Source organism: Natrix helvetica, assembly GCF_964273705.1.
Source record: "Natrix helvetica genome assembly, chromosome: 15".
Classification (NCBI taxonomy): domain Eukaryota; kingdom Metazoa; phylum Chordata; class Lepidosauria; order Squamata; family Natricidae; genus Natrix; species Natrix helvetica.
Window position 1 is genome coordinate 10,189,131 of NC_138565.1, and position 144,179 is coordinate 10,333,309.

A 144,179-nucleotide genomic window follows, 5' to 3' on the forward strand; every position below is an offset into this window, starting at 1 on the left:
TTCCATGATGCAATTGTCCTTGTTCATCTCTTAGTTGTAGTATTTTCTTGGTCTCTCTTTCTTTTCTCAGTTTATAAGCCAGCCATCTGCCTGGTTTATTTGCATTTTCAAAATAGTTCTGTTTGGCGCCTCTGATTTTTTGGGCCAGGTCCTCCTTTTCCAATATGGCCGGCATGACTCAATGCCAAAGGTGCACAGAACGCTGTTACCTTCCCAGCAAAGGTGGTTCCTATTTTTCTACTTGCATTTTTTATGTGCTTTTGAACTGCTAGGTTGGCAGAAGCTGGGACAAGTAACAGGAGCTCACTCTGTTATGCGGTGCTAGGGATTCGAACCTCCAAACTGCCACCTTTCTGATCGACAAGCTCAGCGTCTTCGCCACTGAGCCATCATATCCCTTTTTGACTCTGTAGCAGGGGTGAAATCCACTTACCTTTGCTACCAGTTCAGTAGCAATGTGAACTTCCGTGCATGCGCAGAGCGTCAAAATGACAGCTGGGTGGGTGGGCGGCACCTGCTACTGAGCACGCCTGGCAAGCAAGTAAGCGAACAGCACGGTAAGCGAACAGCGAAGGGGGTGGGGGAATCCACTTTGCTAGGGGATTTAGGTTAGCTAGAAAGCAGGAAATCCTGCTGTCCAGCTAATATAAATCGTGTGGCACAGCTGATCGTTGAAAAAAATCTGTTTGCCTGACCTGGTAGCATTTTTTTACTACCGGTTCGGGCGAACAGCTGGCATCTTTGCTACCAGTTTGAGTGAACTGATCCGAACCGGTAGCATTTCACCTCTGCTCTGTAGAGATTCTACACTGATCCCCCTTATCACGCCTCCTCCTTCTCTTCCCGTCCCTTCTCCTACACTGAGTTCCCATTCGGAAGATGAGAAATTTCCTGTAAGTCGCAGGAAACAGCTGCTGCCTCTCCCAAAGCTGCAGAGCTTGACCCCTTTTAATCCTGGGGTAGTTGAACTCCCCCCATTTCCTTGGCCAAATGATTTGCAAAGGTTTCTTCTTGATCTTCCACTTGATTATGTGTCCTATTCACTCAGGCACTTTTCATGAATTTGGGCACTTTCCCAGTTTGGGTTTGAATACATCCCCACTCACTTTCCGGATGACTTTTTAATCACTTGAAGGCAGCATCACGGCTCCATACCACTGTCTCTTCTTTAGGCCAAATCTGTTCATTTTTAAACCATTTTTCATAGGATGTATAGGAGCCGTGGTGGTGCAGTATGTAGGGTGCAGTACTGCAGGCTCCTTCTGCTGCCTGCCGGCTGCCTGCAATTTGGCAGTTCAAATCTCACCAGCCTCAAAGTTGACTCAGTCTTCCGTCCTTCCGAGGTGGGTAAAATGAGGACCCAAATTGTAGAGGGAAAGAGGCTGACCCTGTAAACCAGTTAGAGAGGGCTGTAAAGGACTGTAAAGCGGCATATAAGTGCCACTGCTATCTTCCTTCCCATCTTCCTTCCCAGTGCTTAAAATGCAGTATTGCAGGCTAACTCTGCCCACAGCCAAGAGTTTGATTCTGACCAGCTGAAGGTTGAGGACCTAAAATGAGGACCCAGATTGTTGGGGGCAAGAGGCTGACTCTGTAAACCGCTTAGAGAAGGCCGTAAAGCACTGTGAAGCAGTATATGGTCCCGAGTCCTGCGGGAGAGGGTGCGGCTAAGAAATAAATATTTATTATTATTATTATTATTATTATATAAGTCTAAGGGCTCTTGCTATTGCTAGATAAGCCCCTCCCGCTCTTCATTGTGCCCCTCTGAATAGCATCCTTCTTGTATGTAGCTACAAGTGGCAACGGAATTCCAGCCGTGGTTTAACCAGAGCTGCGTTGAGTAAGTAGTTGGTAGCAGTTTGTTTACTGGAATCTGATGAGGGGTGGGGGGGGGGAGAAAACACCCAGTTCCCTGCACTGAAGAGAGAGAAAAGGAAGTTCATGGTAGAAGCCCCACTGGGTCGGAAGACCTCCCAGCTCAAAGGGAAGCTGAGAGGGTGCTAAGAGTCCTTTCCAAAAAGGAGATGACACTTGATCAGAGACGGAGTCTCAAGATGGCAGGAGACGAGGGAGCTTTGTGCCAGCCTGTCTGTCGAGCTGCTTTTTCCTGATGACCTAAGAGAGCAATTTCATTTTCAGAACTGACATATGGTCCCCCAATTCCAAAAGCTGCTTTTCCTAGACTCAGTCTCTTCCATTAAGCACCAGAGGTCTGTTTCAAGGCAAGCGGGGTGGGGGAAGGTGGGGGAGGGAGCAGGAGGAAGGCTGGGCACAGAGAGGCAGGGAGGGGATGAGCCTCTTCCTGGACACCAGAGAGGATAGGACAGAAAAGTGGGGACACGGGGCATCCTCTGTGTTCAAAGGGCTGCTCAAAGTTTTACATCTCATTAGAGCTGCCTCGTGAAGACCCAGGGCACCGTTTTAAAGCACTCTCACTGATTCTGAGACCTCGCTTCACCTCATCCAGAAGGATATCTGTACATGCTCAGAAACCCTTCTGGATACTGGCTGGGCTGGAGGAACACAAAAGAACCCATGTGCCAGATCTGTGAATCTGCCATTCTTCAGGAGACCCTGGTTACGTTTACACCTTACAGTTTGTTATACTTTAGTATGCTTTTGTTGGGAGAAATGTCCTCCTGGGTTCAGTTTCAGTGGGAAAAAAGACACAGGAAACATGGAGGCTGCTTGGAAGGATGGTTTAATGGTGGACAGGATCCCGTGGCTTGAGCTCCTGAACAGAAAGGGGGGATCATCAGATGCTTCCAGATGTTGGGTGAAGAAGAAAACAGAAACAGAGGTGCTGAAAGTCCCTGGTTTTATCCCCTCTCTGGCCTTTGATCTTGATCTTGTATTCTGATTGGTTGTCAGACTCCCACGGGGCCATGCAAGGGCAACTCTCTAGGCTGTGAGTCCACATTTGGGTTGAGCATTGCTTCTTCCCAGGTGCCCTGTGGCGAGATGGGTAAAGCGCTAATACCATCATGCCTTAATCCCATCACCCTGGAGTTGAAGGGGGATGTCTTTGTTATGTAGAATAGACCGGCTCTGGCCTTTTAATGGCCCATTGACGAAGGTGGGGGCTATTAAGAGTGAGTCTGTTTTCTGCCTAAAAACATGTTTCTCCATTTCTGATCCAGGGAAATAGAATATTCTGCCTTTTTAATATTTCCCAGGATATTTCATTTCTCTAGGAGAGGGGTGGGTGCTAACTTCCTACACTTTATTACTTTCTCTCCTATGTATCCTGTATCCTGTAGCCTATTGATTTATAATCTTTAGCCTGGTTCCTGGGGACTTTCTCACCTTTTGGGGTAATGTAAGGGGGGGAGGGCCATGTGGGTTGCATTGTTCGAAAGCCGGGAAAGGAGGACCATGAGAAAGTTCTCTTATGAAGCAGGAGACCGAATGCCATTCCAGACAACTGCCTGTCCAGTCTCTTCTTCAAAGCCTCCAGCGATGAAGCACCCACAATTTCTGAAGGCAAGTGGTTCCACTACTTAATTGTTCTCCCTGTTAGGAAGTGTCTCCTTAGTTCCAGGTTGCTTCTCCCCTGGATTAGTTTCCATCCATTGTTTCTTGTCCTGCCCCTCTGGTGCTTTGGAAAATAGCTTGCCTCCCACTTCTTTGGGGCAGTGTCTCAGATACAGGAATCCTGCTATCATGTCCGCACTGGTCCTTCTTTTCTCTAGACTGGCCACACCCAATCCCTGCAACTGTTCTTCATATATATTTAGCCTCCAGCTCTCAAATCATCTTTGTTGCTCTTAAAGAGAAATGTAAACAAATACCTGGCACATATTACCACATGTGTTGGACTTGTATAAAGGCAAGGAAGTTTTGGATACAAATTCATATGTGGTTAGAAAAAATGACCATATACTGTAGAGTTTAAGCCAGACTTATTTTTACTAGGCATTATATCAGATGGCTATGATAAAGGGACACTCTACCTAAAATTGCACATCTTGACCATAGCAAAAATTGCATATGCACAGCAGGGGAAGAGCGAAAACACCCCTTCAGAGGAGGAGACGATAAGGAAGATACTAGTCTGTGTGGAAATGGAGAGACTAACCCTAAAAATAGGAGATAAAGGAGATACAGAATACTATGCTACATGGAATAGATTCTATCAACGATTAGAAACAGAAGCTAGAAGTTGGAATGTGAAAGAATCACGTTAGGTGGACATGGAAAGAGATACTATACATGTATTAGAATGTAGGTATTAGAATGATAGATAAGTTGACATCCTAGAATATGATGGTTCAAAAATAACTGTACAACACTGCCACTGTTTAAAATAGTATTCATGTTATTTTGTTTTTACCTTTGTATCATGGCATGGAATGCCAGTACAATTACACTGTATTCAATATATTTATATGTAAACAATAACAATAGGGTTTTTTTTTTTAAACGGTTACTTCCCTCTTCATGCAAGCAAGTATTACCAGTTTTAAAAAGTTATGGCTATCTCTTAAACTACAGCAAACTATCTCTTCATCCCATATTTCACATCATTCTTTATAAATGTATTTTTAAAATCTCATCATCCATCCTAATCAACAAAAGTGCATTTATAGTTACCAGAAATAGCAACTTATTATAAACTTGATCTAAAAACACACTTCAGTTCCTTCCTTCATAGCTCATTTGTTATCATTAAGCAAATCGCCCAAACCTCATCATTTAAATCTAATCAGAATATAGCAACGTAACAATTTTAACCTTAATCGGATAAATATAAAATATAGCAAATGAACCCTTTCTCATAAAAGAGTTTTGTTTAGAGTTCACCATCGAGTCCGGGTCAAAGAAAATCCATTAAAATTTCCCCCAAATGTCAAGCCATCTATTTTAACCTTTGTCAAATAAACCAATTTTATATTTGTTCCCTTCGCTCCCAATGGCCTTAATTTTTAATCCCTTCAAATAATATCCAAACACTTGGGTTCCCGCCCTCTTTTGGTCTCTTCTCACAAAATCACAGACAATCTTCACAAATCTCTTTTATAAATCCAATATATCCCTGATGGAGAACCCAAGGCAGGTGTGCCACATTTTTGGCCATTTTTCACCCTCCAGAGGCTTCCTTGAAGTCTCCGGAGGGCGAAAAACAACCCAATGTGCAAAACGGAAGTTCGGAAACTGACTTCTGTTTTGCGCGTTTGGCTATTTTTCGCCCTCCGGAGGCTTCAAGAAAACCCCCTGAAGCCTCTGGAGTGCCCCCGGGAGGGCGGGGATGCCATTTTCACCCTCCCCCAGGCTCCTAGAAAGCCTCTGGAGCAGTGGTTCTCAACCTTCCCAATGCCGTGACCCTTTAATACAGTTCCTCATAATAATAATAATAATAATAATAATAATAATAATAATAATAATAATAATAATAATAATAATAATAATAATAATAAAAAATTTGAATTTATTAGCCGCTCCCTTTCCAGGCAGGACTCGGGGCGGCGTACACTAGGACATATATAAACATACATATATACAAAGACATACATGCACGGAGGAGGTAATAGATTACAACATTTAGACAATTAAAACCATTAACATACCCCAATAATAAAAACCCAATATACAATAAATATTTAAAATTTAAAAAAGACAGTCAGGAGGAATATGAAAAATTACGGTTGTTGTGGTGACCCCCAAGCATAAAATTGGTGTCTCGGTTCCTAAGATCATCGAAAATACGTGTTTCCGATGGTCTTAGGCGACCCCTGTGAAAGGGTCGTTTGACCCCCAAAGGGGTCCCGACCCACAGGTTGAGAACCACTGCTCTGGAGCCTGGGGAGGGCTAAAAACAGGTCCAAAAAGCAATTTTCGTGCATGCATACGCTGGGTGACCAGTGCATATGCAGGCGAGGGTTTACGCACATAGAATTATTGGTGTGGACACGCTTGTGCACAATCCCCTGCGCTCCCCCCCCCTGCTTTTGGCACATGATGGCAAAAAGGTTAGTCATCACTGCAATATAAAAGCGATTCTCCTAGTCCAGTTTGCTGGCTGGAGAATTCTGGGAGTTGAAGTCCACAAGTCTTAAAGTTGGCAAATTTGAAGACCCCTGTCCCAGTCTATTATTTGTGCTTCCTTTTTTGTGATTTCCTTTGTTTTATTTTCCCATATGCTTCTTGTAGCTTGTCATTTTTAAGTCTGTATTTCTGTCTTGTCTAGTAAAACTTGTTCCCATTCCAGAGCCTTGATACAGTCTGTCAATAATGACAGTCCTTTAACATGAATTTTTGAGTCCATTGATTACAGATCTCCCTCAATGCATCCAATGTTACATTTTCTTCAGGTGTCCTCTAGTGTCCAGTCTTCAAAGTCTCACTTTATCATATTGCTTTGCTTCCAAATGTAAAAAAAATATGAACATTTTCTCGATAGGAAGGATTTGTATAATCAATTTCCAAATTTTATTAAACCCATCTAGATCCTTAATCCATTTATAATTTTATAGAATCAACAAAACATTCTTCTTCTATAAAAGATGGTTTTATAAATGGTTAAACACATAGTTAAAACTATGATTTGAAGGGAAGTCACCCAGGGAGTTCTATAAAAACTTGTCTCTTGCAGAGAGTTTCAATATTTAAAAAATAATAAAAGGTTTAGCCATTTGATTTCATTTCACCAAACTGGCAGAGATAGTTAAATTAACTTAATTAGAGAAAAAAATAGAACATTTACCTGTGGTTGACTGAAAATCCTTAATGTTTATATAAAACAGAACAAAATGCACTTATAGTTTGGGGTATTTATAATTAGAAACAAAATGGATAATAGAAAAGAGAAGAATGTGGCACAGAAATATTTGTGCCCAGATGACACACTGCTTATGGAAAGATGGTTTGTTTATATTTTAAAAATTGAAAATAAATTTAAAAACTTTACATTTAAAAAAGAAAAGTGGGCTTTTCTTTGTAATAATATTAAGAGATAACTTTATAACTTCTACAGATATTTGCTGCAAAGGAAATTTAAAACTTCTTTTTATTATTTCTTTCTGCACGCTTAGATTCTTTTCTTCTTTCTTTTCTGCTTTCGCTTTTTATTAATTTTGTGTTCTTTGTAAACATTTAATAAAGCTTTTGTGCTCTTTGTAAACCTTTAATAAAAAAGTATTTTTAGGAAGTAATAAAAGTTACTTCAAAGGAGATTAAGAAATGAGGATCTTCCAAATCTTGAGTTATTAAGGGCTACTTTTCTATAAACTTAGATGTAATCCGTCAACTGCCAACTGCAAATACTTCTATTCCTGCAGTTTACTCATAAAGAGCAGCTGTCCAAAGTACTTTTGGGCTATCTCATGATCTTTCCTTACTCTGAAGAGATTTTGCTGGTCTGAACCCTGCGTCCAACTACAGATTTTAGTCACGCTATTATCCCCATTTTTCAGGGACAACTTCAGTTCACTAGAATTTAAGGGACCTTGGAGTTCATCTAGTCTAACCCCTTGTCCAAGGTAAGAGTCCTCAAACAACGTTTGTCCATTCTTTTCTTGAAGACCTCCAGCGATGGAGCACCCACAACTCTAGGAAGTGAGCTGTTTTATGAATTGTTCTTATTGTCAGGAAATTTTTCCTTAGTTCTTCTTGGTCCCAGCTTGGCTCTCTCTCTAATAATCTTCCATCCAGCAATTCTTATCCTGTCCTCAGGAGTTTTGGGAAATAAGTCAACTCCCTCTTCCCTGGAGCAGCCCTTCAAAGATTGGAAGATGTGGTTATCATGTCACCCTTAATCCTTCTCTTCATTAGGCTAGACGTACCAAGTTCCCTTAACCATTCGTCATACAGTTTAATCTCCAGACCTTTTGCTGCTCTGCTCCTCAGCATTTATTTATTTTTGTATCCTAGCAACCAGAACTGTATGCAATATTCCAAATATGGCCTTACCAATGTATACAGCAGTGTCAGTCAGCCAGTCAGTCAGCCAGCCAGCCAGCCAGCCTGCCTGCCTGCCTGCCTGCCTGCCTGCCTGCCTGCCTGCCTGCCTGCCTGCCTGCCTGCCTGCCTGCCTGCCTGCCTGCCTGCCTGTCTATCTATCCATCATCTATCTATCTATCTATCTATCTATCTATCATCTATCTATCTATCTATCTATCTATCTATCTATCTATCATCTATCTATCTATCTATCATCTATCTATCTATCTATCTATCTATCTATCTATCTATCTATCTATCTATCTATCCATCTATCTATCTCTAAGAGCCATGGTGGCGCAGTAGTTAGAATGCAGTATTGCAGGCTAACTCTGCCCACTGCCAGCTGTTCGATCCTCAGCCTTCCGTCATTCCGAGGTCAGTAAAATGAGGATTGTTTGGCAAGAGGCTGACTCTATAACCCACTTAGAGAGGGCTGTAAAGCACTGTGAAGCAGTATATAAGTCTAAAGGCTATTGTTTGATGTCTGTCTTTCTGTCTATCTATCTATCTATCATATACATATATGTATATCTAATTATATCTATCATATATCTATATCTATATATCTATATATCTATATCTATCTATCCATCCATCCATCCATCCATCCATCCATCCATCCATCCATCATTCCATTCAATTTGTTTGCAGCCCATCTCACTGCCAGGCAGATGTGGGCTCCTACTGATTCGGCCTGCTTCGGCCAAACCGGTAGTGGTGTGGGGCCCTGGGTTGCTATAACTAGCAGTGACCGAGGCCTGCCATGCCCCTGAATCGGTTCCCCAGGCAGCGCCATTGGTGCCACCATCTTGTTTTTAAACTCTGCACATGCGCAGAACAATTTTAATTGAACTATGCCTGCGCATGCAGCACGCATCCAGAGGACGTGTGCATGAGTGAACCATCAATAAAGCCATCCAGAACCCACCCCTGCTGAGAGGAGATTCTGGGCAGATTACAACATTAAAAACAGTGTTTTTTTTCTGTGATCTATCAGGGCAACCTGATCTACCCAATTATGGGAAGGATCAAACTGTTTCCGCTTTCACCTTTCAGCCCCAATCCAGGAGCCTTCGCAGACAGTTGCTTTTCAACATTAAAAACAATAAAACCATAAAAAGACATGTCTATAATTAAGCACCAAGAAATACGGATTATAAGAGGGGATAATATGGATTGTAAGACTAAAACAGGGAAGGGGGGAGGCAGAATGTACAACGGGGGAGGTGGGATCTGCTATTGGTCAATCAACTACCTGTAGGCTGATACTCCCCCATTGGGTCTCCAAGCCAACTTTTGGCTCCTATGGAAGGTCAGGAGGATGGAAGCCCATCTCATCTCAGGGAGCAAGGCTCTTCTCTTGGACCCTGCCGGCCAGAATTCCCTGGTCAACAAGGTCCATTGCATGAACTGCAGGTTGGCTATCTCTCACCCATTACTTCTTGTCCTGCCTCAGGAGCTTTGGAGAATAGCTCAGCCCCATCTTCCCTCTGACAGTCTTCAAATATTGGAAGCCTGCTACTGTTGTGGCCTGCCAGCAAAACTGATGGCAGACTGAGGCAGTGAAGAGGTTGGGGAGGAAGATGGGCCAGTCCTGGAGTCTGGGGAAGGCTCTGAGGAGGGCTCTGTGTTGGAGGCAGAGATGGAGCCAAGGCCGTCCGACAGTTCTCAGCTGCCTTCAGAGTCAGAGATCAGTGGAGCAGAAGAACAGCTGGAGCCTGTTCCCGATGTGCGCATGGCAGAGTTGCCAGGAGAAGGAAACAGCTAAGGAACAAGGGCCGACTCGGGAGTAAGGCCACAGGTGGACAGTGAATGGCCCCTCCCATAGGGAATAAAAGAGGAGCGAAAGGGGAGGGGAGTTTGCAGGGGAGAATTAGTTCAACTCATTCAGGTGAAGATCTGTTCCTGACTTCTAGCCAAGTAATTGCTGCTACAGCCTGGAGTTTGGAAGATATCGGCCTGGCAGCTCTCCAAGCCTCCAAGGTCTGTAGTTGTGAAATCTCTTTGACAGGGACTTTGCTGGAGAGGAATTCCCTTTAACCTAAATAAAAGGGGCTTATCAGGATGAGGAGTGGGCTTCGTGCTCGTGGGAGGCCTGGGTCAGAAAAGCTATCATGTCACTACATTCCTTTTTTTCGTTACACTAGAAATATATCATTCCCCCAATTGCTCATCCTTAGAGTCCAGTGTCAGTGTTTTCGCACTTCTCTTTCTAAGATCCCAACACCTTTTGTGGGTGTTGTGGTAACCAGAACTAGACACAGTATTCCACGTGTGGCCTCACTAGTGCAGTATATAGTGTACTATCACTTCACATGAATTTAATGCTCTCCCTCTGTTGATGCAGCCTAGGACTGGGCTGCCTTTGTGACAGCTGTGAAATACTCTGACTCACACTCAAGCAGAGATCCATTAGATCCCTCCCACAGTTGCTACTGTTGAGCCAGATACTGCCTATTGTATGCCTGTGTTTTCTTGTCTAAAAGGCAGGACATTCGTTTTCTGGATAGGGCCCAATGCTTAAGTTTGCCAAGATCCTTCTGAATCTTCAGTCTATCTGCAAAGCGTTGGAAATTCCCTGCAGCTAAGTGTCACCCACAAATTTGATGAGTTCTCCCCCAGGCCCCACATGTAGGTTAATTATGAAGATGTTGAAGAGTACTAAGACAGAATCTTGGGGAACCTCACTGCAAGCTTCTCTCCATGGAAATGTAGCTCCATTAAGCACTACACACTGAATGTGGTTTGTCAGCCAGTTGCAAATCCAATTAATAGTAATGCTGTCTAACATTTTTCCTACCTTACCCAGAAGTAGATTGTGGTCTACTTTGTCAAGTGCTTTACAAGTATACTATATCCACGGCATTTCCACAGTCCACTAACTTAGTCACCTTATCAAAGAAGGCAGTAATGCCTGTCTGGCCTGATCTGATTTTAACAACCCATCTCGGGCTCAGCCAATCACCAGGCTGATTGGTTAAGCTGTGCGACTGTGGACCAGATTCTACCCGAACTCTTCCAAAAGATCTCTCTGAGGTTCAGTGACCCGTTGGTGGACTTGTTCACGACCCTGAATGCTCAGCTCCTGAGATTCTTCGCTTGATTTCCATCCCAGGCCGCAGAAGGGACAGACACTCTCCGGATCAGACGGCCTCCGGGTCTCTTGTACGCCTCACTCTCTGATACCAGGGACCCTGAGGAAGGTAGTAGTAGAAAGAGCAGACATCATTCTGATAGCACCCTATTGGCCCAGAAGGCCTTGGTTTGTGGACCTCATCCAGCTCTCCATCTGCCCCCAGTGGAGGATTCCCCAGGAGTCTTGGCGCTTGAGGAGTGCCAACTTGTCTGCCAGAGTTATAGCAACCATCGAGGCATCCAGACACCCCTCCACCACGCAGATATATAATTCCACGTGGGCGGCGTTTGTCAAATGGTGCAGCCCACTTCGGATTTGTCACACCGAGGCTTCGGTGGCCCAAATTCTTGATTTCCTCCAGAAAGGTCTGGACAGGGGTCTGTCCCATAACACCCTGCGCCGTCAGGTGGCCGCCCTGACCTCGGTTCTCCTATGGGAGGATTATTCGTCCCTCACCATCCCCTGATCAAGAGGTTTTTGAGGGGAGCCACTAATTTACAGCCCCCTCCTGTCCATAGATTTCCAACTTGGGACCTTCCCCTAGTTCTTAGGGCCTTGACAGGAGTTCCCTTTGAACCTTTGCGCACTGTCCACCTTAGGTTCCTGTCTCTTAAGGTGGTGTTCCTTGTTGCTGTAACTTCAGCCAGGCGCATTTCTGAGCTGGGGGCTCTGTCCTCCAAGGACGACCTCTGTCAATTCCACCAGGATAGAGTGGTCCTACAATTGGACCACACCTTTCTCCCTAAGGTCAATTCGCCTTTCCACCAGGCACAGGAGGTTATCCTCCCCAATTTTTTCCCACATCCGTCCCATGAGAGGGAGTGCCTATGGCACCGACTGGACATGCGTCGCGCCTTACGCATCTATCTACGGTGCACGTCTGCCTTCCGTAGGTCTGAGGCCCTTTTCGTTTCATTTCAGCCTGGCTCCCTAGGGGCCAGGGTTTCCTCTGCCACCATTGGCAGGTGGTTACGACAGGCCATCTCGTCGGCCTACGAAGCCTCGGGTTGCTCCCCGCCCTTTGGGGATCACGGCCCACTCCACTAGGAGTGCTGCTACTACTGCAGCGTGGGCCACGAGGGCTCCATTCAAAGACATTTGTTGAGTGGCTATTTGGTCTTCCCCGACACTGTTTATCCGCCACTACCAGCTAGATGCCTTCACATCGGCCAAGGCCTCCTTTGGGCATAGGGTTCTACAACAAGTAGCAACCGCCCCTCCCCCCAAATCCTAGTGGTTTTCCCTCTCAGGGACCGGAGCTTGGGTACGTCCCAGGAGTCACCCCTCCCTCGAGTCTACCGGAAAAAGAACGTTGATCCTTACCTGAACATTTCTTTTCGGTAGATGAGAGGGAGGGGTGACATCCCACCCCCATTAGAGATGGAAGTTAGTCAGTCGGGGTGAGGTGCGGGGAGTGACTTTGCCCTTGCTGTGTCTGTTTGTATTTCGGCAGCGTCTTTGGTCATGCAACTTCGAGGAACTGGGAGCCAACAGGGAAAGGAGGAAGTTAAAAGAGATTTCCCTCAGTCTTTGGACCAATCAGGCTGTGAGAATATCCCAGGAGTCGCCCCTCCCTCGAGTCTACTGAAAAGAGACATTCAGGTAAGGACCAACGTTCTTTCATTCTAGATGCTGACAAATCTGCTCCTTGTGAAAATATACACAGCCCCCTCACATCCTGGACATCAATTGTTTCAACCTCTACCCTCAAAACGACGTTGTAGGACATTGCACACCAGAACAACTAGACACAAGGACCTTTTTTTCCTGCATGCCATCACTCTCATAGCAACTAATTCCCACAACACTGTCAAACTATTTACTAAGACTGTATTACTATTATTCTTCTCATCCTTCCTATTACCTATCTCCTTTTTTTATTTATGACTATAAACGTGTTGCTTGCATCTTTATGATTTAAATTGTTTAGTTTCCTAGTCTGATTTTGATTGCTTATTTAGTATCCTATGACTATCACTAAGTGTTGGTATCTTATGACTCATGACGAATGTATTTATGACTATGATGATGGTTTATCACATATCTTTTATGTACACTGAGAGTTTAGGCAGCAAAGACAAATTCCTTGTGTGTCCAATCACAGTCGGCCAATAAAGAATTCTATTCTATTCTATCCTATCCTATCCTGTTCTGTTCTGTTCTGTTCTAATTCTATTTCTAAATCTAAACCAATTCCAATTCCAATTCCAATTCTACTCTACTCTACTCTACTCTACTCTACTCTACTCTACTCTACTCTACTCTACTCTACTCTACTCTACTCCACTCCACTCCACTCCACTCCATATCCCTATTCCATTCCATTCCATGCCTTATCTTTTCCAGGATTCTCTCAGATATTGCTGTCAAGCTGATTGGTCTATAGTTTTCTGGATCCACTCCCCCCCCCCTTCTTGAAGATTGAAATAACATTAGCTCTTTCCCAGTCCTCTGGCAGTTCCCCCATGGTTCAGGAAAGGTTTTGATCCGTGGTTCTGAGCTTATATCTGCCAGCACCTTCAGTACCCTGGAGAGGAAACCAGGAGACCTGACCTTCTTCAGAGCAGTCATGTCCTTACCCAAAGACAAGACGGTGTTCTCCCAATTGCCTTGACCTAAGGAGATTGTTTGTCTTGTTGTCCCTGGGTCAGTAAGTTCCAATCACCCCATTGGTGCACTTGCCTTCACAGCAGCTAAATGGGATCCTTGGAGCTAAAAGGGATCAAGGAAGAGTGGTTTGATGCCAGTTGACAGATGTGTGAAGCCTGTAACTCTTCCAGGCTTCGACAGCAGCTGACCAGCTGGAGGGAATTGCGTTACGTGTTCATTATTGTAGAGTAATAATGAGAGCTGCTAATTAAATTATTTCTAGCGGAACAATTCTTTGCTTTTTAGTTAAAAAAAAACCTGTATGGACATTTTAGTCATGACACCTACTTGATAATCCAACATAGCTTTTGTTAGGTAAAGGTAAAGGTTCCCCTCGCACATCTGTGCTAGTCGTTCCCGACTCTAGGGGGCGGTGCTCATCTCCGTTTCAAGCCATATATCTATCTTATTATCTCTCTGTCTGTCTGTCTGTCTGTCTGTCTGTCTGTCTATCTATCATCTATCTATCTATCTATCTATCTATCTATCTATCTATCTATCTATCATCTATCTATATCTCAATCTATCATCATCTCTCTCTCATCTATCTCATCTATATCTATCCATCATCTCTCTCTCCTCTCATCTCTCCTCTATCTTTCTATCATCTGTCTCTCATCTATCCATCCATCCATCATCTATCATCATCTCTCTCTCATCTATCTATATCTTATTATCTATCTATCTATCTATCTATCTATCTATCTATCTATCTATCTATCTATCTATCATCCATCATCTATCATCTCTCATCTACCTATATCTATCTATCTATCTATCTATCTATCTATCTATCTATCTATCTATCTATCTATCTATCTATCTATCATCTATCATCTATCTATTATCTATCTCTATCTATCTATCTATCTATCTATCTATCTATCTATCTTATCTATCTATTATCTATCTCTATCTATCTATCTATCTATCTATCATCATCTATCTATCTATCTATCTATCTATCTATCTATCTATCTATCTATCTATCTATCATCTATCTATCTATCTATCTATCTATCTAATCTAATCTAATCTATCTATCATCTCCCTCCCTCCCTCTCTCTCTCATCTATCTCTAGTTAAAGCCATGGAGGCTCAGTGATTAGAATGTAGTATTGCAAGCTAACTCTCTGCTCACTACCCATAGTTTGATCCTGACCGGCTCAAGACTGACTCCACCTTCTGTCCTTCAGGTCAGGTCAGTTAAATGAGGACCCAGATTGTTGGAGGGGGGGGGGCTTAGGCTGACTCTGCAAACTGCTTAGAGAGGGCTGTAAAGCACTATAAAGCGGTATATAAGTCTAAGAGTTTGGCGCTATGCAGCCAACATCTTTTACGCACCTTTAATTTCCCCCCACTTTTTCTGAACTATGGCAGTTGGATTTTAAAAAACTATAAAATGTTAAGCCCCCCCCCCCTTCAAATGCTTAAGGGATCCATTTAGTTACTCTTTTTAAAGAAAACTGTTAATAATTTTTAGTCATTTGTAACCAGCTTTGGCCTCCTGTATATGACCACAGTGCCCCCAAAGGGGCAAAGCATCAGCAGCTGGGCTGGCATACCCCGAGTGTCCCCCCTCCCCCCGGCCAAAATGTTAGCAATGGGGCTGGGATTTCACGGTTGCCCTCAAATCCCTTCAGGAAAACTTCTCATTTTGATTAGATTGGAGTCTTCTTATCTGAGAGCAAACCATATTTATTATTTTGCAACATTTCAAAGGGCACTGCGATTTGAAAGATGCAGCATAGAAATATTTAGTCATCTGCAATGCAAGGAAGGCCCTTGTACAAAACCCCCAAAGATACAGATTGTGTCCGTTATGCTTACACCGTTATACACAGGGAAAGTTCAAATATTCATCGAATTTGGAGGAAAGTAAAAGCTTGTCTATTTGTAAAATTTGTGTTGCTTCTGAATCTCCTTCCAGACATTCGTTGCTCATCTGTGACATAAAACACCGGACTTTTCTTAAGATATGAAACTTTCATTTATTAATTCAAATGACGTTGTTTGCATTTACAACATTCATTGCATAAACTTGGACATATAAAGTTTTCCACCTCTGGTTAATTAACAGACATTTAGGGTACAAGTTATTGGTTGGATACATGTTCAAACAAATATTTGGGTACAACATCTTGTCAATAGTACATAACTTTTTTTTTACTTTTTTTTTTTTGTATTTTATAGCTACTAAAGACACAGTTCCATTAGCTACTTTGGATCTCAGAACAGTTCGTCTAAAGGGGACATAAAGCACAGAAAAAGGAGAGAAAGAGAGAGGGAGAGAGGGAGAGAGGGGGGTGGAGGGAAGGAGGGAGGGAGAGAAAGAAGGAGAGGGGGAGGGCGGGAGAGAGGGAGAGGGGGAGAGAGAGAGGGAGGGATGAGTTGCTAGCTGTAATGGTTATACAATCTTTACACACAACTCTCTTTTCATTTTAAAAAAAAGAATCAAACTCTGCTAGTGTGAATCAACTGTACGCTGTCAAACAACCCCCATTCATCGCTGCTCTTTGTGATGTAGGGAAGGGTCCATGCAACACATCATGAAGAAAACAAAGGCAAAAGAAAAAAGAAAAGAAAAGAGGGAAAACAAGAAGCCCAGTTAACCCCTAATGAATGTCCAACAGTCATTGCCTTCCATCGCACTCTGTAACTACAGCTCTGCTATTGGAACATAAATGGGGGGGACAACCACCCTGGCCCCACCCTGAAAAAGTGGCTGGAAAGTATTTTTCAAGTGCAGTTCCAGCTGCAAATGAGTAGCGTGTTTTATTATTATTATTATTATTCCTGTTGTTTGATAATAGTAGTTTGACATGTGAGGGGTTAAGTTCTCATCTTGCAGTTTTAACTCAGGTCTCCTCCTCTCTGTTTCCAGTCTGGCAGCTGCTCCGGTGTGAAACTCCCCTTTCGATCGTTTTAAAATACATGTCCCTGACAGCCGTCGGCTCTTGGGGTTTGCCGTGCACGAAGACCTTCAGTCCCATCGCCGCACCCCCCCCCCAAAAAAGGACTACAACTCGTCAGATCTGATGACGTGGAAAAGGGTGACGTTGTAAAGTATTTGGTGGCCATTGTTCCAGGCGTAAAGGGCTCGGTCCTTAGGGTTATAGTCCAGCATGGAAATGTGTGAGTACTTGTTTAGGAACGGGATGTCTATGTACTCGTAAGTGGAGCTGTTGGTCTGGTAAGCGTAGGTCACCTTGGTCCCTCCCGAGTAGCCGTTGGTGACATAAAGCGTGCCACAGATGATGAAACCTTCGCCGGCGCTGCGCTTGGGGTAACTTGTGTTCCAGGTCTGAAGGCTTTGCAAAGTGTTGGGGTCCAGCTTGCTGATCACAATGTTCCCCGCATTTTGGTTGGTGGCGTAGACGGCCCACAGCCCGTTCTCGTCCACCATGAGGTCGATGTCTGAATGGCCTCCCCAGGCGTAATGGTAGACGTTGTTGTAGCCGGCGTAGTCCAAACTACGGGTTTTAAGGATGGTCTCCGTTTTCAAGTCGAACCTGATGATGATGTGGCTTTGGTATTTGTTGAAATAAATCGAGCCGTTGTAGACCACTTGGCCAGTGCCGGACCACGGGTGCGGAAGGCGGTGAGAGGTGAAGTTATCTGTGTTCATGAAATCCGACATGGATTTGTACTCGCGGACAAATCGGTTGTTGTGATAACTGTCCATGTACCAGACCTAGGGAAGAGCAGCAGAAGACAGAGAAGCAAAGAGCATTAAAAAAGATATCAATCCACCTAACGGTTCTGCTGTCAAAAGTCAGCAGCCGAGCTTTCTCTAATCTGGTGCCCTCCAACCGTGGGACTACAATTCCCATCTGCTTTAGTCACCGTGTGATTTCACCAGGGGTGAAGTTTAACATCCAACACACACTGAGCGTGGCGCCAATGGATAAATACATGGATCACATCTAGGCTTTTGAAAGGCCGCCTGAGACATATCACATTATATGACAGATTTAATAGTGTCAACCAGCTCCATTTCTCTCAAAGTTACCCATAATTTCTATGAAGAATACGGGTAATGAGTCAGTGGTCAGAGTGCAGTACTGCAGGCTCCTTCTGCTGACTGCCAGCTGCCTGCAATTTGGCAGTTCAGTTCTCACCAGGCTCAAGGTTGACTCCGCCTTCCGTCCTTGCCAGGTGGTTCAATTAGGATCCAGATTGTTGGGGGCAAGAGGCTGCCTCTGTAAAGCAGTGGTGTCCAAACTTGGGAACTTTAAGACTTGTGGACTTCAACTCCCAGAATTCCCCAGCCAGGGGAATTCTGGGAGTTGAAGTCCACAAGTCTTAAAGTTCCCAAGTTTGGACACCCCTGCTGTAAAGCATTTAGAGAGGCTGGAAAGCGCTTTGAAGTGGTATATAAGTCTAAGGGCTATGGCTACTGTTTGCTTGCTTTCCTTCTTCTTTCCCTCCCTCCTTCCTTCCTTCCTTCCTTCCTTCCTTCCTTCCTAACATGGTGCGCAGTGGTTAGAAGGCAGTATTGCAGGCTAACTCTGCTCACTGCCAGGAGATCGATCCCAACCAGCTCAACGTTGACTCAGCCTTCCATCCTTGCGAGGTGGGCGAAATGAGGACATCCATCGTGGATGGGCCTCTGGTGTTCTGCAAAGCCCTTTGCTCTTTCTGTGGCAGAGCAAAATGGGCCGTGGCTCCACAGAGAACCCACCGGCTTCATGAAAGAGCGGAGTTGTGCCGGTTTACCAATAAGAGAAAAGGGATCCGCTCTCTCTCTCGAGGACTCTTAACGCATCAGAACGCATCAGAACTTACGGAGATAATTAAATTCATTCCTTCGATATTTGCAGGATCGTATCCTGCCCCATACATCCCTTCGGCCGATTCGCTCTCACAGAGAGGGACTCCTCCGGGTGCCGTCCACTAGGCAATGCCAGCGGGCGACGCCCAGGAGTAGGGCCTTCTCTGTGATGGGCCCGACCCTCTGGAATGACCTCCAGATATCAGGACTACCACCGACCTCCGCTCCTTCCGTAAGAAATTAAAGACCCACCTGTTCAATCTAGCCGGCCTGGCCTAATTTCCTAATTCCCAATTTTAGTTCCTCAAGTCTGCATTTTTTAAATTGTCTAGGGGTATGTTTTTAGTTGTTTTCAATTTAATTTTTAACTTTTACTTTTTGTACAGTTGTATGAGGTTTAATTCGTTTTTAAGGGTATGGGATATTCGTCTTTTGTATTCGTTTTAATGACACACCTGTACACCGCCCCGAGTCCCTTCGGGGAGAGGGGGCGGTCTAGAAATACTGATAAATAAATAAATAAATAAATAATTAAAGGTCGATTAAATGAGAGGACTGGGGCAAAGAGCTCAGCACTGCTGTCTCCACCTGGTCCTCCGTCTTTTGTCTGCCACCTTTTGATGAAAAGGTGAACCAGAATTAGCTGGAAACAGGCAGAACAATACGGCCCCACCCTGGAGGCGAGCATCGCGGCTGCCAGTCCCATCATCTGAACTGTGCCTCCAGCGAGGAGGGGACGAGACAAGGAAGGCCTCTGTCCTCTGTCCCCCCCCCCCCACTTAAAGGCTTGCTGCTAGCCTGTCCTTCAAGCCAAGGTGGGTCAGTGTGAATGACCAAGGGCAGCAGCATTCCCAGTGGGTTTGGACAATGTAGCTTCTCTCCTTGGGAACAATATTCTTGTCCAAGCCTTACTGTTGTGGACAGTGAGGAGGTTGGGGAGGAACATGGGCCAGTCCTGGGGGCTGAGGAAAGCTCAGACGAGGGCTCTGCGTCGGAGGCAGAGAGGGAGCTAGACAGCAGTGAGGCGGAGGAACAGCTGGAGCCTGTTCCCAGGGTGCGCATGCGCAGAACTGCCAGAAGACAAGAACAACTAAGAAAGCAGGGTCAGCTTGGGAGTAAAGCCACACCTTGGAGGTGATTGGCCCCTCCCAGAGGAAACAAAAGAGGAGCGAATGGGGAGGGGGCTTTTGCAAGAAACAATTCCTTCCTTCCATCATTTCAAGAGTGGAAAGTTCTGTTTGTGGCTATAAGAGACTCTGGGCCAAGCGTTGCCTTGCCCTGCATTTGGAAACTAGTTCTCTGGCAGCGCTCCAAGAGAGATAAGGTTCGTGTGGATAAATATTCCTCTGAAAGGAAGCCTGGGTCAGAAGACTTGCTGCTCTGCTCACAGCATCTAAGGCAGGCAGGAGGAAACGACCCTACCTTGCTTTCACCCTCGGGAGCCAAGGGGTCCGTCATCCAGGAGCCGAACCTTGAGCCGGAGGTCTTTACGGTGATGGGATCGCTTATTGCAGTCAATTTCCCACAAGCTGCAAGATAGTGGAACACAACAATAGTAAGAAAGTCCTGCAATTCCCTCCCCACCCCACCCCCACCTTATGGCCTGCGTCATCCTGGGCCAAAAATGTGCAGATTGTCTTGTCCCGGGAAAGAGGCTTCTGGCGTTTTCTAAATCAGATCTGCGACGCTTTCCCATTTCTTTGGATGGTAGTTTTGAGTTCAGAGTATTCTTAGCTAGCCAGAGAAAATGGCTGAGATGCCGAAAGAAGTGCATGGGGGGGAGGGGAGATTGCATAGTTGTAGGGTGTGCTGTTGAGGAACTCTTGGTGTGCACAGCGAACCCATTGATAGAGGAAAATAGCTGCCTCCTTGTATAGGGAAGAAACAAATCCAGGACTGCTGCTGCTTGCCATGGAATAGAGGCGAATCAGTGCAGAATAACAGAGTTGAAAGAGAACTTGGAGGTCTTCTAGTCCAGCCCATTGTTTGAGCAGGAGACCCTATACTATTTCAGACAAGTGGCAGTCCAGTCTCTTCCTAAAAGCCTCCAGTGATGAAGCACCCACAACCTCTGAAGGCAAGACATTCCCCTGGTTAATTGCCCTCACTGTTTCTCCTTAATTTTGCTTCTCTCCTTCATTCAATGTCTGTGGAGATTCTCTGTCATCCAGGTCATAGGTTGTCCCAATGGTGTTTTTCTCCCCCAAGAGGCAACTGTATTTTGACACAGAGAAACCTCCAAGTGGCCTCAAGGACCCTCTAAAAGGATGCAAATGACCAGCTGTCTGCAAGGAGTATAAATCCTTCTATTCTCCACCATCCAGTCAGAGCTGAAGAAGCTTCTGGGATGAGAAGCGAAACATTTTCAAACAAAACCCAGAAAGTCCAGTTGCCTCTTGGGGGGGAAAAAGGACACCTTTGGGTCTCTCCTTGGTTAGATTCCATCCATTGTTTCTTGCCTTCCCTTCTGGTGCTTTGGAAAATAGGTTGACCTTCTTCTCTTTGTAGGAGCCTATCCAATATTGGAACCTACAGGTGGTCCTAGAATTACAACGGTTCATTTTGTTCTCAACCCCTTTGTGGATTCTTTAGCTGCCTCTGCTTTCTGGTCAGGAAAAGGCCCTGGGGAGAAGCCCTTCCGGCTGCCTTCCCTGGGACTGAATAGTCCCTTCGGAAGAGAGGAGGCTGGATAGAAGAAGCTGCAACACAAGGCGAGACCTGTCTTTGGTGCCTCCTTCCAAACAGGTGCAAGACCTCCACGCTCCATAAACAAGATCCTTGCCCAAAGTGTGTCCTTCACCAAAGATTAGCATCGCCAAATGCTAGAGATGGAGGGCAGAAGAGCACCCAGCCTCGGTCTGAAGGCCTCCCTTGAAAGTGAAACTCGCCACTTCTTGAGAGCAAGTTCATTTCGAACTTCATAGGGAAAGCTCATATACTTTATAGATTTCAAATATGATTTTAAATGCTTCCTTCAATGGAAGCCACCAGCTCGCAAGGAAATCTCTCCTGCGTGTCCCCTTCACAAGGGGACCGGGTTCCATCTCAGCAGCCATGCGCAAAGAGAGATGCTTTCACACATCTGTTGGGATGTATGACATCTTTTGGTATGACATCACCCCATGCACAATAAGGAGCAGAAAGCTGAATTTATTAATGTATTTGGTCTTAGACATTAGGATTTGATAGCTGAATTCAGCCTTGTAGCAATTAGGAAGAACTGCATCCTATTTCTGAAGACTCAGAAATATATAAGGCCCAATTCACAATCATATAGGTACCTGTCGGGCATCTAATTACAATTTGCTAAAAGCTACCGCATTGAGAAGTGACCAATAGTTATTATGGTCTCTGCTTTCAGATTAAAAGAACTTCTCCATCCTTCTATCTTATCAGGAGTGTCTCCTCCAATAAATAAATAATAATTGTAAGTTCCTTGGGTCTCAGATGAGTTGACAAAGACCCATCATGGTTTTGAGATGTTTCTGTTTATCCCCATCCTTGAGAAAAATGGGCTCCATCAATTATGGATTGCTGTTAGAGCAACAGTCCAAGAAAGGATGCTTTCAGTGGGAATAGGTAGGTGAACGTTGGTACATAATATAATAAGTTGCCATCCATGGATTAGAAGACCTCCAAGTCCCTTCCAACTCCGATGGGCTATGATTCTATGATTCATTTCGGGGCTATCCAGTCTTGAAAGAGGAGTGGAATGGCAGCTCTCTGGAACCAATCTGGGGGTTGTGGTAAGAGATATTTATTCCCTCCTCTGGTATCAGCAAGATCTATAAACATTTGTGGAATCCTGTTCTGATTTTTAACTTTATCTTTAACAAGCAATCGATGTAAAACTCCAACACTGGAGATTGTTAAGAAGGGATTGGACAACTGCTTGTCTGAAATGGTGTAGGGTTTTCTGCTTGAGCAGAGGGTTGGACTAGAAGACCTCCAGGGTCCCTTCCAACTCTGTTATTCTCTGTCATTCTTTTGTATCTGTAACCTTTAAATGGGCAAAACCTTTTGAACCAATGTATCTCAAATGGGATAGCTATCTGGGACTGATGACTTTGGTGGAATAGAAATTTGGCCAACATTCTAAAACTGCTGTGAATTTTAAACGATTATAATTTTACCATTTTAGCATTTGATGGCATAATACAAAATGTTGTATAACGTTTCCTGTGGTCCCACTTCAGGTGTTTCTCTGTGCTATTAGGTTCAACGGGGGTCCTTTCAAGGCAGATACGCTCTCTCTGAATTTTAAAAGAACTTTTTGAGTACATTAGAAGTTCTGCCACCGAGAATCCTGATAAGGGAACCTCTCTGAAACTGTGACCCAAGGGGTCACATTGAGCTTGGCTGCTGAACCACAAATGTAAACTGCACTTCACAAGGGCTTCCCACCTCCAAGAAAGTGCCAGGAAGGGAAAAGATTGCCTGCCATCTCCTACCCTACTTACCTGGCATAAACCTTCGCAATACTTGGCTTAGTTCTGATTGGGCTTCGGTCCCATTGTACCTCTACAGGTGCTGCTTTCCTGTTCTGGCCCACAACCTCAGTGATATCCAGCAGAAACTGGAGATCCCATGCAGGAGGAGATCATTTAGCTCGCTTGATTTCTGTCCCTCCCCTAATCCGTTTAACGGGACATTACCCCTCGAGAAAGATATGCCAGCTAGTCCTGGCACAGACCCTGCCCCACAACTCGGGAAAGTTGCCCTGACTTTCCCAACAGATCCCTGGCGGTTGGACCGAGGGCTTTCCAAGCAGTAGATTCCCAAGTCAGCCGGTGATCCTGTTTCCTGGGGAGGTGGGATCATGGAGAATCTGAGAGAGTCTGGGGAAGAAGGGCACTTTGGAACTATGAGATGTAAAGAAGTACAGTAGATCAATAACTAAATAGGCCTCCCAGTCACCCCCAAAACGTGGGGATTTTCATCGCCCAAGAAGTCAGGGTGGCTTCACCAGGTGCTTCTTGAGGTTGGCAGCAGGGCAGTGGTTTTAATGATTGGTGTTTATGTTTGCAGCCGGTGTATTAATCTTATCTCTGCATCCCCCCCCCCCCCCCCCCCGCACTGGTAGCTCTTTGGAGCCTCGTTTTTGTTGTTGTTTAGACGTTAGCCGGAGATTTACTGCTGACGGTGTTTTAGAACAGCAGGATAGAAAAACCAGGGCTGGCAACAGTATTTAGACTCCGGGACTTGCTGGGTTTGGAATCTTGGCTTGTGACACCTGGACCCTTCCCATGCCAGCTAAAAGAGGGTGAGTGTGAGCTTGCAGGGAGCCCAAGATCTCCTGTTTCAAGAGGACCACACGTGTTTTTCCTACCCCTTTTGATCACCAGTGTCTCATCCCCCCCCTCCCTTCCCCATGCACATTCCAAATTGGAGGTTACTGCCACAATGGTGCTTCTGAAAAGTCCCCCCACAAGGTTGCCCTGGGGTGGCAGAATGGCCCTGAATCTTCCATCCATCCGTCTGTCCGTCCGTCCGTCTGTCCTCTCTGATGTGCCTTGCCCATTTGTCCCCCCTGACCTCTCCCTTACCGGGACTCAACCCCAAGGGCCACGGGGGCAACTTCCTCTGCCCCCACCCCACCCCACGTTGGCAGGCTTGCAGTGGGGCCCTCTGGGAACTCTGCTGTGGCAGGGCACCGGCTGAGTTCGGAGTGGGGCGGGTCGTGGGGTGAGGAAGGCGGGGGAGGGCCCATCCCTGCAGTCTCTGGCCAGCCCGGGTGCCCGGTGGGAGCAGAACAGCCCAGAGGGTGAGGACACCCTGCCCCTCGGGGGCCGGTGCGTCTCCTACCTAATTTCTGCATGCATGCCCGCAGCCTCTCTTCAAGATTTGAGACTCTGCTCTGGAGCTCTTCGTAGTCAAAGGCGCCAATTTCCTCCTGGAGCTCGTTTAGAACCGACGTCAGGTTCTGCAACTCCTCTTTAAACTGCAAAACCAATTTGGCATCGGCTTTGTACTCCTCCAAGACTGGGATCAAGGGCCTAAGCTCCTCCATTTTCGCTTTTATCGCCTGCAAGGTTAAAATAAGCTTGGTTTCAGTGCTCTGCGCGCAAGAGTCCCCGCCCCCACCCGCCCAGCCCCTCCTCTCTCTGCACTGGGCTGCTCCTGCTCCCTTCGGGGTGCACCGCGAAGGCCGCCGTTATTAGGACCATTAATGCTTGTGGGGAGCGTGGAAACTCAAATGGGAGAAATATATATATATATATACATATGCATGTATTAAACAGTCTGAAAAACACCGTCTTATTTGGGAAAAAAGGCCTTTATTTTGATTTTTTTCTGTTTTTAGAATGCAACATCTTAAGGTTACATGCTTCGGTCACATACACAAATTCTTTTTTTTTTTTTATCTTTTCCATAAAATAATGATGATGATCAGGAGGAGGAGGAGGAGAATAATAATAATAATAATAACCAACGCATTGACAAGGAGTTCCAAAAACTAGTGGATGAAATGTGATTTCTACAAGTTCCATGCAAAAGACAAGCTCTCAGCGGAAGTGATTCTGGCAAGGGCGGGAATTGGAAAGAAAGAAAGAAAGTAAATAAACAAACCAGGATCAGAAAAGTCAAGAAAGGACCAAACTCAAAGGGGGTGGGGTGGGGGGGTGGGGGGAAAAAGCTCTCTGCCCTCTCTCTGGGTGTGTTTTTCATGGTTACATGTGGGGGTGGGGGGGGGGGTGGGATGAACACCTTCTTCAGCCAGTGCGACATTGTAAAACTTTCTTTTAAGTTAGCCCTGCAAGCAAGAAGACGAAACGCTGAAGTCCCACAGGGTTTACTCAGAGGTTAACACAGTTTGCATCCCAGCCGTGGCCCAGTTGAGCCACCCCTCCCCAGAGACCTCCTCCTCCCCCCTCCAAGGACGATGCACCACTAAGGGGTTTCATGGAGAGAGGGGGGATGGGAGCTTCTGGCCATTCCCCCTCCCCCCCCGCAATTCTCTCAGCTTGGCATTTGCTGCCTTGCCCTTCACCCAATCCCCCCCCCCATTGCCAGGAAGCCCCTCTGCCCTTGCTGACCGCATGGTGGCCCTGCCATAGAAAGGAGGGGAACCCCCCCCCTTTCCCAAGATCTCCAAGCAAGGGGGGGGGGCTCCAGGCTTCCAGGGGAAGCTCCCCGGATCCCTGCCTTGGCCCAGGCAGACCACCTCTTTAGCAGGAGGAGGGGGGAGTGGCTGGCCTCACTTTCTCTCTCTGCAGGGGAAGGGGATTAGGAGGGGAGCCCCTGTGAGAGGTGCAAAGGATTCTGGGAGAGGTGGCAGCGTTTGTGCCTAGGGTAGCCAAGAAGGAAAGGGAGGGAGGGAGGGAGGGAAGGAGGGAGGGAGGGAAGGAGGGAAGGAGGGAGGGAGGGAGGGAGGGAGGGAAGGAGGGAGGGAGGGAGGGAGCCCTGTTTCAACCAGCAGGTCTCGTTCAAAGGCAGAAGCTTCAGCAGGCATCGCCCGGGGAAAGGCAGAGAGAGAGAGAGAGAGAGAGAGAGAGAGAGAGAGAGAGAGGCCATACCAGCTTCTGCCTTCCGTGGCATTTGGCCTTCTGAGCCTGGCAGGCAAAGGGTTAAGGGAAAACCTTTTGGCTTCATTACTTTGTTTGCAATTTTAGTCTTCTCTCCTTTTCTCTCCTCTCTCTCCTTTCTCTCCTTCTCTGTCTCTCTCTCACTCTCCCCTCTTCTCTCACTCATTTTTCTCTCCTCTCCTCTCTTCTTTCTCTTCTTTCTCTCTCTCCTCCCTTTCCATTCTCTCCTCTCTTCTTTCTCTCTCTCTCCTTTCTCTCCTCTCTCTCTCCTCTTCTCTCACTCCTTTCTCTCTCCCTCTCCTCTCTCTTCTTTCTGTCTCTCTCCTCTCTCTCATTCTCTCTTCTTCTCTTACTCCTTTCTCTCTCTCCTCTCTCTTCTTTGTCTCTCTCTCTCATTCTCTCTTCTCTCACTCCTTTCTCTATCCCTCTCCTCTCTCTTCTTTCTGTCTCTCTTCTCTCTCATTCTCTCTTCTTCTCTCACTCCTTTCTCTCTCTCCTCTCTCTTCTTTGTCTCTCTCTCTCTTTCTCTCCTCTTCTCTCACTCCTTTCTCTATCCCTCTCCTCTCTCTTCTTTCTGTCTCTCTTCTCTCTCATTCTCTCTTCTTCTCTCACTCCTTTCTCTCTCTCTCCTCTCTCTCCTCTCTCTTCTTTCTCTCTCCTCTCTTTCTCTCTCTCTCCTTTTCTCTCTCTCTCTCTCACTCTCTCCTCTTCTCTCACTCATTTCTCTCTCCTCTCTTCTTTCTCCCTCTCTTTCTCTCCTTTCACTCTCTCCTCTTCTCTCTTTCCTTTCTCTCTCCTCTCCTCTCTTCTTTCCCTCTCTCTCTCCTCTCTCTCTCCTTTCTCCACTCTCTTCTCTCTCTCTCTCTTTCCACTCTCTCTTCTCTCTCACTTCTTTCTCTCCTCTCTCTTCTTTCTCTCCTCTCTCTCTGTCTCCTCTGCCTCATTCAATCGGATAAAATGGAACTTGCTCCGCACATTCTTTCCAAGGGAAAAGGCCTTCATGTGTGGGATGGAGCTGCCTGCTCTTGCGTGACTCCCTGGTCTGCAGCCTCCTGGGCTTTCTTCCTTCTCCTTCCATTCCCAGCCCACTGAAGGCCTCCGAAAGGAAGAGGGCACGCTGTCCCCAGGGGCTTCTCCAGAAGCCAAGCCACGGTCAATGCCAAGGGCTTCTCTGCTGTGGAGAAATCACCAAGAGGAGAAACCCTCTTCCCTGAAGAGTCCTTAGGGCACAGAGCCGGAAAGGGCCTCTGATCTATGATGAAGCTCCCATCAGCCCCATTTCTCCACCTGGAAACAATTTGTGAAGGATTCTGGAAGGCGTTTCTCTCCCCCCCCCCCCAAAGACTGATTAATTTTGTTTGGAACGCCAGCACATAAAAAAAGAGGATGCCCTGCCTTTCTCAAAAAGCCCCTCACTCAGCTGAGAATGAGCAGAACGAAAGGGTCTCTTTGGACACACACACACACACACACCTCTGTTAGGAGGCTTTCCTCTAGAGCAGGGGTGTCCAAACTTGAGAACTTTAAGACTTGTGGACTTCAACTCCTAGAATTCCCCAGCCAGCCATGCTGGCTGGGGAATTCTGGGAGTTGAAGTCCACAAGTCTTAAAGTTCCCAAGTTTGGACACCCCTGCTCTAGAGCCTTCCCACCAACCTGGCTCTGCACTGGGGTCAGGGACAGGTTGGGGAAGCCTGGAAAACAGTTCCAGAAAGCATCTCCTCCAACTACAGGTCAAATGATGCTGGACGTTGAAAAATACAAATGAAACAAGCTGAGCAGTTTCATTTTTGGGGGGGGGGGGGCTTTTAATGACCCAGTAATCCCTTGCATCATCAGGGTAGAGTCAGGGCAACTGAGTGTTTACTGGACGGATGCCCTTCCTGTCACCAATGCAGAGTTCGCAGCAGATATTTTGCTCATTATGCCCAGAGAGAGAAATATCTGCTGCTACCTAGGATCAAACTCACAGCCTCCCGATTGGGGGGCGGGGGGGAGGGGGGGAAGAAGGAGAGCAGTTTCATAATGGAACTAATTCTCCAGAGGAGGAAGGGTGGCCCCCTCTTCACTGGGGGCCACCTTTCATTTCAATCCACTGGGTGGATTGAAATGAACATAGACAACCATCTCTGAAGGATGCCTGAATTTGGGGCTCCATTTTCATAGCATTCCATGGGGTGGGGGGGTTGTTTCCAAGTACCACCAGAAGACCACTTTGATGGGAAGCTCAGACTGTCCTAGCCCCAGGCCGAAAAACCCTCCTTTGAGAGAACACGAGGGGCATGGCATTCACACATGACATTCATTCGTAGCTCAGGATCTTCCCATTTGGCTTCCTACACTGAGCTGGGGGTGGGTTGGGATGTCTCCATGAGTCCCTCCCAGCTTGAGGATTCCATGTATGATATGAAACTCCCAGTTCGATTTTGAAACTGGGAAGGGCCTCTTTCATTCATTACATCAGTTTTACTTGGCAGGAAATCTCATGGATCTTAGCAAATTCCAGACCTGTCCTTTTGTAGATAATGGAGGAGAAAGATCTATTCAATGGGAACCAGTTCAGTGAAGGCAGGAAAGAAGGAAAGTAGATTTAAAATGCTGAGAAGGGGCAAAAATTGCAGCCCAACAATCTGACTCTTGGATTTCAAAAGTCGTTCAGTTCATCCCAAGTTTAGGGTTTCCTGGATGGCCTTCAAAGCAAAGGAAATGGAGGCTTTCTGGAAACTCTCAGTGACTGTAGTGGAAATTAAAGTCCATTCTGCCTCTGCTGAGCTTCAGCCACCATTGTTGTGAGCAAGAGCAGTCCTGCAATGGGAGGGGAACCCAACCCTTCTGAGACAACTCCCCCCCCCCCCAGTTGGGAAATGGTGCCTAAGAGACCCTCAGCCTTCCCCAAAAATTCTGCCAAGAAGGCACTTCTTTCCTTCCTGGGCCCAAGAGGTCTACTTACCTTAAACTGTCTGGCCAGGTGTTGCTTGTGACTCTCTTCCACTTGCTTAAACTTGGATTCCAGGCCTCTCATCTGATTTTCCATTTTCTCCACATACTGAAGATCCCGTTGAGTTCGCCTGTCCAAGACTTCTATGGACTGAGACATGTTCTGTACCTGTGGGGCAATCGGGTGCGAGAGACGGTGGGGGAATCAAGAGAGAAGAAGTTATTAAAGTTAAGAGAGACACAAAGGGGAGATTGACAAAAAAAATCTCTTTGCCATCATCAAGGAAAGTAAGAGCAGAAATAACAAGTTGCAGCTACCTCGATTTCATTTTAATGGAAGGAAGAACTTACTGAAAATTATCCAATAGTGGAACTGTCTACCTAGAGAGATGGCAGATTTTCCAACTCTGGGAGTTTTTAAGAAGTTGGACGGTCACCTCTTGGTAACAGCTTAATTGATTTTCCTGAACATGGTAAGAGAGTCATTCAACGATTCCTCAGTTTTAGGGTAACACAATATGTGCAGTACAGATTGTAGAAAATGGCTTGAACCTTCCATGATAAGGTAGCAATAGCAATGGCACTTATGTACCACTTTATAGTGCTTTACAGCCCTCTCTAAGGTATTTACAGAGTCAGCCTCTTGCCCCCAACAATCTGGGTCCTTGTTTTACCCACTTCAGAAGGCTGAGTCAACCTTGAGTCTGGTGAGACTCGAACTGCCAAACTGCAGGCAGCCAGCAGTTAGCAGAAAGAGCCTGCAGTACTGCACTCTGACCACTGCGCCACCACGGCTCATGGGGACGGTGGGGGAAATAGCAACCAGGTTTGTAGCTCGGTAAACTAAAAGGCTGCGGTTGTGTCCTTCGTGGCCTGCTTGTGAGCCATAGGATACTTGCTTACTCCCGAGTAGAAATACAATAAAGCCTTCACTTAGATTGGAGGGACAGACAGACAAACGCTGGTGAAATGACACATGAGATTTTGTGCACAACATTGCTGGGTAAAGTTGGTCCCTGTTTGAAATTGAAGTGACCTCTGCTACAACAGGTCAGTCAATTGACTTCCATGAAGCTGAGGGTTTGCTCTAGGCAGCGATGGAAACCTTTTTTGGCTCGTGTGCCATAAGGGGGGTGGCGCAGGGGGGGCGTGCGCGGGCGTGCCACACCCATAATGCAACACGCAACCCCCCAGTCCGCATGCACGCATGAGATGCGCGACCCCCCCCCCAATTTTTACATGTCTTTTTCGCCCTCCCCAGGCTCCAGAGGCTTTATAGGAGCCTGGGGAGGGCGAAAACAGCCTCCCCCACCCCCCCCCAGAGACCCTCCGGAGGCTTAAGGGACCTTCACGAGGTTTCCTTGAAGCCTCCGGAGGACTAAAAAGGACCCTACGAGAAAACCAGACTTCCAGTTTGCTCGGAGGGTGGTTTTTAGTCCTCTGGAGCCTTCAGTGAAGCTTCCAGAAGATCCCTGAAGCCTCCGGAGGGCTTAAACCGACCCTACAAGCAAACTGGAAGTCCGTTCCCGAACTTCCTGTTTGCCCATAGGGCCGTTTTTTTGGGGCTCTGGAGGCTTCAGGGAAGCTCCTGAAGACTCCGGAGGGTCTCTGGGGGGGGGGGGGCGGGGGAGGCTCTTTTCGCCCTCCCCAGGTTCCTATAAAGCCTCTGGAGCCTGGGGAGGGCGAAAAATGGCTTTAAAAAAGGCTGAACTCAGCTGGCCAGCGTGCGAATACGCGCTGGCCAGCTGACAGGGCAACGCCTCGCGTGCCCTGACAAATGACTCCACCTGCCACCTGTGGCACGCGTGCCATAGGATTGCCATCACGGCTCTAGGCAGATGTCGGTGTGCTGTTGTTACTCAATGCAGCCAAAGAAAGTCTGACGGAGGTAAGGTTCTTTTTGTAACAGTTGTATTATTACAATGATATTTTTCTCTCTCTCTCTCTCTCTCTCTCTGTGTGTGTGTGTGTGTGTATCATCTAATAATGCTACGATTTACAGGTGGGATGCTGGATGTCAGACCTGGAAGCCATCTTTTGCATTGGGCCTTCAGGCCGGCCACATTTTCTGCTGTGGGAAAACAGGAGGGGGGATTATATGGAGCATGGGAGGTATATAGTCTAAATAACATTCCTTTCTCAGAGTGTCAAGGACGGCTTGCCCTGCATCTGCAATGGCGTGACTGGGAGGCATCTCCAGTTGGGACGGTGCCTGATTGGGCCTTGTGATGGACAGGGGGTTGCTGGGCAGGGACTAGAACTTTCTTTTGGGTGGGGAAAACCTGGAAACATTTCAGATTTGGGTTTTCCCAGATGTGCCAATATGACATCTCTAATAAAGTGGAACTTTGAGGAAATTCGAGCCTCAGAGTCTTTTTTCATTGGGGGGTGTTACTTGGAGCCCTGACACTGGAATTCATTCATTCATTATTGATTTTATTTATAAGCTGTCTAATCCAGAGGTATCCTATGGCAGCATTTTAAAAAATGTAAAAATGTATTATGTAAACTCCACTGAAAATAAATCAGTAATAAAGAAGAAGAAGAAGAAGAAGAAGAAGAAGAAGAAGAAGAAGAAGAAGAAGAAGAAGAAGAAGAAGAAGAAGAAGAAGAAGAAGAAGAAGAAGAAGACAAGACTCCACTCCAGAGGAATAGAAGTAGAAATGCTTTCTGCTTTCAGATCCTACATCGTCCCGGACAGAGGTCTGCTGGAAAAGCCAGAGTTTAAAAGCTTTCTAGAAAAACCACAGGGTTGGTGAGGGTGGTATGGGCTAGCAGGGAAGAGTCTGCTACTCCAAACAGTAGCAACACACCTCTCAGATCACATAAGGCAGTATAGTTTGATTGATGGGTCTGAAAGACGCCAGCAACATGGCTAGAGAATCTAGGATTGACTGTATAAGATCAAACCGTCTCTCAGATTGCTGACGATCGTTGGCAACATGCCCGTCCACCTACCCACCCCTCGATCAACTGCTTCATTTACAGCAAGTAGCAGGGTGAAATGATATTGAGACTCTAGAAAGAGTGCAGAGAAGAGCAACCAAGATGATTAGGGGACTGGAGGCTCAAACATACAAAGAATGGTTGCAGGAACTGGGCATGGCTAGTCTAGAGAAGAGAAGGCAAATACCATCCTCAACTGAAGCAGGGTGTCAAAATCTAGAAAGATCCGTATTCTGTATTAGCAATAGAATTTAAGCTTATATACTGCTTCACAGTGCTTTACAGCCCCCGCTAAGCAATTTACAGAGTCAGCATATTGCCCCCAACAATCTGGGTCCTCATTTTACTCACCTAAGAAGGACAGAAGGTTAAGTCAACCTTGAGCTGGTGAGAATCGAACTGCTGGATGTCGACAGAGTTAGCCTGCAATACTGCATTCTAACACTCTGCCACCACGTCCCTTCCTTCCTTCCTTCCTTCCTTCCTTCCTTCCTTCCTTCCTTCCTTCCTTCCTTCCTTCCTTCCTTCCTTCCTTCCCAAGCAATGGCACTTAGACTTATATAACGCTTCACAATGCTTTCCAGCCCTCTCTAAGCGGTTTACAGAGTCAGCCTCTTGCCCCCAACAATCTGGGTCCTCATTTTACCCCCCTCGGAAGGACGGAGGGCTGAGTCAACCTTGAGCCCGGTGAGACTCGAACTGACAAACTGCTGGCAGAAGAAGGAGCCTACAGTACTAGAATAGCATCACACCTAGAATATCGTGTCCCGTTCTACACTTTAGGAAAGAAGCTGACAAATTGGAGCATATCCAGAGAAAAGCAATGATGATGAGGGGACTGGAACAAAAAGCTTAAGAGGAACAACTGGATGTGTTGGGTACCTTCAGTCTGGAGAGAAGACGACTGCAGTGAGAAAGTGTCCAGAGGATGATCCGGTAGATAAAAGATGTGGTAGGACCATTCAGAAACATATTGGAATGGGTTGGGTTGGGTGCAAGAAGACCGTCCTAAGGATGAAAGCTGTTCTACAATGGGCCGCTGGGGAGTTGTTGGAACCTCCTTCACTGGAGAGTTTAAGCTGTTGTGGCCCACCAGCAGCCAGAGGAGCTGCCAGCAGAGTCGGACAGTGAGGAGGGTTGGGGAGGAACATGGGCCAGTCCTGGAGTCTGGGGAAGGCTCAGATGAGGCTCTGCGTTGGAGGCAGAGAGGGGGCCAGAGCCGTCTGACAGTTATCAGCTGCCTTTGGAGTCAGACAGCAGTGAGGCAGAGGAACAGCTGGACCCTGTTCCCAATATGCACATGTGCAGAGTTGCCAGACGAAGGGAACAGCCAAGGAACAAGGGTCGACTTGGGAGTAAGGCCACAGGTGGACGGAGAATAGCCCCTCCCATAGGGAATAAAAGAGGAGAAAAGGGGAATGGAGTTTGCAGGAAACAATGAGTTCATTCCTGCATTCTTGCCAAGTATTGCGGCGTCTGAAGGATATCGGCCTGGCCACTCTGAGAAAGGTTGGTAATTGTGAACTATCCTGAAAGACCGTGAGAAAGGAAAGACTTTGCTGGAGAGGAATTCACTGTTAATTAAATAAAAGGGATTGATCGGGACAAAGACTGGGAAAGCCTCAGTCAGAACCTAAGCAGAGGCCAGGTGGCCACCTGTCCGGGATGCCCCAGTGGTGGTGGGGTGTTTCCCACGCAGGACAAGGGCTGGACTAGATGACAAAGTCCTCCCAGGCCTTACGTCCCATGACTCAAGCCTGGAGCTGCGTCGATACGCAAAACACCAAGTTTGTTCAAGGATGTAATTAGTGTGAAGATGCGAATCCTGGAGTCAGGAGAAGCAGCTGAGGAGAGCAGTAGGAAGGTCACCTGCCTGAAAGTCTTCCCAGTGGCAAGAATGGATAATATTTCTCTTTCAACTACACTAATTATCGATACATTTGCATCCAGCCCCGCACATCGGAACATGCAGATCTCTGCAGATATGCACCTACGGTTGCCCTTTTCTTGGTGATGTATTGCAAACCGGAGACCGAGATGCTGAATAGGCACTTTGGAAAGAGCACTGAAAACATTGCTAAACTCTGCCCTCCTTTCCCTGTTGCGAAATGTGCAGCAGCAAACAACCTCCAAAGGCAAAGCTTGATCGGCGGAGCATTTTCCAATCCGGCACACAATTTGCCATGCAGGTAGTCCTCACTTAACGACCATAACTGGGAATGGCAACTCCATCATTAAGCAACAATTATGTGACTGCCCTGACTGTCATAACTGAAGCCGCTTATCCTTATCTTATCGCTTTTCAACTTGCCAAAGAACTGGGGGGGACGGAAAGCTGAGAAGGAATGCAGAGACTCCAGACTTCAACTGTGAGAGCCAAGGGCACTCCTGCAGATGATGGCTAAGACACGAACTGTTCTCAAAACAAAAGAACGATTTATAATTGGACAATGCAACCTGTTACATGGGAGGTGGGGAGAGCATTATTCTTAAACTATGCAGAATTGGGCGAGAAAAGTTAAGAGTCGATTTTGATTCTTCAATGCCAAACTCAACAGTACTTCTGATTGTGGCTGTTAAGCGAATCACCACAATCATTAAATGAGACATCATGTAACCATGATACCAATAGCACTTAGACTTATATAGCGTTTCACAACCCTCTCTAATCTGTTTATAAAGTCAGCCTATTGCACACAACAATCTGGGTCCTCATTTTACCGACCTCGGAAGGACGGAAAACTTGCTTGCTTTCTTCAGAGATTCCATAGTCCCAAGACTGCATGCAGCATCTTGGCATGAGCTGAAAATTAAGCATGCATGGATTCTTGGTTGCCTGAAGTGACACAAAACTCTGTTAACGCAGCAGGATTTGGTCTGATGACTGCAATAGATTAAACGCTCCTGCCCAGGCCGGCACAAGAAATGGTGGTTAGTGCCTTTAAAAACTACAAGCCTTTCCTTCCTCCTCTTCTTTCTCCTTCCCATCTTCCTTCCCTCCTTCCTTCTCTTCCTTCTCTTCCTTCCTTCCTGAGTTCTTTTCTTTTCTCCTTCCCATCTTCCTTCCCTCCTTCCTTCTTTTCCTTCCCGAGTTCTTTTCTTCTTTCTCATTCCCATCTTCCTTCCCTCCTTCCTTCTCTTCCTTCCTTCCTGAGTTCTTTTCTTCTTTCTCATTCCCATCTTCGTTCCCTCCTTCTCATTCCCACCTTCCTTCCTTCCTTCCTTCCTTCCTTCCTTCCTTCCTTCCTTCCTTCCTTCTTATTCCCATCTTCCTCCCTCCCTCCCCCATCCTGAAAAGCATTTGTGCATTATAAAGGCTGTGAAATGCCTTCTAATCACGCACTGGCAATCAGAGGCCATTCCCACACGGATGATGGATGATGGGTGATGGATGGGGAGATAGAAAGTCTGCCTTCATTCATGATCTACAGCTCTGGCTCTGGCGCACGAAGCTGAAAGACTCCATCGCTCACTCGTGTGGAAGCAGCCAGAGTTAATGAATATTCAAGTAGTCCTCACTTAATAACCCTCACCGGACAGGAATTATTGTCGCTAAGCGATGGGACAACAGTTGTAACATCACATGACCATGCCCCTTAGTGAGGGCAGTTTCGGTACAGGCAGTCCTCGACTTATGACCACAAAAGTTTGGCTGTTAAGTGAGGCATTTGTTGCGCGGGTTTGCCCCATTTTACACCCTTTCTTGCCACCATCGTTAAGTGAATCACTGCCATTGTTAAGTGAATCCAGCTTCCCTGTTGGCTTTGCTTGTCAAAAGGTGATCAGGTGACTTTGGGGCGCTGCATGCGTCATAGATATGAACCAGTTGCCAAATACATGAATTTTGATCATGTGATGGTCATAAGTGTGAAAAAGTCATAGGACACTTTTTTCAGTGCCACTGCAATTTTGAATGGTCACTAAATGAATTGTTTTAAGTCAAGAGCTACCCATAGTCCCTACCTATAGGCCAGGACCTCGCACTTTGCTGCCCTGCTGTGCCCTCCCTGCCCTCCTTCATGCCCTCCTCTGGCAGCTGATGAGGCGTGCCCAGACTGGCCCTTCATGTGGGAACTGCTGGCCTCCTCCCCAAAACGCCCAGGAATAACCAGCAGACAATGGAAGAAGACGGCAAAGGGCAGCATGGGGCAACAAGGGGGAGGGACTGCAGAGCTGCGAAAAGGCCAGATGGGGGTAGGTTGAAGCGCCCCCTACAATAGCCCTTAGACTTATATATCGCTTCACAGTGCTTTCCAGCCCTCTCTAAACGGTTTACAGAGTCAGCTTCTCCTGCCCCCAACAACCTGGGTCCTCATTTTACTCACCCCGGAAGGCTGGAAGGCTGAGTTAGTCTTGAGCCGGTAAAAATCGAACTCATGGCAGTCGGCAGAGTTAGCCTGCAATGCTGCATTCCAAGCACTGCACCACCACAGTTGATGATAGATAGATGGATGGATAGATGGGTGGATGGATGGATGATAGACATAGTGATAGATAGATACAATAGCAATAGTCCTTAGACTTATATGCCACTTCACAATGCTTTCCAACCCTCTCTAAGCCGTTTACAAACTCAGCCTCTTGCCCTCAAGAATTTGGGTTCTCATTTTACCGACCTCAGAAATATGGAAGGCTGAGTCAACCTGGAGCCAGTCAGAATCGAACTGCTGGCAGTCAGCAGAATTAGCCTGCAATACTGCATTCTAACCACTATGCCACTACAGCTGATAGATTGATGGATGGATGAAAAACATAGAGATAGATAAGAGAGCAATAGACGTAGACCTATATACCACTTCACAGTGCTTTCCAGTCCTCTCATAAGTGGCTTTATAGAGTCAGCGTATTGCCCCCAACAATCTGGGTCCTCCTTTTACCAACCTTAGAAGAGCAGAAGGGCTGAATCAACCTTGAGCCTGTCAGGATCGAACTGCTGGCAGTGGGCAGAATTAGCCTGCAATACTGTATTCTAACCACGGTTCTTAACATGAATGGTAATATGGACGGGCTGCCAATGCAATCGTGTGAACGCAGGGACGGGCATCGCAACAACCAAAACTTTGAGGAACGGGCATAGGTATCGTTCCTTCAACTGTCACTAAATGAACTGTTGTAATTCAAGGACGACCTGAATGAAGCAATACCAACACTTCACACGATCTTTACACTGTCCGTCTGCAGGTGGATAGGCAGCCTAGACACCAATTATTCTATAGATGGGCACTTGGTTTTTGGATTTTGTTGAATATGCTCCAAGTCTATCAAGATCATTCTGGACCTTGAGCCTGTCTTCTCAAGTGTTGGCTATTCCCAACACTGAGGACTATCCATTGAGTGTAGTTGGTCAGCCAGTTAAGAACCCATCTGGCGGTGATGCTGTCTATCCCACATTTTTCTGGTTTACCAAGAAGTAGGCTGTGGTCTACTTTGTCGAATGCCTTGCTGAAGTCTAAATAGACTGTGTCCACAGCATTTCACTGGTCCTGTGTTTCAGCCTCTGTTTCGCTATTTGCTTTCGACTGCCATTGAAATGAGGATGTGGGGGCTGGTATTTGGGAGGGGAAGTTTAAGTGCAGGAGAGATTGTACAAAGGGAGTTTTGGTCTCACTGTCTACTGCACATGCTGGAGAATAGCGCTTGGTGTCGGTCAAGGCCAACCGCCCTGCATACCAACCTGATGATGCTCCTTGAAGATGGAATTCACATGACACCTAAAGGATTTGAAGATTGGACGTTGGGATGAGGGTTACCAGGGGGAGGGGGTTGGTCACATATTGATATGTACAAGAGTTTCGTGAATTGTCCATTTATATGCGGGATTGGTCGGAAGAAGCTTTAATGGACAGTTTTATGGATGGCTTAAACAAAGATATATACCAAAACTGTGTAAACAGCCCCCCCCCCCCCGGTAACTTGCAACGCTGGCACGAATTGGCAGCAGACGTGGAGATCGATCTAGCCAGAGACAAGTACCGTGAAGACAGTGAGAAAGAGAAAGCTACCCTTCCCAACCCCCCCAAAGGAACTCCAAAAGGATGAAAAAGTTGTTCTACAAGGAAGCCCCGGTGTACCACCTGCTTCCGTTGCGAAAAGGAGGGGCACCGGGCAGCAAATTGCCGCTCCAAGATTGGCCCAAAGCCCTCTGCCGGGGGGGGGGGGGAGAGGAAGCCAGACAAACAACCTGGGAACAGAAGGGACACCGCCATGAAAGGGGTGGAACCTGTTGCGCAATTCCCTCCCATCCCAAGAGAAGAAGAACCGTCATCCTCTACGGGAGAAAGTGAAACCGAATCCAATGACGACCGTCTGGTAAGTTCCCGATTGGGCCCCATGACCATCCCAGTAGAACTTAAAGTGGCCTCTACTGGCACCCAAGCAAAAATGCTGGCCCTTTTAGACTCGGGATGCACACGTTGCATCGTTAGCCCGGAAGTGGTCGAAAACATGGGCTTGAAACTGAGAACTTTGAAAGTCCCCATTGCTTTTTGCCAGCTAGATGGGTCTATAGCTGGGGGGGGGGACTCCTGCCCATTTTGTGACTGAACCTATAGACAAGTGGATGGGAGATCACCAGGAAACATTAAATTTCATTGTGGCACCGGGGATGGACCGGCCTCTCATACTGGGCTTACCCACACATCAACTGGAAGAAAGGGTGGTTGCCTATCCGATCCGCTAAACCCCCTGAGGGAGAAGGGAGAGTTTCCAATATTACCAATGCTGAACCTAACCTAGCGGCCGTGGTGCAGGAAAAAATTGAGGGGGAGGAGAAAATCCCAAAGGAATATTGGCACCTAAAGGACGTTTTCAGTGAAAAATCCTCTGATAAATTACCCCCTCACCGCGCAACAGATTGCAGCATTGAGATCCTCCCAGGAGTAAAACTTCCAAAACCCCAGATTTACTCAATGACCCCACATGAAATGGAGGAATTACGGAAGTTTACTGACAAAAATTTGTGTTGCTTAGAGAAAAGAAAGATGGCTCCTTTCGTCTCAGTGTTAACTACAAAAATCTTAATAGTGTGTGCATGGAAAATGTATACCCCCTCCCTCTGATGAAGGATATGTTGGCCCAATTGGGTAAAGGGAAGATCTTCACGAAATTGGACCTAAGAGAGGCCTACTACGGAGGCAGAATCAAAGAGGGAGATGAATGGAAAACTGCTTTCAACTGCCCACACGGGTGTTTTCAATTCAGAGTACTCCCATTTGGCCTAAAAGGGGCGCCAGCTGTTTTCATGCAATTAATAAATGAAGCTTTACATGAACACCTGTACAAGGGCGTGATGGTCTATCTTGATGACATCCTTATCTACATGGAAACATGTGATGAACACGTGACTTTAGTACGATCGGTACTCAAGAAACTCTGGGCCGCAGAACTTTATGCCAAATTGTCTAAATGTGAATTTCATCAAGAGAAAATTGATTACTTGGGCTACTGCATCTCGCACAATGGCATCGAAATGGACCCAGCGAAAGTCCATGCTGTAACTGAATGGGCACCTCCTCGCACCTGCAAACAATTACAAAGTTTTTTGGGATTTGCCAATTTTTATCGTCAATTTATCCCCTCGTTCGCCAGCATTGCTCTGCCCGTTACAAATCTCCTAAAGTCAGAAGGGGAGGCCAAGCCTAGACCAGGTAAGCCTTTGAATTGGACTATGGAGTGTCAAGCCGCTTTCGAGAAATTAAAGCGACTCTTTGCAGCTGAACCCGTTTTGAAACACCCAGATATGGAGGCACCATTTATCGTTCAAGCTGATGCCAGTGATGTGGCGATGGGGGCAGTATTACTTCAAACGAACGCTGAAGGGAAATTGCAGCCATGCACTTACACCTCTCGCAAACTGACAGAGACGGAGAGATGGTGAGCTATATGGGGAAAGGAAGCTTTTGCGGTCAGATGGGCTTTGATGACCTGGCGACATTTCCTAGAAGGGGTGAAATGGACATTTGAAGAATGGACTGATCATAAAAATTTGGAAGCATTGAAGACCCCACGTAAGCTATCTCCTAAACAGGTGCGTTGGGCGCAACATTTCAACCGTTTCAACTTTACTCTCAAATACATTCCGAGGGGGGGGAGAAGGAGGGCCTGGAGTCCGATGACTGGTTCAAGGAACATTCAAACGAATGCACTATGAAGGATGGACTGGCTTGGGTAGGGGCTAAATTATATGTTCCTGCTGACCTGAACATTATTGTTCTTCAACGGGCCCACGATTCGAGAATGGCAGGCCATTTTGGATTTGTAAAGACTTTACATCTGGTTAAGAGACAATTTTGGTGGCCTTTATTGAAAAAAGACATTGAGTCCTACATAGCCAGTTGTCCCGTTTGTGCTGCCGCAAAGCGCCCAACGGGAAAACCCCAGGGCCTTCTCCAAGGTGTGGCCCGCCCTGAGACTCCGTGGAAGGAGATATCGATGGACTTCATTGTCGAATTGCCAGAGAGTCTGGGAAATACTGTGATTTGGGTAATTAATGACCTGTTTTCCAAACAAGTTCATTTTGTATCCTGTTCCAAAATCCCATCAGCTACGTCGTTAGCTAAGTTGTTTATTTCACATGTATACCGGTTACATGGAGTACCTGAACGCATACTTTCAGATTGGGGGGGGTCCAGTTCGCCTCCCTCTTCTGGAAGGAGTTTCTGAAGCTAATTGGCTCCACCCAGGGGCTAACTCCACCCACCACCCTCAGACTAACGGGGCTTGTGAACGGACTAATTCTGTTTTAGAACAGTACCTCCAGTGTTTCATCAATTATCAACAAGATAACTGGGCTGAACTGTTACCACATGCTGAGGTGGCATACAACAACTCTGTGCACAGCAGTACCGGCTTGACCCCTTTTAGAGTTGTGTTTGGACAGGACTTTGTACCAATTCCTGAGTTGCCTCGAGAAAAACCGCAAATTTTGTCCCTCTCCGAGTGGAGTGACCAGCTTCGCCAAATTTGGCCTATGACCCGCAAGGCGTTGGAGGCTGCTCACCGGGCGCACAAGAAACAGGCTGACAAAAAGAGGGTGAAGCAAAGGCAGTACAAAGTAGGGGATCGAGTGTTTTTGTCCACCAAGTTTCTACAAACCACCCAGAAATCAAAGAAACTGGGGCCGAAGTATGTCGGTCCTTTCCCTATTGTGAAAATCATTAATCCCGTTTCTGTACGATTGGAGTTACCAAAGCATCTTAAGTGGATTTATCCTGTGTTTCATGTCAATCTGTTGAAACCATAGCACACTTCTTCTTTTCGCACGCCCCTACCTGCACCCCCTGCCCCTCTTCTTATTGAGGGAGAGCAACACTTTGAGGTTAAGGAAATCTTGGACTCCAGGAAACATAGGAATTGAATTCAATATCTGGTATCCTGGAAGCATTTTCTCCCCTCACAGGCTGAGTGGGTTGACCAATCTCATGTTAGAGCTCCCAGACTCTTACAGAAGTTCTACGCTAAGTACCTTGATAAGCCTCAATCATATTTGAATCATACATGTCTTATGTTGTCTTTTCTATTGTTTTATTTTCTTGCAGGGATGACTTCTTTTCCTGAAGGAGGGCCGGATGTCAACCTCTGTTTCGCTATTTGCTTTCGGCTGCCATTGAAATGTTGAGGAGGGGGGGGGCTGGTATTTGGGAGGGGAAGTTTTAGTACAGGAGAGATTGTAAAAAGGGAGTTTTGGTCTCACTGTCCACTGTGCATGCTGGAGTGCTTGGTGTTGGTCAAGGCCAACCGCCTTGCACACCAACCTGATGATGCTCCTTGAAGATGGAACTCACACGACACCTAAGGGATTTGAAGATTGGACGTTGGGATGAGGGTTACCAGGGGGAGGGGGTTTGGTCACATATTGATATGTATGATTTCGCACGCTTTTGCCTCAGATCTTGCTTTGCTTAGCTGCTGTCTTGTCCTAACTAGTAAAAGTACTCTTAATTCTGCAAAATGGAGTTAATTGGTTTCTTTCTTGATTGCTGAGGCTTGAAGAGTCCATTAATTTAGTCCCTTTGTCAAAGAATGCAATAAGGGAGAAGTATCCTGATGATCAATCCCAGAAAGTGCACTAACTTACTGAACAAAGGACAAGACAATTTACAACTGATGTATCCCGCTTGCACTTTGTTCAGGAAGGTTTAGAACAGAGGCATCAAAATCAAAGTCCGCGGGTTGCATTTGGCCCACGATGTGGCCGGATCCAGCCCGTGGGGTCATCCTGGTCTACCCAGTGCAAAGAGAAAAGATCCAGCCAGCATAGCTTCAGCCCGGTCTAAAGTTGAAAGCCTTTTTTTTTTTTTTTTTTTTTTCAAGAAGTTTTATTGGTTTTTTTAAAAACATTTATGCGGAAAAGGGTAAGTGGAATAGTTACAAATTTTGGCAGTTGCAAGTATGGCAGACGCCCCCTCCCTCCAGACTCCTAGGTTACATCAAAATATCAAACCTTATTACATAGTCATAAAAAAAATCAGCATATTAATTCTAGAAAAAATACTTTTCAATCAGTTTATATAATTATAATATATAGTCTAGTTGTAAATTCATTAATACTTTCGGTCTGTTTATAACATTGTGGTTTTCTTCTGGTATAATTTATTCGCCAATTGCGAATAGCTTTTCCTTTTTTCCCTAATTTTTTTGGGAATCTGCTTTAGAATGGTTATCTCCCTATCGTGGTATGTCAGTGTTTGCCCCCTTTGTACACCCAGAATTTCATCTCTTGTGGTTTTCCTAAGAAATTTAATATGAACCTCCCTGGGTACATTATGTGTTCTGGCATATGCTGAATTCACTCTATAAGCTAGATCTATCTCCCATTCCATCTGCTGTTTATCTTTGTGTATGTATTCAGCTAAAATGTTAATCATAATGTCCCTTATATTTTCCCCATCTGCTTCTATTACATTTTGAAATCTAAGATAAAAGGACATTCTTTCAAACTCTGCTTTCATTTGTTGGATGTCAAGTTCTTTGTTCCCCTTCTGTAAGGCCTCTACCCCCCCCCTCGCCTCCGCCACCCCACCCTCCACAAGGTCCAGTCTCTGTGAGTTCTTAAAGATTTGGGCTTGATTCTGTTTAATTTCATCTTTCATTTCCCTTAACTGTTTCTTAATTTCCTCCTGGCCTTGTAAAATTTGTTGAAGCATTTGTTGGAAGTCTATCTCTGTAGTCTTGGGTTGCATCAGTTCTGATATCTTTGACTGTGTAGCTGGACTAGACGTTGCAGACGTTGGAGCAGAAGTAGCAAAGCCAGGCTTTCCAGGAGGTGGTCTTTTTGGAGACATGGTTTATGAAGCAAGGAGATCAGTCAAAGTAGAGACTGGGCAGCTGGAGAGGTAGAGCAGGCAGGCGAATTCAGAAGGCAGAGGATCCAAACAGATGGGGATTTCTTTAGTCACTCTAGCAGTAGATGAAAGTTTTTTTCTCCAAAGAGTTCGGAAAGTAGCAATCCACAAGAAATTCCTCTGGGTGACTCGGAGACAAAGACCGGAAGCCTGAATTTTAAAGGTGGAGTCAGGTTTCACAGTTCATGAAGACAACGGAAGTGTGCCATCTTGCCCTGCCAGCTTTGGGCTCAGAGGCATAGTAAAATTTTTAAAAGTTCAAAAAGTTCTCAGTTCATCCATTAGTTCTGGAGCTAGGTCGAATGAAAATCACTTTTATAGGGGTGAGGCATCATTAGTTGGCTCTCCCCCCTCCTCCTCTCTGGGGATGGAAGGAAAGTCTTTTCAAGCCGCTTGTCCAAGGGAGGGGGGGAAATCCCCCTCCCTCTAGCCGCACCTCTAGCAGGGATCCGAAAGTTTAACTTTTTAAAAGTGCTGAAAAGTTCATCAATTCAAAAGCGAAGGAATGCAGAAAGGAAGCCTCTCACCATACTGCCGCTGCTTCGTTCGGAAGTGTGTTCTCCGATCGGCATGGGGCGAGACGCGTGCGCACGCACGTCCTCCAAAACTGCTCCCCGATGCCTAGAACGAAGCGGAGGAGCCCCCGCCAGCCGCCGCCGACGCCAGGACCCTCCGCGAGCCGTTCCTTCGGCAAGACGCCCCTCCAAGGCGTCTTGTGCCCCCCCAGAAGCGGGGGAAGCCCACCGGGAGAGCTGGAGCAGGCAGCGATCTGCCTGTCGCCGTAGCCGCCGGAACCGGAAGTCCAAGTTGAAAGCCTTTATTGTCATGACACATCATGCATACAACGAAATTGGTTTAGCCCCTACTGCAGTCCATATAAGAATTGGTTTAGCCTCTACTGCAGTCCATATAAGAATAGAAGACAACATGAATAACGTAAAAAATAACCCTTATACACGTAGTTAGGAAAAAAAGCTAGTCATACGTTTCCATACGTATGTCACATTCTATGCAACATGCACATTACTCTGGCGCATGATCGTATATCATGTGCGAAGAAGAAAGATCAGGCCAACGTGGCTTCAACCCGTCTACCCAATATGGAGAGGAAACATGACAGCAGTTTGGGGAGTGGCATCAAGCTGGCCACGCCCACCCAGTCAGCCACACCTACCCAGTTGGCCACACTTGCCCGGCCCCCTGAGGTCAACCACAGCCCTGATGTGGCTCTCAATGAAATTTGGTTTGACGTCCCTGGTTTAGAAAAACCCGGTTTAGCCTCAGCTACAGATCACATCAAGAAAACGGAACTGTGCTATGCAATCCATTTACAGAATATTGGCAACAGAAGGAGGACACTATCGGGTCCACCACAAGTAATGGCACCCCCCTTTAAACCAGGGTTCCTCAACCAAGGGCACTTGAAGATGCATGGGATGCTTGCGGGGGAATTCTGAGGGTTGAGATCCACCCATCTTCAAGTGACCAAGGTTGAGGAGCACTGCTTTAAACAGCCCACAGCCCAGCAAGCACGATCTGAAGCTTTGTTGCTGGAAAACATCTAAGGTGTTAAATTGCTTCATGCATTACGATTGGGGGCAGGGAGAAACCTATCACCATATTCATCAAAACCTGGCAGATTGTATCCCAAATGCCAAGGATAATGATATGTTCGCTTGCCAGAATCTAATTAATTTGGGAAACGGAGGTGGAGAGATGATATTTCATAAAAAAATCCGTGCAATGGAAGCAATTAAACATTGAATTCCTTGATCTCGAATATTATCCTTCTGATCTCTGCGGACCGGAGGCTATTAAAAACAGATCACATGGAGAGAGAGTTATATATATAAATATTCGGGAATCCACAAATCATCCCTTTTCTGCTACGGTTTGATGATATCAAACCCAACCTTTTCAAGTCAGTTGAGAAAACAAAGCACACAGCCCTGCATTTTAATGCTGCTCCTCACATGGCTTTTTTGGGAAGCTGTGTGCTTTGAACAAGTTCAAGCATTAAATTAATGAAGAGCGGAGTGGTTTGGGCCAAATGGAGGTTTAATACTTTCCTCTCCTAGAAGATTTATTTAGGACAATAGACTGGCTTTGATCTTTTCGGTTTTAATTAGCCGGTATAGATTCAAGTCGCTTGAACATCAAATATATTTTCTGTGGTTCTCATCACCATAACAAAGGACGCAGATTAATTGAAACCCACCAATCTACCCCTTTTGTAGTCCATCATGTATAAAGAAAAAAAAGGTAAACTGTTATTATTGACCGACTATTCAGAAATTTTCAGAAGTTTGCACACTACATCCTAACTGAAAATTTGGAAACACAACAGCTGTCTCTGTGTGGCACAGGTACCAAGCCAAACAAGAGGCACCATTTTTTTCCTCTAAAAGAATCAAATTCCAAATATGAAAAGAAAAAAGTCAACATGTTAATTTCCTAAAATGTTGTAACTAATTGTAAGTGGTGAAAGGAGACATAACACAATGGACTTCGAATAATTCACTGTTATAAACAAAATGATGCCCATAAAAGGCACCCTCTCCTTTGCCCCCACCCCACCCCCAAAAAGATGGTTTGACTCAAATTCTGCAGCCTAGCGAATAAATCTATATTCAGTAGCAATGAAAACGTTTGATTTAAACGTTGGACACCTTAAATTTACTCCACCAGTAAATCAGCTGAAGTAATTATTGATCATCAGAGTCCTGGAATACATTAAAACTTCTAGCACTTCATTCCACTCCCCCAACTGGAATTCTGTTTTGACAGTTTAAAGTCCACCCCCCCCGCTTCCCCCCTCTTTACTTAATTCATATTCATTTTGTAACTCAGCTTTGCAATTGCAATTTGGTCCCTCAAATTCCATAAATTGAAGGCGTAGGTAGGTAGGTAGGTAGGTAGGTAGGTAGGTAGGTAGGTAGGTATATAGATGATAGATAGGTAGATGGTAGGGAAATAGGAAGATGGATGGATAGAAATAGATAGATAAATGGATGGATGGATGATACGTAGGTAGGAAGGTGGATAGATAGATAGATGATACGTAGGTAGGTAGGCAGGCAGGCAGGCAGACAAGTGGATAGATAGATAGATAGATAGATAGATAGATAGATAGATAGATAGAGATTGATAAATGATAGGTAGATGGTAGGTAAGTAGGAAGGTGGATGGATAGAGATAGATAGATAGATAGATAGATAGATAGATAGATAGATAGATAGATAGATAGATAGACAGACAGACAGACAGACAGACAGACAGACAGACAGACAGATCTACCGTATTTTTCGGAGTATAAGGCGTACCTTTTTTCCTCAAAAAAGAGGCTGAAAATTTGGGTGCGTCTTATACAGAATTTCCCCCCCCGAAACCCCGCCCCTTCACCAAAATGGCCGTGCATACCCTTATGGAGGCTTTCAGAGAGCTCCTGGAAGATGGGGAGGGCAGAAATGAGCAAAAAACGGGCTGTTGTTGGCCCCCCCCCCCCCGCAGCACTCTATAAGCCTCCATAAGGCTATGTGTGCATTTTTTTTTTACAAAAAACGGGCCCATTTTCGCAAAAAACGGGCCATTTCTTGCTCATTTTTGCCCCCCTCACCCTCCCCAGGAGCACTCTGCAAGTCCCCCCCCCCAGGCCATTCATGCCTTTTTTTGGGGGGGGAGTTTTTGGGAGGTTTGCAGAATGCGAAAACTTCTTTTTTTCCCCTTTTGGAAAGCTCTTTAACTGATTGATGAAAATTAGATTGATCAAGTGCTGTGCCAGCAGAAACAAAGTCTTAGGTGCTGCAGATTGTCAGCAATTTCCATCTCCAGCACATGGATAAATACACCTGGAAAACATCTACCTGCCTACCTACCTACCTACTCACTCACTCTCTCTCCCTACCTATCTACTGTATTTCTCTCTCTCTCTATCCCTTTATCTACCTACCTACCTACCTACCTACCTACCTACCTACCTACCTACGTACTCTCTTTCTCCCTACCTACCTACTGTATTTCTCTCCCTCTCTCTCCCTCTATCTACCTACCTACTTTTTAAAAAAAATTGCCTCTTCAAAACCTTGGTGTGTCTTATACTCCGAAAAATACGGTAGATAAAAAGATAGGTAGGTAGGTAGGTAGGTAGGTAGGTAGGTAGGTAGGTAGGTAGGTAGGTAGATAGATGATAGATAGATAGATAGATAGATAGATAGATAGATAGATAGATAGATAGATAGAGATTAAAGAGAGACAGACAGACAGACAGACAGAGACAGAGACAGAGACAGAGACAGAGAGGATGGATGGATGGATGGATGGATGGATGGATGGATGGATGGGCTGGTCTTGTTGTATTCGGGTCTCTTCCCATGTAAGTAATGCTGTAACAACAAGACCAGGATACCTACACCCATGAAAATCTACGAACACACACACACACACACAATAGATGCTAGATAGATAGATAGTTAGATAGATAGATAGATAGATAGATAGATAGATAGATAGATAGATAGATAGATAGATAGATAGATAGATAGATAGATGATAGATAGATAGATAGATAGATGATAGATAGATAGATAGATAGATAGATGATAGACAGATAGATAGATAGATAGATAGATAGATAGATAGATAGATAGATAGATAGATAGATAAGAGGGGGGGGGTTATGCATTCCAGAGCCACCATACCAAGTTACCTTTTCCAGGAGTTGCCGGAGCTGCTTTGTCCTGGCATCCCGTGAGCACATCGTCTGCTGAGGTGCCACCACTGTGCAAATGCATCGTCCTTCGCTGTCCTGGGCAGAACTGTACACCTGCCAGCTTTCCTCAGGGTTGGTAGGCAACACCTGGTGGGAAACACGGAGAGAGAGAGAGAGAGAGAAGGCGCATAAGGCAGGTCTCAAAGAAGAAGAGAAAAGATTGGCGGACGGAGGGGGAGCAAGGAAGGCGGAAGGGAGATGGCATTCTGAAGCAGACCGCCAGCAATTGTAACAAAGCGCTTCACCTAATCAATAATCAGCAATAATCTCATTTGCATTCATCTCAGACGAAACCCACCCTGCAAGGCAGGCCGTGGTAGCATATGCTGTAAATGCCCCCCCCCGAGTGAATCTGCACCAAAATCAAGGTTCTAGCAAGACTGTCCCAATTTCCCATTCAGATTCTCACTCCAGATGTGATTCCCCCCCCCCTACCAGACTGTCGTTCTGAGCTGAGCTCCCTCCGCAGGCCTTGCTGGGGCTCAGGGCAGGGGAAGGGAAGGAGCGGCTGGGGACCCCTGACCACCAGCAGTTCCCTCGGAAGAGAAGAGCCCACCCCCTAAAGGGGAGCCTGGACTGGCCTCTTTTCCCAGACCGTCAAACTTTGCAAGTCACATCACCAAGAGCGCCAGGGGCAGCCAAGCGCTGCGGCCACCTTCCGTGCATCAAGTGCCCATTGGAAACGGCGTTTACCCGCTGCTCGGGGGGGGGTGTGTGTCTGCTCAGCTTCTCCTGACATCGATTTGACTTCAGAGCCCCAGGTGACGAAGACATGGAGGGGGGGAGGGGTTGTAAGCTACGTCCTAGTGGATAGCGAGGAGTTTCAACTCTGAAAGCAAAAAGGCCCCGACGAGGCTGGGGGCATCTGTGCCCCCCTTGGAAGGCTTCATCCACATCACGCACCGCCTCTCCCTCCTGCCTGGGTGGGAAACATGCTGGAGGGGGAAGAAGGGGTATTTCTCACCTGGCCCCCTAAAATCCCGCGAGGGCCTCTATGACATAAACTCTCTCTTTGCAAGGACCTAAAGCCCACGGCGACCCTTGTCTGAATTCATCCCGGCTTGTCTGAGACCAAGCTGACTTCCCACAACCGCAGCAAGAAAGGACGCTGAACGCTGCTCCTCCCCAGCAAGCAGACATTGCTGGCGAGCAGAATCTGACAAGGGCAAACCTGAACCCCCACCTGGCCAACTGCGATTCTACTCAGCCACGGAGCCGGGATGCAGGGCTGCCCACCTTCTCTCCCTTCAGAGAAGGAGGCAATGCCAACCACATCTGCCAAATCACTGCAGGACTCTTTAACATGACTGTTTAAAACAGCTTGGAGGCTGCTGGGGTTTTCCCAAGCACTTTGTGTTCCAAAGAATGGCTGCAGGGTCTATTTTTGCTAGCCACATAAATAATTAACTGCGTTAAAAGCATCTTTATAGCTAGTCTGTTCCCAGGAAGAGGAGGAAGAGGAGGACGATAAGCACGAAGGAAAACATTTCCTTTGGCTGAGATGTTTCGGAGGTGAAGTTTCCAATCGCGGCTCTTGGGGGGCATCAGCCCAGGCCAGGCATTGTCTTCCGAAGCCCTCCAGAGACACACAGACAAAGGGAGGGGCTCCCACCATCTCCACGGGGGTCTCCCTCGGGCAAAATGTTATCAACAGGAGAACCGGTTCCAGGGGAAGCCATCTTGGGGAGGCCCATGAATTCACGCTGCTTCAGTTGCATCAGATTTGGGACGCAGGGAAGCATCGCCAGGGGTTCTTCCATTGGAGGTGGAATGAGGAGTGTCCAAGATCCCAACGGGGTCCAATCCGTATGTCAATCCCAGCCAAATGTTGGGTCAGAAACACGTTGCTGCAAGAGGAATCCCAGAGCTCTCTTCCTTGCTCAGAATCTGCTGCCCAAAATCGCTGTCCTCCCAGCTGCTGGTAACGTCCTGCCTGCTCGGTGGCAAAAATAGGATGGCCATAAATCAACCCAATTGGTGGAGTTTGCTTAATTGGCTGCCTGGCTCCCCACCAGGCGGCCGTAAATTCCGCCTCCTCTTATCTGCGCTGACTAGATTGGGAGGCAAGTCTTTTGACCAGGCCAGGATGCCTATTTGCTTCCCATCCGGCCACCTGCCCCACAAAATGGCTGGTGAGGATAAAGGTGGCTCACTCCGTGAGGTGGCTTGCCTGTTCTGAATTGCCTCGGTTTCCAAAATGCAAAGCAATCTCTGAACAGAGCGTGGACCATGCTGGTCCCCCATCAAACGCCCCAGCCTGGCAAAAGGCTTTCAGTGCTGTGGCTGTTGTCTTGGTTTGCTTCAGCCCAGATAACGTCTTCCTCCTTCTGCTGGGCAGACCTGAACAGACCAAGCCAGGTGAGTCACTGGTACAGAGGATGAAGAGGATGGGGATGGGGGATGGAGCAGTGGTGGCAGGACTCACCCATCTCTTCTCCGAAGGGGAACCCTTGTCCAGAAGGAAGAACTGAAGTGAAGTGAAGAGAAGCAATGGGGTCCTCCAGCCACACCTATATTTATTTTATATTTATATTATGTATATTTATTGTTTTTAATATGACTGTACACCGCCCCGAGTCCCTTCTGGGAGAGGGGCGGTCTAGAAATCAAATAAAAGTTAAAAAGTTAAAGTTAAAGGGGGAGAGGGGGGGCTGGCTGGGGCCAAGCAAGTCGAAGTCTTCAGGATGAGACTGATGGATCTTGAAAGGGTTGCCAGCAGGACGTCATTTTGGAGAAATCATGGAGGATTAGAACAGTGCCAGAGAATGGAGGATGGTCAGTTTTGGTCTCCTCTTCAAAAACGGGGGGGGGGGGGAAGAGGACCTGGGCAACTGCAAATCACTCAGCATGCAAATACTGATTAACAGAGTTGGAAGGGACCTTGGAGGTCATTTAGTCCAACCCCCTGCCCAAGCAGACCCTCCCCCATTTCTGACAGAGGGCAGCCCAGTCTCTTCTTGGAAACCTCCGGTGATGAAGCTCCCACAACGTCTGTTCCATGAGTTGTTTGTTCTCACTGTCGGGAAATTCCCTCTTATTTCCAGGTTGAATCTCTCCTTGGTCAGTTTCCATCCATAATTCCATTATTCCCGATGCAACTAACATCAGGCAAAATTTTGGAAAAAGGTTATTAAATAGGATTTCTTTCCCCCTGAGCACTTGGAAAAGAACGTGCTGCATGGTAAAATGCAACATGGATCACTTGGGAATAAAATATTCCAATCTGAACCTGATTTCTTTTTTTTTTGTCCCCAAAGGCTGACCTCAGCTGACCAAGCAGAACGTGGCAGATGAAGGATACTGGTGTTCAGCAAATCTTGCACCCAAGTGGCCAGGAGTTCCAAAGAAGCGGGTGAGACGTGGGCCAGGGGGCTGCAATCATGAGAGGGGCGGAGCTGGCGGGACAGTTATACCCAGCGAGGGTCAAAGCCATCCAGGGAGAGGGGAGGGCGGAGGGGGAACAGCGGGCCCTGCAATTACATTTAGACAATACCATGACTTGGGAAAACGGTTAGGAAACAGGATATCCAATTCCAGCAATGACGCAACCATCGGAGGGAGAACAGCTACCTGAGAGCATTGATTTCAGAAGGAATCTTGATCAGTTGGATAATGTTGGGCAGAAAACAGCTCGAGGAAGCATTTCACTAACCGCAGCTGGCCAGGAAGACAAAAGGCGAAGTGTAGGATCAGGGTTAGAGAGGTGGGGGCTCTTTCGGCGGGAGGGGCACCCTCTCACAGGAATGCCTGAGTGGCAGAGAGGATGCCCACCCATGCTATGCTTCTATGAAACTCCCAAACGGAAGGCAGGCGCGAGAGACACGGGGAGATTTTAGGGACAGACGCTACTGTCATCAGAGGCTCATGATGTGAGCATGTTTTTCCCTTTCAAACACTCAGCCAATTATGAAAAACACCCACATGGTGTTTATGTGGGGGCTGCAGACCTCCATCTGTGCCTCCAAATGTCCAATGTACAAGCAGGCAAGCAGCAGCTTCCTACAGCTTCTCCTCCCCTCTCCCCCCCCCCCCCCCGGATCTCATTGCCGGGAGGGGCCGCTCAGGTACAGCTGGGGCAAAGGTCGTCTTTGGGCAAAGTGATGAGCAGAGTGGCAGAGGGCTATTTACTCCACAGGGATCCCTGAGTACATCGGAACTTTCACACACACACACACCCATCCACCACCACCATCCCCGAGTTTTTTTTTTTACGTAAAGCTGCTATCCTGCAATCAACACTGCAGGAGGGGAGTGGGGCAAGCTTCTGAAAGACGCTTGGGATGGAGCCACAAAAGGGTCTTTGCCCACTCAGGCCATCTCACAGTTGTTCAGCCGAAGAAAGGGCTTCCCTTCCTACAGGCTTTGCAAAGGTCTCTGGGGCAGGGGAAAGCCACCTGCCAGCTCTTGGCTTGCTGTTGGGGGGCCGCCTTGCCAATCCCACCCGTGTCCCTGCTGCCCATGGGGTGGGGTGTCCCCCTGGAATGCTGTTCCACAGAGGAACTGGCAAGCTTTCCAAGGGGCACCATTCACACCCCACACAGACACCCAATCCACTTTAGATCATCGACCATGTTCAAGAGAAGTCTTTCAAATTGCCCACTGAGTCCTTGAGAGCCGGTTTGGTGTCGTGGTGAAGGCCCCAGGCAAGAAACCAGGAGATGGTGAGTTCTTGTCCCACCTTAGTCACAAAGCCAGCTGGGTGGCCCTGGGCCAGTCACTGTCTCAGCCCTAGGAAGCAGGCGACAGTAAACCACTTTAGGAAACCTTTCCAAGGAAATGGCAGGGGCCAGTGCTGTCAATTGCCAGGGGTCTCACACACAAATGGCTCCCCAGCTTTCGCCACCAAAGAGTGCCAAGCTCCAGCCCTGTCTCTGCTCAGGACCCCGAAAGCAATCGGTGAGTGCTTACTTCCCTGCCCCTCAATCTCTACCGGACCCGTGGCCTCAAGAGTCAAAAATCCAAATAGCCCTCGTGGCCTTCTGTCTCGGAGCATGGCTCCATGGCGCATGGAGGCTCCTTTCCAAAGGTAAGAGGAAGGGATGGGGGAAGCGCTTCAGCCACATGCAAAGTCCATCCTGCTCTGCTGCTGGACAGCTGCCCTCAGCTCCAGCCACAGGAGGCCAAAGGTGTAGGAACAGGTCACAGAAGCCAAAGTCTGCCCTCAGAGCTCAGCGGGGTTCTCCTTTTGGCACCGCCCCCCCCCCCTCATTTTTATGTCCACCCAAAACCTTTCTGTCTCTTCCCCATTTTGCCTAAAGACACCAAACAGCTTATCTGGTCCAAAACTCACTTTGGTCTCTTCCTGGGAGGGGGGGGGGCGCGAAATAAGACCTGAATGTCCACTATTAAAAGACATTATTTTGCAAATCAACCAGTAGAGATTTATAAGGAGGGAAGCGATCGGAATCTAAACCACATCACTTGTAGCTGAAAAGACTCCCCCCCCCCCCCCCAAACCGGTCCCTTTTCCTCTGAAATCCTCCACTAAAGCCCTTGGAGGAATTCCATGGATAGGATCCACTTAAAGCAAGCCATAGAAGACACAAGCGTTTCCCCGGGTGGGGAGGACTGGACCTTGGCAGAAACCTGGAAGAACAGAAGGGGGCCGTGTGTGTCCCCCCCTCTAGATTTATCTGATATCTGTGAAAAGTCTCTTAGTTTTTTCGTCCTCCCCCCTCCCTTTTTTTAATGCTCACTAAAGTCTTTGACACGGGAGCTTTGATCTCTCCTCCTTTCACGGCCATCCTTCCCAGCGGTCCTCAGGATGGGCAGATGCACACACCCGCACCCCGGAATCTGATCTGCGCCCCCCCCCGCATGCCCATCTCCCCCCTCAGCCCCCATTCGTCGTATCCCTCCCCCCACTTAGGTTCACTTCGGCCTTCATCCCCGCCGGGGGGGGGGCTCTTCTGGGAGGCTGAAACTGCCACGGGGCCGCCTCTTCCTCCCCCTTGTCCTTCTTGGGGGTGCGCCCCCCACTTTCCCCCACCAGCCCCTGCAGAGCTTTCCCCACCACCCCTTCCCCCGCTTCCAGGGGATTCGCCGCTCCGTCGGGAGGGACTCCCGTCGGGGTCCGACAGTCTGGGGATCGGAGGATGTGACCCGCGCTCAAACTTTGCGGCCGCGGACGGGAGGCGGCCCGGCCCCCCTTTCCTCCCCGCGAAAGCCGCCCCCCCTCCCGAGGCGCCGCGTCCCCCTCGCGCGCGACCCTTCCCCGCTGGCGCCTCCGCGGAGCTCGCCCACCCGGTCTCCCTCCCGCCCCGCGCGGGGGTCTGCGGTTGCGCCCGGCGGCCCTTGACGGATGGCTGCGGAGGGCCGGGGACGGCGGCGCGTGACTCACGCCGGTGCTGCGGTCCAAGGTGCCCCCGGAGGCGGCGCTGAGCTTGGTGGTGTTGAGGCCCACGAGGGAGGGCAGCGTCTGCGACATCCAGTTGGTGATCATGGCCATCGTGCTCAGCACCACGCCGATCTTCAGCAGCGGCACCGACATGGTCCCGGCAGGGCGCGCCCGCCCCTTCCTCGACGCCGCCGCCCCGCCGCTGGGGCGCTCCGCCCGCCGCCGCCGCCGCCGCCGCCTTCATTCCCAGCCGGGCTGCCTGCGCCCCGCGGGGCCGGACGCTGCGCCCCGCCGGTCGCCCGGAGCGCCGCCCCGCCGCTGCTGGCCCATGGCCGTCCGCTCGCCTCTCCGGGGCCGCCGCCTGAGCGCCTCCCCGCCGCCGCCGCGGAGCTGCCGAGGCCGGGAGCGCTGCGCCGAGCGGAATGGGCGATCTGGCAGCCGGCGGCTCCGCGCGCCCGCTCCGCCCCGAATCCCCGCCGACCCGCCGGCAGCGCGCGCGGGACTGAGAGGCGGAGCCCAGCCGGGGCGGCCAGCCAGCTGCGCGGCTGCTGATGTCAGGCCAGCCGGAGCCCCCGCCGCCTCCGCCGCCGCCTCGCGCGCTTCCCTGCTGCCCTCTGGCGGGCGAGGCGGGGAGGGGCCCGAGCCGGCCAGCGAGCCCCGGCCTCGGCCTCCGTCGCACCCGGGACCCCCGTCGGTTGCCTCAGGCTGGGCCGACACAAGCACGCACCGCCGCCGCCGCCGCCGCCGCCGCCCCCGGCTTCTCCTGCGCCACGAGCACCGCCAGAAGCCGAAGCGCCCGGTGCGGGCTCTGCCCTCCGCGCCTTTCTGCCCGGGGCCCCTCGGGCAGCCTCTCTTCCCCCTCCGCCTCCCTCGCAAGCGGCCCTGCGGAGAGCCCGGGGCCTGGGGGAGGAGGTCTTCTGGCCGGCAACAGGTCCAGCGCCAGGCCGGGTTGCCCTGCGAAGCCTCCCGCTGCTGGCCCCGGTTGGAGCCTACAGTGAAGGAGCCGAGAAGATTCAGCCCTCGTTCTTCCTGCCTGATGTTCCTCCTCTGACTCCCCCGAACGATCGCAGCCTTTTCTTCTGCTGGGCCCTTGAGAAGCTCCCCTTCACGTGCCTTTCAAGCCATCACCGTTTCCCTGGGGAGATTCTCCCTCATGCAGGTCCCCAAGGGGCTTTTTCAGGAGGCAACTGGACTTCCTGGTTTTTCTGTGAAGACCTTTCACTTCTCCTCCAAGAAGCTTCTTCAGCTCTGACTGGATCCTTCCCCACCATCCGGTCAGAGCTGAAGAAGCTTCTTGGATGAGAAGCGAAAGGTCTTCAAAGAAAAACCAGGAAGTCCAGCTGCCTCCTGAAAAAGCCCCTTCGTGTCCTCTCCCTGTTATTCCAAGAACCAAACCACATTCCACCCACAATACTTGGGGAAGGAGGCGTATCAACCTCAATGACAACAAAACCTGAACATCTGAAGGACTACCGAGTTACTCCAAGCACAGCAGTTGTCAAAGACAAGAGATTCCATTCGAATGTCCCAAAAGAACTGATTGTCATAGAGGATTGGTCATAGAAATGTTTCCTCCCATTCTGAAGAAACCAGTTCAGATAATCTTGGCAGATGTTCACCCTTGTGCTTCGTGTTAGAGGATCGGTGACTGAATTCATACGTTTGCTTTTAACTTTGATGGTGCTTGATGATGATGATGCTTTCCGTGACTTGGCGATTCTGGGGCAACCCCTTTGGTTCAAGGTATTTGGCAGACCCTGTTTCATTCCGTAACCGAGATAAGCATCTTTGGTGAAGGCAGCTTAAGAACCATCCTTGCATACCAGCTGCTGTTAGGCAGGGCGGACTTGGTGCTTCAGGAAGCATTGGTGGGCTTTGGTGCCATCTCCCAGCCAACACTGCTACTGCAGGCCCACAGCTGGGAGGAGAGCAAAATCACATCAGATTAACAGATTAACAGAGTTGGAAGGGACCTTGTAGTCCCATCTAGTCCAACCCCCCACTCAATCAGGAGACCCTACGCCACTTGTGACAGATGGCAGCCCAGGCTCTTCTTGAAGGTCTCAAGTGATGAAGCTCCCACAACATCCGAAGATAACTTCTGTTCCATGGGTTGATTGCTCTCACTGTCAGGAAATCTCTCCTTATTTCCAGGTTGAATCTCTCCTTGGTCAGTTTCCATCCATTATTCCTTGTCTGGCCTTCAGGGGCTTTGGAGAATAGCTTGAGCCCCTCCTCTCTGGGGCAGACCCTCAAATATTGGAAGGCTGCTATCCTGTCTCCCCTGGTCCTTCTCTTCCCTAGACGAGCCATACCCAGTTCCTGCAACCATTCATCGTATGTTTTAGCCTCCCCTCCCCTCATCATCCTGGTTGCTCTTCTCTGCATGCTTTCCAGAGTCTTAGTCTGGTGACCAAAACTTGATGCAGGACTCTAGGTGTGGCCTTACTAAGGCTTTATAGACTGGTATTAGTACCTCCCTTGATCGTGATTGTATCCCTCTATTAATACAACTAGGGAAGGGGATGAAAAACAAGCCCCCCACCCTGAGACAAGACGACTGGGCAGGCGGGAGGCTTAGCTGAACCTCAGGAAGTCCTTGGCCAGGAAACAGGCTGCCGCAGGAAGTAATGAGTTCCTTACACTTGGAGCAGAGATGGTGTCATGGATTGTGTCCTGAGCAGCCATGATGGGAGAACATGATCTCTGCGGCGATTCCAACAAAGGAAGGAGAATGAAGCCCTGGAACCCTTTAGGGCACGGAATCTGATTTGCCTCCCCTGGAAGCAACAGAACAGCGACTCCCAGCTTCTCTGGCTGTGAGTCCTTTGTGGGCCTTCTCCCAATTCCCCACCATGGCTCCTTTTGTGGGGGAGGCAGTGACGAGCCTTCCACACTCAGGTAAAGACAGGGAGGCCACTGCAGGCGCTCTCCAGAAGCAGCCAAAGGGCCTCTGTGTGGAGGAGTCGCCTCTTCGTTTTTCTCATTCACTGAATCTGGCCAGGGAGAAGGCAGCTGTCTTCACTCAAGGGCAAAGCGGTTTGACTGGTGATCTTTTTTTTTTTTTTTGCAGCCTTGTGCCAATCCAGATCTCCTGGGTTAGATCACGATTCAGCACTTTCACCCAGAAAAGGGATCAGTTCAATGACCAGGTTAAAGGTGTGGTACAGCTGGGGTACCAGTGTTCTTCTCTCTTTGGACCCTGTCCACTTGGTTGGGGGGGAGATCTCCTTGACTGCAAACCGTTCAGCCTCTTCTCCTGAGAGAGATCCCTCTGATTGCTCAGGATCTTCTCGTTTCTGTTCTCTTTCATTAAGTGTGTCTTGGCTGGGTTCACACCACATGTAGACCTAGGTGAAGCTAGCTAAATCTGGGATAGTGAAACATCATCAGGATGGTGCTGAATGGAAGGATTTAGACTTCTTGCAGAGAGCTGGTCATTTGCATCCTTTTAGAGGGACGTTGAGGCTGCTTGGAGGTTTTCTCTGTGTCCTCAGGGTCCCCTGAGTGGTGCAAATGGTTCCTGTAGTTTGCAATTTTTCCTCTGGAAATCCATTCCTCCTCCCACCCCATTCCAAGGGTCTTCATCCCAAATTGTGTAGATAAAAGTCTGTAGAGATTCTCCGTCATCCAAGGTCGTGATTGTCTCAAAGCTGCTTTTTTTCAAGAGGCAACTGGACTTTCTGGTTTTTTTTCTTTTTGAAGATGTTTCGCTTCTCCTCCAAGATCCCCACTTATCCTGTCAGAGCTGAAGAAGCTTCTTGGATGAGAAGGGAAACGTCTTCAAAGAAAAAAAAACAAGAAAGTCCAGTTGCCTCCAGCAAAAGCACCTTTGAGACAACCATGACTTGAATTAACTGAGAATCTCTACAGACTTTTATCTACACAACTTGGGATGAACGTCCTTGGAATGGGGTGGGAGGAGGAATGGATTCCCAGGGGAAAAACTGCAGAAGACAGGAACCATTTGCACCACTCAGGTGACCCTGAAGACACAGAGAAACCTCCAGGTGGCCTCAACGACCCTCTAAAAAGGATGCAAGTGACCAGCTGTCTGTAAGGAACATAAACCCTTCCATTCCCCTCCATCCAGTCAGAACTGAAGAAGCTTCTGGGATGAGAAGCGAAACGTCTTCAAAAGAAAAACCAAGAAAGTTGCCTCCTTAAAAAAAGCACCTTTGGGATTATTGGTATGCGTAGGTAGCACACCATATCCAGCTCTCTTCTGGCTTAAGGAAGTGGGTGGATTCACACAAACTGCTCCAATCAGGTCTGAGTTCCCACAACAGAAGAAACACAAACGACCCATTGCGTTTGCCTAACTCATGGTGTGACATTGCATATCTGGCCGAGAAGTGGCTTCTCCCTCATTCGTTTATGGATTGAAATGGTGAGGACCTGAGAGGTAGAAAGATATCCCCCATATTATACTGGAATAATCATTTTTACTCAAAACCTGCCCCTGGATTTACAGGACACTTGGGGTGACCGCTAAGAAAAACTAGGGGTTTTCAAGTCACAGAAGTCAAATAGGCCAGAAGTGACTATACCTTTCCAGCCACAAAACACAAGTTAAAATACCACCACCACCCCAAATCATCAATTAGATCACCTATCAGAATCTACTTTATTGATTGAATGAGGAAACAATCGAGCTATTTTCCTTTTTAGCTCAGCTCCAGGTGTGCAATCTGCTGCCATCTGTTTTGACTCCTGCCACAACCGTCCTGTGAGGTGGGTTAGGCAGAGAGACTGTGGCAGGCCTGAAGCCCCAGGGAGGGAGGACTTGAACCCTCGTCCTAATCCCTTCCCTACTGAGCCCCTCTTCTAGTCACACACCTGCTGCCCCCTGCTGGAGCAGGGCTGAAAGGAAGCTTGTGAGGGAGGGGCTCATCTGATAGTCAGTGTGAACAGAGGAATAGCAATGGCACTTATATGCCGCTTTACAGTCCTTTACAGCCCTCTCTAAGCGGTTTACAGAGTCAGCCTCTTGCCCGCAACAATCTGGGCCCTCATTTTACCCACCTCGGAAGGACGAGTCAACCTTGAGCCTGGTGAGAACTGAACTGCCAAATTGCAGGCAGCCGGCAGTCAGCAGAAGGAGCCTGCAGTACTGCACTCTGACCACAGCCACCACCGCCCTTCTTTCCTTCCTTCTTTCCTTCCTTCCCTCTGATTAGCACTTAGTCTTACAGTATATACCACTTCATGGTGCTTTTCAGCCCTCTTTAAGCAGTTTACAGGGTCAGCATATTTGGGTCCAAATTGCAGGCAGCCGGTAGTCAGCAGATGGAGCCTGCAGTACCACACTACACCACCAGGGCTCATATGGAAATGCCTCCTGGGGCCTCTTGGAAAACTTCACACACACACACACCCTACACACATCTACACACCTCAGAGCTGTCTTTCCACTTTGTAAATGTCCTGGCTTTGTGTGGACCACATTTTCTGGGCCTGAATCGGTGAGGGTTCCATCTACAGGCAGTTGCATCCGTGTGGGCTGCGCAAGAAAGCAGAGTGGGTGGAAAAGTCCCCCTCCCTCCCTCTTTTTCGGGAAATGACAATTTATTTTAAATGAGAACAGGTGGCTATCCGTTAGGCGTTTGAAATGCCATTAGAATATGCCTGCTTTAGTCTAATTTGCAAACACGGAGCCAGCAGACAGACCGTCCCCATTTCTCATTTGCAAAGGCAGACTGTTCCTTGTTCTGTTTTTCCAGTTCCCCATCGGGGAATTGATCTGGGAGATAAATTGGACCTGCAGCTTTCAACTCCTTTGGGGGCCAGAAGGGAGCCTTCCCTGTGAGGCAGCAATGACTCGGGCTTCAGGGGCAGTTTTAGGGCATCTCTGACTCTTCCCCACCCCCTCTGTCTTCCCCACCCTGATTCTCCTCGCCTGGTCAGGTGGCATCCCTTGGTCTTTTCCTTTCCTTTTTTGCCTGGGCACAAACTGTCCCCAAAATAGCCATAGCACTTAGATTTACAGTGTGTACCACTTCGCAGTGCTTTGCAGTCTTCTCTAAGCGGTTTACAAAGTCAGCATAACGCACCCTCAACGATCTGGATTCTCATTTTACCAACCCCAGAAGGAAAAATGGAAGGCTGAGTCAACCTTGAGCCAGTCAGGATCGAAATGCTGGCAGTGGGTAGAATTGGTCTGCAATACTGCATTCTAACCACCATGCCACTATGGCAAGGAAGGAAGGAAGGAGGGAGGGAGGAAGGAGAAATGAGAGGGAGAGAAAGAAGGAAGGGAAGTAAACAATAGGAATAGCCCTTAGACTTATAGACCGCTTCACAGTGATTTCCAGCCCTCTCTAAGCGGTTTACAGAATCAGCCTCTTGCCCCCAACAATCTGGGTCCTCATTTTAATAACTTTGGAAGGATGGAAAACTGAGTCAACCTTGAGCCGGTCAGGATCGAACTGCTGACAGTGGGAAGAATTATCCTGCCATACTGCATTCTAACCACTGCGCCACCACATTCTGGCGTATGAAGATACATAAGAAGTGAGGCCATGTGTGTAGAGTACACCGTGATGTGTGTGGCAGCTCTGTGGAGGCCCCAAATGTTTAAGAAGAAAGCCCAGGTCAGGATTAACACAATCTCCAACGAGCACTGATGATGTTACCTAGTTGGGTGACGAAATGTCTGCACGAAAACAACCAAGCTCAGAGAGCAAGAAAAAGCTGGATGACAACACTTCCACATGACAATCTGACTGAAAAACCCAATTATAAACACCAGGAGAACATCATATTTCTGTGGTTTCCAACAGTCAATGAAAGTATCTGTTAGATACTTGTTCTGACTACAGTGGTTTCCACCAAGGTCCTCTGTTCCAGTGGGAACAGAGGTTTAATCCTATTGGTCGAAGGGTCTGACAGCTCCCTATAAAACCACTGCGCCACTATAGCAAGGAAGGAAGGAAGGAAGGAAGGAGAGGGAGAGAAAGAAGAAGGAAAGCAAGCAAGCAATAGCTATAGCCCTTAGACTTATATACCACTTCACAGTGCTTTCTAGCCCTCTCTAAGTGGCTTACAGAGTCAGCCTCTTGCCTCCAACAATCTGGGTCCTCGTTTTGCCCACCTTGGATGGATAGAAGGCTGACTGAACCTTGAACTCCGGGCTGTGGGCAGAATTAGCCTGAAATACTGCATTCTAACCACTGCGCCACTATGGCAAGGAAGGAAGGAAGGAAGGAAGGAAGGAAGGAAGGAAGGAAGGAAGGAAGGAAGGAAGGAAGGAAGGAAGGAAGGAGTGGAAAAAAAAAAGAAGGGAAGCACGCAAACAACAGCAATACCACTTAGACTTATATACCGCTTCACAGTGCTTTCCAGCCCTCTCTGAGCGGCTTATAGAGTCAGCCTCTTGCCCCCAACAATCTGGGTCCTCGTTTTGCCCACCTCGGAAGGACAGAAGGCTGAGTCAACCTTAAGCCAGTCAGGATTGAACTCCTGGCTGTGGGCAGAATTAGCTTGAAATATTGCATTCTGACCACTGCAAAACCAGGGCTCTTCAAAACAGCTATTCCCACATGGATGTTTTAACTAAAAGGGACGTTATGCTTCTCTGAGAATTAACAAGCTGATGTCACCTTTCTTTGCCAGGGGGTGGGGGAGGTATCTACTCCCTCATCCAGCAGTTTGGCTACCAACGTATGTAGTATTGGCAAGAGGGCGGATTTCAGTGGTCAAAAAAATACATCAGGGGTCAGTGGGCACCTGGGACAAGATTATAGGTCAGTGTTTCTGAAACCCAGGAATTCAAAGATAGTAAGGGTAAAGGTTCCCCTTGCACATCTGTGCTAGTTGTTCCTGACTCAAGGGGGCGGTGCTCAACTCCATTTCAAAGCGGAAGAGCCAGCGCTGTCCGAAGACATCTCCGTGGTCTTGTGGCCGGCATGACTAAATGCCGAAGGCGCACGGAGCACTGTTACCTTCCCCCCCAAAGGTGGTCCCTATTTTTCTACTTGCATTTTTTTACGTGCTTTCGACCTGCTAGATTGCCAGAAGCTGGGACAAGTCACGGGAGCTCACTCCGTTACGCGGCGCTAGGGATTCGAACTGCTGAACTGCCGACCTTTCTGATCGATTCACAGATGAGAGGGTCACAATTCCGGCTGTTGAATTCTGGGAGTTGAAGTTCACCCACTTAAAGGTCGAAGCTGAGAAACTCCACTCTGGGTCATTCCTGACAAGGCTGAACTGCTCTACTCAGTGCCCCGTTTTTCCTCAATCTTTCCTCGGATGGAAGGATTGAGATTTCCTCTCCTTCATATTAGTTTTTCTCCCATAATTCTGAGCTTCAGGGGTCATTTTTTCTTCTGGTAGAACTGGAGCGCTGGGTTTCTCCTGGCTTCCCAAGGCAGAGAAGCCCTGGGATTGGGTCGGCCTCAGGAGGAGGCAATTACGCTGGACAGAGAGAAGCAAGGAAGGCAAAACATTCGTCCTTCTTCTATCTTAGGCTTTTCCCCCTGAAAAATACGTATACGGAAAAATCTCTTCTCTTGTATTCAGAGGAGGGGTGGATTTTCAGGTCCTGAAAGAGCCAGATGTGGAGGGAAGTGGATTCTTGATGAATGTATTTTATTTTTCTTTATGTACACTGAGAGCATATGCACCAAGACAAATTCCTTGTGTGTCCAATCACACTTGGCCAATAAAGAATTCTGTTCTGTTCCTGTTCTATTCTTTCCTTATTCCTATTCCTATTCCTATTCTATTCCTATTCCTATTCCTATCCTATTCCATTCTATTCTATTCCTATTCCTATTCCTGTCCTGTCTTGTTCTGCTCTGTTCTGTTCTGTTCTGTTCTATTCTTTCCTTATTCCTATTCCTATTCCTATTCCTATTCCTATTCCTATTCCTATTCTATTCTATTCTATTCTATTCCTATTCCTATTCCTATTCCTATTCCTATTCTATTCTATTCTATTCCTATTCCTGTCCTGTCTTGTTCTGCTCTGTTCTGTTCTATTCTTTCCTTATTCCTATTCTATTCCTATTCCTATTCTATTCCTATTCCTGTCCTGTCTTGTTCTGTTCTGTTCTATTCTTTCCTTATTCCTATTCTATTCCTATTCCTATTCCTATTCTATTCCTATTCCTGTCCTGTCTTGTTCTGTTCTATTCTTTCCTTATTCCTATTCCTATTCCTATTCTATTCTATTCTATTCCTATTCCTGTCCTGTCTTGTTCTGTTCTGCTCTGTTCTGTTCTATCTATTTTTTTCATTCCAATATGTGCACAACTTTTCCTGTCCTGAAGGTGAAATTAATTCATGCAATGCTGTGGTTGCAACAGAATTGGTACCTTCCTTAGTGCCTGCTAGGCCACCAGTCTCACCTGATGTTAATTAATACATTAATTAATTTAACTCACACAAATTAATTTAATTTAAAAAATAAATTTACAGCTGGCATTGCAAACAAAATACCGCCCTGCAGTATGCTTTTTATTTCCAGGAATGCTGCTAAACATACACACAAACACACACACACACACACACACACACACACACACACACACACACACACACACACACACACATTCCAGAACAGGGAGGTGATTGAAGAACCATCCCAGGTTGGGAAGATAGGAGCTGCAGAGACCAATTGTCTGCGGGGAGGGGGGGATCCCCAAAAACCATGCAGCAGCAGAGGTGATATTTAGCAGGTTCTAACCAATTCTGGAGAACAGGTAGTGGAAAGTTTGAGTAGTTTGGAGAACCGGTAAATGCCACCTCTGACTGCCCTTGCCCCCCATCTATTCTCTGCCTCCCGAGTCCCAGCTGATTGGGAGGGAATGGGGATTTTGCAGTATCCTCCCCCTGCCACGCCCACCAATCCATGCCACGCCCACAGAACCGGTAGTAAAACATTTTGAATCCCCCCAGAGGTGCAGCTACATTGTCAGGTCAAGTTTTCAAACTCTCCAATGAAACTCCCCAATATTCTTTTAGGGCCAAAAAGATGTTGAGATTCTACAAAGAGAAGAGCAACAAAGATGATTAGGAACTACAATCTAACAAAGAATGGCCTCAGGAATTGGGGATGTCTAGTTGAAGAGCTGTAGTTGCCCAGTGGTTAAAATGCAGGATTGCAGACTAACTGCTCACTGCCAGGAGTTCAATTCTCACCGGCTCCAGGTTGACTCAGCCTTCCATCCTTCCGAGGTCGGTAAAATGAAGACCCAGGTTGTTGGGGGTGATATGCTGAATCTGTCAACTGTTTAGAGAGAGCTGTACAGCACTGTGAAGAGGTATAGAAGTCTAAGTGCTATTGTTATTAATGAAAAGAAGAACCAGGGGAGACAGTCTTCCAATATCTCAGGGGCTGCCCCAAAGAAGAGGGAGTCAAGCTATTCTGCAAAGCACCTGAGGACAGGACAAGAAGCAATGGGTGGAAACTAACCAAGGAGAGAAGCAACCTAGAACTAAGGAGAAATTTCCTGAGAGTTAGAACAATTAATCCATGGAAAGATTTGCCCCCAGAAGTTATGGGTGCTCCAACACTGGGAGCTTTTAAAGAAGAGAGTGGATAACCATTTGTCTGAAATGATATAGGATTCTCTGCCTGAGCAGGAGGTTGGACTAGAAGACCTTCAAGGTCCCTTCCAACATTGTTGAATAACAAATAACAGAGTTGGAAGGAACCTCGTTATTCTGTTATTGTTATTCTTGCTCAATATGGACCACTTGTAGCCCCCATGTGGGTAAGGCTCTGGCAGGAAACAGGTACTGCTACTACTGGATCCAGGAACAGCCAGATTTTATCTATCTATCTATCTATCTATCTATCTATCTATCTATCTATCTATCTATCTATCTATCTATCTATCTATCTATCTATCTATCTATCTACCTACCTACCTACCTACCTACCTACCTATCCATCATATATATCTGTCAATCTACCTACCTACCTACCTACCTACCTACCTACCTACCTACCTACCTACCTACCTATCATATATATCTGTCAATCTACCTACCTACCTACCTACCTACCTATCTACCTACCTACCTACCTACCTACCTACCTACCTACCTACCTATCTATCATATATATCTGTCAATCTACCTACCTACCTACCTATCTATCATATATATCTGTCAATCTACCTACCTACCTACCTACCTACCTATCTATCTACCTACCTACCTACCTACCTACCTACCTACCTATCTATCATATATATCTGTCAATCTACCTACCTACCTACCTATCTATCATATATATCTGTCAATCTACCTACCTACCTACCTACCTACCTATCTATCTATCTACCTACCTACCTACCTACCTACCTATCTATCTATCTACCTACCTACCTACCTACCTACCTACCTACCTATCTATCATATATATCTGTCAATCTACCTACCTACCTACCTATCTATCATATATATCTGTCAATCTACCTACCTACCTACCTATCTATCATATATATCTGTCAATCTACCTACCTACCTACCTATCTATCATATATATCTGTCAATCTACCTACCTACCTACCTACCTACCTACCTACCTACCTACCTATCTATCATATATATCTGTCAATCTACCTACCTACCTACCTATCTATCATATATATCTGTCAATCTACCTACCTACCTACCTACCTACCTACCTACCTACCTATCTATCTATCTACCTACCTACCTACCTACCTACCTACCTATCATATATATCTGTCAATCTACCTACCTACCTACCTACCTACCTACCTACCTACCTACCTACCTATCTATCTATCTATCTATCTATCTATCATCTATCTACCTACCTACCTACCTACCTACATCTATCTATCTATCTATCTATCTATCTATCTATCTATCTATCTATCTATCTATCTATCATCTATCTATCTATCTATCTATCTATCTATCTATCTATCTATCTATCTACCTACCTACCTACCTACCTACCTACCTACCTACCTACATCTATCTATCTATCTACCTACCTACCTACCTACCTACCTACCTACCTACCTACCTACCTACCTACCTACCTACATCATCTATCTATCTATCTATCTATCTATCTATCTATCTATCTATCTATCTATCTATCTATCTATCTATCTATCTACCTACCTACCTACCTACCTACCTACCTACCTACCTACCTACCTACCTATCTATCATATATATCTGTCAATCTACCTACCTACCTACCTACCTATCTACCTACCTACCTACCTACCTACCTATTTATTCAAATATGAATTAGATAACAGATACTAGCATATACATGATTATGAGTACATGAAATGAATACGAATACAAGAGAGTATTAGGACAGTTAAAAAGCCCAGAGAGGCTGGTGCACTTATGCACGTCCCTTAAAGACCTCTTAGGTCAGGTGAACAGTAGACAGTCTAAGGTTAAAGTTTTGGGGGTTTGGGGAAGAAACCACAGAGTCAGGTAGTGCATTCCAGGCATTGGCCACTCTTGTCAGAAGACAAGTCGTATTTTCTGCAATCAAGTTTGGAGCGGCTTACCATAAGTTTGTATCTATTGTGAGCTCATGTGTTGTTGCAGTTGAAGCTGAAATATTCATTGACAGGTAGGACATTGTAGCAGATCTGCTTAGGTCAGATCAAAGACGGCAAAGTTGTTGGAAGGGCCACTACTGACCTCCGCTCCTTCCGGCAAAAATTGAAGACTCACCTGTTCCGATTAGCAGGCCTGGCATAATTACAACTGTCCCTCCTGGCAAATGTATTAACTGGTTATTTTAGGGGTATTGTTTTTAACTTATTGTGTGTGTTTTAGGGGTTCAAAATCCTATATTTATATATATTGCTTTGTACAGTTCTTTTAATTCCATTTTTAACCTCCTCCATTCCAACTGTACATATTCAATTTTTATTGTATTTTGATATATTTGGCATGGACTGTACACTGCCCCGAGTCCCTTTTTGGGAGAGGGGGCGGTCTAGAAGCATGAATAATAAATATAAAATAAACATACTGTGAGTCCCATGTTTGAACGAGATGCTGCCTATGTCTTTTGTGTGGCAAGGGACCCCAAGGAAAGTTTGCAGCCTTGAGTTAAGATGGGGAGGGAGGCTTACCCCCCCCCCCCATCTTAAAACATCCCCTTTGGCCACCCAGGCACTTCTCTTCCCTTTCTCCTTGGACCAAATGCCAGCTAGCCTCCCATTCCTTTCCACAAGGATGCTAAGCTTGAGGATAGACAGAACTCCTGCAAACAATGACACACACACACCATCCCCATTTTTTTTCCATGCTGAAAACTGATGGTGGCGAAATGCTCCACGGTTTTCCCCTTCATCCGATGACTCAGATGGATCTGGATCTGGACCAAGAGTAGCCCCAGTAGCTCCCCACACAGCACCTCCCCTGCTCCCCAAGGCAGTTAAAAAGTCCAGAGAGAATTGGGGGGGGGGGGGCAGGTGAGATCTGGGAGCCCCAGCAAGAGGTCAGGAAAGCCCCATGGATGGCAGACAGCAACCACTGCCAAGGCAGGGGCTTCTGACCCTTCTCAGCCTTTGTAGCTTCCACTTCAAGAAGAAACCCAGGAGCCCCTCTTCCCTTTTCCCTGAGCCCCAAAGACCCCAGCTGGCTCTCCTTTGGGGCTGTGTGACTTTCCAGGTGCTCTTGAATTACACCTTTAAGTAGCTGCAGCCGGAAGAGGCAGGATGTGGCTCTGGGAGTTGCACATGGGGTGTTAGGAGGGCTGCAGGAACGGAGCTCTTGCACACCCAGCTGTGACCAAGATACTTAGTGTTTTCCAGTTTATAAACCAGAGTTGCTGGGATAAAATGGCTCAGTGGCGTGGGGAACCTACGGTAAGCCCTGATGGCGCAGTGGTCAGAGTGCAGTACTGCAGGCTCCTTCTGCTGCCTACTGGCTGCCTGTAATTTGGCAGTTCGATCCTGACTGGCTCAAGGTTGACTCAGCCTTCCGTCCTTCCGAGGTGGGTAAAATGAGGAGCCATGTTGTTGGGGGAAATAGGCTGTAAACTGCTTAGAGAGAGCTGGAAAGCACTGTGAAGCGGTATATAAGTCTAAGCGCTACTGCTAAGTGTTATTGTGGCCAAAGCATTCATGAAGTGAAACTGTGGCTCAGATCAAAGATGGAGTGCATATGTGAGCAAGGACTTAGAATTTCTGTGGCTCAAACTATGCCCTCTTCATAACAGCCTTTGCCTGGGACTTCCTTTAACTTTAACTTTATTGGATTTCTAGACCGCCCCTCTCTCAAAAAAGACTCGGGGCGGTGTACAGTCATATTAAAATAGTTGAACAGTAAATATACATGTTATAAGTATACAATAAATAAATTAAACATAGGACTGGAGGAGGTAGTAGAAGTTCCCTGTACAATTTAGTTAAGTTAGATTAAAATTTTTTAAATTTTTTTAAAAAGTTAAAAACATTAACCTTAAAAGCTATCCCAAATAAAATATCTGCCAGGAGGTAAGAGTAGAACTATAAGTGGGCCAGGCCAGCTAGTCGGAACAGGTGAGTCTTAAGTTTTTGTAGGAAGGAGCGTGTTAGATATTAACATATATCGTAGGAAGTCTCCTCTCTGGTCCGCTGCTACAGCGGGAAACAGGTATCGCTCTGATTGGTCGAGAGGCGTACCCAATCCCTATAAAAGGGGAACCCTCCGGCCACAGAGCAAGCTGGATCACTACTTCTACTAATAAAGAGCTGTTAAGTCACTTCGTTGTCCGCAGTCTGTTCTCTCGTTGCCCAGATCTAACATTGGCGACGAAGGTGGGATTGAGAGACAGATAGGACGAAGACGCTACTTCAGAATCTCCGGATTTGATCCAGCCTAGGAATTCGGCAGAAATTCCGGCAGCCATCTCAGGACACCGCAGCGCGGCAAATTCAAACAAAGAAGATGGCGATGCACACTCCCCCCGCTCCATTCGACCCAGCAAACGACGAATGGGAGGCATTCATGATTCGTTTCGATTGCTTTCTCGAAGCGAACGAATACACGGGGATAACCGACGCCCGAAAGAAAAACATTTTCCTTGGCTACTGTGGAAAAGAGGTCTTCAACACGGCCAGAGACCTAACCGCGCCTACTCCGATACAAGCGGTATCATGGACGGCGTTGCAACAGGCTCTACAGACTCATTATGCGCCAAAACCTTCCCGCCACGTTTGCCGCCAAGAATTCAAACGCGGAACCAGAAGGCGGGAGAATCAATCAACCAATATGTTGCAGCCCTGCGTAAAGCAGCAACTCACTGCGAGTTCAGGGATCTGGACGAGCATATTCTGGCACAATTTGTCTGTGGGTTGAGAGACATTTCGCTACAAAAGAAGCTGTTGGCAAACCCCAATTTAACCCTACAGATAGCACTCAACGAAGCAAGGGCATCAGAGTCAGCGGAGAAATCATCGGTGACCATACAACGCGGGTTCAGCGCAAGCCAGCCAGCACCCAGGCACACCAGAGTTCACTACGAGGACACCAACCCCGACTACGAGGATCCCGAGTTCGAGGACAGTCACCTGATGCGGAGCAGTCACATGAGGCCTGGGGGGAGACCCGGACTCCGTTTGCCACCCTGCGCAAGCTGCGGAGCGAATCACCCCCGGTCTACCTGTAGGTTCAGGAACGTTGTTTGTTCGCACTGCAACAAACTTGGGCACATCGCACGAGTGTGCCGGAGCGAAGTCCCTGCCTCACGGCAGCCACCTATGTACCGCCAACAGAAGCCCAACCCAGGGGCTTGGCGAAATCAAAAAGGGCGCCCAGAGAGAAGTGTTTACCCAGAGAGAAAATCCCCAAAGAGCTGAGAGAGCGTATTCCCAGAGAGATTACACACAAAGAGCTGAGAGAGCGTTCTATCAAGACGCTCAACGAGAGTATTTTCAGGATACAGATGCTGAGATAGAGTTGACCCAGAGAGAGGAATTGCGAACGTATCTCACCACAATACGTCAGGTCCGCACCAAGCGGCCTAAAAAGCTGAAAGTCACAGTCCTCTTGGAGGGCTCACCTTGCGAGCTGGAAGTTGACACAGGATCGTCCCTGATGATCATTTCATGGGCATCCATGAAACAGGCTATCCCTAGCCTCAGAAAGAGCCAACTACGCGCTCCAGACATCCTGCTTCGAGACTACCAGGGGAACCGAGTCCCCATCGTGGGCCAAGGCACGTTCCAGATCCGTTTCAAGGACATCGTAGCCCAGCTGCCCGTGACCATCGCCAGCGCACCATTACAGAACCTTCTGGGGCTTGATTGGTTTGAAGCCCTGGGGTTAGAAGTCACCGGAATCAACGCCGTGAGAAACAGCAGCGCTGAGCAGATCTTTAAGGAGTTCGAGGATGTGTTCAGCCCCGGTCTTGGTAAGTATGTGGGTAAACCAATCTCATTCAATTTAGACCCCAAAGTGGCGCCAATCCGACTTAAACCGAGACGAGTGCCTTTTGCACTCCGCCCAAAAATAGACAAGGAAATAGATAAGTTAGTGGAGCAAGGAATCCTTGAGCCGGTGGATCACGCGCGCTGGGAAACTCCCATCATGACCCCAGTCAAGCCAGACGGGTGAGTCCACATCTGCGCGGACTATAAATGCACAATTAATGTCGCACTACAACAAAGCGCATATCCTGTGCCAGTAGTACAGCACTTATTGCACTCGTTGGGGCCAGGAAAGATATTTGCTAAGTTAGACATGGCACAAGCTTACCAGCAGTTGCCCATGGATAGCGCCACAGCGGAGGCCCAAACTATAGTGACACATAGAGGGGCATTCAAATGCAACCGGCTACAATTCGGTGTGAGCATTGCTCCAGGTTTGTTCCAGAGCGTCATGGAACGACTTTTGCAAGGGATACCGGGAGTCGTCCCCTATTTCGATGACATCTTGGTGTCCGCTGCAAACGAGGAGCAATTAAATAAAAGAGTCAGAACTGTTTTGGCCAGAATCAGAGAGAAGGGTCTCCGCCTTAAAAAGGAAAAATGCCAAATTAACATGCCTAGCGTAGAATTCCTGGGATATAGAATCGATGGTCAGGGAATACACCCCACTTCAAAGAAAATTAAGGCGATCCAGGACGCCCCCACACCACGTAATCAGACCGAGCTGCAGGCCTTCCTCGGACTACTTAACTTCTACAGCGTTTTTCTGAGACAGAAGGCGACCGTTGCTGAGCCATTACATCGATTACTCCAAAGGAACGCAACATGGAGATGGGGACGATCCGAAGCAGCAGCTTTTGCCGCAGTAAAGCGCCTGCTCACCACTGATTCGCTGCTAGTCCAGTACAGCCAGACGCTCCCGCTGGTATTGACCTGCGACGCATCACCTTTTGGAGTTGGCGCAGTCCTCAGCCACAGGATGCCAAACGGAAACGAAGCACCCATCGCCTTCTACTCCAGGACTCTTTCATCAGCCGAGAGGAATTACAGCCAGATGGACAGGGAAGCGTTAGCTGCTGTAGCTGGAGTAAAACGTTTTCATGAATACCTCTACGGCCGCGATTTTGAACTGATTACGGATCACAAACCGCTGTTGGGACTTTTGGCGGGAAACCGCCCCACTCCAGTCTCCCTTTCTCCACGCATGACCAGGTGGACTGTTTTCCTGGCTGCGTACTCATACAAGTTAATTCATCGACTGGGCTCCACTCTAGGACACGCAGACGCACTCAGCCGTAGCCCACTACCGGACCTTTTGCCAGACCCCACTCCTGAAATACCGGTGTTACTCATTGACTGTTTGGACTCAGGACCGGTTTCTTCCTGCGACGTTGCAAGGTTCTCCTCCAAAGACAATATAATAAAACAAGTTCAAACTTGGGTTTGGAGGGGGTGGCTGAAGGGAAACGTGGGCCCAGAATTCAAAGTGTTTTGGTCAAAACGGGACGAGCTCTCAGTGTTACAAGGTTGTTTATTGTGGGGGGATCGAGTTGTTATTCCTTATGCGTTACGTAGAAATGTGTTAGATGCGTTACATGTTGGGCATCCGGGGATCGTTAGGATGAAGGTGTTAGCGAGAAGTTACGTTTGGTGGCCAAACATGGACAAAGAGATAGAGGAGTGGGTGGCCACTTGCGATCCATGCCAAGAATCGAGACCAGCACCCCCGGAAGCGCCCGCCACCGAATGGGAAAAGCCGAAAGCACCCTGGTCGAGAATACACATCGACTTCGCAGGACCAGTTCAAGGTCAGACTTTCCTTATAGTTGTGGATGCATACTCCAAATGGCTAGAAGTAGTCCTAATGACTTCAACCACGGCAGAGGCAGTCATTAAGGTGCTACGGCGACTTTTCACCACTCATGGCCTGCCCGACCTCCTGGTATCTGATAACGGGCCCCAATTCACGGCCATGCAATTCGAAACGTACTTAGCAGGTCAGGGAATTCGGCATGCCCTCGTCGCGCCATTCCATCTGGCATCTAATGGCCAGGCGGAGAGAATGGTGCGATCCGCAAAAGAGGCCCTCACTAGGATGGGTCCAGGTGATTGGCAAACACGCATTGACCATTACCTCCTCATTCAGCACATTACCCCCAGCGCAACGACGGGTAGGAGCCCCGCTGAAATGCTCATGGGCCGCCGTCTACGGTCTCACCTGGACCGTCTCCACCCCAATTACTCTGCCACAGCACCCCCAGACTCCACAAGCAAAATTCGGAGTTTTAGCATAGGGGATTCGGTATACGCCCACAACTATGCAGGGGGGACATTGTGGATGCCGGCAAGGGTCATTGGCATCACGGGTCCACGATCGTATCTGTTGGAACTGGAAGATGGGCGGAACTGGAAAAGGCACATCGATCAACTTCGGGGTCGCCTGGCGCACTCAGACCTACGAGCCGAGAACGAGAGCTACCTACCAATGCAAAGTCAGCCACTCGAGAGCCCCAACACAGAGAACTACGACACCTGCAAGCCCAGGACAGAACAAGAGGTCGAGCGCGAAACGGAACAACCCCCAAGCAACGTAAGCGAGCAGACCCCCGAACGCCCAAGCAACGAAAGCCTGCAAACCCCAGAACTCGAAGCAAAGAAAGCAACTGATCCTGCAACTACTTCTGACCAACCCGAACTGCGAAGCTCCTCCCGAGTAAGACAAACGCCAACATACCTTAAGGACTACATAACGAACCGCAATGTTCCGTCTAAGAGGGGAGGGGTGTTAGATATTAACATATATCGTAGGAAGTCTCCTCTCTGGTCCGCTGCTACAGCGGGAAACAGGTATCGCTCTGATTGGTCGAGAGGCGTACCCAATCCCTATAAAAGGGGAACCCTCTGGCCACAGAGCAAGCTGGATCACTACTTCTACTAATAAAGAGCTGTTAAGTCACTTCGTTGTCCGCAGTCTGTTCTCTCGTTGCCTAGATCTAACAGAGCGGAAGTCGGTTGTAGTTCTAATATCAGGGGGGAGGTCATTCCAGAGGGTTGGGCCCATCACAGAGAAGGCTCTACTCCTAGGCGCCGCCCGTTGGCATTGCTTGGTGGACGGCACCCGGAGGAGTCCCTCCCTTTGAGTGTGAAGAACTGTTCGCATTGCCTAATTCAGAGTCATTTGACCAGGGCGGGATGTGTGTGTGCGCGTGTGTCTTCAATTTTATTTGGGAGGTGTTTGTGTGTGTGTGTGTGATTTCTAAGGAAGGAACCATTGAGGCCTGTTTTCAACTCTGAAGGCAAACCTGCATTACGCCTAGTCCCAAATGCCGAGATCCTGCCCTGGAGGGTCTCCACTCACATCCCCCAGCATCTCAATTATTTTAGGGCATTTGGGAGACAGTTAGAATGCAAACATCCAGCACTTTATTGCTTGGGTTGGCTTTCATAAGATTATTACCAGTTTGGCTAATTTATTCAAAAATTAAAATAAAAAGAGTTTTAACGTCGTTATAGCCAGTTTGGTGCAGCATCTAAGGCACCAGCCTAAAAACCAGGAGATGGTGAGCTAGTCCTGCCATGAAAGCTAACTGGGTGACTTTGGACCAGCCCAACTTACCTCTCAGGGTTGTCGCTATGGGGAAAATGGGAAGGTGTGTTGGATCTGTTCCTTGCATGGAATTATTTGTAAACAAATAATAAAAGTCGGATACAAATAAATAAATTTGGTATGTGCACTGCCTTGTGTTGACAAAAAATAAAGGCAGGACAAATTAAACACATTTAATTATTTTTTTAAAACCATGCTAGTAAAAAAAGGACCTTCGGACTTGGAAGCTCAGCCCTTCCATGGGAGGTCAACAGACAATATTTTGTACATGAGATTGGAAAGTTGAACTAAATCCCTTAATGATTCTGCCCATCTCTATTCCAAATAAGTTTCACAGAAGGAAATCCTGCTTCATTTTTGTTTTTAAACATCCATTCTAATCTGTTTTGCTTTGGGGGTCAATTTTGTGGGATCATAAGAAAATAATTAATTTTTTTAAAAATAAAATGATCTTGTTTCCTTCTCTTCCTAATGTACTATTAAACGGGTTACTCTGGCTTTAAAACCTCTTTGTTTCTAGCAATGGTATTCCAGCCAAGAGCTGCCCGCAATCAATTAGTTTCCCATTTTGAGCACTTTGCATTCCTGGTAAGACCTTTTTAAACAAACGCACGACATTTGTTTGGTCTTTGTTTTAAATTACAGTACACTTGTGACTCCAAATTATTCTCTAAGAAAGCAAAGGAAGGGTGTTTTTTTTTAAAGTCAACCAAGAACTGGATCCCTAAATATTTGGGTGACATGAATTGTTACATTTGTATGGTATTTATTCTAGGATGCTGAGCTGGATTAATTAAATTGGATTATATGGATACCCGTCTACCAAAGGCACTGTGTTCATTTTAAATGAATTTAATTGGATTAAGAAGATTTGCAGGGTGAATGGGATTCAGAATCTGCATGGCGGCAATGTTTGCTCTTGATGTAGGTGCATCTTTTCTTGGGCTCCTATTTCTCCACTTTGCTTGTTGGAACCTAAGACCAGTTCCAGATCTTTCCAAGGAAGCTCAAAATTACACGTGGACCTTCAGAACTGGAGATCATTACGACCCCAGTATCAAGAGTCTCTGAATGCAAGTGAGAATTGACAAATTGCGTCCTTCTGCTGTGAAGGACCTGCCCTAAGAGTAGATCCAAACCACCACAACCTTGGTAGAAGAAGAGGAATTTAGCAAATGTTGAAGCAAGAGAATCCTCTCTGGCAAATTTTGATTGCGAGGAAGCCTGAATTAAAGCAGATGGTACTTTAATTCACACAAAAGATGGTGCTTTCCATCAGACAAAAGAAGCTAAGGAATTTTTGTAGAGATGAAGAAGGAATTCCTGGAGAAAGCGTGGTGAGATATCGTGGGATAAAGTCTCACCAGGCCTCCGGAAGTTGTCTATGTTCCATCAGTGGAGGCTTCTAAGACAGACATTTGTCTGGAATGGAATAAGGTCTCCCCAGGCTTGAGAAAGGGGTTGGACTGGAAGACCTCCAAGGTCCACTCCAACTCTGTTATTCTGTATTCTTCCGTGAAATGCTTCTATGAGTCCCAATGATGGTGGAATGAATGTCCATCAACATGGGACAAAGAGGATCCCCTTTCGAAGCCAACTGCTATGTGTCTTTTGCTTGTTTAGCAAATCTATATTTCCATTGGGTGCTGCTGAAATTCCAAGGGTTTTAGCCAGAAAAAAATGCTGGGATCTCCTTGGCCCAAGGCTTCTATTTTTCAGCTGAGTCCCATTTTCCCCATGTGCTTCAAAGCTAGAAACACTTGGAAAGAGAAGAAAGAGTATTTCTACAAAACTGAAATAAATACACATTAGCAAAATACAGAGAATATGGTGTGTGTGTGGGGGGGGGGAGGAAAGCAATAGAAGCAACAGAGTATTGATGGATAGCCAACAATTTCCAAGAAGCCAGCCAATTGAAGATATCACGTGGCTAGTCCTTTTGGATAAACCATTCGTAAGAAAGCAGATTGCAAGAGCACATTTGTTCAATAGGCATCCTTTGGAAATCAGTGGGATGCGGAAATGCTGATAAAAACGACTTCCGCTGAAATTGAACTGCTTTAAACAGTAGATGCCTCAAAGCAAGCCAGCTGAAATATTCCAAGGAAAACCTGCTTTATTAAGCCATCCAAAACATGGGCCTAGGTACCCAATATATGGTGTAGTGGTGAAAGGCACCTAACTAAGAACCAAGAAGTTGCGAGAGTTGAGTTCTAGTCTTCCCTTGGACATGAAACTAGTAAGATAACTTTGAGCCAGATTGTCTAGTACAGTGTTTCTCAAACTTGGCGACTTTAAGTCCTGTGGACTTCAACTCCCAGAATTCCCCAGCCAGCTATGCTGGCTGGGGGATTCTGGGAGTTGAAGTCCACAGGACTTAAAGTCGCCAAGTTTGAGAAACACTGGTCTAGTAAGAGACTTAAAGAGGAGTCAAGAACATCGTGGTGAAGGCATCAGGCTAGGGACCAGGAGACCCTGGGTTCTAGTTCTGCCATGGAGCCAGCTGAGCGACCTTGGGCCGATCCTCTCTCTCAGCCCCAAGAAGGAGCCAATGGAAACCCCTTCTGAAAAACCTTGCCAAGAAAACTGCAGGGACCTACGGAGACAGTCTCAGAATGGTGTAGGGTCTACTGCTTGGGGGGGAGGGAGGGTGTTGGACTAGATGACCTACAAGGTCCCTTCCATCTCTGTTAATCTGAATCAAACTCAATGGAGTGGGAAAAAAGGGGGGCAGGGACAAAACTTTAACATGTTGGCACATGGAGACCACTGCATTCTTCGGGTCGCTCTCTCCCTTCTTAAGAGTTCCCACCCGTGCTTCCGATTTATGCAACATCCTCCCTTGGTGCTGGGGTCATATTTATTTTTTCTGTCTGGTTTTAGTCTGATCACAGGTGCATGTTGCTCATAGAAATAAAGAACAAAGGAGGAAAAAAAACTATCTGGAGAGGAAGCACAGGTTTAGAATGGATGGGTGGGGGGAGGGGGGGTCAGCGGAAATGATACCAGCCTCACTTGCTGCCCACCTGACCTTCCCCCAAAGGTCAGGTTTAGCAGAGTTGTCCAGCTTGAGGCCCCAAGTGAAGACACAGCCAGAGGAGCTGCCTGGGGACCCTGGGGCAGCCTCAACCTCCCCATCCCAGCGGGGGTCCCCAGAAGCTGGCTTTGTCTAAAAATGGCCAAAGAGGCCCCTGATGGTCCTGAAGGGAAGATGCCGTATGAATCTAACAAACCAGACAATTAAGGCCTGATTACTTCCCTTGGCTTATATTATTTCAGAAGTATGGAGCGCAATGAGAGACACTTGCTAGTTGGAGGCTCTAAACCACGGATGGCGAACCTTTTGGTACCAAGTGCCCAAACCATCTGCTCCAGAGCACCGGAAACCCAAAGACCAGCTGCCCGGCATATGCATGCCTGTTTCTTGGCCATTTTTGGCTGATTTTCAGGCCATTTTTGGGCCGTTTACGAGCCGTTTTTCAGGCTAAAACCAACTTGGGAATGGTCTGGAAACAGCCTGAAAATGCCTCCCAAAACAGCCTGTTTTTTGGGCATTTCAAGTTGTTTTCTGGCACTTTAATGCCCATTGTCCAGCTGCAATGGTGCACATGCCCACAGAGAGGGCACTGCATGCCACCTCTGGCCCGCGTGCCATCGCTTCACCATCACGCCTCTAAACAAACCGTGGGAACGCAAGAGAAACTTCCCTCCTCTCCCTCCAATATCCCAGCCATGTAAAGCGTGGTGGGAATATCAGACACCAAGGATAATAAGTGGGAGGACAAGCGAGAGATGAGATGAAGTGAGGAAAAGAGGCTTTAGGGGTCAGGGTCCCAAACAACATGCTGGGGATGGGGACGGTAACAACGACAAAAGATTTAACAGAGTTGGAAGGGACCTTGTAGGTCATCTAGTCCACCCCCCGCCGAAGCAAGAGACCCTACGCCATTTCTAACAGATGGAGTCCAAGATGGCGAAGAAGAAGATGGGAAACGCACGGTAGATTACAGGGGAGGCAACTTTCGGCCTACGATCCTTCAGTTTGGACAGGTCAGGTGGTGATTCTGTCCCCCCACTATTTCATGAGGAATGGCCACTATTCCCAGCTACGTCTCCCTCGGGGTTTGCACAGGTACTGGACTTCACACACACACACACACACACATCCCCAGGCTGTTCTGAAGAATCCTGGATATTCCTCTGAGACACTGTGTCAGGAGCTCCCCTCTCACCACCTCTCCTTTATATTAAGAGGGGGGGGATACCTCCTTATTTAATATCAGAAAGACCCGAATGGCCCATAATATTGGCCTGCCTGTCTTATCTGCCCCCAATCGTCATCCTCTTTTAACAACCCCCATAATCCCTTGCAGGGTGGCTCCCTCTGGGCAACAGAATGGAGCTGAGAATTTACTGGCTGGATGCCTTTCCTGTCACCAGTGCAGAGGATATATCCTCATGGTGCCCAGAGAGAGAAATACCTGCCCCTAACTAGGATCGAACTAGCAGCCTCTTGATTGTGAGGCGAGAGCTCCACCTCTAGGCCAACCACACCACTCCTCTACCTGCCCCCAATGCCAGGTAAGAATGAATGTGCAGAGTCTTGTTTCTGAAGCTGTCACAAGAAACGGCGACCTTCTCCCATGTGCAAAAATCTCTTATTTCCCAAGGAAATCTCTCAGTGAAACCTCTGTTGTTGGCTGGGAGCATCCAAAGTTAGCATCGGAGAGGCTAATTTGGCCTTGGGCTGCAATTCGTCTGAAGAACCAGGAATTGTGATCAAGCAATTGTGAGGAAGGAGGAAATGGGCCAGATGGGGAAGACAACGGAGGAAGGGAGCCCCTGCAGAGTTTCAGAAAATCGCATTGGGAAATGGATATTCCCTTCTCCCTGCAAAGGAAGCTGCCCAGGGTCAAGAGGATGGGGAGATGGATGGCACAACATTTTAAGAAATAAATATTCATGAAGCAATCGGGCAGTGGTTGGTCAGCAAGATGAGAGCACGGAGGGAGGGACAACTTTATCCGAAGTGCCCTTAAGGACTTCTTCTCTAACCTCAGGACAAGAACAGCAGGCAAACTGGACAGTCCATAATCCAATAAAGCTATTTTGGAGGGTAACAAAGAAGAATGTAAGGTGGACATGAAACCAATCTATATTAAAAGAGGAAGAATTTATAGAAACTGCAGCAAAGGAAATGGAGTTTTTCTTGAAAGAAAATAGAAGAGAAGGCCACTTCAGAACGTGTGGGATACAGCTAAGGCATATTTCTGAGGATTAGCCTTAACCTATATGGCTAAAAAGGAAAAGAGAGAGAAAGCAACAGGGTACGATGCCAAGGGAAGAATTCAAGAAATTGGAGTTAGAACTTCAAAGAGATCCGCAAAAGAAAACTCTTAAATGGAGATAATTAAACATACATTAAATTTAATAGAGTCAGAGGAATTGGCTCAACAAATCAAAAGTGCAAACACAAATTTCTTTGAAAACGCAAATAAACGACCCTGTGCAACAGAAGGTCAGGGTTTTCATATTTATACCAAACACAAAGTTGTTGACTGCAGAGTTGGGTGACCTTTGATTTTCAGATGATTGTCCTAAGGTAAAAGGACATTGCAGCCATCTATTTTTGTCTTATCCAACATTATTTCCTATATTCCAAATGAAGGTGATGATGCTATAGCAAAACCTTTGGTTATTGGTATTTTTTAAAATTCAACACCCAATAATGTAGCTGCAATAATGGTAAAAGCTGTGAATACTGGGAAAATATCCTAATTTGAACACTATGGATAGGAACTACTTCTGCTACAAACCTCACACAATCAATTTAAACTTTCAGATTGCCAGTCCATAGTAAATCATGAGATGAAATTACAATCTCAGGCCGAGTTGTTTCACTCACGACTAATCCTTCTAGTCCTGTTTTCCCCAGATTCCTCTGGAGGTGTCAAATGACAGCTTCGTAGAATTGGAGAGTCCATTATTCCCAACCGACATGACCTCTGGGGTTGATGAGTACCATGGCTGGAAGTTTTTGGAGCAATTGGGCTTTGGAAGGCTTGTCTAATCATGTCTCGGACAACAGGAATGTGTTTCAAGACAGAATGAAGACATCTGGCCTTTAAGGCTCAGATAAACCCAGGGGAAATTCTGGAGAAAGGTTGGCCCTGGAGCTGTGTGCCCATCGTGGGCTCTGATGCAGTCATCCCAACAGTGGGATCTTAGGGAATTCAAGAACTCAAGTGCACTGCGAATGTCCTCTGGCCAAGGGATGGACTTTGCGGATGACCCAAAGGATTCAAACAGGTGAAGGTCCCTCAAATCCATCAACTGAAAGACCAGCCCAATCTTCAGTAACATCCCACAAACCTCCAAGGGGCCATCTCGCCTTCTATCCTTGCAGTGGTATGGAAACTACCCAAAACTTGAGCATGGACAGAATTCCACAGAACCAAGAACCCAGAATTCAAATGTCCCACAATCTCCCACCACTCCAATCTCATTTTCATCTTCAGAAGCTTCTGCCAAAGGTTTCTATCTCAACAGCCCTGCTGACCAGGTCAGGTTTACTTGTGAGCAAAAAAGAGTAATCTAGAAATCAGGGGGTCATACTGGAAAATCCGCAGCGTTCTTTCTAACCCTAAGATTCTATCTGTCTGTTACCCGCCTTTCTGTCGCAACTGTACAGACCACTGCCAAGGGAGTGGATCCTTTAAAGAAAACAATGTAAGGTTTAAAAAGCAAGGAAAATGAAAGGAAATTCGAAAAAACAAAGTGAAATTCAATGGTGAAAAAAAGAAGGTTCTACATTTAGGCAAGAAAATGCACAGGTACAGTATATGTGGTGCCTTGCTCAAGAGTAGTAACTGGGAGAGGGATCTTGGAGTCCTAGTGGACAACCATTTAAATAGGAGCCAGCCGTGTGCGGCAGCTGCCAAAAAAGCCAACACAGTTCTAGGCTGCATCAACAGAGGGAGAGAATCAAGATCACGCGAAGTGTTAATACCACTTTATAAGGCCTCGGTAAGGCCACACTCGGAATATGGCATCCAGTTTTGGTCGCCAAGATGTAAAAAAGATGCTGAGAGTCTAGAAAGTGCAGAGAAGAGCAACAAAGAGGATTAGGGGACTGGAGGCTAAAACATATAAAGAACGGTTGCAGGAACTGGGTATGTTTAGCTTAAGAGAAAGAAGGACTAGGGGAGACATGATAGCAGTCTTCCAATATCTCAGGGGCTGCCACAAAGAAGAGAGAATCAAGCTATTCTCCAAGGCACTTGAGGGTAGGACAAGAAGCAATGGGTGGAAACTAATCAAGGAGAGAAGCAACTTAGAACTAAGGAGAAATTTCCTGACAGTGAGAACAATTAATCAGAGGAACAGCTTCCCTCCAGAAGTTGTGAATGCTCCAACACTGGAAGTTATTAAGAAGAGGTTGGATAGCCATTTGTCTGAAGTGGTGTAGGGTTTCCTGTCTAGGCAGGGGGTTGGACTAGAAGACCTCCAAGGTCCCTTCTGTATTCTATTCTATTCTATTTTATTCTATTCTATTTTATTCTATTCTATTATATTCTATCCTAAAAGTACAATTGTTGACATGTAAAATCCACAATAAAGAGGTGCATTTCATAGGCATCCTAACGGGAGACATACAACCCACACCTGAGTGACGCAGGGTCAGTGTGAGCTTTGGCACTTGCTGGGTGTTTGGATAACAATGGGTCTTTTAAGGGAGCTTTCGAAGCAGATCTGAAGGCCCAGAGGAGGAAATGGCCCCTGATACTGATAGATCCAGGGTTTTAAACATCTTCAATTGGTATCTCAGTACCAATCAATGCCAATCTTTCAGGATGGGCATTCTGCAGTCCCAGTAACCTCCACTAGTTAGCTGCCTCCCATGTTTGTTTACCTCCCTCTTTCTGCCTTCACCGTGAATCTGGGAATGGAATAGCATCGGGCTGTAAGTTCAATCGGCTATTTGGGGCACCCATTTAAAATCTCTGTGCATTTGGCTTTGCTGCTGAATGTTTGGTGATGGGAGGGAAGCTGTGCATGAGTGTGCAATTGATGTTGCAAGTGTCTCCCAACTGGAAAGCAGATGGAGTGAAACAAAAGGAGGCCCAGTGCACAAAAAATGGCAATTCAAAGCAATGGATCACAGATAAAAGTAGGAGAAATAAAATAAGAAGCTAAAGATCAACATGACCCCTCTTAGATTGTCCCTCCAAATCAGGATAATCCAATGAACAGTCTTTCCAAGGAAGAGAAAGGGCACCATGGCAGCCAACTCCTGGTACCAGAGGGCAAATTTAACCTGGGCAAGTTCAAAGCATCAAACCCAAGTCAGGGGCACCAGGGAGCCCCTCAGGCTCTTCTATTCCCCCAATACCACTTGGGGTGACTATTCCCAGAGATGAATGATCAGAGGAGGCTGAATTACCTCCAGATGTTGCAAGCATCCAACCTCTGGATTATTACCGAATTAAGCAGACTCAATACAATACAATACAATGCAATAGTAGAGTTGGAAGGGACCTTGGAGGTCTTCTAGTCCAACCCCCTGCCTAGGCAGGAAACCCTATACCGTTTCAGACAGATGGCTATTCAACATCTTCTTGAAGACTTCCAGTGTTGGGGCTTTCACAACTTCTGGAGGCAAATTCTGTTCCACTGATTAATTGTTTCAGCTGTCAGGAAGTTTCTCCTCAGTTCTAAGTTGCTTCTCTCCTTGATTAGTTTCCACCCATTGCTTCTTGTTCTACCCTCAGACAGGCATGGGGATGGTGAAGATGATGGATCTTCAGAGTGATGGGGAAGGGGGGATTTTGGACCGTCTTAAGTCAGCCTCTGCACCTTTTCCTGCACAGGACCAGGACCTGGACTGTAGAAAGGTGAGTTTTGCCTATGGGGGTCCCGGATGTAGAAGGGTCATTCCCACCACCTGTCAAAGGGGAGCCAGCAAGGGTTTCTTACATGCAAAGTGGAGGGTTGACCCCTTCAGCTTCCTCCAGCCCCACCCCAATCTTCCCAACTGCTCTCTGCAGAGCCAAGCCAGACAATGCCAAGATCAGAAGGAGCACAAAAGCACAACCAGTCTTGGCACTGCCTCCCTCCCTCCCTCCCTCCTACCCTGCCCATCAAGCCCATTTATTCGTTCAGCCTCTTCCAAATCGTGGTTTTATTATTTGAGGCATGGAGTGGTTACAGAAGCACATTCTGGCCACAAGTGAAACGTTGGATGGATTTGATGTCAATGAAGAAGCCTAAGAATCTGAGGAATTTCAAGGGAAGCAAAGAATCCTCCTCCTCATTTTGACTGAGGATAAAGGATGGATGTGGGATGACCTTGTTTCCCTAAAAGGATTGAGGCAGGTGCATGTGGGGGTAAAACCCCAGATTGCCTTTTGCAGATGGTCAACTTCCTAGAAACTTTGATGTGTTCACAAATCGGCTTTTCAAAGAAAGAAAACGGAACTCAGCTGTTTTGTTCCAGAAAGGAAGCAAAGCAAAGGCACGCCTGTGCAAAGCCCATTGTTCTTGTCAGTTACAGTAGGATCTTTACTCCAGAGGGTGAATCTTGAGCCACAAAAAATCCCCCAATTCAAGTTATGCCTCAACTGGCAATTCTCGAGAGATTAACAGATTAACAGAGTTGGAAGGGACCTTGTAGGTCATCTAGTCCAACCCCCTCCCAAGCAGGAGACCCTACACCATTTCTGACTGATGGTCATCCAGTCTCTTCTTGAAAGCCTCCAGGGATGAAGCTCCAACAACTTCCAAAGGCAGCTTCTGTTCCATGGGTTGATTGCTCTCATTGTCAGAATTCAGTAGACTAGCCATGCCCAGTCCCTGCAACTGTTCATTGTATATTTAAGCCTCCAGTCCTCTCCAGGGAAGATGATCTAGGCAAGAGAGCTCTTCCCCACAGTGTAAAGAGATATCAGGACCCAGATTGTTGGGGCCAAGAGGCTGACTCTGTAAACCCCTTAGAAAGGGCTGTAAAAGCACTACGAAGCAGCATGTAAGTCTAAGTGCTATTGCTAGCATAGTCTACCCTACAAGGCTGTCGTGAAGTTTCTTGAAAGCATGTGGCTGTTTTATTCTGCATTTCCCCCTGACTTGGAAAACAGTCAAAGGCTTTCAAGGCCCCCCTCCCTCAATGGGACTGACTCCCCTGCTCTTTCACACAGCAGCCCTGGGACTTTGGGCTGAGCTCAGACTCTTCTCAATGGAGATGCAGCTCTGGTTGCATCCAGGGAGAGAAAGCTTTGTCAAACAACTGCAGTGGTGGTGTTGGTAACGGCCACGGGTGAGAAGCCTGAACGGGGGTGGGGGCTTTTCACCTCCATGGCAGCCAAGCCTTCTCGCCCATCTCCTCATCCAACTGGGCGGGTTCAGGGGAGGGTCTCTGTCCTGATCCCCTCACTCACACTCTTTCCAACTCGCTTTGTTGTGTGTCCGGCAGAAAAGCTGAGCCGAACAAAGGCGCTCTCTTGTCCTTGAGGAAAATACTGTAGATACCGGGGGAGGGGAATGCAGGTACTGCCGTGGTCAAGCAGGAAGGTGGTCATTTAAATTGGAGGGGGGAACACTGCCAGCAATGTGAGAGTCCCTGGAATGATCTCCCTCATCAAGGAGACCTTCTCCAGCCTGGGATGGTGGGGAGGGGGGTAGATGGGACGCTAAAAGGCAGCCCAAAGCCGCAGGGCAAGCGGGAGAAAGCTGTGTCCATTTCACCTGTGCTTTGTCCACTTCTGGCCCATGCGCAGTTCTGGGCAGAAGGTAATAGTTGCTTTCCCCCTCTCTCCTTGTGCAGCACGCGCACACACACACACACACACACACCCCAACAATGATTGCAGTCAGCCAGCAGGCTTCACCTGTCTCCCAATCTGACAAAAAGAGCAAAACAAAGGCAAGTAACCCCTTCCCTCCCCCCCCACGCCCCTATTGAGCCGCCTGTGTTCCAAGAGGGCTCCGGGTCTTTCAGGGCAACCAGGAAAAACGAAAGGAGGACAAGGAAAGAAGGCAGAACCGGAGTGGGGGCGGTTTCGGCTCCCGCAACACAAAGCTTGGTCTTCTCCGCGAGGCCACCTTGGGCTTCCAGGCAGACCAAGGATGGTGAAGCCTCCACCTCTCCCCTCCCCTCCCCCCACTATCTAGGGAAGGAGGGCACAGACCGGCCTCCGCATTGAAGCACTGGAGGAAGGCTGGGGGAATCCAGAGGAGGTCTTGCGGAGACACCCCGCCGGGGGAGCCTCTGCCCTCCTCGCCAGCTTCCTTCCTCCGGGGATGGAAAGTCTCCCCCAGTGAAGCCATCAAAGGAAGGTCGCTTTGGGGAGGGGGAGAAGGCTCGATACGGAATGGAGGCCCCGGGGCCCCGCAAGAGACTCCCTTGCTCTCCGGGAAGAGCCCCTGGCTAGCCCGTCGTCCCGACGACTCTTCTTCACACGTAGGCCACGAAGGGAGTCGGCGAGCGGGAAGGCTGCAGCCTGCCTGGGGCGGAGGAAGGAGGGGGCGCCCCGTGCTGCACCTTCCCCGACCTGCCCGGGCACCCTTTCCCCAAACCCCACCCAGCGGCTCCAATGGGGAAACGGGCGGAGCGCCCTTCAGCACCACGGACAGCGCCCGCCTGCTCCGGCCGTCCGGCTGCGCTGGCGGGACCCCAACTTTCGCAAGCCCGGGCGGTTGGGGCGGGGGGCGGCGGGGGCGGCCGGAGGGAAAGTCCGCGGGGGGGGGGGGCAGAAGAAGGGAGGGAGGGAGGGGCGGGCGGGCGGCGGGGCACCTACTTGGCTGAGCTCGGTGCCCATCAGCAGCAGGACCAGAAGGCTGAGCAGCTTGCGGGCGGGTGGCATGGCTTCGGCGGGCGGCTCCAACCACGGGCATCGGCGGGGGCGGCGGCCGCGTCCTCCGGTTCAGGCGACTCCGCGCTCCCGACTCCCTTCGCAGCCCCGCCGAGGAGGCGCTGACGGGCTCTGGGACGGCGGCGGCGGCGGCGGGCGGTTCAGCAGCCCGGGGCGGGACGGCTGGAGGCAGCGGGCATCCTTGCCGATCGCGGCTCCCCCGACCCGGCTTCCTCTCCGTCGCCCGCCTGCCCTGCCGAGGGCTCCCGGGCCGGGAAGAGGTTGACGGGAAGCAGAGCCCAGGCGAGCCCGGAAGGGCGGTCTCCGCTCCGCCGCGGCCAAAAGTTGGGAAAGCAGGTGGAGGAGGAGGAAGGAGGAGAAGGAGAGGGGCGCGGGGGATGGGGCGGAGAAGGCAGGGAGGGAGGGGAGGGGGGGAAGGGGAGGGGCGGGCAGGCGGGCGCCGCGAGAGCAGGGCCGGGAGCGGATGTGACATCAGGCGGGGGGGGGGATTTGATTAACTAGAGGGAAAGTGAGGCAGCCACGGAAGGGGCAAGCGCTCCCGCCCGCCCGCCCTCTGCCCTGGGCAGCCCGGCTCTTCAAGCGCAGCCCCTGTGGGAGAGTAGCCGCCCCTCCCGCCTCTGCCCCACCCCCCACACCTTGGGATCCTTCCATTCCCCACCAGTCAGAGGTGAAGAAGCTTCTTGGATGATAAGCCAAGCATTTCAAAAAAAAAAAAAAACCGGAAAGTCCAGTTGCCTCTTGGGAGGGGAAGCACCGTTGGGACTTGGGATCCTCCTGAGTCGCTCCGCCTGGCCGGCAAAGCTTTGTGGCAGAAGCCCCCCCCTCCCTGCCTCCTCGGGTCGTTCTCCGGGTTCTCGCGGGCAAAGCCGCTTCATCCGCCCCCTTGAAAGTCTAGATGAGCTCGATTTGGGGTCGTTTCCCCTCCAAGTGGATGCAGAAAACCCGTGCTGGCTTTGGCCTAGTGGACCTGCTGCAGCCTGAGGTTCTGATTAGCTCCAGATTTCTCTCAATTAGAACTTTCAACCAGTTAGAGTCCATAGGTACACACACACACACACACACACACACACACACACACACACACACACACACAAAGTCATGTGCTAGGAGCTCATAACATGTTTTAACAACCCTGCATGGATGGTTGCTCAACACAATTCTCTCTGAGTTCTGATGCGTACTCACCCACCCTTATAAATCAAGCCAGACAAGGAATAATGGATAGAAACTGACCAAAGAGAGATTCAACCTGGAAATAAGGAGGAATTTTCTGACAGTGAGAATAATCAATCCATGGAACAGAAGCTGTGGGAGCTTCATCACTGGAGGCTTTCAAGAAGAGACTGGACTGCCATCTGTCAGAAATGGGGTAGGGTCTGCTGGGCAGAGAGTTGGACTAGATGACCTCTAAGATCCCTTTCAACTCTGTTAATCTGTTTCTGTATCCCAGAAGGGAATTCCTTCTCCTTCTCCTAAAGCTCCTAAAGAAAGTTGGTCTGCCCAGAAATTTGCTATTCGGGTTCTTGAAAAGGCCGTTCTGAACAGGCCTCCCTTTGGAGCAGAGATTGTGCGTGTCGCAAATTATAATAAGGATGGTATAACACCATACAGCTTATCCTTTCGGAGGTGAAGTCCATTTGCTTTGGGCAGTTCCAGCACTGAGTCCGACCAATTTCAGTGCATGTAGGTTGATGTATCTTCAATCCTAAACTCAGCTTAACTAGACTATGATTGCATCTGCTTTATCCTAGGAAACCAACTTAGTTCGTGACACATGTTAAAGTATTGTCTGGTTTCCCACAATATGCCAATCCCGTTTTAGCACAGTTTAGTGTTACCTGAAGCCAGTTATTTTGTCACAATAGAGCCACTATACTAGTAGTTCCAGCTTTTGTAAAAGAGCAATTGTTTGCTATTTTTTTCTCTGGTTGGACACATTCACAGCCAGGCTGAACTGCCCCTTAATGCTCCAAATTTTCCTCCAAACACCTCCATGTTCTGGGCAAGTCCAAGAGCAAATTGCATGCGCACCCAGCAGCCTTCAGCTGCACCCAGTCCAGCAAAACAGGGAACAGGGAAATGAGTCCACGAAACAAGGAACAAACCATGAGTCCAGGGAGTCAGGAATAAGTCACTGAGTCCATGAAGTCAGGAAGAAGCAAGCAGCCCTGCAAACTCCAAATGTCTGTACTGGCACACCCAACCCTACCAATTCAGCATTTGTTCCCAACAAATCAGAGGTGGGTTGCTGAACTGGTAGTGGAATTCAGGCCTAGGTCGCACAACCAGCAGCAAATGTCCCTTCCCACAGCGTCTCCTTAAGTCTCAGTCCCCAGGTGTGCCTTGTGAAGAGGGGCAGGGCACTCTCCTCCCAAGTCATCAGGTCAGCCTGCACCATTCTCGCCTTCTCTCCACTCTCCGTGCTCGGGGATCAGGAGCGGGTGGTCCTTACTCATTGCCTGAGCTCTGTCATTCCTCATGTCCACTGCTTGCCCTCTCTCGGTCACCCTGCCCCCGATCCTCTCTGCTAACAAGCCCTGCCAATCCTGAGGGGCCCTGGGCTGACTCGGACTGCTCCCCCCCCCACATTCCTCCAAAGCCAACGAAGCTGCCCCCTCGATCTCAGTCAGTTCCAGCTCCGCAGAGTCAAACTCTGATGGGGCTCCTCAGCTTGGAGTTTGATTGGAAAGGGACCCGAAAAATGTAAGAGGATGAAAAGGACTTGCTTTGGGCTGAGTGGCTGAATTCATACAACATGGTTGCCTAAAATGAAACCAGCAAAGGAGGACTGGTCATCTAACACTCTGGCCAAGAAGCCATAGGGGACCTTTCCAAGTTGGCTTGCAAAGGCCGCAGCTTCCTTAGAGTTGCAATGAAGAAAGGGAGGAACCTTCTCCACCCCATTTTAGCCTCATGGACAGGGGGAGCAACCCATGGTAGTGGGGCTCCAGGGGTGCCCCAAGGGCAATGATGATAGGTGGGAGACCCTGAAAAGGAGAGGGGTTGCCAGCAAAACCAGCATGTGCTTCAGCTTTGCAGAGGTTTCTTGGTTGCATTGGGTCAAGACTTTTTAAAGGTCGTTTTCCTCTGCGGTCAGTTTCTGACCCTTATGTAGTCTTGGGGGCCTCAGATTCTCCACCCTGGCTTTCAACAGAGGGAGACAACTTTATTGCGACGGCTCACATCTGGCCTCTGAGCTGCTGGATTTCCCAGCCCATTCCCTTCCTTGTAAGGATCTGCCACTTCCAGGCACCTCCACCCAGCTGGATTTCCTACCAAGTCTGGGAATCACCAGATGTGCAAAGCCAGGTGGTCCCAAACATCTGTCTCACAGGTACACCCGAGGCTTCCTCCCCTTTCCCCCAGCACTCTCCATGAGGCTGGACTTCAATTCCCATCATCCCTGTCTGCATCCCACCCAGACCTTGAGAGAAACCGCTTCACATCTTCAGTAACCTCACATTCCTGGCATCCTTATCCCTGACCTATAATGGCCGAAGCTTCCATAATTATTTTATATCAACTTGCTGCTCTTTCTTGGAGAAAGGGAAAGGTAAAGAATTTTAAAAGGCAAAGAGGTAAAAAAAAAAAAGTAGAAAGCAATAAAGGGAGGGAAAAAGATTAAGAGACCAGAAAATAAATACAAAACCCCAGAATTAACAAGAGGAGGGAGGGAAATACAAGATAGATTATATATAAAAATACTACGAAATAAGAAATATAAGAAAAATATATGTGTATAGAAGGCTATAAGACATATTGTATGGAATCAATAGAAGTAGATAAAAGATATGTAAAAATATGTGTAGATGATAGATAGATAGATAGATAGATAGATAGATAGATAGATAGATGATAGATAGATAGATGATAGATAGATGAGATAGATAGATAGATGATAGATAGATAGATAGATAGATGATATAGATAGATATAGATATAGATATAGATATAGATATAGATATAGATATAGATAGATAGATATTGGTAGGTAGGTAGATATAGATAAAGATAGATAGATAGATAGATAGATAGATAGATAGATAGATAGATAGATAGAGAGAGAGAGAGAGAGAGAGAGAGAGAGAGAGAGATGTATAAGGTATATATGTTTAAGGTATATATCTATAGATAAAAGAAATATAATGGATATTTAAAAGATGTAGAAGTGTTTCAAAGATGATATGAATGTCTATTAAAAATTTAAAAAATAATTGTTTTTTTAAAAAGGCAAAAGCGTCTTGAGCACCGTCAGTCAGGGCTAAACTTGCAAACTGTGTTAAGTGACTTGGTGGGGCTTGTGAAGTAGGAGGGTGGGATGGGGATGACAGGAGATAGGCTTTCCCCACTACTGAGAAGCAAAGAAGTTAAGAATCGTGTTTATGTTCTACTTGTGAACTTCCCCACTAGGATCCCAAAGGTGTTTTTTCAGGAGGAAACTGGACTTTCTTGTTTTTCTTTGAAGACATTTTGCTTCTCATCCAAGAAGCTTCTTCAGCTCTGACAGGACAGTGGGGAATGGAAGGATTTATATTCCTTGCAGACGGCTGGTCCTTTGCATCCTTTTAGAAGTTTTCCTCTGGAAATCCATTCCTACTCCATCACCATCCCAAATTGCATAGCTAAGCCTGTAGGAATGGATTCCCAGAGGAAGAATTGCAGTCTACAGGAACTACTTGCACCACTCAGGTGACCCTCCTGGGGACACAGAGAAACCTCCAGGTGGCCTCAACGACCCTCTAAAACAGGCATGTCCAAAGTGCGGCCCGGGGGCCAAATGTGGCCCTTTTTCAAATTTCAAGCGGCCCGCAGCCTCTTCTCCCCACTGGAGTTATTTGTTTAGTCTTTCATAAAATACCGTATTTTTCGAAGTATAAAGATGCATCTTTTTCCCCTCAAAAAAGAGGCTAAAAATCTGGGTGCATCTTATACACTGAATACAGCATTTTTTGCCTCCCAAAACTCTGCCCCCTTCACCAAAATGGCTGTACATAGCCTTTAGGAGGTTTTCAGAGTGCTCCTGGGGGCTGTGGAGGGCATAAATGAGCAAGAAACGGGCCATTTTTTGCTCAACTTTGCCCCCCCCCCAACCCCCAGGAGCACTCTAGAAGCCTCTTAAAGGCTATTCATGCCCTTTAAAAAATAGGCCCATTTTCGTGGGAGAGTGCAAAAACTTTTTTTTTAATTTGCCTCTTCAAAATCTTGGTGCGTCTTATACTCCGAAAAATACGGTAGTTAATTCGCATTTAATGTTAAGGGTTCAAAGAATGTCAGGCTGAATGATCGGCCCCACACATTTTCACCTCACCAAATCTGGCCCTCCTCGCAAAAAGTTTGGACACCCCTGCTCTAAAAGGATGCAAAGGACTAGCTGTCTGCAAGGAATATAAATCCTTCCATTCCCCACTATCCTGTCTGAGCTGAAGAAGCTTCTTGGAGGAGAAGTGAAACATCTTCAAAGAAAAAAAAACAAGAAAGTCCAGTTGCCTCCTGAAAAAGCACCTTTGGGGCAACCATGACCCGGATGATGGAGAATCTCTACAGACTTTTATCTACACAATTTGGGATGAAGACCCTTTGAAGAATGGTGTGGGAGCAGGAATGGATTTCCAGAGGAAAAATTGCAGACTACAGGGACCAGAAGCACTAACTCAAGTGACCCTCCTGAGGACACAGAGAAACCTCCAGGTGGCCTCAACAACCCTCTAAAAGGATGCAAATTCCAGCTGTCTGCAAGGAACATAAATTCTTTCCTTCCTCACTATCCTGTCGGAGCTGAAAAAGCTTCTTGGATGAGAACTAAAACATCTTCAAAAGAAAATACAAGAAAGTCCAGTTGCCTCCTCCTGTGGGACAACTAAGTCCTGGATGACTGAGAATCTCTACAAACTTCTTCTCCAATGGGTCATTTGACTGGCTGTTTGGAAGGAGAACGATGGATGATCAGACTTCTGACATTTCCCAGAAAGGAGAGACAGAGAGACAGAGACAGAGAGACAGAGACAGTGGAGAGAGAAGATAGAGAAAAGAGGAGAGAGAGAGAGGAAAGAGAAAGAGAGAGAGAGAGGAGAAAGGAGAGAGAGAGAAAAGAGGAGAGACAGAGACAGAGAGAGGCAGAGAGGAGAGAGAGACAGAGAGGAGAAAGGAGAAAGAAAGAAAAGAGAAGAGAGACAGAGAGACAGAGAGGAGAAAGAAAGAAAAGAGAAGAGAGACAGAGAGACAGAGAGACAGAGAGACCAAGAGAGGAGAGAGAGAGAGAGAGAAAGAGAGAGAGAAGAGAAGAGATGAAGACAGAGAGAGAGACAAAGAGAGAGAGAGAGAGGAGAGAAAGAGAAAAGAGGAGAGAGACAAAGAGAGAGAGAGAGAGAGACTTTCAATACGTGTCCCTCCTTCCATGCACAGTGCTGGCCTGTTCCAGGCGGCCTGCCCAGGGCCTTCTTCCTGGCACGTGGAGATGGGGGGAACTTGCTTCTCCTCCCCCCTTGAGGCTTTTGGCAGCCTCCTTGCTCCTTGAAGAGCGGCCTCCTCTTCCCGCAGGCAGAAGCCAAGGCAATCAGGCAGTTGCCACAGTAACAGCACCAACTTCTCTCCCGGAAACAAGGGGGAAGGACAGAAAGCAAGCAAATGGCTCTCCTTCAGAGGAACTCACCCAGGATGTCACAGGGAGGGGGTTAATGTTGACGATGGGCTCCATGTGTCACAGAGATTGCATTTTCTTTGGAAAGAAAACACCTCCGTGATTCACAAGGACGTGTGTGTGTGTGTGTGTGTGTGTGTGTGTGTGTGTTTGTGTACACTTCAGTCCTGCCTGTCTGATCAATGAATTCCAAGCTGCTTTCCCAGTGGTGAAATTTCCTTTTTTTTTTACTGCTGGCTCTGTGGGTGTGGCTTGGTGGGCGTGGCAGGGGAAGGATACTGCAAAATCCCCATTCCCACTCCCCACTGGGGGGCCAGCCAGAGGTGGCATTTGCCGGTTCTCCAAACGCCTCAAAAATTCCGTTACCGGTTCTCCAGAACCTGTCAGAACCTGCTGAATTTCACCCCTGCTTGTAGGACATCTACTCAGACTCCCAAGCAGAAGACCCTACACCATTTCTGACAGAGGGCAGCCCAGTCTCTTCTCGAAAGCCTCCAAGGATGAAGCTCCCACAACTTCTGAAGGCAACTTCTGTTCCATTGATTGTTCTCACTGTCAGAAAATATCTCCTTATTTCCTGGTTGAATCTCTCCTTGGTCAATTTCCATCCATTCTTCCTTGTCTGGCCTTTGGATGCCTTGGAAAATAGCTTGAACCCCTTCCTCCTATCTGGGGCAGCCTCTCAAATATTGGAAGACTGCTCTCATGTCTCCCCTGGGCCTTCTCTTCCCTAGACTAGCCAGGCCCAGATCCTGCAACCGTTCATCAAAACAGGTTTGCCAAGTTCTTGTGTGGCTCAGGTGCAGAATCGGAGGGTGTGAACTGGATCCAGAGGAGTCACAATGGCTGCTTTAAAAAAATGCATCCCACACCACCTCACCTGTCCCCTTGGGGCACCTTAGCTGTAAACTGTTCCCCACAGACTGTCCATCCCTTCATCCTAACTCTTCTAGGGTTTCTAATGTGAACAAAGAAAGCACAGCTTGAGTAGCAATGGCACTTTGACTTATACACCACTTCACAGTGCTTTCCAGCCCTCTCTAAGAGCCAGCCTCTTGCCCCCAACAATCTGGGTCCTCATTCTACCCACCTCAGAAGGATGGAAGGCTGAGTCAACCTGAGTAGGGCATTAAGTCATCCTCTTCTTCATTTGCAAGTAGACTATTCTTTACAGTTGTTTAATGAGATGAGAAGACAGAGGCAGGGCTATTCCTCCTGGCTTAATTCTGTCTTAAAATTCGCCCTATTAAACCTGCCATACAATGCAGACATAGATAAAAACAAGTAATATAAACCAGGCATTAAAGCAACAAATTGCAATTTATTTGTTGTTTTGTTCCTCAGTTGCAAGACTGATTCTGGCTTGTCCAAAAACTACTTCCAAACAAATGTGGCTTATTAACGCGATAGGTGAAGAGCCTCATGGCTTTTCTGAGCCTTTGAAAGGCAGGCTGGGTGGGAAGACATCTGGGGGAAGACCAGGGGCTCCCCTTCTACTCTTGCTGGAGGGTCTCCTTCAATACATTGAATGTGGTTATTGGCTTCATTTGCACAATGGATTAATTCACAAACATACCAAGTCCACTTTTGCACAACACATCAACATTAAAGCTTCATGCTCATTGGATGGAACAACTTTAACTAAGCCGGCTAAATGGGTTGTTTGAATGCAAGCAATGTATAGAATCATAGGACTATTGTCAAAACAATGGACCTTCCCATGTTCATCATTGGGTGTGGACTGCCACGGCCATCTAAGGTCTTCTTCTAGGATCAGGCTCCCCTTTTTCTCTTGAGGAATGTTGTACACAGAAATACTTCTCCTCCTCCTCCTCCTCCTCCTCCTCCTCCTCCTCCTCCTCCTCCTCCTCCTCCTTCTCCTCCTCCTCCTCTTTCTCTGAGGTAAAGGAGATTGTTCTGAGGAGGATCTATCTCTGTGATCATTGAAAGTCATCACCAACATTATATCTCCTCCTCCTCCTCCTCCTCCTCCTCCTTCTCAATACAATACAATAGCAGAGTTGGAAGGGACCTTGGAGGTCTTCTAGTCCAACCCCCTGCCTAGGCAGGAAACCCTATACTGTTTCAGACAAATGGCTATCCAGCATCTTCTTAAAGACTTCCAGTGTTGGGGCATTCACAACGTCTGGAGGCAACTTCTGTTCCACTGATTAATTGTTTCAGCTGTCAGGAAATTTCTCCTCAGTTCTAAGTTGCTTCTCTCCTTGATTAGTTTCCACCCATTGCTTCTTGTCCTGCCCTCAGGTGCCTTGGAGAATAGTTTGACTCCCTCTTCTTTGGGGCAACCCCTGAGATATTGGAAGACTGCTATCATGTCTCCCCTAGTCCTTCTTTTCATTCAACTAGACATACCCAGTTCCTGCAACTGTTCTTCATATGTTTTAGTCTCCAGTCCCCTAATCATCTTTGTTGCTCTTCTCTGCTTCTTCCTCTCCTTCTCCCTCTCCTTCTCTTTCTCTTTCTCTGAAGTTAGGGAGATTGTCCTGAGGAGGATCTATCTCTGTGATCATTGAGAGTCACCACCAACATTATATCTCCTCCTTCTCCTCCTCCTCACTTTGACTTCTAGTTGGTAGGTAGTCTTGGCCATGGTGGAAGTTGCTGCTCTATGAACATGTCCATACCAGCGGAGCCGGCCTTCGCTCATCTTCTCTGTAAGTGGTGCCACACCAAAATATTGTCTATTTGTGATGTGGTCAAGAAGGGAGATGCCCGATGTCCAATTGAGCCTTGGCATGGAGAGAGCTTCCGGTCCCTGTTGTTGCTGCCCAGCATTCAGTGCCATGTAGTGCAACAGGGTGGATGGTTCTCTTGCAAATCTTAGATTTAGGATGAGTTGGCATTCATCTGTCCCATAATACAACACTGAGTTCTCGCCAATGCATCCAGGATGCATACACCATTGCTGGCACCTTGCCATTGATGTTCCTTTGCCTTGGAGGTGGGATCCCAGATACCAAAAAACGTCCATCTTCTTTAGGTTTTCTCCATTGATTTGAAGCATTCCAGGGGTGGTGATTGTCTCTAACTCTCCAGTTATCTTGATGTTGAGGCTGAGTCCGAAATGGTTAAGGCGTTCATTCCATGTTTGAACTTGCTGCCATAGTTCACCTCTGTAGCATGCGGAAAGAAATGGGCCACTTCAATTGCTACCCATGTCAGGGTTCCAAACAGCATCCAAAAGTAAATCAGAGTCCGAGGCAAAGCATTGCTCAAAGTTCCAATTGATGAAGAGAGCCATGTTGGCCCATCTGAAAAAACCCGGATCTGAAAACTTCCTGGTTTTCCCCACCCAGTTGAAAGTTCAAGATCTTGCCCCCACACCCACAAGTCCACCACATGGTCCAATCTCCCACTGTCATGCTGGCAGTTCCACCCATCCAGTTCCGGTCAGGTGCAGAGACAAAGGATGACCTTGGCTTTCTAGAAAGAATTTTGTTATGCCTACATTGCATCTCACTCCTACATTCCCCCCTCCCATTGTCCCACAATAGAAAATGCATAGTAGAATAATAGAAAGTGTGGCAGGCCTAATATCCACAAGAAAAGATGGCTGCAGGCCTGACAACCCCATTCTCTATACCAGTATCCACCCGCCGTGGAGCATCTTCAGGGTTGCCACAGTGAGGCTGGCTGAGCTGTGGGAAAGGGAAGGGGCAAGAGGGACAGCTGGGGGAATATGTAGCCAAAATAACATTCTTTCTTCTGGGAACCAAGGACACTCTCACCACCACCTGGTGGGGCGTGGATGGGAGGCATCCGGGATCGGGAGAGAGAGCTGATTGGGGCATATGATGGTTGCCTGTAACGTGGAGAAGAACTTTGGATTTTGAACTGGTTGGGAAAAACCCAGGGGACTTCAGATTCGGGTTTTCACCAGCTGTGCCAATATGACATGGCTAACAAATCTATATGTTGAGGAATCCTGCATTGGAGTCTTGATTTCCTATGGGCCATTACTTGGAACCCTAACAGGGCATTTTCACCTGCCTTGAGGATGGGTGTGGCAGGAATCTTAGCTCTGCAGAAGCCTTGCGTTGATCCAAGGCCTGGGGGGCAAAGCTTGGTTTTCCAAAACTTTTGGAGGTCGAGAGATACAACTGATGATATTGGTTCTATGATACCAAATCTCCAAATCACTTGGCAGTTTCACATAGATCTTGAACAGGGGGTTGAGGGGGCGAAGCCTGGAGGCACCCCCCAAATGATGGGCCAAGCACCCATCTCCCCACACTGCCAACAGCATCTGGAACCAGCTGTTGAGCCAGGAGGAGAATGATTGTAACTGCCAATCCCAACAGGCAGTCCTGAAGGATGGAATGATTGACAATGTCAAAAGCCACTATGGGAGGGATCAAGAAACTTAAGAATGAATGCACACCCCCGCCCCACCCATCCAGGCTCCATCGAAGGTCATGAGCCCTGCAAGTTACTTTTGAGTTAAATCCTGCCTTGGAATCCAATTGAAAGCTATGCAGATCATTTCCCATGTGGCTGTTGTCTAACTACCTTCCCAATAACCTTCTCCAGAAAGGGAAGGTTTGAGTCTGGATGACAATTGTTCCAACTTATTGAGATTGGCAGTGTCTTCCTTGGGGGAGATCTGCCCCACTGCAGGCTTCAAGACAGAAGGGACCGTCTCTTTCTTTGGGAGGCTGACACCACCATATATACCCAACCTTTGGGGGAGGGGGTGTTGGCCCCTGTCTTTCCTTTGAGACCTCTACCCCTTATTTATCTCCTTACATGATTTGTAACCTGGCCAATTCTGCCAAACTGCCAAGCAGCTCCGATATCATCTTCCGTATCATAAAAATACCATAAAAACAATTAAAATGACAAACTCAATTAAAAACAGCATAGCACTTCACCTCGCTGCTTGGAGAGGACATATGGCTGAGCGCTGCCAGATTCTTTAGAAAAGGCTTCCAAAGGAATAACCCAAAGGAGATGGCAGAGGAACTCACAAGATCGCCAGCTGGGCTCTGGCCCCCAAAGGCCTGGGGCAGAGGAGCAGAGCAGCCCCAGAAAAGTTGGCCTGCCACTTGGATCTCAATTCTGCAGTTGTTTTGCATCAAGGTTCCTAGGAGCCAAAAAGGAATTGCTTTGGGTTAAGGGGTCTGCATTGAGGAAGCCAATCTGAGGAGCTTCTCCAAGAACTGTTGATTTAGAGCCGTAGGCCAATTGAGTCCCAGGGCTTCTTAGACTGAGTGCAGACAACTGAGAAGTCAACGGAAGACGTGGCTTGAGAAGGCTGCTCAGAGAGGGCCACACGAAGACATTCTCCCTTGATTTAAAACCCTGGTTTTTTTTCTCTTAATCCTTTCCTTCCCACCTGGGATGAATTTTGCTAAATTAACTTTTATAGGAGGAAGGGATTTTAATCAAGATTCAATCAGTTATTTCACCTGACAATTTCTTTTGTGCTCTACTTCAAGGGAATGAACAGCAGCAAGGTTATTGAGAAATATTGATGGGAAATGTTCCTTTCCAACCAATAAGGTAAATCTAAAATTGTCAAAAAGGGTTTTTTTAAACTCTTCTTTTGTGTGAATAAATGAAGCCAGGAGGTAACCATGCAGTGCTCCTGGCGCCTTCCAAACAACCAAAGATTGATTAAGGATTGCAAATTAAAGATTTCAAGCATTTTAAAAAGGAAAATGGCAGAAATGCCCAAGTTTCTTGGTATTCAGCTGGAATTGCATCCTATATCTATGGGGGAGTTGGCTTTATTTAACTAGCAAGTACGTTTGGCCCCTCTGTATGTTAATGCAAAACAAGTATTTTCTCACTTCCTTTATCTAACAGCTGCTGCTTTGTAATTGAGAAATGTAATAAATGAGTCAATCCAAATGTCATTTGCTTTCCTACAAGGGCTTTTCTGGAAAATAAGAAGCAGCTCAAAATTCAAATGAGCTGCTTGTCCTCGGAAAAACTGAGCGGTGAAGGGGGAAAAAACACCTTGGTTTGAAATGTCACCCAGGCTTCCTTCCCATCGGATTCTTCCTCAGCATTCCCATCCTTCTCCTGGCCTCCAGCTGTCTTTCAAGATGCTGTGATCTGAGTCTTCTGCTCCAGAAGCTCCCTTCCCCTTTCAGCATCACTTTTAGGGTGCTTCTCTGACCTTGAAAATCCAGGCTCCTCTGCTGTCCTGCCTCCAACAGAGGCTCCTGAGAAACAGGCCTTCTGCTGGGCCTTAGTGAGTCCCTTCCTCTAGAACAGGGGTTCCAAACTCAAGGCCCGGGGGCCAGATCCGGCCCGCAGGGTACATAGATCTGGCCCACGGGCCACCCTGGGAATAGCGAAGGACCGGCCCGCGATGCCTCTGCCAGCGAAAATGGAACTCGGGGGGCTCGTCCCAAGCTCTGTTTTCACTGGCAGGTGCCCATGACATGCCCCTGGGCTCCATTTTCACTGGCAGAAGGCTTCAGGAGGCCTTCGCAGCAGAAAACAGCCTGAGAGGGCCACAGGCGGCCCTCAAAACCTCCATTTTCACTGGCAGAATGTGTGATGACCTTGGGCATGGCACAGATGCAACACAGTTCAAGTCACCCCTTTATTGCTCAAAATATTCCCCAAACGCTCCGACGTTTCGGGCAAGTCCCAGAGCAAAGTGACCCACACATACACACACCTAGTCCAGCACAACCTGTGAGCACAACAGCTACAAGCAAGAAATCCAGCAGGGCAAAGGAATAAGTCAACTACTCTAGGAAGCAAAGGAACAAAGCAAAAAGTCCAGGAAATGTCCAACATTAGCAATGACACATGACACACTATGAATTCAGCATTTGTTCCCGACAAATGCCCCTCCCCACAGCATCTCCTGAAGTCTCAATCCCCATGTGTGCCTTGTAGAGAGGGGTGGGGTGCTCTCCTCCCATGTAGCCTGGTAAGCCTGTGCTGTTCCTGCCTTTTCTCTACTCTCCATGCTCGAGGATCAGGAGCGGGTGGTTCTTGCTCATTGCCTGAGGTCTGTCTCTCGTGTTCACTGCTTAGCTTCTCTTGGTCACCCTGCCCCTGTTCCTCCCTGCCTACAAGCCGTCCCAATCCTGAAAGGCCCTGGCCTGACTCGGCCTGTTCCTCCCCATGTTCCTCTGAAGCCAACAAAGCAACCCCTTTGATCTCCATCACCTCCAGTTCTGGCTCATCTTCCTCTGCAGATTCAGACTCTGATGGCGACATGACAGAGTGCTAGTAAACCAAACTACTAGCAAAAGTGGCATTTGAGCACATGAGTGATGTCGAGCTGGCCACGCAAACACATCCCCAAGGTCAAAAACAACCCAGATGCGGCCCTCAATGAAGCCGAGTTTGAGACCCCTGCTCTAGACCAAGAGGGACAAATAACATTGATCATTTCCATCAAATTCCAAAAATGAGGTTGGACAGGGACCACAAGCACTCCAGCTGTGCAGGCCAGGTGGCATGTTTGTTTTCTGTAGGACCGAAGATTGTATTCAGCCGGTTCAGACCAATTCGGGCAAACCGGTAGTGGAAATTTTGAGTATTTTGAAGAACCGGCAAATGCCACCTCTGGACCCATACACCCCAGCATGGCTCAACTTTGTGTCTATGAAAAAACTCTTGGGGGGATGTGAACCCCTCTTCCAGCACCCCTCCCCCCCATCAGCCTCCTGCCTGAACAGCATTGATCACCCACAGGGTTTGAGTCTTGTGACCGAAAGCAGAAGAAAACAGTGACAGCAACTGTCGTGTCGTGTCGTCCCCATCCTGGGAAAGAGTCGTCCGAGGTGTGTGTCTGCACAGCCGCCCTCCATGCAAGCTGTTCCCCAAGGCCTCATTTCATTTGCATTCATGTAGGAAGCGGCTGTTGCTGCTTAAAATGGAGCCATCTGTGCATTCGGTTAATGCAATGATGCTGTCAGGATATTTAGTCCGTTTGAAAGTTAGATGCATAAAACGCTTCCCAGAATTAAAGGAGGGGGAGGTCCTTTGAACTGCAACATGGCTGTGAATCTTCTCTGGGTGGGGGCACCGGGAGCTCAATGTCTCCTACTTTGACAGGAATCCCAAGGTCGAAAGAGGCCATTGTTCGGGCCTTGGAATACATGAATGTCAACAGTTACTTTTGGCAAGTTCTGGTTTGTTTGATATAATATGAGCCAGCCGTGTGCAGCGGCAGCCAAGAAAGCCAATGCAATCCTAAGGTGCATTAACAGAGGGATCCAATCAAGATCAAGGGAGGTATTAATATCACTCTATAAAGCCCTAGTAAGACCACATCTAGAGTATTGCATCCAGTTTTAGTCACCACACTATAAAAAAGAGGTTAAGACTCTAGAAAGGGTGCAGAGAAGAGCAACCAGGATGATTAGGGGACATTAGGGGACATCGTAAAACATACGATGAACAGTTGCAGGAACTGGGCATGGCCAGTCTAGGGAAGAGAAGGACCAGGGGAGACAGGAAAGTAGTCTTCCAATATTTGAGGGGCTGCCACAGAGAGGAAGCGGTCAAGCTGTTCTCCAAAGCACCTGAAGGCCAGACAAGGAATAATGGATGGAAACTGACCAAGGAGCGATTCAACCTGGAAATAAGGAGAAATTTTCTGACAGTGACAACAATCAACCCATGGAACAGAAGTTGTGGGAGCTTCGTCCCTGGAAGCTTTCAAGAAGAGACTGGACTGCCCTATGTCAGAAATGGCATAGGGTCTCCTGCTTGGGCAGGGGGTTGGACTAGATGACCTTCAAGGTCCCTTCCAACTCTGTTCATCTGTATGAAAGTTCCAATCTTGGCAATTTCAGCTCCTTTCTTCAAGTGAGAGCAGATGTTCCTTCTCCCATGACAAGGTGTGTTTGTACAATATGTATCCATGTTCTTGGTCTAACTCTACAGGAAGCCAAAACGTATCTACTGCCTTTCAGCTGCTGTAGGCAACCTCCATACATGTGGCCTTTTATGGGGTAGGGGCTCTGCATAGCCTTGGGCTCAAGTCTGATGAGCTACATGGATTGTCCTGGACCCTGTCCCGGATCAAATCCTCAACCTTTCCCCAGCATGGTATGGATTCGGTTCCCACAATGGCCTTTAATCCTGAGGCTCATCTCTGTTCATGGTGCAGTTTATCTGGCATGATATAGATGACAGATTAACAGTCTCCAAGAATGTAGAATAACAGAAGAGTTGGAAGGGACCTTATCCATCCATTCACCCATCTATCTATCTTTCTAGCTATCTATCAGATTAACAGACTTGGAAGTTACCTCGTAGGTCATCTAGTCCAACCCCCCCCCCCCCAAGCAGGAGAACCCTACACCATTTCTGACAAATGGCAGTCCAGTCTCTTCTTGGAAGCCCCCAGGGATGAAGCTCCCACAACTTCTGAAGGCAACTTTTGTTCCATTGATTGTTCTCACCATCAGAAGATTTCTCCCTATTTCCAGGTTGTTTCTCTCCTTGATCAGTTTCCATCCATTGTTCCTTCTCTGGGCTTCGGATGCTTTGGAGAATAGCTTGACCCCCTACCTCTCTGTGGCAGCCCCTCAAATATTGGAAGGCTGCTATCATGCCTCTCCTGGTCCTTCTCTTCACTAGACTAGGCATGCCCAGATCCTGCAACCGTTCATTGTATGTTTTTGCCTTCAGACCCCTCATCATCCTGCTTTGCCACCAAGGGGCTCCTCCTTTCTGAGGCTTGCTGTCTCAAGGCAAAAGGGGAGATGTGAAAAATGGGTCTTTCATAAAAGCTGTGATGCCTTATTACACCGAGAGGGATTTGGCTATTTGGAAAACTGGGATGGTTTGTTCCCAGAAGGCCTTCAGGTCCAGGCCCTCAAAAGAAACACCAGACAGCATCCTCCCCTCAAGATCTCAGAGTCTGTGAAGAGCCCGAATCAGGGACTGGATGGGATGAGACCAAGTGCTGCCTCAGTTAATGGCAGCTTCATATTTCTCTCCCGAGATCCATCAAGATTTAAAGGTCATAACCAGGTGATTATTCATTCTCGGCACTTCCACCCAGTTATGAGGAGAAGCCAGGGAACGGGGCTGTCTACAATCTTCTCATCCAGATTCCTGCTTTGGTGTATTGGCCATTCTTTATTTGCAGTGGAGCTAGACCTTGCAGGGATAACGGAGACCTGGCTGGGCCACGAGGGTGGTTTACCCCTCGTGGAAATGTGCCCACCGGGTTTCCGTGCATTCCATCAGCCTCGGGCCCTGGGTAAGGGTGGAGGGGTGGCGGTGGTTATGCGGGAATGTTTGGAGCCGAGGGAGTTCACTGTCCCTCAGATACCCGGGTGTGAGTCCCTTGGTGTGAACTGGGGCCCAGGGAGGCAGTGGGGCTTGCTGATTGTATACTTGGCTCCTCGCTATGCATCAGCAGCCCTGCCCGAGCTCCTCGAGCTAATCTCAGCGACGGCAGTTGAGACTCCCAGACTTTTGGTCATGGGGGACTTCAACTTGCCGTCAACGGGAGCGGCTTCCGAGGTGGCTCGGGAGTTCATGGCTTCCATGACGGCCATGGACCTGACCCAATTAGTGCAGGGCCCCACTCACGAAGGGGGCCACACACCGGACCTCATTTTTGTATCTGAACAGTGGACGAGTGATCTGGGAATAGGGGATTTAGTCATCACGCCCCTGTCATGGTCAGACCACTCATCCCTCCGGCTGGACTTCCCTGGCGCTATCCCCCACCGCGAGGAGGCGGAACCAGACTCTATAAACTGGTACCGCCCCAGGCGCCTGATGGAATCTGATAGATTCCAGACGGAGCTTGGGCCAATACCTGTAGCCTTGTCCCGCTCCCGCTCCGAGGACCTAGTGACTGCCTGGAATAGGGCGACGACTGGGGCCTTGGACCGGGTTGCGCCTTTGCGACCTCTCCTGCGGCATCGACCCACCCGGGCTCCTTGGTTCACTGTGGAGCTTAGGGTGATGAAGCGCCACAGGAGACGTCTAGAGAGCAGGTGGAGGTCCTCACGCTCCGAATCTGACCGAACACAGGTAAGAGCCTATTTGCGGACTTACCTTGTGGCAATAAGAGTGGCCAAACGTAGATATTGTGCTGCTCTTATTGCGTCCGCGGATAACCGCCCTGCCGCCCTGTTTAGGGTGACTCGCTCCCTTTTATCGCAGAGGGCGCGGGAGACACCCTTACAGGGTAGAGCAGAGGAGTTTGGGGAATATCTTCAGGACAAAATCGATCAGATCCGGAGCGGGTGGACCTCCGTCAGTGGACCAGACGAGCCGCCAACAGCGAGTCTTGAGAGACCATTCTGGGAGGAGTTTGACTCTGTTGCCCCCGAGGATTTGGACAGGTTGCGTGGACGGCTGCGACCCACCACTTGTTTAACGGACCCGTGCCCCTCCTGGCTGGTACTGGCAGCCTGGGAGGTGACACGAGGCTGGCTCCTGGGCCTGGTGAGCGCATCACTGGGTGAGGGATACTTACCAACCGCCTTGAAAGAGGCGGTGGTGAGACCCTTGCTCAAGAGGCCTTCGCTCGACCCAATGGAGCTAGCTAACTATCGTCCAGTCTCCAACCTCCCCTTCGTGGCGAAGGTTGTTGAGAATGTGGTGGCGCAGCAGTTCCCGCGACACCTAGACGAATCCGACTATCTAGACCCACGCCAGTCCGGCTTCCGACCCGGGCACAGCACCGAGACAGCCTTGGTCGCGTTGGTCGATGATCTCTGGAGGGCCAGAGATAGGGGTTGCTCCTCTATCCTGGTCCTATTAGACCTCTCGGCGGCTTTTGATACCATCGACCATGGTATCCTATTGCGCCGGTTGGAGGGGATGGGAGTCGGAGGCACCGTTTTGCGGTGGTTCGGCTCCTACCTCTCCGACCGGAAGCAATGTGTGTTGACAGGGGGACAGAGGTCGTCCCTGAGGCCACTCACTTGTGGGGTGCCACAGGGGTCGGTCCTCTCGCCTCTCCTGTTCAACGCATATGTGAAGCCGCTGGGTGAGATCATCCGTGGTTTTGGGGTTGAGTACCATCTCTACGCTGATGATACTCAGCTGTACATTTCAACCCCAAACCACCCCAACGAGGCTGTCGAAGTGATGTCCCGGTGTTTGGAAGCCGTCGGGGTCTGGATGGGGGACAACAGACTCAGACTCAACCCCTCCAAGACCGAGTGGCTGTGGTTGCCGGCACCTCGGTTCAGCCAGCTGACTCCATCGCTGGCCATAGGGGGCGAACAGTTGCCCCCTGTGGAGCGGGCGCGCAATTTGGGTGTCCTCCTTGATGCCCGGCTGTCAATGGAGGACCATGTGGCAGCCGTGGCAAGGGGGGCATTCCACCAGGTTCGCCTGGTGCGCCAATTGCGCCCCCTACTGGACCGGAGTGCCCTGCGCACGGTCACTCATGCGCTGGTGACGTCTCGCCTGGACTACTGCAATGCCCTCTACATGGGGCTTCCCTTGGGACGCATCCGGAGACTGCAGCTAGTTCAGAATGCAGCCGCGCGGGTTATTATGGGAAGTACCCGTTACTCCCACGTAACACCTCTCCTGCGCGAGCTGCACTGGCTACCTGTGGCCTTTCGGGTGCGTTTCAAGGTATTGATCACCATCTTTAAAGCGCTCCATGGCAGAGGACCTAGTTATCTGCAGGATCGCATCCTACCACACACGTCCCTGCGACCTATCCGCTCACACAGGGAGGGGCTCCTCCTGGTGCCGTCTGCTAGGCAATGCCAGCGGGCGACACCTAGGAGTAGATCCTTCTCTGTGATGGGCCCAACCCTCTGGAATGACCTCCCCCCAGACATTCGAACTACCACCGACCTCCGTTCCTTCCGGCAAAAGTTAAAGACTCACCTATTTCAATCAGCTGGCCTGGCACTTTCTTAGCTTTACCTCCCGGGATTCATTTATTTTAATTGGGTTTGGGGTTTTAATAGGCTTTTAACGTATTATATTTATTATTCTATTACAGTCTCACAACCTCCTTCACCTACGTATTTAATTATTTAACTGTTTATGTATGTATTTTACAACGTATTTTAGTGACTGTACACCGCCCCGAGTCCTCTCCGGGAGAGGGGGCGGTCTATAAGTGTGAATAATAAATAAATAAATAAATAAGACAGAGGGGGTGGCCTTGAGGAAAAGGTAAGGTGACCAACCATCCTCCTTTAGGGAGGACAGTCCTTCTTTTGTAAGTTTTGTCCTCCCTCGAAAAGTGTCCTCCTACATGTCCTCCTTTTCGATATTTGAAGACTAATCTGTTGCGCGTTATGTGACGTATTTGTATTTGACATGACAATTTGTCAAGGCTCGGCATAGTGCAGTATAAGATGCGATTATGAGACGCATGCGCTCCGCATGGGAGACCGTGCAAGTGGCTTTGTTTACTTCTTACCGAAACACGACACGGCACATACATACGCAGTAGACTGAGATTGAGATTGAATGTTGATACTGTAGCTGCAGCACTTGCCGTAAAATTCAATATGAAGGATATTTCTTGTTCAGATATTTCCAATATATTGTTACAAGATGATACATTGACAAAAAATATTAATTCAATGGAAAAGTACTCATTTAAATAATAATTAACAGGCATGTAAGCATAATTACAATATAAAATGTTACAAATGTTTTTTATTATGCATATATCATATTTTAGTGTATTATTGTTGCAATGAATAAAATATTTCTTTTATTTACGATATTTTTCCCCAATTTATTTGTCTTCCTTTTCATTGTAAAAAAGTTGGTCACCTTAGAAAAGGGCAAACAGCTTCTAGCACAGAGGTGTCAAACTCAAGGCCCAGCAGCCACCTCTACCTCCATGGGGCCCTTCAATCTGGCCCATGGGGCTGCCCTGGAAACAGCGAAGGACCAGCCCGCAGTGCCTCTACCAGCGAAAAACAGAGCTCAGGGGGGACACGGGCAGCCCTTCTGAGCTCCATTTTCACTGGCAGAGGGTTGCAGGAGGCCCTTGCAGCCGAAAATGGAACTCAGGAGTCTGTTTTTGCTGGCAGACTGCTTGGCCCACCACAGGCATCCCCAACACGAGTGATGTTGAGCTGGCCAAGCCCACCCCGGCCCCCTGAGGTCAAACACAATCCTGATGCGGCCCTCAATGAAATCGAATTTGACGCCCCTGCTGTAGCAGGTCAGAGAAAATTGCAGAGGAATGTGTTCTGAAAAAAAGCACATTCCCTAGTTGTCACAAAGAGAAAGGGAGGGAGGAGGACATTCAGACTCCCCCCAGCTTCTGTTGTTTCTGTTTTGTTTCTGTTTCTGTTTGTTTCTGTTTATTTGGATTTATATGCCGCCCTTCTCCAAAAGGACTCAGGGCGGCCTACAACATTAAAAAAACACACATTCCAAAAGTTAAAAAAATTATATACATATCCAAAAAAACAACCGAATTTAAAAGACGATACATTTAAAATAAGTTAAAATTAACAGGCCAGGCCGGCTTGGCCTGTTGTTATGCATAATAAAGCCAATATAGAGTGTTCTCGGGTTATGATGGCAACTGGCACCAGTGTGATGTCGTGTGATCACAATCCATTAATGGTGGCCATCGCAGCAGGTCTGTTACCATCGTGGGATTTCAAATCTTTTCCTACCAGTTCCAGGAGAGGGGGCCTCGCACGCATGCAGCACTCAAACACCGCCCTTGCTGTCAGCGCTTGTGTGCTGAGCTGCTGTTTTAGCTCAGCTGAGGCGCAGCAATCTGCTCCGCCACACAAATCAGTTGAGCTAAAAACAAAGGGAGTATTTATTTTATTTATTTTAATTTGTCAACAAGTACAAGGAAACAAGTAGGAAGAACACATGGAAAAAAAACGGCACAAATAAATGGGTAAAAATAAGCAAAACATAGCCATAAACACAGTTTTTGTGTCCCTCTAGCCTGTATTTTAAATTTTTAGGGATAGATTTTTTAGGTTGTTTTAATTTTTAACTATACTGTACAGCCTATCACTTAATTTGTTTTAATGGGTATTTATAAATATTTAAGTTCTGTATATTGTTTTATTTGTGGTCTGTATACCGCCCCGAGTCCCTTTGGGGAGAGGGGGCGGTCTATAAATTCAATAAAATTAAAAATTAAATTAAATAAAAAGAGTACATATAAATGGGACAGTAGGAGAGGAATGGTCGGCACCCTGGTGCATTTATGCACGCCCCCTAATGTGGGACAGGGAATGACGGCAGTGGGAGGAGGGGGAGGCTAACCAGAGGTGGTATTTGCCAGTTCTCCGAACTACTCAACATTTCTGCTACCAGTTGGCCGGAACCGGTTCAAACTGGCTGAATACCACCTGTGACATTAACCCCAGGACTGGGCAGGCCATAAGATGGGATGAGGGAGGAGTCCTACACAACGATGCAGGCAAAATAGGCAAGTGCTGGAAGTGCAGTGGGGTGGCGGGGGCTGAAAGGGGGCTGGCGAGGGCCACGGGTGGTCACTGGGAAGTGTGGGAAGATTGGTGTGTGTGTTTGTGTGTGTGTGCTTGCGCATGCATTCTCTGTGGCCAGGATTGGGAAGCCCTGGAATCTCATACTCTGTAGTGGGACAGAAGTGACTTAGGGAGTGATCCGCAACGTTCCCTGCCAGTTTCTCCACTGACATTTCTTGTGGGAAGCTAGCAGAGGAGGTCACCGTGGGAATCCCAGGACTTCAGGAATTCTGCAACCGTTACAGGTGAGGCATTCCTGCAGTGGACTAGTCATAAGTCCCTCTTGCTCAGCACCATCATAATTTTGAATGCTCACATACAAAATTACGAATATACCCACATCCATTATATGACACAGAGAAACATCACAGTCTAATTCAGATGTATACCTATACATGGCAGGGGGGAAATGAATCCTGGAAGTTTCCAAGATGGATGGCATAAGGAACAAAGCTATTCCAGAATTTAGTATTCCTGCTTTAGGCACTTCGAAACCCCCTCCAAGAGGGGAACAACAGAAACAGACCATGAAGTGGGTTTGTGGGGGTCTAACAATGCTTTCATCTCTTAGCTCATAGCGCCTATAAGCAGTATCCTGAATAACGGGAAATGAGCTTCCTATAATCTTCTCGGCTGTCATCACTACTCTCTGTAGGGACTTTCTATCTGAGGTGCTGCTTCCACCAAACCAAACAGGGATGAAGTTTGTTCAAACGCTCTCCATCATGCCTCTGAAAAAGTGGCCAGGACAGAAGGAGAAAGATTGCTCTCCTCATCCAACGGAGGAAATGCAGACCCTGGTTTGCACACTTCACTAAGGATGATGTGTGGAGAGACCAATTCAGATTATTAGTTGTCTGCACCCCCAGATAAGAGGTCAAGACTCAGGCTAACCCAGAGGGCTCTGCCTGGGAGGTGTCCATATTCAGGGGCAGTCCAAGCTGAAGACTTTGAGGGGCACCTAGAATTCCAAGCACAAAAACCAACAAGGAAACCAGAGAGGTGATTTGGGGGTGTGCTTGTACATACTAGCTTTTATGAACCCACCCATCACAACCTGTTCTGACCCCCCTTCCTCCTTCGCCCACACAGAACACGCTCCGGAACAATACGAATTAACAGGGTTTATTTCACAGACAGACAGAAAGTTCCGTGGCAGTAAACCACCATGACAAAGCTCACAAACACAAGACACGAAAGCAGCTATCCAGCTTGCTACGTTTTCCAGACCAAAACTTCTTGCAGGAGTTCTTTGTTGACTGCTGCAAAGGGCGTATGCTCAGTCAATCCTTTTATAGCCTGAAGAGGAGTCTACTGATCAGCAGCTGAGAGCCCTTACCGCCGATAATTGCGCCCTCGCTCCTTGCGTCTATGGGCGTGGCGATAACAGGCGTCCAAGAACTCCCTGCTGATCTCTGATTCACTGTCTCGTGACTCCTCCCCACTGCTCCAAGGCGTGGCATCAGGAGCCCCCCTCCTCTGGCTCTCACCGCTCCTCCATGCCTCAGGCGCCTCCTGGTGGCCGACCAGACTCTCCGATCCCTGCTCAGAGTCGGAACCCTGTCCAGGGTCCTCCACATCCTCCTGAGCCGACTCATAGGGACCCTCACTGTCGGAGTCCGGTGGCAGCTGCAACGGCTCCTGCTGGGCCACAACACAACCAGTCTTCTTTTTTTAAAAAATAAAATTTTTATTTTCAAACAAACACACAAAATATAATATAAAAACCTCTTCAACTGCGTACAGTGTGTCAATTGGTTATAAGGTCTTTCTGCGTCCTTTCCATAGTCATCACTTGAGCTTCCTCAAAAATCACTTATTGTCAATCAAATATCTTTGTATACATTATTATTATACCTCATTTGTTTGATTATCACTACTGTTTCTCCATTTTAAACAAGGTATTCTAAATATGTATCCATTTATATCATAATGATTCATTATATCGCCTTCAATATGTCCAATAATAAAGATTTTTTAATATCCTATTCTGTCATTCTATTATTTTAGCATTGCTAACATTCTCTAATGATTTTCAATTCCATGTTTTTTCCATTATTAGTATCATCAATCTAATATACATGCATACAAATTGTTGTAATTGTTAAACATCCATTAAGCATAGCTATTATTACATCCTTTTTATATGAAACATATTAAATTTGAAGTAAATTTATATTATGGCATTTCATTACATCATCCTGAAATCATCCAATGATATTACATCTTTATATTCTATTCTATATAGAATTGTTTATTTTTTATAAAAAGGTTTTTCAACATCATCTCCATCATCCTCACTTACAGTTTGTATAAAATTTCATATTGTCAATCTAGTATAAATGCTTTATTATCATTATTGATCATTTATTTGACTATAGCTATTATTACTTTGTCCTATACATAGTACTCAAAATTTAACTACATTTAACTCAATTTTATTGTGTCATTTCATTTCATCATCCTGTATCCTTCCAGAAATAGTGCAGTGCAATATCTCTTGCCATTTGTAGAATCTGTATTCTGTGTTTTCTTGATAAGTCTTATGTGGACTTCTCTTGAAAACTTGTTATTAATTGCATATCTTATAAAGATTCGAAAACCTCTATCTGTTCCTTTCATCAGCTTGACTTTTGTTATGACTGGTGCTTCTGCCGAAATTACTCTCAGTGTTTCTGCCAATTTTTCTCCCCTTTCTTCATCTATATTTTGACATCTGAGATAGAGTCCAGTTCATCAATCTCTCCTTTCTGTATTTCGCACTTATCATTTCCCTCCACTCTTGATTTGCTGTCAGTGTCAATAATTTTCTTATCACTTTCATATGTCTCTGTGATTTTTGAACTCTGTCCTCAAATTTCATCGTAATTTTATAAGTATTCTCAACTCTTCCCTCCGTAATTTCTGTATTTTGATCTATAATTTCAAGTCTCTTTTCAATTTTCTCTGTGATTATTCAGACTTTTTGAATTTCTAGCATAATTCTTTGCAAAGTTAGTACATTTTCTTCTTCATATTGGGCCAGTTTTCCAGGTTATAAACACTGCCACTAAAACATCCAAGGCTTTTGCTAGGTTTCAAACAAATTCAGTAAAGTTTTCCAGGTCAAAGCTTTCTCTTTCCTTCAAAGAAACACCTGTATAAACAAAACATTTTCCACTGACCCTTTCAGTAAACAAAGCCAATAGCTTTGTATTATCAGATGTTGCCAAGCCTCTAGATTCCAGATGGCAGTGTTACATCCTTTCCCTCTGTTTTTGCCTCTCTTTCTGGAAGAGAAGGGAAAAAAATGTTTAAAGATTACGATCCGGCCAAGCCTTGTGAGGAAAGAAACTTTTAATCCACAAATACAAAAAAATGGGAAAAAGAAGAAGAAGGGGGGGGGGGGAGACCAGTCCAGTTTAAAAGTAAGAGGCATTTGTAAAAAGTTCTTCCATAGAAAACAAACAAAATTAAAGTGAAAAAGATAACACAATAGTTTTAAACCAGGGTTAATTCGCCGCTTGCTTCCTTCTGTCTTCAATTTTATTTTAACTCTGTCTTTTGGGTTTTCTCTTCTCTAATAATAAGGATTTTTCTCACCATTTCGACACACTGTCTCCCCTATTCTGCTTCCGTTTCAGGGGTCTGCCCCAACCTTCTGCAGCCATTTTGGCTGCTTCTCTTGTAGCCGGCAAAAAGAGCTTTGTCCTGGATTGATCAGAGGCTTTGTGATGCCCCTGAGATCAGCAGGACATGCCCTTCTCTATCACCATTCCTTCAGAACAGAGATATTGACAGCAATCCTGGAGCCCCAAGATTGCATGTCGTGTCATAGTGACATCAGACCCCGCCTCTCACAATCGGTCTTCTTTAACCCTGATTTGGGTTACTGGATTAATTCAAAGCAATGGCATTAATTAATTGGTTAATATTTCTCCATTAATATAAATTAATATTAATAATCTATTAATTAAGCTATTAATTAACAATTAAGTCAAAGGGGCTTTAATTCATTAATCCATTGAAAGGGGCTGTCACAGGGAGAAGGGGGTGACTTATTCTCCAAAACACCTGAAGGCAGGACAAGAAGTAATGGAAGGAAACTACTCAAGGACAGATCTAGCAAAGGACTAAATAGAAATTTCCTGACAGTGAGGACTGTTAACCAGTAGAATGTCTTGCCTTCAGAAGTTGTGAATGCATCATCACTGGAGGTTTTTAAGAAGAGATTGGACATCCATTTGCCTGAAATGTTATAGGGTCTCCTGCTTGAGCAGGGGGTTGGACTAGAAGACCTCCAAGGTCCCTCCCAGCTCTTCTTATTCTAATATACCTCCAAGGCCACTTCCAGACCTATGGATTCTTTGATTCAACTCTATTTTCTTACAACCTGTCTGTTTTTGCTTTGAAGCCTTTTTAACTCTCAACCCCAATAACATTTGCATGAGTTTGATCATCAAGGCACAGAGCCCAGTGAAGAACTGAGGTCTCCACTATCTGCCCCCTGTGAGGCTCTCCTGCAACTTGTCTTCCTCATCCGGTGATGGGAACTTGACATCTGAAGGGAGACAGAATAGCAAACTTCCAACATCTGCAGAAATTGGATTTTTCTGGAGGAGCATAATCCAGGGCTAAAATGACAAGAAACCACAAGTAGCATTGAAGGAGAGAGAGAATGAGACAGGGAGAGAGACAGAGAGAGAGACAGGGAGGGAGACAGGGAGAGAGAGAGAGACAGGGAGAGAGAGGAGGATGTCACTGTAACGGGCTGACAAACTGTAGGAGCTGTCCGTCATTGAAAACGACTAGGTAATGAGCTCTCCTTCACTAAGATCTTCAGAGGTTGGATGGGCATCTGTCAGAGATCGGATCAGCTCACCTCTATGGACCCCTATAAATGATGATTCTATAACATTGACTGGTTGTTTTTGCTCACTCCCAGCTACACAACTGATAAAGAGCAGCATTCAATGCAAAGTAACATTACTTCACATACACACAGAGACATCAATCTAAATAGGAACCATGTTTAAAATCTGAGGGGGATACAACTAGTGTATTGCAATCTTCAGGTTTATGGGCCAAGACCTCCACTGAAAAACGTTCTCCTCCTTGGCAGCAAAGGAGCCTCAGGTCAGCAAAGGCTGTTGGAGAGATCCCTCTGGATTGGAAAGAAGGGAGAACTATGGGGAAAGGAGGAAATCAATGTCTGGAGATAGGAAGGTGCAAAGATGCTCCCGTCCACTCCTGTGGGACATCAAGTGGGAGATCAAACAGATTCCTGATGTCAGACAACTTTGTCTCCCCAAAAGGTAGAGGAGGCAACTATATTGGAATTAATTCTTACTAACAGAGATGAAATGATAGAGGGGGTGAAGTGGAATTCAACATAATGCAGGCACAAGCAATACAATAAAAAACAACAACAAGGGAGGCACTATTACCACTCTATAAAGCCTAAGTACGACCTCACCTGGAATCCTGCATCCAGTTTTGATCACCACACTATAAAAAAGAGGTTTAGACTCTAGAAAGAGTGCAGAGAAGAGCAAACAAGAGGATTAGGGGACTGGAGGCTAAAACATATGAAGATAGACATGGCTAGTCTAAGGAAGAGAAGGACCAGGGGAGAAATGATAGCAGTCTTCCAATACTTGAGGGGCTGCCAATGAGAGGAGGGGGTCAAGCTGTTTTCCAAGGCACCTTTGAAGGCCAGACAAGGAACAATGGATGGAAACTGACCAAGGAGAGATTCAACCTGGAAATAAGGAGGAATTTTCTGACAGTGAGAACAATCAACCTATGGAACAGAAGTTGCCTTCAGAAGTTGTGGGAGCTTCATCCCTGGAGGCTTCCAAGAAGAGACTGGACTGCCACCTATCAGAAATGGTGTAGGGTTTCCTGCTTGGGCAGGGATTGGACTAGATGACCTACAAGGTCATTTCCAACACTGTTATTCTGATAATCTGAATAAAGACGGACTAGTGTCTTAAACTTTCAGAGAGCTGATTACAATCACCTAAGACAGAGTTTAGGAAAGATTCCATGGATGGGAAACTCTGAAAAATGAGATTATAAAAGCCCAGTCCATTACAATACCACAGAGAGAAACCCCAGATAAAGCCAGCATGACTGCATAAAGAACTCTCTGATAAACTGGTTGGTTGCGGAAAGCCAGGTAGCCTTCAAGAAGCTGAGAATAAAAAGGGGGGTCTGTACCCAAACCCACCAGTGACGTATCTATTAGCTGATGCACTCAAGCAGCTGCATTTAGCAACTTTTGAAGCCTCCGTCTGTCTTCCTCACAGAGTGGTTGGGTTTATTTATTTATTTATTTGTTTCGATTTATCAGTCGCAATAATTTGGCAGTAATTGCATTTCCCCCCTTCTTTCCCCTCCCCCCCCTTTTTCCCCTTTCAAATCTGAGTTGTAAAAATAAGCCTTCCTTCATTAGAAAACCACTCTGGCTCCTGCTTGCCTTTTTCAAACGTACATACAGTAGCAAGAGGTTTTCATCCATTTGAAGCCAAGAAGTGAATTGCTTTTTTTACTCAGTGTGTTTCTTGGAGCCAGAGAGCCATGAAAGATCTTCAGTGATGAATAGAGTTGGAAGGGACCTTGGAGGTTTTCTAGTCCAGCCCCCTGCCTAGGCAGGAAACTCAATCTCTTCTTTAAAACTTCCAGTGTTGGAGCATTTTACAACTTCTGGAGGCAAGTTGTTCCACTGATTAATTGTTCTAACCGACAGGAAATTTCTCCTTAGTTCTAAGTTGCTTCTCTCCTTGATTAGTTTCCACCCATTGCTTCTTGTCCTGCCCTCAGGTGCTTTGGAAAATAATTTGCCCCCCTCTTCTTTGTGGCAACCCCTGAGATACTGGAATATTGCTATCATGTCACCCCTAATTCTTCTTCTCTTAGAGTAGCTAAATTCTGCAGCTGTTCCTGCAGGTGTTTTGGAGAATAGCTTGACTCCCTCTTCTTTGTGGCAACCAGGGAGATATTGGAACACTGGCATGGCCCAGCAATCCTTTTCCTGCTCCAGGTGTCACATTTTTCTCATCCTCACCCATGGTGCAGGTGGCAGCTCTAGTTTTAAAGCTGCATTTTCCTAGTTTTTCCAGGGGCAATTTGCCCAGGAATACAACTTGGCACCCTTTTGTCAATTAACAGATTAACAGAGTTGGAAGGGACCTTGTAGGTCATCTAGTCCAGCCCCCCACCCAAGTAGGAGACCCTACACTATTTCTGACAGATGGCAGTCTAGTCTCTTCTTGAAAGCTCCCAGTGATGGAGCTCTCGCAACTTCCGAAGGCAACTTCTGTTCCATGGGTTGATTGTCCTCACTGTCAGGAAATTCCTCCTTATTTCCAGGTTGAATCTCTCCTTGGTCAGTTTCCATCCATTATTCCTTGTCTTGCCTTTGGGTGCCTTGGAGAATAGTTTGACCCCCCCTTCTCTCTGTGGCAGCCAATGATCTAGTCACTGATGTCCCTCCCTGAGAGTCACCGGACACTCTCCTCCCAAGTCAGAAGCCTAATTTCTGCAGAAACCTTTGTCTAGATAATGCCTGACCTTTGCTTTCTCTGGCTTCTTAATGAAAATGCTTTAATTTCCTTTTCATGCTGAGCTACACCAGGGGAGAGATGGGTCTCGCCATGCTTGCTGCTGATTATCCCACCAATTAGCGCCTGCAGATTTTCCCGATTGGGTCAAGAGGGCATTTTGCATGCCTGTGTTGAGAGGGGAGGGTCTTTTTGCTTACTCCAGAAATGACTTCTTGGGTGTGTTGACCACAGCCACACACTACCAGCCAGCTTTGGGATGCCACCACTCTCCTCCTAGAAGAATGAAATGTTTTGAAGAATATTAAAAAAGCAGAATGTTATATTTCCCTAAATGAGAAATGGAGAAACGTGTTTTTTTAGAGGCAGGAAACAGAATCAGTCTTTCTTAATAGCCCCAGCAGATATTTTGTGCCCATTAAGAAAAATTGGGCTGCAATTATGGGAAAGAAAATCTATGAATGTGCAGAAATGGATAGACTGCCTATGGAAATGAAGGACAGGGAAGAAACCGAGTGCTATCAAATTAGGAAGGGATGGTATTACTGGCTTGAGAGTAAACATAAAACCTAGGGTATAAATGGTAAAAGTATAATATACAGTGTTGAAAGAAATGTCCTTCTGGGTTCAGCTCCAAGTGGGGAAAAAGACACTGGAGACATGAAGGTTGCTTGCAAAGATGGTTTAATGACGGACAGGCTTGAGTCCTGAACAGAAAAAGGTGATCACCTGCTACAACATTGGGGAGAAGAAGAGAAGGAAGAGAAGCTGAGTCCCTGGTTTTATGCCCTCTCTGGCCTTTGATCTTGATCTTGTATTCTGCCATGGGGCCATGCAAGGGCAACTGTATTTTGAATCCAGGTTTGTTTGAGTTCTCAGATGCCATGTGGTGAGTTGGGTAAAGGGCTGTGGAAAGTTATCACCCAGCCCTCTCCCAGAAAAATGAAATATCCTAGGAAATATTAAAAAGGCAGAATATTATATTTCCCTGGATGTGAAAAGGAAGAAACATGTTTTAAATTGAGAATAGCTCCCTATAGCTTCCTGCCTCCACCCACTTTGTCAATGGGCCATTAAGAAGGCCAAGCCAGTCCCTTTACATAATAAAGAGTTCTCCCCTTCAGCTCCAGGGGCATGGGATTAAGGCATGATAATATTGGCTCTTTACCCAACTCACCATATGGCATCTGAGAACTCAACCAAACCTGGATTCAAAATGCGATTGCTGGGAGATCTAAGAGTTTGGATCTTTAAAAATTCAGCCAGCGCCTGCTGGGAGATCCAACCTAGAACCCTGGCCGAATGGAAACAATGTGTGAACAAACATCTCTATACATTGTCTCTATACATCTGGATCTTTAAAAATATGCGCTTGCTGGGAGATCAAGATAGAAGAATTTGGATCTTTAAAAATTAGCCAGTGTCTGCTGCCAGATCAAAATTAGAAATGGAACACCCCAGGGCAGAGACAGGTATTAACAATCTAGTGCTTAAGGAGATAGAACAATGGGCGTAACTTCGAGCAAAAGTAAGAAATTTAGGAGGTAATAAAATAAAGCCTGTCTGAATGGGAAGACCTAGGTAATTGGACTTGATTAATTTGATGTAATGTCTGTTGAAATTCTTAGGTGTGTATCTATACTAATATGTAGAATTGAATGGCGATGAATTGATTGTGATATGTTTGACCAGCTGGCAAAATAAGTAAGCTTCTCAGCTTGGGTTTGAAGCTGTGGGGAAGGGGAGAGTAGTTAGGATTTAAACTGCTCTCTGAGTTTCCCCATGCTTGGAGAATGAGCCATATGTTCCCCAAGGAAAAAAAATTGAAGATTTAAAGGGACAGGACCTCCCCCAGGCCTGAAAGTGTTGTTCCATGGTATTTGTGCATGTATGTGTGTGTGTGTAATCATTTCCAGACCTGGAGGGAAGTTGAGATCCCTTAAAAATAGAAAATGGAGCTCATTGGCTTATGTACAGCTCCCTGAAATAATTGTAATAACTGCTTTGCATGAAGAAAGAATGAAATGGGATTTTTGTATGTGAAATTAATTTACACAAGCAGTCTGATTGCAGTGCAAATGTGAGTATGTTGATGGTGAAAGTTGGTATGAATGTACTTTGATTCCCTTTCATATAAAGAAACAGTAAGTTGCAAGGTTGTTTAATGGTATGTGTGTGTGTGTGTGTGTGTATCATGTGTGTTATCATTTCCAAACCTGAAGCGAGGGTGAGATCCTGTAATAAAAGAAAACGAAGCTCGGTGGCTTGTGAAAAAAGCTTCCTGAAATACTTATTATGATTGGTTGGTGTGAGCAAGCATGAAGGTCTGATTGCAGTATGAATGTGTGTATGTGTCCCCGATGCCCCAGGGAGTGATAAGTGAAGGGATCCAGAGACCTGTGATTGCCTGCGTGAATTTCCTCCCCATCTTCCTTCTGGGTCATTCTTTGGAGGGAAGCAGGAAAGGTGGGGAGAGTGAGTGTCACTCATTTCTACTACAAGTGTGTGTATGAAATGCCCCCAGTGATACCTGTGAATGCCTCTGTGCATCTCCCCTCCTTCTTTCCCTCCTACCTTTTGGGTCATTAAAGGGGGCTAAAGTTTTTCTGTTCAGTTTAACCACTTTTGTTCTCTTTCTCTTCTAAGAAATTTGGAGTAAATGGGTGACCTGCTCCTGCACCTTTACCTTTCACTGTTGTGATCTTTTCATCTGCATATAAAAGCTATGCAGTTACATTTCTTTTTCTGCTCTGAATACAATTTTGATTTTTTCTTCTGGAAATTTTTGAGGTTTAAAATGCTTAATTAAACCTATAAAAAGAAATGATTCTGAGATATTTTGCTTACATTTGTAAATGTTTTAACATACTTAATGAGAATTTGCTTCCATCTGAATGGAATCTGATATTTTGGAGTGTTGACTCAAAGTACCTTTTTTAATTGCATTTTTTAAAGCTGTTCTTCTTCCCTCCCTCTTTTACACCTGAGTGAATTTTTAAATGCTTATGAGTCAAAGTGCTCTACCCTATGATATTTTGTTTGTTGGTTTGCAACACAAGTTGTTGTCCCTTTTGAAAATTTACTCATTTTAATGGGGGGGGGAAGTGTTTCAATCATAGAGGCAGTGGGAATGTCATGTTCCATGAAATTTACATCGTCTGCCTTCTGAAATAACGTTTGGACACTTGGACAGAATGGGGGAAATTCCACAACATGAGACTAAATATATGTCTATAAAGAACTGTATACCTGGCCTCTCCTCTTTTTTTTAACCTCAGAAACAAAGGACTGCTAGCTCAAACCATAACTCTCGAATTGGCTGCTGTTGATTGCATCCTGATAAAATCTGACATGAGGGAAAAAAACTTAGCCACGCCTGGGACAGATTCTACCAAGCCTGACTGACCACTCTTACCAACAAGCTAAGCCTAATGTCATCCAGGAGATATGAAAGAAGACTATACTACTACTACAAATCCCAGCAAGAAGGGATTTGGCCAGCATCTTTCACTTGCCAGCAACCACAAATTGGGCTGCAGCTTGTGAATGAAGCACCACCAGATTGGGTTTTTGTTAGATATTAACATATATCGGGATAAGTCTTCCCTCTGGTCCGCTCCTACAGCGGGAAACAGGTATCCCTCTGTTTGGTCGAGGGGCGTGCCCAATCCCTATAAAAGGGGAACCCTCCGACTACAGAACAAGCTGGATCACTACTACTACTAATAAATGAGCTGATAAGTTACTTCGTGTCCGCCGTCTGTCTCTCGTTGCCCAGATCCAACATTGGCGACGAGGGTGGGATTGAGAGACAGATAGGACGAAGAACGCTACCTCAAGAATCTCCGGATTTGATCCAGCCCAGGAATTCGGCAGTAATTCCGGCAGCCATCTCAGATCACCGCAGCGCGGCAAATTCAAACTGAGAAGATGGCGATGCATGCTCCCCCCGCTCCTTTCGACCCAGCAAACGACGAATGGGAAGCCTTCATGATTCGCTTCGAGTGTTTCCTCGAAGCAAACGAGTACACGGGGATCACCGATGCAAGGAAGAAAAACATCTTCCTCGGCTACTGCGGAAAGGAAGTCTTCAATACGGCCAGAGACCTCACCGCGCCTACTCCAATACAAGCAGTATCATGGGCGACGCTGCAACAGACTCTGCAAACGCATTACGCGCCAAAACCTTCCCGCCATGTCTGCCGCAAGGAATTCAACATGAGGACTCAGAAGGCGGGAGAATCCATTAATCAATATGTTGCAGCCCTACGAAAAGCAGCAGCCCACTGCGAATACAGGGATTTGGAAGAGCACATCTTAGAGCAGCTCATCTGTGGGATAAGAGACATTTCTTTGCAAAAGAAGCTGTTGGCAAACCCGAATTTAACCCTACAATCAGCGTTAAACGAAGCAAGAGCGTCAGAATCAGCGGAAAAATCATCGGTGACCATACAACGAGGGGCCAGCGTAACCCAGCCAGCACCGAGACAAACCAGAGTTCACTACGAGGACACAAGCCCCGACTACGAGAATCCCGAGTTCGAGGACAGTCACCTGATGCAGAGCAGTCACTTGAGGCCTGGGGGGAGACCCGGATTCCGTTTGCCGCCCTGCGCAAGCTGCGGAGGGAATCACCCCAGGTCTACTTGCAGGTTCAGGAACGTTGTTTGTTCGCACTGCAACAAACTTGGGCACATCGCATGAGTGTGCCGGAGCGGAGTCCCTGCCTCACGGCAGCCACCCATGTACCGCCAACAGAAGCCCAACCCAGGGGCTTGGCGAAATCAAAAAGGGCGCCCAGAGAGAAATCCACAAGTGTTTACCCAGAGAGAAAATTTCCAAAGAGCTGAACGAGCGTATTCCCAGAGAGATTACTCACAAGGAAGTGAGCGAGCGTATCCCCAGAGAGAATACACACAGAGAGCTGAAAGAGCGTTCTATCAAGACGCTCAACAAGAGTATTTTCAGGATGTTGACGATGAGATAGAGTTGACCCAGAGAGAGGAGTTGCGAACGTATCTCACCACGATACATCAGGTCCGCCCTAAGCGGCCCAAAAGGCTGAAAGTCACAGTCCTCTTGGAGGGCTCACCCTGCGAGCTAGAAGTTGACACAGGATCAACCCTGACGATCATTTCATGGGCATCCATGAAACAGGCTATCCCTAGCCTCAGAAAGAGCCAACTGCGTGCTCCAGACGTCCTGCTACGAGACTACCAGGGGAACCAAGTCCCCATCGTGGGCCAAGGCACATTCCGCATCCGTTTCAAGGACATCGAAGCCCAGCTGCCCGTGACCATCGCCAGCGCGCCATTGCAGAACCTTCTGGGGCTTGATTGGTTTGAAGCCCTGGGATTAGAAGTCACCGGAATCAACGCCGTGAGAAACAGCAGCGCTGAAAAGATTTTTAAGGAGTTCGAGGATGTGTTCAGCCCCGGTCTTGGTAAGTATGTGGGCAAACCAATATCATTTAATTTAGACCCAAATGTGGCGCCAATCCGACTTAAACCGAGACGAGTGCCTTTTGCACTCCGCCCAAAAATAGATAAGGAGATAGATAAGTTAGTGGAACAAGGGATCCTTGAGCCGGTAGATCACGCGCGCTGGGAAACACCTATCGTGACCCCAGTCAAACCAGACGGATCAGTCCGCATCTGCGCGGACTATAAATGCACAATTAATGTCGCGCTACAACAGAGCGCATATCCTGTGCCCGTAGTACAGCACTTATTGCACTCGTTGGGGCCGGGAAAAGTTTTCGCTAAGTTAGACATGGCACAAGCTTACCAGCAACTGCCAGTTGATAGCGCCACAGCGGAGGCCCAGACTATAGTGACGCATAGGGGAGCTTTTAAATGCAACCGGCTACAATTCGGCGTGAGTATTGCCCCAGGATTGTTCCAGAGCGTCATGGAACGACTGTTGCAAGGGATACCGGGAGTCGTCCCATATTTTGACGACATCTTGGTGTCCGCTGCAAACGAGGAGCAACTAAACAAAAGAGTCAGATCTGTTTTGGCCAGAATCAGAGAAAAGGGTCTCCGCCTTAAAAAGGAAAAATGCCAAATTAACGTGCCTAGCGTAGAATTCCTGGGTTATAGAATTGATGGTCAGGGAATACACCCCACTTCAAAGAAAATTAAGGCGATCCAGGACGCCCCCACACCACGAAATCAGACCGAGTTGCAGGCCTTCCTCGGATTACTTAACTTCTACAGCGTTTTTCTGAGACAGAAGGCAACCGTTGCTGAGCCACTACACCGTCTACTCCAGAGGAATGCACCATGGAAATGGGGACGATCCGAAGCTGCAGCTTTCGCCGGGGTAAAGCGCCTGCTCACCACTGACTCACTGCTTGTTCAATACAGTCAGACCCTACCGCTGGTATTGACCTGCGACGCATCGCCTTTCGGAGTTGGAGCAGTCCTCAGCCACAGGATGCCCGACGGAAAAGAAGCACCCATCGCTTTCTACTCCAGAACTCTTTCATCGGCCGAAAGGAACTACAGCCAAATGGACAGAGAAGCGCTGGCTGCCGTAGCTGGTGTAAAACGTTTCCATGAATACCTCTACGGCCGCGATTTTGAACTGATTACAGATCACAAACCGCTGCTGGGACTTTTGGCGGGAAACCGCCCCACTCCGGTCTCCCTTTCTCCACGCATGACCAGGTGGACTGTTTTCCTGGCTGCGTACTCCTACAAGTTAATTCATCGACCGGGCTCCACTTTAGGACACGCAGACGCACTCAGCCGTTGCCCATTACCCGACATTCTGCCAGACCCCACTCCAGAAGTACCGGTATTGCTCATTGACTGTTTGGATTCGGGACCGGTTTCTTCCTACGATGTTGCAAGGTTCTCTTCTAAAGACAATTTAATAAAGCAAGTGCAAACTTGGGTTTGGAGGGGGTGGCCGAAGGGAAATGTGGGCCCGGAATTCAAAATGTTTTGGTCAAAACGGGACGAACTCTCAGTGCTACAGGGATGTTTGTTGTGGGGGGATCGAGTTGTTATTCCTTATGCTCTACGAAAAAATGTATTAGATGCTTTACATATGGGTCATCCGGGGATTGTGAGAATGAAGGCGTTAGCAAGAAGTTACGTGTGGTGGCCAAACATGGACAAAGAAATAGAGGAGTGGGTGGCCACTTGCGACCCATGCCAGGAGTCGAGACCAGCACCCCCGGAAGCGCCCGCCACAGAATGGGAGAAACCCAAGGCACCCTGGTCGCGAATACACATCGATTTCGCAGGGCCATTCCAGGGTCAGACCTTCCTCATAGTTGTAGATGCTTATTCTAAATGGCTAGATGTAGTCCTAATGACTTCAACCACGGCAGAGGCAGTCATAAAAGTTCTTCGGCGGCTTTTCGCCACCCATGGCCTACCAGATCTCCTAGTATCCGATAACGGGCCCCAATTCACGGCCATGCAGTTTGAAACATTTTTAGCGGGGTTGGGAATCCGGCATGCCCTCGTCGCGCCATTCCATCCAGCATCCAATGGTCAGGCAGAGAGAATGGTGCGATTCGCAAAAGAGGCCCTCGCTAGGATGGGTCCAGGTGATTGGCAAACACGCATTGACCATTACCTCCTCATTCAACACATTACCCCGAGCGCAATGACGGGTAGGAGCCCCGCTGAACTACTCATGGGTCGCCGCCTACGGTCTCACCTGGACCGGCTCCACCCGAATTACTCTGCCACGGCTCCCCCAGACTCTACAAGTAAGATCCGGTCTTTCAGAGTAGGGGACTCAGTATACGCTCACAACTACACAGGGGGGACATTGTGGATGCCGGCAAAGGTCATTGGCATCACGGGTCCACGATCGTATTTGCTGGAGCTAGAAGATGGGCGGAACTGGAAAAGGCACATCGATCAACTTCGGGGTCGCCTAGCACACTCCAACCTTCGAAATGAAGACGAAAGCTTCCTGTCTACAGAGAGTCAGCCACAAGAAAACTCCATCACAGGAAACAACGACACCGGCGAGCAAAGCGTGGAACAAGACAACACGCACGCAGCTGAGCAACCCCCAGACAACGCAGCCGAACAAACTCCTGAACGCCCAAGCAACGAAGACACAAGACCTCCAGAACGGGAAATAGAAAAAGCACCCGATCCTGCAACTACTTCGAACCAACCCACACCCAGTCCTGCAACCACTTCAAACCAACCCGAACTACGACGTTCCTCCCGAGCAAGACAAACACCCACCTACCTAAAGGACTATGTTACCTACCGTAACGTCCCATCTAGGAGGGGAGGGGTGTTAGATATTAACATATATCGGGATAAGTCTTCCCTCTGGTCCGCTCCTACAGCGGGAAACAGGTATCCCTCTGATTGGTCGAGGGGCGTGCCCAATCCCTATAAAAGGGGAACCCTCCGACTACAGAACAAGCTGGATCACTACTACTACTAATAAATGAGCTGATAAGTTACTTCGTGTCCGCCGTCTGTCTCTCGTTGCCCAGATCCAACAGTTTTCTTCCCAGAGTATGGATGGATGAGATGCCACTGGGCACCTCCTGTGCCATCAACATGGGAAAATGCTCCAAGCCAGCAGAGGGCTTCTACGTGGCCCATAACTCCTCCAAGCCAGCAGAAGGGTCCTTGGCACATAAACCCCCCTAGCCAGCCATCGTTGGTTGAACTGAAACCTGTGAATCAGGAAACCCCGGGATGGGTCTTAACCCCAGGTCATGGATGGGAGGGATGCCAGTGGGCACCTGCCCTCCCTTAGCAGATGGCACCATGGCAGAAAACTGGGCAGTGGCCAATTGAGGGATTGACCTCCCCACCGGTTCCAGTCTCCCCTGCAATGTCCCAACAGGTTCTTACCCCACCTTCCTACACAGAAGCAATCTCCACAGATGTGCCAACATGCCTGTATATTAAATCGGACCTTTAAGGATGATTCTGCCTCGGACTTTGATTTATATCTGCATGGTATTTGGAACGCTCTCTCTCTCTCTCACACACACACACACACACACAGAGAGAGAGAGAGAGAGAGAGAGAGAGAGAGAGAGAGAGAGAGAGAGAGAGAAAGAGAAAGAGAAAGAGAAAGAGAAAGAGAAAGAGAAAGAGAGAGAACCTATTCAGAATTAGACTGAAACTATCTCCTTGATTTACCTCCACACAAAGCTTCTCCTAGGTTGATTTTTGCCCTGGCACAAATGGCTAAGCAGTGATATCTCCCTTTTAATCCCATGTGGGAGGGTCAATTCCCCCAGAGCAGCCCAAACCTCAACCAAATTAGCTCAAACAAACACCTAGGATTTGTATTTCCTCTTTTACCTATAGAGCAAGTTATGACTGCTATAACCCCTACATGACCCCAGGGGAATCTGACAACAGCCAATATAACATTAAATGACATGTTGGAAAGCAAAAAATAAATAAATACTGGACTAAAATACAAACCTGGCTAGAAAAAAATGATGGAACGTATAGACTTAAAACCAGAAATATTTCTGTTGGGCATCATACCAGACAAATATAGTAAAAGGAATGCATATTTAATAATACATGTGTTAACAGCGGCCAGAATTGTGTTCGCACAACATTGGCAGGGTGAAAAGATTCCCCACAGAAGAAGAGATAACAAAAATTTTAGAATGTGCAGAAATGAATAAACTAACATTTGAAATTGAAGAAAAGGAAGATACTGAATATTTTGAGGCATGGGATGTGTTCTATCGATGGTTAAATAAGAGAAATTGGAAGAACTTTTAAAATTAGAAGAGAAAGATTAATTTTATTATTAGGGTTGATTACTATAACTGATTAGTATTAACAATTACTATGTAGTAAAATTATTGTCTAGCTGTCATTAGAAGATTACTATTAGAGAGGACTATTATTATTACGATGATGAATATTACTCAAAAGAATTGTAACCAGACAACATACTGTCTATATGGATTTTGAACATGTTTTTTCTAGTTATACTAATAATAATTTTTTTAAAAAAATTAAAGGACATGTTCTTTGCATAGGAACAGGAATTTCAAAGCCTAATGAAGGTATAAAAACCCCTCACTCTCAACTCCATTTTGTCAGCTGTCCCAAAATCGCATGCAGTGGGTGATTTTGCTTCATCAATAGATGGAACCTTCCTTTCCAATCAGCCTCCATGTTTCCAGGGTCTTTTCCCCAGCTTGCAACTGAACCAGATGGATTTTTCTTCTGACCCAGCCATGCTCAACCAAGAAGGGAACTCCATCTTGAGGCCCCCATGGCCCATGCAGTGGAAACCAGCAGCTCAAGGAGGGATGTGCTTTGGGGAGGATGGGGAGAACCCCATGTATCCTAACTGTTCCTGGAGACCCAACTTGAATCAGGTCTCACATCCAGGTGGAGCAGAACTCTTGAAAGCCCCCGATGCCTCCTCCTCCAGGGGACAATATGGATCCTCCACCCACCCCGAAGTCAAAACACAGAACCCCAAAATGACACTCTCGGTCGCATATAAGGAAAACCAGTATAAAATGTTTTACAGATGGCACCCAGCACCAACAAGGTTAGCCAAAATATCAGCAAATACATCCCCAAAATGTTGGAAATGCGAATCAATACATGGAACATACTATCATCTATGGTGGACCTGTGAGGAGGCTAAAAAGTTTTGGAAAAAGATCCAAAAGTGGCTGGAGGCAATAACGGGATTTAAAATAGATTGGAAACCGGAAATTTTCTTATTAGGATTACTGCCTAATAAGAAAGAAATCCAGTACTTAATATTGCACATAATAACAGCGGCAAGGATTGCCTATGCCCAGAAATGGAAAAACAAGCTAACCCCAAGCGAAGAGGAAATAATAAGAAAGGTGATGGACTGTGCCGAAATGGACAAATTAACTAAAGAAATCCAGGGAAAAGAAGAATCAGAATTCTATCAGATATGGGATAAATGGTATAGGTGGATGGAGGAAAGAAGTAGGGATCCTAGGCGATAAATAAACAGAATGTGGTAGCTTTCATAGATGGTTGTCGGTGTTAAAATGGTTATCCATTGACTAATATAAATACGAATGTCTCTTGAGAAAAGTACTCTCAAAACAAATGTAGCTAAAGGAGAATGTGGGTATCGTTTTTGATTTAAAATGCACAATTTAATGTGAATGAAGTATAAAGAATGATTGTAGTAATGCACGGAACTCAAATGTAACCAGTTGACATGCTAGCCGGCAGTTGTATTGAAGAGTGTTTTGGGTGTGTGTTATTTGTCTAATTAAAACAATAAAAAAAAATAAACCCAAAACGCAGAACCCAAATGGGCCAGTTTCCAAGAGGGGTGCTGACCCTCTGAGCCCACTGCGGCCTCGGTAATGTCTTCCTTTCATGGAGGAAAGCACATACCAACCTACCAGTAGTATTTAGAAGCAACTGATGGGCCCTGGGGCCACCAAGGATGCTAGCAGGTTCTCAGATCGTGAATACAGCTTCATTGAGAAAGGAGGAAACAGTGAGGCTTCTAACACGGTTGGCGATCATAAGGCTGAAATTCCTGGAGGTTGCCCCAGTTGAGAATTGGGAGGTTTAATTCCTTTGCTGGCTGCTAGGCTGCAGAAGTTGATCTAATCAGTTGTATAAGTGTATCTTTTTTTTTACTAACCAAGTATTGTTTTAATTTAAATAACCAGTGCATAACTAGGTTGCTTTATAGATAATGTTTTTATTTGTTTGTTTGTTTATTACATTTATATGCCGCCCATCATGTGATTCAAGATGACTGAGCAGCTAATAGTAATATTTATCATCAACATTATATTAATTTCATCGTGGATCACCTGTGGGTGCATTGGCAGGTTCTGCTTTCCTCAAGCATCAGCCATAGCAAATCTGCTATGTTTTCTGAAGCAGCAGGTCCAGGTTTTGACCACTCTGTTGCTGAAGTCGTATTTTTGCAATCGACTTTGAAGCGGTTTACCTTGAGTTTGTGTCTATTGTTTGCCAATGTAGTATTGAGGTTGAAGCTGAAAAAGTCATTGACGGGTAAGACGTTGTAGCAGACAATTTTGTGTACTGTGCTTAGATTGGACCACAAGCGGCACAGTTCCAGATTGTCCAAGCCCAAAATTTTGAGCCTGGTGGCATAAGGGATTCTATTGTGAGCAGAGGAGTGGAGGACTCTTCTCATGAAATACCTCTGGACCCGCTCAATCGTGTTAATGTCCGATGTACAGTGAGTGTGGATTCCAGGCGAATGAGCTGTATTCAAGAATTAGTCTGGCAAAGGTTTTGTATGCCCTAGTTAGCAATACAGAGAAGAAGCTTCAGATCCGGGATGAGTGGACACTCTTCAGAAGCAGGGAGAGAAAGCTCTATAAAGCCTTAGTAAGACCACACCTAGAATACTAATACAGATTAACAGAGTTGGAAGGGACCTCCTAGGTCATCTAGTCCAAACAGACCCTACACCAAGCAGACCCTACACCATTTTTGACATCTGCATCCAGTTTTGGTCACCACACTGTAAAAAAGATGCTGGGACTCTAGAAAGAGTGCAGAGAAGAGCAACCAGGATGATTAGAGGGTTGGAGGCTCAAACATACAATGAACAGTTGCAGGAACTGGGCATAGCTAGTCTAGGGAAGAGAAAGGCCAGGGGAGAGATGAGAGCAGTCTTCCAATACTTGAGGGGCTGCCCCAGAGAGGAGGGGGTCAGACAAGGAACAATGGATGGAAACTGATCAAGGAGAGAAACAACCTGGAAATAAGAAGAAATTTTCTGATGGTGAGAACAATCCACCCATTGGACAGAAGTTGCCTTCAGAAGTTGTGGGGGTTTCAGCCCTGGAGGCTTTCAAAAAGAGACTGGATTGGCACCAGTCAGAAATGATGTAGGGTTCTCCTGCTTGAGTGGTGGGTTGGACTAGATAACCTACCAGGTCCCTTCCAATTTTGTTAATCTGTGTAAAGCGAAAGCACCATGAGGGTGAAGCAACTAAGTGTATTTAGCCTTAAGAGCAGAAAACTGAGTGGTGTGTTTGTGTGTGTGTGTGTGTGTGTGTGTTTGTTGATTTTTTACAGAAAAATTCCAGGGCACCACCAACCATCTATCTATGTCATACATTTCCATCCACTGTGGGAGACCGAAGCAGCCCAGAAAGGAAACACCTGTTACCTTCTCCTCTGAGCCTTGTCAATATTGCAACATTGCTCAGGAGCAATGAAATCAATGGGATCACTCTCAAAGAAGCAGGGCTCAGATATTGCTCTGAGAAATGAGATTGTAAAAGTCTGAAGCAATATCACTGAGAGAGAAAAATAAGAGATCGGAGAAGGAACCAGCATGGTTGCACAAGGAGCTTTCTGACAAAATGAAAAATGAAAAGGACAAGTATGAAAAAGAAAGAAAGAGCAATATATAACTAAAACGGAACATCAGCAAATAGCCCAAATCTGCAAAGACGGCGTCAGAAAAGCTCCTAACTAAGACTTGCTAAAAATGCTAAAAATAATTTTAAAAATTTCAACATGTAAAAAAACAAAAAACAAACAAACAAGGAAATGGGAGAAGAGAGCAAGGAGGTGATGGGCAGCAGGGAGAAAGCTTAATTCCTTATTTGCATCTGTCTTTACACAAAAGGGAAAAAAAACACTTCCAACCTATCAAAAGCAGCACTAATCTATGAAAAACAGATTAAAAATACAATGGGCAAGAAAATTCTAAGACAACATCTATCTGCTTTAGACAAGTTCAAATCGCCTCAGTTTGTCAAAAACATACCAGACAAACCTTATTGTCTTCTTTGATAAAGTGACTCAATTAGTGAACCAGCAAAATGATGTGGATGGATATAGCATACATGGACTTCAGTAAGGCATTTGACAAAGTAGATCACAACCTGTTACTTGATACAACAGGAAAATGTGGGATAGACAGCATCACCACCAGATGAATTAGTAACTGGCTGACTAGCCATTAGTCAGTAACTGGCTGACTAGTGTATAGTCCTCAATGGAACTGCATCTCCATGGAGGAAAGTATGCAGTGGGGTACCTAAATCTTACGCCCAGTACTCTTCAACATCTTCATAAATTATTTAGATGAGGGGATAGAAGGGAAACTCATCAAATTGGCAGATGTAACCAAACTGGGGCAAAAAAAACCTTTATCACTTTCAAATAAGAAGGGTCCCTTCCCTTTCTGTTGTTCTGCTTCAGAGGCACCCAAAGCATCTGGCACAACGTTGGTAAAGGAGTGGGGGAAGCCTTGCTGGTCCCAAACAGAGAAGTGACTCTGGTCCAAAACCAGTCCCAGAAGTGGCTCAGTTGGTGGCCTCATGAGGCACAAGCCCACTCAGCCCATCCAGTCCCCCTCGGTGGTGCCAATCACTTGGGAAATGCTTAGAATTGCACAACTACCACCAAGACAAAACTGGAGGGGGAAACCCATCGCATTTGGTGGCTGTAAGATCCCAATCAGAATAGAGCTGGAAGGGACCTTGAAGGTCTTCTAGTCCAACCCCTTTGGCTCAAGCAGGAGACCTGTACCATTTCAGACAAGTGGCTGTCCAGTCCCTTCTCTTCTAGAAAGCCTCCCCAACTTCTGAGGGCAAGCAACCCTCCTTTGAAGCTAAGGAGACCATATTATCTCTCTTTTTTTAAAAATGCAAAAACCGTCATACAGGTAGTCCTTGACTTACAACAGTTCATTTAGTGAACGTTCAACGTTATAAGGGCACTGAAGAAAGTGACGTGACCATTTTTCACACAACCATTGCAGCGTCCCCAGGGCACGTAATCAAAATCCAGACGCTTGGGAACTGGCTCGTATTTATGACAGTGGCCATGTCATCCCCTGGGTCATGTCATCCCCTCTTGCAACCTTCTGACCAGCAAAATCAACAGAGAAGCCAGATTCCCTTAACTGTGTTACTAACTTAACAACTGCAGGTAATACACTTAACAACCTGTGGCAAGAAAGGTCATGAAATGGGGCAAAACTTACTTAAAATATGTTGCATCTCCCCTTTCCCATTTGGGCTCCTTTCTTTAACACTTTTTTAAAAGTACACTGAGAGCAGATGCACCAAAGACAAATTCCTATTCCTATTCTATTCCTATTCCTATTCCTATTCCATTCCATCCCATCCTATCCCATTCTGTTCTATTCTATTCCAATTTTCTATTCTATTCTATTCCATTCTATTATATTATATTCTATGCCATTCCATCCCATCCCATCCCATCCCATCCTATTCTATTCTATTCTATTCTATTCCAATTTTCTATTCTATTTCATTCTATTATATTATATTCTATGCCATCCCATCCCATCCCATCCCATCCTATTCTATTCTATTCTATTCTTACAGCACTCAAGGATTCTAGAATGCACTCCCCATTCTTTAGTTGGTAACCCTCCACTTATGAGTACAATTGAAGCCAACCTTTCTGTTGCTAAGTGAGATCGTGGTTGTGTGTTTTGCCCCATTTTATGACTCTTCTTGCCACAGGTGTGAAGTGAATGACTTGCAGTTGTTAAGAATCTTTGCCTTTTGTTTGATTTCTTGCTTTCTGACGTATCACACCTGCCTTAAACGTCTGTCTAACTGGTTCCTGTTCCCTGTGTTTGACCTCCCTTATTAAACACTTTTTTTCACTTTGCTGGAATCATCTACTGATTCATATTTTTGGGTGGGCAGACAAGCCCCCGTGCAAAGATAAAAGACTATCTCTCAAATCTGGGGATTATGTTCTTATCAGTTCCAACCAAACTCTGATGTTCTGAGTTTCTAGGCAACACCAGCCGCCTTCCCAGCGCTCTTACTGGACCCCAGCTAGAGAATGAGGCTCCTGGCAGCTCCGAGAAGCTCAGGAAAGCCTCCACTAAATCTGCTTTCTTGGGGGATCTTTACTTTGGCACATCAAAGTTCCCTGTGGGTTCAGAGATGAAAGAATGTGTTCCAATCTCACAGGCCAGCGGGAGAAACAGACAGCCGATAATCCAGTTGCTGCCTTTCCTTCGCTTCTCATGGAAGGCAGCTGAGAATAATTCTTGGAGTCTAGTTGAGAACCCAAGCAGTTAAGCCCCACGGATCCTGCAATTAAGTGGGACCGCACACACACACAGAGAGAGAGAGAGAGAGACAGAGAGAGAGAGAGAGAGAGAGAGAGAGAGAGGGAGGGAGGGAGGGAGGGAGGGAGGGAGGGAGGGGGAGGGAGGGAGGGAGGGAGGGAGGGAGGGAGGGAGAGAGAGAGAGAGAGAGAGAGAGAGAGAGAGAGAGAGAGAGAGAGAGAGAGAGAGAGGATTCCAGGAGCTGTGAGAACTCCCAAAGGTCTCTCTCCTCTCAGCTCCGCCTCTCTTTTCATATTTCTGGACAGCTACAGATTCTCTGCTCAGGGATATTTTCATCCCTCTTTCCAGCCCCATTCCTGGCTTCTCTTTGATCTGAGCAATGGGAGACTATGGAGAAGAGGAAAATCCCAAATCCTTGCGCATCCTACTTCCAAAGGCCCTCTACCTGTGGAAACTCCACCTGTTCACCTGAGGCCACCTCACTGGGAAGACAAAGTTTATTCGGAACACAAAGGTGTTCAGATCTACTGTACACTTCCCAAGATCATGAAGCTGTACTCCTCCTCCCGATAAAACCCCTTTTATTTAGGTAAAGGGAATTCCTCTCCAGCTAAATGTTTCATGAGATTTCACAACTACAGATCTTTATCAGGCTTGGAGAGTTGCCAGGCCGATATCTTCCAAATTCCACGCTGTAGCAGCAATTCCTTGGCAAGAAGTCAGGAACGGATCTTCACCTGAATGAATGGAACTCATTGTCTCCTGCAAACTCCACGTCCACTCCCCTTTCACTCCTCTCCATTCCCTACGGGAGAGGCCATTCAATGCCCATCTGTGCCTTTACTCCCGAGTTGGCCCTTGTTCCTTAGCTGTTCCCTTCTCCTGACAGCTCTGCACATGCGCACATCAGGAACAGGCTCCAGCTGTTCTTCTGCCCCACTGGTCTCTGACTCCAAAGGCAAATAATAACTGTCGGATGTCCCTGGCCCCCTCTCTGCCTCTGCCGCAGAGCCCTCATCATAGCCTTCCCCAGACTCCAGGACTGGCCCATGTTCCTCCCCAACCCTCCTCACTCTCTGAGTCGGCCACCAACTCCACTGGCAGGCCGCAACATAAAGGCGTATTTACTGCTATGTGGCTTCTTATCTCAATTAGGGTAGCAGAGAGTGGGCCCCCAAAAGTCCCAAACCCAAAACCCTTCACAGACCCAAATCAATCTCAAGGTGTATCTCCCCCCACCCAACACACACCACATTCTACCAAGCCAGCTTTTTTGCATGATGCCCAGACTGATCTCTCTCTCTCTCTCCCTCTCTCTCTTTTTTTAATTAAAACTAGCTAGAGGCAAATAAAACATTTTCTACTTCAGTAAATCATTCCTATAGATCTGCTTCCTTTGTCATTTTAATTAAAGTCGGCCTGTGCTGAAACTTTGATATTGGCCCATTTATTAGTACTAAATCAAGTGGCTTCAGCGCAGCTTCCTTTTCTTTGGCCGGGGTGATGGTGAAGAATGAGAATGCTGGAAATAAATATTTGACCCGCAGCAGGAGAGGCCGTGGGCGAAAGCGGGGCTGTTACCTCAGGGCTGTGACAGAGACTCAGGGGGAAATAGTTTACCTTCCTGTGAAATGGGTGGATGTGGAGAGAGCAAACAGACCCACCTCTTCTCACTTGCTGACATTTTTGCTTTGCTTTGAGCATGCAAAAGGGTTAGAACATCCCTTTCTTTGGTCCAAGTGAATCTGAATCCTGATTTTACCAGTCTTTTACCTGCTGGGTGGTTGATAGTCCTGAATGGGCTTCTACGTGATGACCCACCTGGCCCCATTTTCAGCAGGGCCCGTGCCCCTTCCCCACCTGTGGTTTGTGTGGCTTCTCAATAGCGCTCTCTCTCTCGCTCTCTCTCTATTTGCCGCCATCGCAGATTAGCTGGCTTTGTTTACTGAATTGTGCAAAGAATCTCATCACCTCTGGAATTCTTTGGTCCACATGAACCTTTGATCGTCAACAAAGAGCCATGGAAAGTGGGACCCGCAGTTGCACCAATCAATTCAACCTCCTTAAATGTTTTAAGACATTTCGCTGGGTAAACATTTTTGGAACTCCAAAATTTGCACCCTGTTTTTGCCTGAGCTGCCTAGATAAAGGGATTGCCAGGTTTCCCCTTGTGCAAACCAGTTCCTAATTATACATGAATTTGTGCTCTTTAGTATAATAAATTGATTCTGCATAATATCAGGAATGTTATCCAAGGCATATTACTGTCAGGGGAGAATGGATTTTTCAATCCATTTTGCACTGATATGAGTACGCACCTGAAGTTACTCTTCACGTCACTTCTTCACTGCACCCCACATCAAACAGGACCTGCGGTGCAGAAAGGCTAAGGAGCCTTCAGCCCTTTCATCTGTCCAGAGGTGGGGGAAAGACAGCCCAGAAGGAGAGAAGAGAGCTTGTCTGTCTCTCCTGAACTTGCAGGATGCTATTTGTTTTGAAAAAGACTGTCTTGTTTTTCTGTGTTTCCATCTCTGTGTCTTTGTAGATGCTGTGACAATGCTGCTTCTTTTCTAACACTTTCTGAAAACTCTTTTTTTTCTGAAATATTTGTCTTCTCTTCTCTTCTTGGCAATTCTACCGTTTGTTCTGGCATCCAGTATCCTTTAGTATTTCCAACGTTATAATTTTTTGCATCATTCTTTAGCTATTAATTGGGTTTATGTTGTATTCTTCTCCTTTAATTAAAATATTTAGTTCCCTCTAGTGTACAATTTTTTAAAAAAATGTTTCTTTTTTTCTTAACAGAAGAAAAGTCAAAATAAGTCAACTTTCCCACAGGAAAGTTCCTTTATAATACTAAAACCATATTTCAGATTTATTAGGCCTCTTTATCTGTTTATAACTTTCTAAAATCAAAGTCTTCATTACCTTTTTGCTTTTTATTTAAAAAAAATTAATTTAGTGCCATTGTCTGGCAGTTTATGTGCAATCAGGTTATACCCTCTTCCATCCATGTGGCTCTCTTGGTAGAAATACAGGAGTGTTTGCCTCCTCCTGAGCAGGGCGCATGGATGCATTTGCGGTGTAAAAAGTTAGCCCCCACCCCTCTCCTAGAAGAATGAAATATTTTGGGAAATATTTAAAAAGGCAGAATATTATATTTCCCTAAAAGAGAATCATGCTCTTGAAGCCCCCACCTTTCTTAATAGCCCCAGCAGGACTGGGCCAGCCTATCTACAAGACAAATGGCCTTCAAGTTCCAGGAAGGTGGGATTATCCTTCAGGGCAAAGCCATTCAGCCAGAATAGGAACTGCATTGTACCAGCCCAGGTTTCAACCAAACTTGACTCAGAAAACCTACAAAGTTAGCTATGACCCCTGCATAGCCCCATGGGAGTCTGTCAGCAGCCAATAGACTACATGTCCTTGCCCCAAGAACAGGAAGCTCAAGAGCAAGGCCCAAGAGAGGGTATAAATAACCCTCACACTCCACTGCATGTGGTCAGCTGCACAAGACTTCAAACACATGTGGTCCTGTCCATCAATAGCCCATCTTTCCAATCAGCCTCCATGTTTCCATGTCTTTCTCCCCACTTGGAACTGAAACAGATGGATATGCCTTGCAACAGTCATTCTACCTCAAGTGACTCTCTTCCTCCAGCATCTTCCTTCGTTCTTCACGGGGCCTGCCCATGGGATACGTGACTGACCTTCTTCCCTCATCCCTCCCAAAAAAAAACCACACACACACACAGGCACACACACAGACACAGACACACACACACACACACAGAGGCACAGGCACAATGAGGACTAGTCCAATAGAACTAATGAGGCAGTGGCTAAATTATCTCCAAGGTCCCTTCCAATCAGTGGTGGGTTCCTCCCGGATCGCACCGGATCGCGCGCGCTCCCTTTCAGCGCTCCACCTGGCTTGCGCGCTCCCTTTCAGCGCTCCACCTGGCTTGCGCGCTCCCTTTCAGCGCTCCACCTGGCTTGCGCGCTCCCTTTCAGCGCTCCACCTGGCTCTCGCGCTCCCTTCCGGCGCTGAAACCGGAAGTACAGTTTTGCCCAGCCCTGGCGAAGCAACGACGCCTGTCTGCGCTCCACCAGCTCGGCTGGGAACGGAGATGTTTCCTCAGCGGAGCGGAGCGCCTGAAAAGTCTTTCAGGCACTCCGCTCCGCTGAGGAAACATCTCCGTTCCCAGCCGAGCTGGTGGAGCGCAGGCAGGCGTCGTTGCTTCGCCAGGGGCGGGGCAAGACTGTACTTCCGGTTTCAGCGCCGGAAGGGAGCGCGAGAGCCAGGTGGAGCGCTGAAAGGGAGCGCGCAAGCCAGGTGGAGCGCTGAAAGGGAGCGCGCGCGATCCGGTGCGATCCAGCAGGAACCCACCACTGCTTCCAATCCTTGCAAATTATGATGCAGTTCTTTGCAAACAGCAGTGGGAGAGGATCCCACTTTGGTCTAGGAAAGCAATTCTTTGCCCATCTGGTACACATTTATTTGGGAAAACCAATCTTTCCCAGCAGATAAGTAACATTCAAGGGGAAGAGCTTCAAGGACCCTCTAAAAAGGATGCCAAGGACCAGCTGTCTGCAAGGAGTATAAATCCTTCCATTTCCCATCATCCTGTCAGAGTTGAAGAAGCTTCTTGGGACAACCCTGTCCTGGGTGACTGAGAATTTCTACAGACATCTAGCTATACAATTTGGGGTGAAGACCCTTGGAATGGGGTGGGAGTAGGAATGGATTTCCAGAGGGGGGGAAATTGCAGACTACAGGGACCATTTGCACCACTCAGGTGACCCTCCTGAGGACACAGACAAACCTCCAAATGGCCTCAAGGACCCTCTAAAAAGGATGCAAATGACCAGCTGTCTGCAAGGAGTATCAATCCTTCCATTCCCCACCATCCAGTGAGAGCTGAAGAAGCCCCTTGGGTGAGAAGCGAAGCCTTCAAAAGAAAAAACAAGAAAGTCCAGTTTCCTCCTGAAAAAAGCACCTTTAGAACAACCATGACAGAGAAAAGAGAAAACAGAGAGACAGAAGAGAGAGAAGAGAGAGAAAAGGGGAGAGAGAGAGAGGAGAGAGAGAGACAGAGAGACAGAGGAGAGAGAGAGAGAAAAAGAGGGGGAAGAAAGACAGAGAGAGAGAAAAGAAGAGAGAGAGAGAGAGAAGAGGAGGGAGGGAGGGAGGGAGGGAGGGAGGGAGGGAGAGAGAGAGAGAGAGGGAGAGAGAGAGAGAGAGAGAGAGAGAGAGAGAGAGAGAGACTTCAAAAGAAAAAACTAAGAAAATCCAGTGGCCTCCTGAAAAAACACCTTTGGGACTTTCAAGGGAAAGATGAACCCAGTGACTGTCCCCTAACACCTAGGAAAATCCTTTCTTCTTTTTGCATCTGGAGGAGAAATGAGCAACAATCGATCATGATTCACTTCTGTGACAGGGTCTGCTTTGAGTATAAGCCAAGCAAAAGCCAATTTCCCCACATTCGAAATCAGGCAATGCAGCATCTTTGGGGTTTTAGAGTCTCCTTCCAACTACCAAACCCTATAAAATGGGTTTACACCCATTTTATATCTTCATAAAGCACGTCAGTAACTATTTAACTTTACTACACAATCGACTCCTATCAGTCTCCAATTATCTCCTCTGTGTGTGTGTGTGCACGGACACATGTGCAGGAGGCGGTAGAGATGAGACTGAAGGGCTGCTCTATTCAAAATGCCCCTCAACTGGCTTTCTGCTGTGTTACTGTATTTTTCGGAGTATAAGACACACATTTTTTCCTCAAAAAAAAAAAGGCTGAAAATCTGGATGCATCTTATACACCGAATACAACATTTTTTTGCCTCCGGAAGCCCCACCCCCTTCACCAAAATGGCCATGCATAGCCTTATGGAGGCTTTCAGAGAGTTCTTGGGGGCTGGGGAGGGCAGAAATAAGCCCATTTCCCTCCCCCCAGCCCCCAGCAGCACTCTATAAGCCTCCATAAGGCTATGCATGCAATTTTTTTGACAAGAAACAGACCCCTTTTCATGAAAACGGGTCATTTTTTGCTCGTTTTTGCCCCCCCCCCTTCAGGAGCACTTTGCAAGTCCCCCAAAGGCTATTCATGCCTCTTTTTCTGAAAAAAAGCGAGCTCGTTTTCGCAAAAAGTGGGCCATTTTGGGGAAGTTTGCAGAACGCAAAAACTTTTTCCCCCCTTTTGGAAAGCTCTTTAACTGATGAGAATTAGATTGATCAAGTGCTGTGCCAGCAGAAACAAAGTCTTAGGTGCTGCAGGTTGTCAGTGATCTCCTTCTCCAGCCCATGGATAAATACACCTGGAAACATCTACCTACCTACCTACCTACTCTCTATCTCCCTACCTATCTACTGTTTCTCTCTCTCTCTATCCATTTATCTACCTACCTACCTACCTACGTACTCACTCTCTCTCTCTCTCTCTCTCCCTACCTATCTACTGTATTTCTCTCTCTCTATCCCTCTACCTACCTACCTACTTACACATTCTCTCTTTCTCCCTCCCTACTGTATTTCTCTATCTAGCTCTATTTCTCTCTCTCTCTCTATCCGTTTATCTACCTTCCTAACTACTCTTTCTCTCCCTACCTACCTACTGCATTTCTCTCTCTCCCTCTCTATTTACCTACCTATTTTTTTTTAAATTTGTCTCTTCAAAACCTTTGTTAGATTCGGGCAATGAGAGAACAGACTCCGGACGGTAGTGACATATCAGCTCTTTATTAGTGAGGTAGTAGTGATCCAGCTTGCTATGGGGTCGTGCAGCTCCCCTTTTATAGGGAGCTGGCAGACCTCCCGTCCAATCAGAACAACCCCTTGTTCCCGCCCTAGCGGCGGACCTGAGTGGAGACTACAGCAGTTTATGCAAATATCTAACAACCTTGGTGCGTCTTATACCCCAGTGCGTCTTATACTCCGAAAAATACAATAATTAGACTGTCTTGCCAAGTAATAAGGTAAACAATAAGTCAACAGCCTTGGGGTCCCCTGGCAATTCTTCAGAGAGCTTTTCTCCAAATGTTTTCAGCTCCTGTTTTTATGAAAAGTAGGACCCAATAGACATCCCTCGTCTCCTTTCAATCTCCCAGGCATGAGGCAGGTAGACCAGGCCCCAATAAGGACAAGTTGTATGAATGCTAACATTTTGGAAGATAGTCCCAAAGGCGCTTTTTCAAGAGGCAATTGGACTTACTGGTTTCTCTTTGAAGATGTTTCTCTTCTCATCCAAGAATCTTCTTCAGCTCTGCAGCCGTTCTTCATATGGTCCCGTTTCCAGGCCTTTGGTCACCTTAGTTGCTCTTCTCTGAACGTCTTTGAAGTTGCAACTGTTGCAGAAATTGACAGGCTTTAGACTTCTCAGGATACAGGAAAAGTTTATTTTTATTGTTGCTGTTGTTGTTGTTGTTGTTGTGTGTTTTTTAAAGATCTGGCTCAAGAGAAACACCATGAAAAGGTAAAGGTCCAGCAGACAGACACAACCAGTATTTTTGACCCAGGGCAGGGTCAGACTGATTGATTAAACTTTGACTAACTCCAGCACTCTTAACATATAGTCCCCTTTTCTCAATTGTTGCCAGGGTCTGTTTTCCCTATGCTCTGCCCTTTTTCTTACAGGGTTTGTCAGATAATTGACTTTAGGTGTTGGGATTGGCTTACGGTTCCATCCGCAAGCATAAATGATGCGCCGTTGGCGGGAGCGGACCTGTTCCACATCCTGTAACTTGATTCCACCCTGTTCTCCAGGATTTTTTAACATCCTTGGATCTTTCTTCAAGAGCAAGGGGGGTTGCTCGGATATTTTCACAACATCCAAGACGTTATCACTTAACAAGCTCGTTGCCAATAACAGCCAGAGCCACAAACGGCTCATAATTGTCTCTCACACAAAACTTCTCCTAACTCAATTTTTTTATCCTACTGAATCACGGCATCAGGGAGGGGTTATATACAGTTTAAGGAATGGCAATATCAGCTTTGGGCAATCCACAAAACCAAATCTTATTTGCTAAACATATCACCCACAATCCAAAAACTCCTATTATACTGCAAAGAACCCATTCCCACGGTTCCTCAAACATAAGTGTCATCAGATGATTCGTTTTCCTCTTGATTACAATTAATGATCTTAGCCTCAGCACCTGTCTTCCTCTGGAGGGGACAATTCCTGAGGCATGAATATGCAATACAACAAATAAGTACATTCACTAAAGCGAGAGATAGTACAGTTATGACTATAAATACTTGGCATGCCATTTCCTGACAGGTGCTCACACTTTCTAATACATCTTATATCTAATAAATGGAACGTTGTCTTCCTCCTCCAAATCTTCAGCCATACGTCGAGAAGTCAGCTTCCAGGGGGTGACTTCAGTACGGCCTCTTCTGCCCTGTATATTCTGCCCATTGCCGGTAGGGCAGTTTTTAGGGGGTGTTTCTTTAAGCATATCACTAGAGGACAGGCTTCTTCCTGGTCTGCTCCCAATACTCACCAGCAGCTGGCTCAACTCGAGTCTAGTGAATCCAAAACTTGGATTGCAACACTTTTACTGCAAGTGGAGAACACATGACCACAGTATATGGGCCCTTCCATCTAGGTTTCAAATTCTTCCCTTTCCTGTGTTTTACCACACTCTGTCCCCTATCTGAATATTATGACTGGAAGTTGTTAAAAATGGTGGGGTAAGGGAGACACAATACTGTTGAATTTCTTGTATTTACTTATTCAATTCTCCCACCATTTGATTCATCCATGAGGACCCCAGCTGTCCTAAGTCCGTTATATGATTTTTCAAATTATGGCTTATAACTGGTGGCCGTCCAAACATCATTTCAAAAGGAGATAATTTAAGTTCTTTACATGGAGTACATCTCACAGACCAGAGAGCTAAGGGTAAGGCGTCTACCCATTTAAGGCGGGTTTCAAAACACAACTTATCTTTTCCTTAACAGTGCAATTCACACATTTTCTTAACTTCTTCCCTGAGGCCGTTAAAAGATCTCTTTCCCTATAATCAGTAGTATTGATATGCAAAGTAAGGAAAGCAAACAGAGTCAGTTCAGATGTTCACCTTTTCATTCTTTGCCCTCTCTAATGCACGGATTAAAGCCCATAATTCTGCTACTTGCACACTAGTGCCTTTTGGGAGAGGTCCACTCTCAAAAACTTGGGCAAGAGAGACTACTGCATAGCCTGCATAATGTTCTCCCATAGTAATGAAGCTTGATCCATAGTGAACAAGTTATAGTCTGCATATTTCAACGGTACATCCGTTAAGCCTGATCTGCATGAAAACTGACTCTCAATGGTTTGCATACAATTATGCTCAATTTCAGGTCCTGGTATTGGCAAAAGGGTGGCAGGGTTTAGGGCATTTGTTTGCTTCAAGGTCACTTGTGGATTTTGAGTCAGGAGTGCCTGATATTTGTAAATTCTAGGGATTGTTAACGATAAATGTCCCTTCATTTCTAAAATTCCTTGAATTGCGTGGCTGGTGTAGATATTGGTAGGCTGTCTGAAATCATTGTCATATCAAAACCTTTTTAAAAAACAACCTTTATTGCTTCCTTCAGCTCACATCTTCCTGACTGAATGCCTTGTGAAAAGGGACAGTTTTAACATCTTGTATGAATCACATCATGATTCTGTGAAAAAACTTCTCTGCACTTTTTCCTCTTCTCCAGCTTGAAGAAAACTCGGTTAAGGGGGGGAAAGTGAGCCAACTCTGGGCCATGGCAAATCAAATGTCTTCTAAAATAGTCCAGCATCCCAAAGTCTGTGCTTCAGTGTGTAGGGTGTAATGTGTAGATTAAGGCTTTGTGCTGTAACCTGCCCATTTAGTAGCATCCAGGCAATAGATAATCAGTATTATAATCGTGGCTTTCATTTCTTTTAGTTATAAAGGTGAATATAGGGGAAATTCTGTAATTTAGTAACTTGAGTCTTGATTTTTTTAAAAAAAATTCTGAAAAGTTCGCAATGCAATGAAACTGTTCAAAACAACTCTTATGAAAGACTCATGCAGTGGCTTGTGACTCCCCAGCAGATATTTTTAAATCAACAGCAGAAAATTTTAAATCAACAGACCCGGGGAAAGGTCATTGCTGTTCCTCTCCTTTAGTAGATTTTTTAATCAAAACTGGTGCTTTTATAACACAACAATTATGGGAAAAGTTGGTAAAAATTCACTTGTATTGATTCCAGCTCTTTTATTCTTTTATGCTTTTGAATGCCTTTCAGTTACGCACTAAAACATACCAGAAACTCATTTTTTTTCCAATATGCCACTGTACTCATTGGAAGAATAATTCTACCAATTATTGAAAGATATAAGAAAGGAGATTGGCTTAGAAAAAAAGTGAATTAATTCAGCAAAATTAGCAATGTATTAGAAAGAGATAAAGTACTGTATGCAAAAGTAATAGAAAAGTAGATGTGTTCATATCTTGGATTCCACTAACAGGAATTTGAGCAGTGATGGGTTTCAAGTTTTTTTAGAACCTCTCCTGTAGGTGTGGCCTGCTTTGTGGGAGTGGCTTGCCGGCCATGTGACCAGGTGGGAGTGCCTTGCCAGCCATGTGACTAGATGGGAGTGGCTTGCCAGCCACGGAACTGGGTGGGCGTGGCCAACTTGGAAAATGTGGTGAAACTCACTTAACTCACTGCTCAGCAGCCAAAATGTTGGCTCAGAAACTCTGGCATTTGAAGCACGTGAGTCTTAAAGCTGTCAAGTTACAAGACCCTTGCACCCCTAACCCTTTAGGAAAAACACCCCAGGGGTGTTCAAACTTGACAGCTTTAAGACTTGTGGACTTCAACTCCCAGAATTCCTCCTCTCGCTCTTCATCTTGATGATGTGCAGACGGGCGGGGGGAGGGAGCTGGAACCGGTTCTAAACGGCACGGTAGATTTGTGGAACCTCTTCTATAGGAGAGGTTAGAACTGGCAGGAACCCACTCCTGAATTTGAGTGGAATTCAGTTTATATTGTTAATGTTGCAACTGAACAGTTGTAAACAAAATAACTCCTAAAGTTAGAACCATGGAATGTTTCAATTGATCAATGAATCAATTCAATTTAATGAGTTCAAAGATAATGAAAAAAATCTAAGACGGAATTAAAATATATTTGTAATATAATATAACATAGAATGCAGGTTGGGAGGGGATCTTGAAGGTCCTCTAGTCCAAACCAGCGCAGGAATCAGAGAAAATTCACCACCTCCCAAGGCTTCTATTCAAGTGATTAACAGCTCCGGCCAACAATAATTTTTTTAAAACATCAAAATCTTCTTTGTAATTTTAATCCAGACTTTCTTATTCTGGAATATTTAGTATAATTCAGAATAGAATTGGAAGGGACCTTGGAGGTCTTCTAGTCCAACCCCCTGCTCAAGCAGGAGAACCTCTACCCATGATGGCGAACCTATAGCACATGTGCTCGCAATGGCACACGGAGCCATGTCGCCTGGCATATGTGGCATCACTGTTCCTCTTCCGGGCTTCTTCTGTGCATGAGCGTGCAACGATCCACCGGCCTTTGTGTGCAAGGCAGTGACGGAGATTGGAAGAACTGGTCTTCCATTTTCCGGTGTGAGCATGCATGCCAGACAGCATATGCACCAGTAACTGGAAGACTTTCTGGCCGGTTACATTTTATGGCGTGTGCATCGCCCCTGGGCAGCTGCCCCTCCGCTCGGTGCGGAAAAGTTTCACCAACACTTAACTAGACCATTTCGGTCACATGTCTATCCAGTCTCTTCTTTAAAAGCCTCCACTGATGGAACACCCCCAACGTCTGGTGGCAGGCTGTTCCACTGGCTAATTGTTCTCCATACACATCTTACCCATCCAATATCTGTGGAAAGAGTAGCTCCAGGCATACTTGCAGGTGGAAGGGAGCTGTCCCCAGAGGCCTCCTCCAAGCCAGCCCTCCCCTCCTCTTTCGGACGTTCTGACTTCCCAGGCAGGCCCAGATGACCCCCCCCCCCCGGGTGGGCTGCCAAGTTAGACCCTTGAATGTGACTGAAGGAGACAAGGAGAAAAATGAAGGGAGGGGGCTGGGACACTGCCCTAAATGAGGAGCTGCCTTATGGAAGCAAACAAATTCAATAAGGAAAGAATAACTAAATGTCTACGGAGATTCTCAGTCATCCAGGTCACAGTTGCTCCAAAGGTGCTTTTTCAAGAGACTGAAGAAGCTTCTTGGATAAGAAGTGAAACATCCTCAAAGAAAAACCAGAAAAACCAGGCCTCTTGAAGAAGCAGCTTTTTGGATAAATAACTAATCAATCAATAAAAGAAAA

At 46.9% G+C, this 144,179-nt stretch overlaps 1 protein-coding gene across 2 annotated transcripts; it reads right to left on the minus strand.

The window, feature by feature from the left end:
- Positions 1–15,687: 15,687 nt before the first annotated feature.
- Positions 15,688–86,605, minus strand: OLFM1 (olfactomedin 1). Of its 2 annotated transcripts, none has more exons than XM_081967492.1 (6): positions 86,137–86,605; positions 47,959–48,108; positions 28,979–29,134; positions 24,309–24,528; positions 19,926–20,032; positions 15,688–17,423 (listed from the first exon to the last, which is right to left on the minus strand). In XM_081967492.1, the coding sequence occupies exons 1-6, from the start codon at positions 86,200–86,202 to the stop codon at positions 16,749–16,751; spliced, it is 1,374 nt and encodes a 457-aa protein (XP_081823618.1). In that variant the 5' UTR covers positions 86,203–86,605; the 3' UTR covers positions 15,688–16,748. The 2 variants fall into 2 exon arrangements, with proteins under 2 accessions (XP_081823618.1, XP_081823617.1); XM_081967491.1 differs by lacking the exon at positions 86,137–86,605 and adding an exon at positions 54,362–54,901 and having other exon boundaries at positions 15,689–17,423.
- Between the last annotated feature and the right edge of the window lie 57,574 nt (positions 86,606–144,179).

Coding starts and splice junctions, on each gene's coding strand:
- OLFM1 (XM_081967491.1), bottom strand. CDS start 54,511: ATGTCGGTGCCGCTGCTGAAGATCGGCGTGGTGCTGAGCACGATGGCC. Junction 48,109..54,361: donor CCTTGGACCGCAGCACCGGC/GTGAGTCACGCG, acceptor GTTTCCCACCAG/GTGTTGCCTACCAACCCTGA. Junction 29,135..47,958: donor TCCGGCAACTCCTGGAAAAG/GTAACTTGGTAT, acceptor ATTGCCCCACAG/GTACAGAACATGTCTCAGTC.